Source organism: Hordeum vulgare, chromosome 5H (assembly GCF_904849725.1).
Source record: "Hordeum vulgare subsp. vulgare chromosome 5H, MorexV3_pseudomolecules_assembly, whole genome shotgun sequence".
Taxonomy (NCBI): Eukaryota; Viridiplantae; Streptophyta; class Magnoliopsida; order Poales; family Poaceae; genus Hordeum; species Hordeum vulgare.
The window spans coordinates 321679226-321823404 of NC_058522.1; the positions used below are offsets into that span (position 1 = coordinate 321679226).

Consider the following 144179-nt stretch of genomic DNA (forward strand, 5'->3'; position numbering starts at 1 on the left):
CAATAGATTACCCTCTGATCTAGAGAGTAATATCAAAGAGTTTATCAACTCGCAAAAGATTTTCAATGCGTCCATAGAGGAAAAACTACTCAAAATTGACGATTTGGCTAGGAGCGTTGATAGAATGTCTAGTGATATTGATGCTTTGAAAGTTAAATGTGCTCCTCCCAAGATCAATATGGATGAAACTATGAAAGCTATGCGTGTTTCCATGAGTGAGAGTAAAGAAAGAACCGCCCAAATTCGTGCTAGACATGAATGGCTTAAAAAGGCGTGTTCTCGTGATAAGAATCACGAAGATATTAAAGTGCTTGGTGTGACTCCCATTGAATCTTTGTTGTCTTGTGTCAAACCTAATGATGATGGGGCTGGATATGAATCCACTTTGGTTGAAAAACGCCCCAATGATTCGGAGTCCATCTATCTTGATGCTAAAAGCATTGAAAGTGGAGTAGAAGATATTAAAACCTTGAGTAGTAATGAAATTACTACTTTGGATTTCAAGGAACTCAGTTATGATAGTTTCTCCTTGATTGAATGCATTTCATTGATGCAATCCATGCTAAACTCTCCACACACTTATAGCCAAAACAAGGCCTTTACCGATCATATCGTCGAAGCTATGATAAAATCTCTTGAAGAGAAACTTGAATTGGAAGTTTCTATCCCTAGAAAGCTTCATGATGAGTGGGAACCTACTATCAAAATCAAAATCAAAAACTATGAATGCAATGCCTTGTGTGATTTGGGTGCTAGTGTTTCCGCGATTCCAAAGTCTTTATGTGATGTTCTGGGTTTTAATGAGATTGAGGAGTGTTCTCTTAATTTGCATATTGCGGATTCTGCTGTCAAGAAACCCATGGGAAGGATCAATGATGGTCTTATTATTGCTAATAGGAACTATGTACCCGTGGATTTCATTGTGCTTGACATTGATTGCAATCCTACATGCCCTGTCATTCTTGGTAGACCTTTCCTAAGGACTATAGGTGCTATCATCGATATGAAGGAAGGGAATATTAGATTTCAATTTCCTTTAAAGAAGGGCATGGAGAAATTTCCTAGAAAGAAAATAAGATTTCCTTATGAATCCATGATGAGGGCTACTTATGTTTTGAGCACCAAAGACGACGATACGTGATTCTATCACTTTATGCCTAGCTAAGGGCGTTAAACAATAGTGCTTGTTGGGAGGCAACCCAATGAATTTATCTTTTTATTTCTGTTCTGTTGCGTCCACACCATCATAATTCTATTATGATAGTGTCTTTGGTGTTTCTTTTTGTGTTTGAGCCAAGCAAAACCTTTATGACTAGTCTTGGTGATGGTTGTTTGATCCTGCTGGAAAAAGACAGAAACTTTTCGCTCATGAGATTATTTTTCATTTTTATTCAGAAAGAGATTTTGAGTTTATTCTTTTTGATTCTGGTTGATATGCCTTTTTCCCAGGCATTAGTAAGTTTTCATAATTTTTAAGGTACCAGAAGTATACGAAGTATACAGATTGCTACAGACTGGTCTGTTTTTTACAGCTTCTGTTTTTGTTGAGTTGGTTGCTTGTTTTGATCAAACTATGGATAGTATCGGGGGGTACTAGCCATGGAAAAGTGAGAATACAGTAATATAACACCAATATAAATAGAAATCAAGGTTTCTACAGTACCTAAAGAGGTGGTAGTTTGTTTTCTTGTGCTAATGATATCACGAGTTTCTATTTAAGTTTTGTGTTGTGAAGTTTTCAAGTTTTGGGTGATGTTCTCATGGACAAAGGGATAAAGAGTGGAAAGAGCTCAAGCTTGGGGATTCCCAAGGCATCCCAAGCCAAATTCAAGGACACCAAAAAGCCTAAGCTTGGGGATGCCCCGGGAAGGCATCCCCTCTTTCGTCTTCAATCCATCGGTAACATTAGTTGGAGCTATATTTTTATTCACCACATGATATGTGTTTTGCTTGGAGCGTCTTGTATCGTAGGAATCTTTTCTTTTTGTTGTGTCACAATCATCCTTTATGCACACCTTTTGAGAGAGACACACACTCATCGTGGTTTTGCTAGAATGCTCATTGTGCTTCACTTATATCTTTTGAGCTAGATAATTTTGCTCTATGTGCTTCACTTAGATCTTTTGAGCACGGCGGTGCGTATCTTGGTAGTTGGCTTGTTCTATGAAAGTAGTCCCAAAGGTGATAGGTACCCAAAGAGGATACAAAAACCTCCATCTTCATGTGCATTGAGTAGAAAGAGAAGTTTGATTCCTCTCAATGAGTTTTGAGACGTGGATTTGGTAATATTAAGAGTTATGTTAGTAGGGTGTTGTGAATCTAGAAATACTTGTGTTGAAGTTAATAATTCCCATAACATGCACGTATGGTGAACCGCTATGTTAGGAAGTCAGAGCATAATTGATCTATTGATTGTCATCCTTTGTGTTGCGGTCGGGATCACGCGATGGTTAACACCTACCAACCCTTCCCCTAGGAGTATGTGTTTAGCACTTTGTTTCAATTACTAATAAAAACTTTCGCAACAAGTATGTGAGTCCATGGTATAGATGCACTTTCACCTTCCACCATTGCTAGCCTCTCTAGTACCACGCAATTTTCGCCGGTGCACAAACCCACCATGTGCCTTCCTCAAAACAACCACCATACCTACCTACTATGGCATTTTCATAGCCATTCTGAGATATATTGCCATGCAACTCCCGCCGTTCTGTCTCATGACTTGTGCCGTCACTCTCATATTGCCATTGCATGATCATAAGATAGCTAGCGAGATGTTTCAACGTCATACGCCAAGCTAGATCGTTGCACATCCCGGTACACTGCCGGAGGCATTTCATATAGAGTCATCATTGCTCTAAGTATTGAGTTGTAAGTAAAAAAAAGTGTGATGATCATCATTATTAGAGCATTGTCCCATGTGAGGAAATAAAAAAAAAGAGGCCAAAGACGCCAACCAAAAAAAATGATGAAAAGAGGCCAAAGAGCCCAAACAAAAAAAAAGAGAAAAAGAGAGAAGGGACAATCCTACTATCTTTTTCCACACTTGTGCTTCATAATAGCACCATGTTCTTCATCATTGAGAGCCTCTTGTTTCGTCACCACCATATGCTAGTGGGAATCTTTATTATATAACTTGGCTTATATATTCCAAGGATGGGCTTCCTCAAATTGCCCTAGGTCTTCGTGAGCAAGCAAGTTGGATGCACACCCACTAGTTCTCCTTTTTGAGCTTCCACATACTTATAGATCTAGTGCATCCTTTGTATGGCAATCCCTACTTATTCACGTTGATATCTATTAATGGGCATCTCCATAACCCTTTGATACGCCGAGTCAATGTGACCATCTCCTCCTTTTTTTTCTCACAACCACCACCACACTCAATTCCACCTATAGTGCTATATCCATGGCTCACGCTCATGTATTACGTGATAGTTGAAAAAGGTTTGAGAAAGTAAGAGTGTGAAAACAATTACTTGGCCAATACCGGGGTTGTGCATGATTTAAATTAGTTGTGTGGGGATGATGGAGCATAGCCAGACTATATGATTTTGTAGGGATAACTTTCTTTGGCCTTGTTATTTCAAAAGTTCATGATTACCTTGCTAGTTTGCGTGAAGTATTATTATTTTCATGTCAATAGAAAACTATTGTTTTGAATCTTACGGATCTGAACATTCATGTCACATGAAAGAAGTTATAATGGACAACTATGCTAGGTAGCATTTCACATCAAAAATTCAGTCTTTATCACTTCCCTACTCAAGGACGAGCAGGAGTTAAGCTTGGGGATGCTTGATACGTCTCCAACGTATCTATAATTTTTTATGGTTTCATGCTATTATCTTGTCAAACTTTGGATGTTTTGTATGCCTTTTATATCTTTTTTGGGACTAACCTATTAACTCAGTGCCAAGTGCCAGTTCCTGTTTTTTCCGTGTTTTTGACCCTTTTCAGAGGAGGATTTTAAACGGAGTCCAAATGGAATAAACCTTCCAAAAAGATTTTTTCCGAAATAGAAGACGATCGGGAGACTTGAGAACCAAGGCAGAGGGTCACCAGGGACCCCGCAAGCCCTCATGGCGCGGCCAGGGGGCCCGTGCCTCCCAGGCTTGTGGGCTCCCTGGGACTCCTCTGCCCTATCTCCTTCGCCTATATATTCCCTAAAATCCTAGAAAAAATTAAGAGAGCCACAAAAATACTTTTCCGCCGCCGCAAGCCTCTATCTCCGCAAGATCCCATCAAGGGCACGTTCTGGTGCCCTGCCGGAGGGGGGATTCGGATACGAAGGGCTTCTTCATCAACACCATGACCTCTCCGATGATGCGTGAGTAGTTCACCATAGACCTACGGGTCCAAATCTAATAGCTAGATGGCTTCTTCTCTCTCTTGGATCTTCAATACAAAGTTCTCCATGATCTTCATGGAGATCTATCCGATGTAATCTTGTTTTGCGGTGTGTTTGTCGAGATCCCATGAATTGTGGATTTATGACCCGATTATCTATGAATCTTATTTGAGTTTCTTCTAATCTCTTATATGCATGATTTCATATCCTTGTAATTCTCTTCGAGTTGTGGGTTTTGTTTGGCCAACTTGATCTATGATTCTTGCAATGGGAGAAGTTCTTGGTTTTGCGTTCATACCGTGCGGTGACCTCACCTAGTGACAGAAGGGGTAGCGAGGCACGCATCATGTTGTTGCCATCAAGGGTAAAAAGATGGGGTTTTCATCATTGGTTTGAGTTTATCCCTCTACATCATGTCATCATGTTTAAGACGTTATTCTGTTCATCATGAACTCAATACACTAGATGCATGCTGGATAGCGGTCGATGTGTGGAGTAATAGTAGTAGATGCATAAAGTATCGGTCTACTTGTCTCAGACGTGATGCCTATATGTATGATCATTGCCTTAGATATCGTAATGACTTTGCGCGGTTCTATCAATTGCTCGACAGTAATTTGTTCACCCACCGTAATATTTGGTATTTTGAGAGAAGCCTCTAGTGAACACTATGGCCCCCGGGTCTACTCCACACCATATTTTCAGCCTTACACTTTTACTTCGTTGCACTCTCCGCCTTCAGATCTCACTTTGCAATCAATCTTGAAGGGATTGACAACGCCTTTATAGCATTCGGTGCAGGCTCTTTTGTGTTTGCGCAGGTACTCTGGACTTGACGCGATTCTCCTACTGGATTGATACCTTGTTTCTCAAACTGAGGGAAATACTTACTGCTCATGTGCTGCATCACCTTTCCTCTTCAAGGGAAAAACCAGCGCAAGCCAAGTCTCCGTCAACATGCCAATTTCTCGCGCTGTTGTCTGTTGCCGTAGCAGCAGGCAGCAGAAGTAGCAGCTTGAGTGTTGCAGCGTCTGCTTCAGTAGCAGTAGTTGCAGCATTGCGGCAGGTTCCCCTCTCGTCGTGCTTGCGTCGGGAATGGATTCCCCTCGGAGTTCCGCAGCCCCGCCGGTGCCCCACCTCGCCAGATGTGGCCCCGCTTGCTTGTGTCGCCGTTCTCCATTGATCTGTTGTCAAGTAGAAGAAGACCCGAGGGGTCGAGGCTAAGTAGTCTCAAGCACCTCTTCTTGAAGCTCTTGCCTCCTAGCCCAGTGGTAACACGTTCGGGGTGCAACCGAGAGGTTGAGGGTTCGAATCCCTGCACCCCCTTTTTATTTCCCTGTTTTCTTCGTATGGTAGTTTGCCTGCCGAATAACCTTACCTGGTAGGATGCCTTTGTTAGAGAAACTAGCAGCAGCTACCCTAGTGCTGGGGGTAGCTAGCTCCACTAGAGAGGTGGCGGGATTCGATTCCCCCGTGGTATCTTTTATTTCTTTTGTTGTGAGTGTAATTGTTGTGTGTGAGTATGACAGTGGGCCACAGGGGCCACCTGACATCCAGTGAGGTGCCACTGCCAGATGGGACCCCCTCATCATCATATTTTCCTGGCATTATTTCTTTTATTTATTGTTTGGAATTCCTTGTGCTAAATAGGGCATATTTCCATTTGTGGAAATGTCCAGATATGGACTTGCCAATTTGGGTTGGCTCAAGAACAGTTCCTGTTCTTGAATATGTGATGTAGTTTGATTATGTGCTATTATTCTTTTACTGTTTGTGGAGTTTTTCTGTATGCAAAGATGGCACTATGATATATGGATTTGGTGTAAAAAATCCCAATGAATCCAATGGTGTTGTTGGTTTCCGATTTTGATCATTTCTGTAGAAAGTCCCCTTGTGGTGAGGTGGCAATTGTTTCATCGATGTAGGGTTGTTTTCTGTGCTTGTTTGGAGGAGAGCATACATGCATCATATTGTATGTTGCATCATTTGTTGCTGGTGTTTATTAGGTGTTTGTTTCTTTTGGGTAGTTACCTGGGCCAGTAACGAGTTCGAGGAGTTCGGAGAGTTCGTGAAGAAACAACAAGAGGAGCTCCAGTCTGAAGAAATCACAGGAAAATGATCGTGACCTTGACACCGTTCCTAGCTTTGTTATGTTTAGTGTTACGTTTCCTTTGTTACATCTCCGCTGCCTACCAAATGATATATAGGCCATCAAACATTGCCATGAAAGCTCAAACACCTCCCCTCCTAGCACATATTGTTTGGCTAAGTTAGGCTTGCTCAACCACTAATTGATAGCGTTGCTAGTTGCAGGTGCGAGCAGGTCCATGTGATAACATGGGCAATTTGATATCATTATATTAATTGCAATTTAATTAATGCACCTATATAGTTGGTAAATAACGGAAGACCTAGCCTTTTGTCGGGTGATTTGTTCCGTTGTTGCCGCCTTAGTTTCGTCTACCCGTGTTTTATTCCATAACTGAGCGCTCCTAACACGTTCGGCGTTGTTATGGGGACCCCTTGGATAAATCGTTTAGTGTTAAGACTGGTCTCGCAGGATCCAACTTTGGTGTTAATTTGCTAAGAACATAATGATAAAAATGCATAGGGAATAGCTACGTCGAGGAATCTAATCAACCCCGCCCCCCGGGCCAGTGCTCCTCATGAACGTTGGTCCAAACCAGAGCCACTTGCGGGGCCACTCAGGGCAACTCAGGGGATGTCTATCCGGCCACTATATGTAGTATTCATCCATCGTGTCCTGAGAACGAGATACGCGGCTCCTATCGGGATCGTCGACACGTCGGAGGTCTTGCCGTACTTGTCTTACCTTATCCATATATCGTGCGCATTGGGATTCCAGTGAGGCTTTGGGTCTTCTCAGGTTTGAGGTTTTCCTCTAAGGAATCCGACGAAATCACGAGTTTCGTGGTAGAGGATTACTATGTGGCTTGTGGTAATTTGTGATGGACTAGTTGGAGCACCCCTGTAGGATTTAATCTTTCGGAAAGTCGTGCCCGCGGTTATGTGGCAAACATGGATATTTTGTTAACATCCGGTTCTAGATAACTTAAAGTAATTCTAATAAAACTTGCCAACTGAGTACGTAACCGTGACTGTTTCTTTCAGAGCTCCTTCTCTGATCGAGAACATGGTGGGGTTATGAATGACGTAAGTAGGTGTTAGGATCACTTAGCGATCAACCCAGTCTTTGACCGTCTTGCGTAGACCACCATATTTAGTTGCTATTCATCGTAACATAGCCACCATATATGCTCAGGATGCTGCAAACCCAAACACTTAACCTACCTCACCCATTTAACTTAGTTAGACTCGATACCAAGGTCATGAGATTGTTGAGTCCTCGTGGCTCACGATTTATGACAAACACCCACATGTATAGGTAACCCATATGCAGGAGTTCCCGATGACAACCAACTGAAGTGGGAGTTCGATGAGGATAGCGGCAGGCTGTATGTGACTTATCCCGAGGACTAGAGGTCGTGGTTGTGATCGTGGGACCAGCATGCAGGATATCATAGCTTTTGTCGTTTATCTTGTCTGTAGTCGGACCATTCCATGTTTAGAATAATGTATGACTGTATGACTATGTACTTTATAAGATGGCAAGTGTATGCCCTACTTGTCACTCTTTTAGTTATTTATATTGCTATGATTACCTTGCTTGCGAAACGCGTAGATGCGCCTCTTTCCCTTTTGAGGCCTCGCCCCCAAATAAGGAAAGGGCCGCATCTTAGTCGTTACAAGTTGGTAATCAGAGCCTTACAACCATAGGAGCCTTTGTGTGATTGAACATGGCCGGGTCGAGTCTAGCAAAAACTATTTTGAGTCTTAGTTATATCGGAGAGTAGGTTTCCTTTTTGTCCTCTTCCATGCTCTGGTGAGGTTCACGACTTAGGGAATTTTAATTCTACTCTTCTTCTCGCTCAAATTTTTTTTAGGATCACACGGATATTTTTGGAATCTACATGATGTTGATGTGACGGAGTTCTATCTTGGTGCCTCCTGTCTAACTTGATTTCTTCCAGGGAGTTGAGCTCCAGGGGATTCTTGAGAACATCGCTATCATTCAGATTTCTTAGTATCTCAGGATGGAGGATGTTCGAAATTGCTTCAATACTAGTAGTGGCGAGAGGAGTCCGGCTTCCCCAGTACTGGTGCAGATAGGTTCGGATGTATCGCCAAACTTAGTATCGTTGTGATTACGAGGGTCCGAGATAGATGAAGTTCCAAGATTCTGGTTATGTGTTGATGGATGTGATATACTGGACGGGTTAGTATAGGAGTTGAGTGTTATATTACTCCTTGTATCCGTGGACCAGATTGCATGACCAGAAATTTCGGGAATTCTTAGGTGGGAACTCAGGTAGTTACTTATAGGACAATCTTCCAACAGATGCATGATGTGAGGTTGGGATTCGACATTCAGTGGATCCGTTTGTTCATGGTCATCTTACAATGGTTCTCGTTGTGTCTTAACGAGTCCTTGTAGCTTGCTACGACTCGGGGACGCATCGTATGTCGTGTGCACTACCTTGTACATGATGGCTACTGTAGGATTGAGCCCGTGCGATTTTATCCACGAAGATATCACATGGAATCCCTGTCATACATTTGTTCCGAGCAACCCTAGCTCATACTTGGTTTGTGACTGCCTTTTAATCAGATGTTGTCGGCAGTTACTTTGAGGAAGCATTCTTACTAATTATTGTTCGAATGGAATTGCTAATTACTCTTGTTCAGATATTTTTGTCTATTGATTTAGCTTAACCTTTGAATGTTAATCTCTCGTCTAACTTGTTGTCTGTCTCTAGGATGGCTCCACCAACTCGCCAGAATCCGGGTCGTGAGGGTGCTGATCCTCCACCACCTCCTCCGCCGCCTCCTCCTCCTCCAAAGGCATGGAAATCGGTGATGGCTGCAACAAATGCTAACACTCGGATGTTACTTCAGTTTTTGAAAGAGAGAAACAATCAGCAGCAGGGCAATTTCAACCATGGTGGTCATCAGTTTGCAACTCTGAATCTATTACTGGGAAACCAGCCGAAGTCCTTCACGTCTTGTGGCCGGCCATTCGACACTGATGACTGTATTCGTGACATGAACAAGCACTTCGAGTGCAGTAATGTGCGACCAGAGGACTTCGTCAAGTTTGCAACTTTTCAGCTCAAGGGTCAAGCGGCAGAATAGTGGCATCACTTGAGCGACTCCAGAGGCGACAGAATGATCGGCTCGGATGATTTCTGCAGAGATTTCACGGCTCACTATATTCCGTCTAGCTTCGTGGAAGAGATGCATGAGAAGTTCAGACGCTTGAAGCAAGGAGGACCTTCTGTGTACAAGTACAATGTCGAGTTCCATGACCTGGCTCGGTATGCTAAACAGGACATTCGAGATCAAAAAAGCAAGATTTCTTAGTTCAGAGGTGGCCTGAAGGAAAACTTGCAGTTGGCCCTTGCCTTGCATGATCCCGATGAGTTCGATAAGTTCTACAACTTGGCTCTCAGGGCTGAAGCAGCTTTGCTCAAAGTGGAGAATTCAAGGAAGCGTTTTAGAGACTCGAGTTCCTCGACCTCAACTTAGGTGGTTGATAACCCACAAATATAGGGGATCGCAACAGTTTTCGAGGGTAGAGTATTCAACCCAAATTTATTGATTAGACTTAAGGGGAAGCGAAAGAATATTCTCAAGTATTAGCAGTTGAGTTGTCAATTCAACCACACCTGAAAGATTTAGTATCTACAACAAAGCATCAGTAGCAAAGTAGGGTGATAGCAGCAGTAGCAACAGTAACTAGTAGCACCAAAGTGACAACAGTAGCAGTAGAGTAACAGTAGTAGCAACACAGTAGCAGTAGGAGCAGTAACAGTAGTAGCGACAAAGTAACGTAGCAAGGACCAGTAGTAGAAGACTCGTAGGCATTGGATCGGTGATGGATGATTATGCCGGATGTGACTCATCATGAAACAGTTATAACACGAAGAGATATGTAACTAGCTCCAGTTCATCAATCTAATGTAGGCATGTATTCCGTATGTAGTCATACGTGCTTAGGGAAAAGAACTTGCATGACATCTATTGTCCATCCCTCCCGTGGCAGCGGGGTCCTAATGGAAACTACGGGATATTAAGGTTCTCCTTTTAATAAAGAACCGGACCAACGCATTAACAGTTGGTGAATACATGAACTCCTCATACTATGGTCATCTCCGGGAGTGGTTCCGGCTATTGTCACTCCGGGGTTGCCGGGTCATAACACATAGTAGGTGACTACAACTTGCAAGATAGGATCTAAAGACACATATATTGGCAACAACATAATAGGTTCAGATCTGAAATCATGGCACTCGGGCCCTAGTGACAAGCATTAAGCATGGCAAAGTAGTAGCAACATCAATCTCAGAACATAGTGGATACCAGGGATCAATCCCCTTCAAAACTAACTCGATTACATGATAGATCTCATCCAACCCATCACCGTCCAGCAAGCCTACGATGAGATTACTCATGAACGGTGAAGAGCATCATGGAATTGGCGATGAAGGAAGGTTGGTGATGACGATGGCGACGATTTCCCCTCTCCGGAGCCCAGAACAAACTCCAGATCTGCCCTCCAGATGAAGAACAGGAGGTGGCGGCGCCTCCGTATTGTAAAATGCGATGAACTCTTCTCCTTGATTTTTTTCCGGGCGAGACGGACTAAATAGAGCTGAGTTTGGAGGCGGTGGAGTAACGTGGGCCCCACAAGCCTGCCAGGCGCGACCCAGGGGGGCCCGCGCCTGGTGGGCTTGTGGGCTCACAGCTCCACCCCTCCGGTTGATTCTTGCGCCAGTATTTTTCATTAACTCTAGAAAAATTCTCCGTAAATTTTAAGGTCATTCCGAGAACTTTTATTTCTGCGCAAAAACAACACCATGGCAATTCTGCTGAAAACAATGTTAGTCCGGGTTAGCTCCATTCAAATCATGCAAATTAGAGTCAAAAACAAGGGCAAAAGAGTTCGGTAAAGTAGATACGACGGAGGCGTATCAACTCCCCCAAGCTTAAAGCCTTGCTTGTCCTCAAACAATTCAGTTGACAAACTGAAAGAGACAAAAGAAAAACTTTGATGAACTCTGTTTGATCTTGTTGTTGCAACTATGTCTAACTCATATCCAGAGTTTCAGCAAGATCACAAGCAAACCACATAAGCAAATGACATCTAGGTCTCATGGTAAACTCATATCAATGGCATAATCAACTAGCAAGCAAATAATAATAAGTCTCAAACGTCAACACTTCAATCAAAACAATCATGAAGCAGTACGAACAGATGCTATCTCGCTAGCTCTTTCTAAGACCGCAAAATATAAATGCAGAGCACCTTCAAAACCCAAGGTCTGACTAAACATTGTAATTCATGGCAAAGAAGATCCAGTCACAGTCATACTCAACACAGTTAAAAGCAAAGCATAAAAATGACAGAGGTGCTCTCTAATTGGTGCTTTTGTAAGAGGAGGATGACTCAACAGGAACATAAATAGACAGGCCCTTCGCAGAGGGAAGCATTGATTTGCAGAGGTGCCAGAGCTCAAGCTTTGAAAATAGAGATGATAATTTTGGGTGGCATGCTTTCATTGTCAACGCAATGACTAAGAGTCCTCAACATCTTCCACGCTACACATGCTATAGGCGGTTCCCAAACAGAAAAGTAAAGTTTTGACTCCCCCACCACCAATCAATCACACTCCAAGGCTAGCCCCATCCTGGGGTACCGTCCATACCAACGTCAATCCTAGGGGAGTTTTGTTTGCAATTATCTTTTCGATTTGAGCATGGAACTGGGAATTCCAATTACCAGCCCCTTTCTCGTGAATGATAGTGAATAAACACATATCGAGGATAACACGCCTAGCATGGAAGATACTGATAGCCCCCTATCACCACATGAGCGGTTCGGGCATGCAAAACAGATTATTTCTTGAAGGTTTAGAGAGTGGCACATGCAAATTTACTTGGAACGGCAGGTTGATACCGCATATAGGTAGGTATGGTGGACTCATATGGAACAACTTTGGGTTTATGGAAGTGGATGCACAAGCAGTATTCCCGCTTAGTACAAGTGAAGGCTAGCAAAAGACTGGGAAGCAACCAACTAGAGAGCGACAACAGTCATCAAAATGCATTGAGATTAACTAACATTGAGTGCAAGCATGAGTAGGACATAAATCACCATGAACATGAATATCATAGAGGCTATGTTGATTTTGTTTCAACTACATGCGTGAACATGCGCCAAGTCAAGCCACTTGAAACATTCAAAAGAGGATACCATCCTATCATACTACATCATAGTCATCTCAAAATTCATGTTGGCAACCAAGACGAACCATTATAAGCTCCTAGCTAATTAAGCATCGCATCAGAAACTATGATCTCTAAGTTGTCATTGCAAACATTTTTCTCTCACGACAAAGCTGAATCAGGAACGATGAGCTAGTCTTATTTACAAAAACAAAATAGATCGAGTTCATACCAGCTTTTCCAGGCTCCGTCACTTCATGATATATCGTCATTATTGCCTTTCACTTGCATGACCGAACAATGTGAACAATAATAAGAGTGCTCGTGCATTGGACTAAAGCTGGAATCTGCAGGCAAATACAAAGGAGAAGACAAAGTAATATGGCTCTTTAACAGCTAAACAGGTATGCCTGCGAGAGCCACTAAACATTGTAACCATTATCTTCTACCTTGACCCAAAGAAAAAGAAAACTATTTACATGGGAAAGCTCCCAACAAGAAAAAGAAGAAAAAGAAAATCTTTTTTGGTTTTCTCAACTAGACAGACACATGAAAAGAAAACAAGAAAAAAGGAAATAAACTAACATGGATGATACAGTGGCAAAGTGTGAACACCGACGAACAAAGTGAAAGCATAAGCAAGAATGTAAAGTCGGTGAGAACATGTACTCCCCCAAGCTTAGGCTTTTGGACTAAGTTGGTCTAATCCCAAGGAGGGAAATAACCAGCTCCGGGTTATTCCAGAGTGGACTGAGGATGCCACTACTGTGTGAGCTCCTCTGGCTCCCACTGATAAACTGGCGTCTGATACTCGACCGGTGGCTCGGGCACGGGCACCTGTGGTTGTGCCAAGCCCCAATATGCGTAGATGTCCGAGGGCATAATAATGTACCTACCTGCATGAAGATTGAACAACGAAGGAGCAGGCAAAGTAATAGAATCACGAGTACCCTGACTAAATACCAGGTTATAGATCATCCTTCTATTTGTATCTCTATCAACAAAGTCATGGTGAACCATGCTATCATAATCTAGATATCTATCGGGAAGAAGACTCTCTTCTTCCTCGTCCAGTCTAATAGGTATCTCAAAGTGTCTGGCAAGACGAGTAGCATAGATACCTCCATAGACAACACCTTTAGAACGGTTCATGTTCAACCATTGAGCTACTATAGTGCCCAAGCTATAAGTTTTATCGTTACAAAGGGCTTCGCGCAAGACCGCAAGATCTGGGGAGCTAAGCGACCCAGCTTTCCCACGGCCAGTCAAACATTTTCCCACAAATAGTGAGAAGTAACGGAGCACGAGAAAATGTATGCTAGCAGCTCTAGCGCAAGACACTCCTCTCTCCTCTCTTACGGCAATTGTATCGATGAAAGCTTCCAAGTCCCGTGGACGAGGTTCATGAATATCCCCAACGTAAGGTAATTTGCAAACATTGCAAAAATCCTGGAGTGACATGCGCTAGGGGATATCATAAAGTTTGAATTCAACCATAGGAGGATTCTTCCTCGGATAGGAGTTAAAGCTTTGTACGAAGATATTAGTGAGGAGGAGGTATTGCGAACACTTATCTTCAACGAAGGCGGTAAGGCCTGCGTTCTCCACCAAGTGATAAAAGTCCTCATAAAGTCCGGCGTCACGTAAGAACACATCGCTTGGCCATTCGCACGCTCGAACTTCTGCGACTCGAGGGACCGGATACTTGGGCTTCTTCTCACTCCCATCATCCTTGGGGTCACGGCTTGACGAGCCTCTTAAGAACCTCCTCATCTTTTCCTTTTCCTATCTGTGAAAATTTCTGAAATTTTTAGTGACTCTAAGGAAAAGTGAACAAGGCTCAACAAAACTCATAGCAACTACTCCCACAAGTGCCTAGAGGCCATATTACGCATCAAAACTACTTGGGACCAGCTAAAATTAGCATGCAAAGCTCAAGAACAGGGTCACCAAGGCAACAAAAATACGTGATGTATAAGGCACTAGAGCAAAAACTAATTGGACCAATGGAGGAGTCACTTACCAAGGAGTAATTTCCCCAAAATAGTTCGAAGAATGGTGCTTTGAGCAAGGAGATCGAAAATCCCAACAAGAAGAGCAAGAACACGGGTTTGAGCTGCGAAAAGATTTTTTCTGGAGGTAGGAGAAGCAGATGAGAGCTAGAATGAGTGGAGGGGGTGCACGTGGGCCCCACAAGCCAGGTAGGCGCGACCATGGGGGTGCCCGCGCCTCCAGGGCTTGTGGCCCACTGGTGCAGCCCCCGGACTAGCTCTTCGTCCCAGTATTTTTCAAAAAATCCAGAAAAAATCAGACTTGATTTTCAGGACGTTCGGAGAACTTTTATTTTCGGGGTACTTTTCCACGGGACGCTAAAAGCAGAAAACAGGGAAAACTAAACTAAATCTATCATTTTTCTTCTAAGCAACCGAAGGCGAAAGCTTGGAACAGAGGTTTGTGACTCCTCGATTCATCCATCTCATGGTCATCGAAAGAAATCCGTCAATGAGGTTGATCAAGTCTCCTCGAAAAACCTTTTCGAATTGCAAAAGAAGACGGAGAATTTTCGAATAGTCACTAGGTTACCTCAATGGGGATGTGTATCTCTCCAACAAGCAAATCATACTTCATCTTAACAGGAGGAATAGGGCATTCAAAGCTCCCAATAAGAATCGATGAAGTTTTTTTGATAGCATTGATGCAATGTACTCGATATTGTTTCTTCGGAAAGTGCACCGTATGCTCATTACCATTGACATGGAAAGTGACATTGCCTTTGTTGCAATCTATAACAGCCCCTGCAGTGTTTAAAAAGGGTCTTCCAGGGATGACCGCCATGGCATCTTCCTCGGGAATATGCAGAATAACAAAGTCCGTTAAGATAGTAACGTTAGCAACCACAAAAGGCACATTCTCGCAAATGCTGATAGGAAAAGCAGTTGATTTGTTGGCCATTTGCACAGAGATTTCGGTGGGTGTCAACTTATCCAGTTCAAGCCTACGGTAAAGAGAGAGAGAGAGGCATAACACTAACACCGGCTCCAAGGTCGCATAACGCAGTTGCCTTTAATGGAGCAAGGTATAGTGGGCACACCGGGATCACCTAGTTTCTTAGGAGTTCCACCCTTGAAGGTATAATTAGCAAGCATCGTGGAAATCTCAACCTCAGGTATCCTCCTTTTATTAGTCACAATATCTTTCATGTACTTAGCATACGGAGACATTTTGAGCATATCCATCAAACGCATTTGCAGAAAGACAGGTCTGATCATTTCAACGAATCGCTCAAAATCCTCATCATCCTTTTTCTTGGATGGTTTGGGAGGAAAGGGCATGGGTTTCTGAACCCATGGTTCCCTTTCTTTACCATGCTTCCTAGTAGTGAAGTCATTCTTATCGTATCTTCTATTCTTAGGTTGTGGGTTATCAAGATCAACAGGTTCAATCTCCACATCCTTTTCATTGCTAGATTGAGCATCTTCATGAACATCACAATTGATATCATCATTAGGCTCATGTTCATCACCAGATTGTGTTTCAGCATCAGATAGAGAGAGACATCGTTTGGACTCTCAGGTGTAGCAGCAACAGGGTTGCTAGCGTGAGGTTCCTGTCATCTTTCTTCTTCTTTCTAGGATGACTAGGTGCATCAGTGCTAACTCCTTGAGAATCTTGTTCAATTCTCTTCGGATGACCCTCAGGATACAAAGGTTCCTGGGTCATTCTACCACCTCTAGTGACGACTCTGGCGGAATTTTCATTCAACACATTGAGCAAGTCATTCTGAGCTTTAAGTACTTGTTCTACCTGAGTGGTAACCATAGAGGCATTTTTACTCAGAAGCTTAAGATCATTGACATTTCTATCCACACAAGCACTTAAATGACTAAGCATACGAGCATTCTGTTCCAATTTGTCTGCTAACATAATCATTGAAACTCCGTTGTTTGGCAACAAAGATATCAAATTCAGGCAGGCATAAGCTAGCAGGTTTATCAAAAGGAATATCACTCTCATCAAACCTACGCAGAGAATTCACTTCTACTACCTGTATCGGGTTATCAAGACCATGGATCTCTTCGATAGGTGGTAGATTTTTGACATCTTCAGATTTAATGCCTTTCTCTCGCATAGATTTCTTAGCTTCTTGCATATCTTCAGGACTGAGGAATAGAATACCTCTTTTCTTCGGAGTTGTCTTAGGAGGTGGTTCGGGAATAGTCCAAGCATTCTCGTTGCACAAGATGTTATTCAATAGGAACTCGGCTTGTTCTATGGTTCGTTCCCTAAAAACACAACCGGCATAACTATCTAGGTGGTCTCTAGAAGCATCAGTAAGTCCATTATAGAAGATATCAAGTATTTCATTCTTCTCAAGAGGGTGATGAGGCAAAGCATTCAGCAGCTGGACGAGCCTCCCCAAGCTTGTGGGAGACTCTCTTCTTCAGCTTGAGCAAAGTTGTATATTTCCTGCAAGGTAGCTTGCTACTTATGGGCAGGGAAATATTTTTCATAGAAGTAGTAGACCATATACTGGGGGCTACGCACACAACTAGGAGCAAGATAAGTGAACCAGGTCTTAGCATCATCTTTTAGCGAGAAAGGAAACAACTTGAGGATATAGTAGTGGCGGATCTTTTCCTCACTAGTGAATAGGGTGCCTATATCGTGCAGTTTGCTAAGATGGGCTACAACCGTTTCAGACTCATAACCGTGGAAAGGATCAGATTCGACCAGAGTGATTAACTCAGGGTCAATAGAGAATTCATAATCCTTATTGGTCACAAAGATAGGCGAAGTGGCAAACTTCGGGTCGTATTTCATCCTAGCGTTCATAGATTTTTCTTTCCACTTGTGCAGTAATTTCTCAACATCATAGATATCCTTACACGCAAGAAAGTCCTCAGCTATCTCTCCCTCCATAACATAACGCTCAGGCATATCAGGCAAAATAGCAGGTTCTACTTCAAGAGTATCAGCAGTTTCACAAGTATCATCACATCTAGCAGCAACTCTAGCAATTTGTGCATCAAGGAATGCACCTAGTGGCAAAGCAGTATCAAGCATAGCATCATCAGGAAAAGCAGTATCAAGCATAGCATCATCGGGCAAAGCAGTATCAAGCATAGCATCATCAGGCAAAGCAGTATCAAGCATATGCAACATGTCAAGATTTCTAGCAGGAGGTGGTGTCGCAAACTTACTCATAACTGAAGGTGAATCAAGTGCAGAGCTAGATGGCAGTTCCTTACATGTCCTCGTAGTTGAGGGCAAGACTTTAGTTCTTGAATCTTTCGGATTCCTCATAGTGATCAACAAACGTAAATCCCAAGTGACTCGGAGAATATAGTTGTGCCTCCCCGGCAACGGCGCCAGAAAAATGTCTTGATAACCCACAAGTATAGGGGATCGCAACAGTTTTCGAGGGTAGAGTATTCAACCCAAATTTATTGATTCGACTCAAGGGGAAGCGAAAGAATATTCTCAAGTATTAGCAGTTGAGTTGTCAATTCAACCACACCTAAAAGATTTAGTATCTGCAGCAAAGTATCAGTAGCAAAGTAGGGTGATATCAGCAGTAGCAACAGTAACCAGTAGGAGCAAAGTGACAGCAGTAGCAGCAGAGTAACAGTAGTAGCAACAGAGTAGCAGTAGCAGCAGTGACAGCAGTAGCGGCAAAGTAATGTAGCAAGGACCAGTAGTAAAAGACTCGTAGGCATTGGATCGGTGATGGATGATTATGTCGGATGTGATTCATCATGCAACATTTATAACACGGAGAGATACATAACTAGCTCCAGTTCGTCAATATAATGTAGGCATGTATTCCGTATGTAGTCATACGTGCTTAGGGAAAAGAACTTGCATGACATCTATTGTCCATCCCTCCCGTGGCAGCGGGGTCCTAATGGAAACTACGGGATATTAAGGTTCTCCTTTTAATAAAGAACCGGACCAACGCATTAACACTTAGTGAATACATGAACTCCTCATACTATGGTCATCTCCGGGAGTGGTTCTGGCTATTGTCACTCCGGGGTTGCCGGCTCATAACACATAGTAGGTGACTACAACTTGCAAGATAGGATCTAAAACACACATATATTGGCGACAACATAATAGGTTCAGATCTGAAATCATGGCACTCGGGCCCTAGTGACAAGCATTAAGCATGGCAAAGTAGTAGCAACATCAATCTCAGAACATAGTGGATACTAGGGATCAATCCCCGTCAAAACTAACTCGATTACATGATAGATCTCATCCAACCCATCACCGTCCAGCAAGCCTACGATGAGATTACTCACGAACGGTGAAGAGCATCATGGAATTGGCGATGAAGGAAGGATGGTGATGACGATGGCGATGATTTCCCCTCTCCGGAGCCCAGAACGGACTCCAGATCTGCCCTCCAGATGAAGAACAGGAGGTGGCGGCGCCTCCGTATCGTAAAACGCGATGAACTCTTCTCCTTGATTTTTTTCCGGGCGAGACGGACTAAATAGAGCTGAGATTGGAGGCGGCGGAGCAACGTGGGCCCCACAAGCCTGCCAGGCGCGGCTGGTGGGCTTGTGGGCTCACAGCTCCACCCCTCCGGTTGATTCTTGCGCTAGTATTTTTCATTAATTTCAGAAAAATTCTCCGTAAATTTTCGGGTCATTCCGAGAACTTTTATTTCTGCGCGAAAACAACGCCATGGCAATTCTGTTGAAAACAACGTTAGTCCGGGTTAGTTCCATTCAGATCATGCAAATCAGAGTCCAAAACAAGGGCAAAAGAGTTCGGAAAAGTAGATACGACGGAGGTATCAGTGGTCCAGAAGGAACATAAATATTGGGTGTCTCCTCCTCCTCGGCAGATTCAACAGTTCAAGCAGTCGGGTGGTTGTGGTTCTTCCCACCCACCCAACCCAGCTTTCCACCAGAGGTTTCAGCAGCAGAAGCAAGGGAATCCTCAAATGCAATTACATCCTCTGTCAGAGGTGACTTGTCACAAGTGTGGGAAGAAGGGTCACTACTCCAACAAGTGCACCACTCAGTAACGTCTTCTTCCCCCTCCTATAGTGAAGCCTCCAGGCAATGCAATGGTGAAGTTCAATCTCAAGTCTGCGAGAGTCAATATGGTGAATGCAGCAGAAGCAAAAAACTCCTCAGATGTGATAATGGGTAATCTTTTGGTTAATGATTTTCCTGAAAAGGTTTTATTTAATTCTAGTGCATCACATTCATTCATTTCAAGGCCTTTTGTTGCAAAGAATGATCTTGTGACAAAATACACTCCTAGGCCATTAAAAATCATTTCTCCGGGAATGCAAATGACTTATGGATTTGTTCCTGATGTCTCTGTCAAGATGGGTGGCTAGTCCTTCGCGGCTTCTCCAATTGTCATTAATAAGTCTCATGTTGATCTGACCCTTGGGATGGATTGGCTGGCTATGAACAAGGCATTTCTTGATTGACAAGCTAAATAAGTCAAGCTAACTCATCCTTCGGAGGACGTGATTATCTTCGCTGCGCGTGATGACACGATCCGTCTGTTTTCCTTGAATGAGAAGGGTGAGATCTCTCCAATTTCTCAAGTCCCAGTGGTTTGTGAGTATGAAGATGTCTTTCCAGAAGAAATGTCAGGAATGCCTCCACACCGGGTAGTTGAGTTCGTAATTGAGATTGAACTGAGAACCGAACTAGTATGTAAGCGCCCGTATAAACAGGGTCCAGAAGAGCTGAAAGAGTTGAAGAAGCAGCTTGATGAGCAAGAGCATCTGGGTCTGATCAGACCAAGCTCATCTCCTTGGGGTTGTGGAGTTCTTTTTGTCAAGAAGAAGGATGGCACAGACCGACTCTGTGTCGATTACCGTCCATTGAATTAAAAAAACGATCAGAAACAAATATCCACTTCCCAACATCAAGGAGTTGTTCGAGCAATTGAAAGGGTCTAAGATCTTCTCTAAGCTTGATCTCAGGATGGGCTATCATCAGATTTGCATTCATGAAGAAGACATTCCCAAGACTGCCTTCAGGACAAGCTTTGGCTCGTATGAGTACACAGTGATGTCTTTTGGTCTTGCAAATGCTCCACCGACCTTCTGTCAGATGATGAATTATATCTTCTCCCCATTCAAGAATGAATTTGTCTTGGTGTATCTTGATGACATTATGGTCTTTTCTGAAACTGAGGAAGAGCATGAAGAACATCTCCGCTTGTGCTTGATAAGCTAAGAGAGCATAAGTTCTATGCTAAGTTTTCGAAATGTGAGTTCTGGTTGAAGGAAGTTGTGTACCTTGGGCACATCATCTCTGCCGATGGCATCAAAGTTGATCTGTCAAAGGTGCAGGCCATTGTTGAGTGTGAACCTCCTCAGAATGTGAAACAACTTCAAAGCTTTCTTGGGCTTGCAAGCTATTACAGAAGATCCATTGAGAATTTCTCCAAGATTCCTAAGCCTCTCTCAAGCCTTCTTCAAAAGAGTGTGAAGTTTGTATGGTCTCCAGAGTGTCACGTGGCCTTCGACACACTCAAAGAGAAGCTCACTTCTACTCCAGTCTTGACTCCTCCCGATGATTCAAAGTCTTACCAAGTGTTCTGTGATGCCTCTCTTCAAGGTCTTGGTGCAGTTCTGATGCAAGAGAATAAAGTGGTAGCTTATCCCTTGAGGTAGTTGAAGCCAAGTGAGAAGAATTACCCCACTCATGATCTTGAGTTGGCGGCGGTGGTACATGCTCTGATGACTTGGGGACATCTCTTGTTGGGCAAACAGGTTGAGGTCTACACTGATCACAAGAGTCTCAAATACATCTTCACCTAGCCTAGTCTCAATCTTTGGCAAACTCGTTGGGTGGAAATGATCCAAGATTATAATCTGAGCGTTGACTACACTCCACGCAAAGCTAATGTCATTGCAGATGCTTTGAGCAGAAAGGCTTACTGCAACAGTCTCATTCTGAAGCCTCTCCAGCCTAATCTTTGTGAATCTTTTAAGAAGCTCAACCTTCAGTTAGTACCTCATGGATTTCTTGCTAATCTCCAGATTTCTCCTACCTTGGGAGACCAAGTCCGACAAGCTCATCTTCTTGATGCTATGGTGAAGAAAGTTAGGATTGGCTTGGCAAAGAGCATTCCAAAATATAAGTGCTTCCGTGTTGATGACAGAGATACCTTGTTCTTCGAGGACCGCCTTGTCGTTCCAAAGGATAACTCGGGAAGGTTATCATGGATGAAGCTCATAATTCCCTTCTCTCGATACATCCAGGAAGTTCCAAAATGTATCAGGATCTGAAGCAGACCTTCTGGTGGACTCGCATGAAACGTGAAATTGCTCAGTTCGTGAATGAGTGTGATGTGTGTCGTAGAGTGAAGGCGGAGCATCAACGTCCAGTAGGTCTTTTGCATCCCTTGCCTATACCCGAGTGGAAATTCGATCATGTCGAGATGGATTTTGTCACTTGGTTTCTGAAGTCCAAGAAAGGCAACGATGCCATCTTCGTCGTCATCGACAAGTTGACCAAGGTAGCTCATTTCCTACGGGTCAATGAGTCTATCTTGGCAGCTCAGGTGACAGAGTTGTATACGTCAAGGATAGTCTCGTTGCATGGTGTTCCTATGCTCATTTCTTCCAATCATGGAAGCATCTTTACTTCCAAGTTCTGAGATTCATTTCAGTCTGCGATGGTTACTAAGATTCGATTCAGTACAATTTTCCATCCTCAAACAAGTGGGCTAGTTGAGAGAGTCAATCAGATCCTTGAATATATGCTCAGAGCCTGTGTGATTTCTTTTGGCATGAAGTGGGAAGACTGCCTACCATTTGTCGAGTTCTCATACAACAACAACTTTCAAGCAAGCTCAGGCAAGGCCCCATTCGAGATTCTATATGGCAGCAAGTGTCGTACCCCGGTCAATTGGTCAGAGACTAGTGAGCGTCAGATTCTTGGGAATAACATGATTGCTGAAGCAGAAGAAATGTGCCGTGTCATTGGGATAATCTCAAAGCAGCGCAGTCCCGTCAGAAGAGCTACTATGATAGCAAGCATCATGACATGACTTTTCAGCTCAATGATTTCGTGTATCTCAAAGTGTCTCCCATGAAGGGCACCCAACGCTTTGGCATCAAAGGAAAACTTGCTCCTCGTTTTGTTGGTCCTTTCAGAATTGTTGGCAAGAGAGGCGATCTTGCATATCAGTTAGAGATTCCATCCAACTTCTCAAATGTGCATGATGTGTTTCACGTCTCTCAGCTCCAGAGATGCTTCAAGACTCCCGAGTGCACAGTTGACCTCCAGGATATCGACCTCCAGCCCGACCTATCCTACCATGAGTATCCGATAGCAATACTTGAGGAGACTGAATGCAAGACCCGCAATAAGTCAATCAAGTTCCTCAAAGTGCAATGGTCACATCACTCACACAAAGAAGCCACTTGGGAGCGCGAGGACCACATCCATTCCGAATTTCCAGAGTTCTTCCAGTCCTAGATCTTGGGTCGAGATCCTCTTGTAGTGTGGGAGAGTTGTAACAGCCCAAGTGCTTTTCTTTCCCATTTTGTAGTCCTTTCCATGTTTGGCAACTCTGTTGAGGCAATGTTATGGATGTGAGACTTGTGGCATTGTCATTTCATGTGCATCTCATGCATCATGCATATCTTGTTTCTTTTTTCCTTTTGCCTTGATGGTTTGATCTTGTGTGTTGTGCCACCTTGATGATCATGTGGTGATGTGTGGTTGTGAGCTTGTGCATGTGAGAGGGTGCATCAAAGCCATTCTAAACCTTTGAAGCACCATGGTTCAAACCCTTCCTATTCAAATATGTGATTACTTGTGTTTTTCAACTTGTTTTCAAAATCCTACAAAAATGTTCCATATTTCCTCTCAATTCTTGTGAGTGGAGAAGTGGAGCTCTTTTATTTTTCTCCAAGCAGTGGCATTTGTTTTTATTGCAAAACAACCTAGGTTTAATGATAAGGCACATATTTTGCCTTGCCTAAAAATAGTCAATCCTATTTTATTAAATAGGTTATATTATTTTGTTTAGTCAAGTATTTTTTCTTTTTATTTAAAAAACCCTTCTTATTTTCTGTGGAATTTGTGTTGTTGTCTGGTTTATAAAATAGGACAGAAGATTTTATTTCGGGTTTAAGTGAAGAGAGAGAGAGAGAGCAGACCAGCCTTTAAGGCCTAGTAGCATTTGGTCTAGCCCAGTTGCGCATCCCTCGTCCCCTTCCTCTTGACGCTAGCAGTACCACGCCATGGCAGCGCCATATCTTCTTCTCCCTCCCATCAGACGGCCACCAGAGCGCCTCCCCACCTATTTAGCCCATGCCGGCACCCTAGGGTTCTCCCTAGCTCCCCATTTCTTCCTCCTCCTCTTCCCTCGCGCCGTTAGTAGAGAGCCATCGTCGCCGGCGCCATGAGAGGGCTCAGGTGAGCTTAACCGCCGGCAGCAGATCGGCCCGTATTCTTCCACTCCGTCAGCACCAGGAGCAAGAGGACGCTCGGGGGGTTCCATTTTCGCGAAGAGATCGGCGCCAGGACCTCCACCTCGACGTCCACGACGGCGGCGACTTCTTCAACTCCGGTGGGTCTTCTTCCACTCCGGCTCATCGTCTTCTTCATCTCCGGCGTAGGACCGTCTCTCTACCGCAAGGTGAGCGAGGTTCCACTCTCCTCTTTTGTTGTCCCTCTCTGGCCGAGGCCCGCATCACGTATGCTCGCCGGTGCACTGCTTTGTTGCGGGTGTAGCGGCAGTAGCAATTCTAGCGGGTGTAGCAGCAGTAGCAATTCTAGCATCAGTAGCAGCAATAGTTTGAGCGTCGTAGTAGCAGCAGCTTCTAGCAGCAGTAGCGTAGCGCGACAGGTAGAAGCTTTGCAGCGCAGGGCTTCCCCTTTTGTCGCGGTTCACCGCCCTGTCGCGCGAGCAGTAGCAGGCAGCACATGCAGTAGCTTCAGTGTTGCAGCGCCTGCTTCAGTAGCAGTAGTTGCAGCATTGCAGTGGGTTCCCCTCTCGCCGTGCTTGCGTCGGGAATGGATTCCCCTCGGAGTTCCGCAGCCCCGCCGGTGCCCCACCTCACGGGATGTGGCCCCGCTTGCTTCTACCGCCGTTCTCCTTCGATCTATTGTCAGGTAGAAGTAGACCCCAAGGGATCGAGGCTAAGTGGTCTCGAGCCCCTCTTCTTGCATCTCCTGCCTCCTAGCCTAGTGGTAACACGTTTGAGGTGCGACCGAGAGGTTGAGGGTTTGAATCCCTGCACCCCTTTTTATTTCCCTGTCTTCTTCGTATGGTAGTTTGCATGCGGAATAACCTTACCTCGTAGGATGCCTTTGTTAGAGTAGTTAGCTCCACCAGATAGGTGGTGGGTTCGATTCCCACTGGCATCCTTTATTTCTTGTGTTGTGAGTGTAATTGTTGTGTGTGAGTATGATAGTGGGCCAGAGGGGCCACCTTTCATCCAGTGAGGAGCCACTGCCAGGTGGGACCCCCTCATCATTATTTCCCTGTTTTCTTCGTATGGTAGTTTGCTTGCGGAATAACCTTACCTGGTAGGATGCCTTTGTTAGAGCAGCTAGCAGTAGCTAGCTCCACCACATAGGTGGTGGGTTTGGAATTCCTTGTGCTAAATAGGGCATATTTCCATTTCTGGAAATGTCCATATATGGACTTGCCACTTCGTATGGTAGTTTGCGTGCGGAATAACCTTACCTGGTAGGATGCCTTTGTTAGAGCAGCTAGCGGTAGCTAGCTCCACCAGATAGGTGGTGGGTTCAATTCCCCCCTCGCATCCTTTATTGCTTGTGTTGTGAGTGTAATTGTTGTGTGTGAGTATGATAGTGGGCCACAGGGGCCACCTTTCATCCAGTGAGGAGCCACTGCCAGGTGGGATCCCCTCATCATTATTTCGTTTACTTACTGTTTGGAATTCCTTGTGCTAAATAGGGCATATTTCCATTTCTGGAAATGTCCATATATGGACTTGCCAATTTGGGCTGGCTCAAGAACAGTTCATGTTCTTGAATATGTGGGGTAGTTTGATTTTGTGCTATTAATATTTTACTGTTTGTGGAGTTTTTTGTATGCAAAGATGGCACTATGATATATGGATTTGGGGTAAAAAATCCCAATGAATCCAATGGTGTTTTTGGTTTCTGATTTTGAGAAATTCTGTAGAAAGTCCCCTTGTGGTGAGGTGGCAATAGTTTTATTGATGTAGGGTTTTTTCTGTACTTGTTTTGAGCAGTGCATGCATGCATCATATTGTGTGTTGCATAATTTGTTGTTGGTGTTTATTAGGTGTTTGTTTCTTTTGGGTAGTTACCAGGGCCGGTAACGAGTTCGAGGAGTTCGGAGAGTTCGTGCAGGAAGAACAAGAGCAGCTCGAGTCCGAAGAAATCACACGCAAGATGATCGTGACCTTGACACCGTTTCTAGCTTTGTTATGTTTAGTGTTACTTTTCCTTCATTACATCTCCACTGCCTACCACATGATATATAGGCCATCAAACATTCCCATGAAACCTCAAACACCTCCCCTCCTAGCTAATATTGTTTGGCTAAGTTAGGCTAGCTCAACCACTAACTAGCTAGCAGTAGCTAGCCCAGTGGTGGTGGTAGCTAGCTCCACCAGATAGGTGGTGGGTTAGATTCCCCCTGGCATCCTTTATTTCTTGTGTTGTGAGTGTAATTGTTGTGTGTGAGTACGAGAGTGGGCCACAGGGGCCACCTTTCATCCAGTGAGGAGCCACTGCTAGGTGGGACCCCCTCATCATTATTTCCCTGTTTTCTTCGTATGGTAGTTTGCGTGCGGAATAACCTTACCTGGTAGGATGCCTTTGTTAGAGCAGCTAGCAGTAGCTAGCTCCACCAGATAGGTGGTGGGTTTGGAATTCCTTGTGCTAAATAGGGCATATTTCCATTTCTGGAAATGTCCATATATGGACTTGCCACTTCGTATGGTAGTTTGCGTGCGGAATAACCTTACCTGGTAGGATGCCTTTGTTAGAGCAGCTAGCAGTAGCTAGCTCCACCAGATAGGTGGTGGGTTCGATTCCCCGTGGCATCCTTTATTTCTTGTGTTGTGAGTGTAATTGTTGTGTGTGAGTATGATAGTGGGCCAGAGGGGCCACCTTTCATCTAGTGAGGAGCCACTGCCAGGTGGGACCCCCTCATCATTATTTCTTTTACTTATTGTTTGGAATTCCTTTTGCTAAATAGGGCATATTTCCATTTCTGGAAATGTCCATATATGGACTTGCCAATTTGGGCTGGCTCAAGAACAGTTCCTGTTCTTGAATATGTGGCGTAGTTTGATTTTGTGCTATTATTATTTTACTGTTTGTGGAGTTTTTTTGTATGCAAAGATGGCACTATGATATATGGATTTGGGGTAAAAAATCCCAATGAATCCAATGGTGTTTTTGGTTTCTGATTTTGAGAATTTCTGTAGAAAGTCCCCTTGTGGTGAGTTGGCAATAGTTTTATCGATGTAGGGTTTTTTCTGTACTTGTTTCGAGCAGTGCATGCATGCATCATATTGTGTGTTGCATAATTTGTTGTTGGTGTTTATTAGGTGTTTGTTTCTTTTGGGTAGTTACCAGGGCCGGTAATGAGTTCGAGGAGTTCGGAGAGTTCGTGCAGGAAGAACAAGAGCAGCTCGAGTCTGAAGAAATCACACGCAAGATGATCGTGACCTTGACACCGTTTCTAGCTTTGTTATGTTTAGTGTTACGTTTCCTTCATCACATCTCCACTGCCTACCACATGATATATAGGTCACCAAACATTGCCATGAAACATCAAACACCTCCCCTCCTAGCAACTATTGTTTGGCTAAGTTAGGCTTGCTCAACCACTAATTGATAGCATTGCTAGTTGCAGGTGCCAGCTGGTCCATGTGATAACATGGAAAATTTGATATCATTATATTAATTTCGATTTAATTAATGCACCTATATACTTGGTAAATAACGGAAGGCCTAGGCTTTTTCCGAGTGATTTGTTCCGTTGTTGTCGCCTTAGTTTCGACTACTGGTGTTTTATTCCATAACTGAGCGCTGCTAACACGTTCGGGGTTGTTATGGGGACCCCCTCGATAAATCGTTCAGTGTTATGACTCGTCTGGTAGGAGCCAACTTTGGTGTTAGTTTGCTAACAACTTAATGATGAAAATGCATAGGGAATAGCTACCCCGAGGAATCTAATCAACTCCCCCCCCCGGGCCAGTGCTCCTCATGAACGTTGGTCCAAACCAGAGCCACTTGCGGGGCCACCCGGGGCAACTCAGGGGATGTCCATCCGACCTTTCATCCAGTGAGGGGCCACTGCGAGGTGGGACCCCCTCATCATCATATTTTCCTGGCATTATTTCTTTTACTTATTTTTTGGAATTCCTTGGCTAAATAGGGCATATTTCCATTTCTGGAAATGTCCATATATGGACTTGCCAATTTGGGCTGGCTCAAGAACAGTTCCTGTTCTTGAATATGTCGTGTAGTTTGATTTTGTGCTATTATTATTTTACTGTTTGTGGAGTTTTTCTGTATGCAAAGATGGCACTATGATATATGGATTTGGTGTAAAAAATCCCAATGAATCCAATGGTGTTGTTGGTTTCCGATTTTGATCATTTCTGTAGAAAGTCCCCTTGTGGTGAGGTGGCAATTGTTTCATCGATGTAGGGTTGTTTTCTGTACTTGTTTGGAGCAGTGCATGCATGCATCATATTGTGTGTTGCATCATTTGTTGCTGGTGTTTATTAGGTGTTTGTTTCTTTTGGGTAGTTACCTGGGCCGGTAACGAGTTCGAGGAGTCCGGAGAGTTCGTGAAGAAACAACAAGAGGAGCTCCAGTCTGAAGAAATCACAGGAAGATGATCGTGACCTTGACACCGTTCCTAGATTTGTTATGTTTAGTGTTACGTTTCCTTTGTTACATCTCCGCTGCCTACCAAATGATATATAGGCCATCAAACATTGCCATGAAAGCTCAAACACCTCCCCTCCTAGCACATATTGTTTGGCTAAGTTAGGCTTGCTCAACCACTAATTGATAGCGTTGCTAGTTGCAGGTGCGAGCTGGTCCATGTGATAACATGGGCAATTTGATATCATTATATTAATTGCAATTTAATTAATGCACCTATATACTTGGTAAATAACGGAAGACCTAGCCTTTTGTCGGGTGATTTGTTCCGTTGTTGCCGCCTTAGTTTCGTCTACCCGTGTTTTATTCCATAACTGAGCGCTCCTAACACGTTCGGCGTTGTTATGGGGACCCCTTGGATAAATCGTTTAGTGTTAAGACTGGTCTCGCAGGATCCAACTTTGGTGTTAATTTGCTAAGAACATAATGATAAAAATGCATAGGGAATAGCTACGCCGAGGAATCTAATCAACCCCGCCCCCCGGGCCAGTGCTCCTCATGAACGTTGGTCCAAACCAGAGCCACTTGCGGGGCCACTCAGGGCAACTCAGGGGATGTCTATCCGGCCACTATATGTAGTATTCATCCATCGTGTCCTGAGAACGAGATACGCGGCTCCTATCGGGATCGTCGACACGTCGGAGGTCTTGCCGTACTTGTCTTACCTTATCCATATATCGTGCGCATTGGGATTCCAGTGAGGCTTTGGGTCTTCTCAGGTTTGAGGTTTTCCTCTAAGGAATCCGACGAAATCACGAGTTTCGTGGTAGAGGATTACTATGTGGCTTGTGGTAATTTGTGATGGACTAGTTGGAGCACCCCTGTAGGATTTAATCTTTCGGAAAGTCGTGCCCGCGGTTATGTGGCAAACATGGATATTTTGTTAACATCCGGTTCTAGATAACTTAAAGTAATTCTAATAAAACTTGCCAACTGAGTACGTAACCGTGACTGTTTCTTTCAGAGCTCCTTCTCTGATCGAGAACATGGTGGGGTTATGAATGACGTAAGTAGGTGTTAGGATCACTTAGCGATCAACCCAGTCTTTGACCGTCTTGCGTAGACCACCATATTTAGTTGCTATTCATCGTAACATAGCCACCATATATGCTCAGGATGCTGCAAACCCAAACACTTAACCTACCTCACCCATTTAACTTAGTTAGAGTCGATACCAAGGTCATGAGATTGTTGAGTCCTCGTGGCTCACGGTTTACTACAAACACCCACAGGTACAAGTACCCCAGATGCAGGAGTTCCCGATGACAGCTAGCTGAAGTCGAAGTTCGATGAGGATAGTGGCACGCTGTATGTGACTTATCCCGAGGACTAGAGGTCGTGGTTGTGATCGTGGGACCAACATGCGGGATATCATAGCTTTTGCCGTTTATCTTGTCTGTAGTTGGACCATTCCATGTTTTGAATAATGTATGACTGTATGACTATGTACTTTATCTGATGGCAAGTGTATGCCCTACTTCTCACTATTTCAGTTATTTATATTTCTATGATTATCTTGCTTGCGGAACGCGTAGATGCGCCTCTTTCCCCTTTGAGGCCTCGCCCCCAAATAAGGAAAGGGCCACATCTTAGTCGTTACAATGTCCTCAAGGGCAATATCATCATCGACCATGTGATGATTGACGATCTACTAGCAGATATCTTCACAAAGCCCTTGGATGAGAGAAGGTTTTGCAAGTTGCGGTGTGAGCTAAATATCCTAGAGTCCTCAAATGTTTGGTGAAAAAATGCACACATCCTAACACTTATGCAAAATTGAAAACTTAGATGTGCAACACACAAAGAAACGATTTTGTTCAATCAATGAAGAACATCACTCTTAGTGTGAAGAAATTAATGAAGAATTTGGTCCTCACGGCCCTACGACAATTGTACGCGCTGCGTGAAATCATCATTCTTATACGGTGGGTGACGCCACCACCCAACTTTGAAATTCTTAAAGTTGCAAACTCTTCAAAGTTGAAATTCTTCAATTTGAGACTTTTCACAACTCTGTGTGATGATTTTCATTTGGCTATATCTATATATATTATAATGAGCTTTCAAGTCCTCAACAACATTCACTTATCGCTCACTCTTCTATTTGATATTTCCTCTAAGTGAATGTGATCGGAACCAACTTCCCTCTATTCTAAGCTCGACCCAGTCCATTCTAAATTCTTCATATGCGTTCTATTTGACACTTGTTAAAAATCCTCACCGAGTCCTTGTCAGCTGAGGACTTTGCCACAAAATCCTCAAAATTCAAAACTGTTTTTATAACGTTACACAGTTACCGGACCCACATCTCAAGATAGGATAACCACTAACTCCACCGCTTCAATCATGGGCACCACCTGTCACGCAAAGACGAAGGGGCAAGGGTAGTTTGGCGCTAAAGTTTTGGCCCGAACCATTTTTCACCTGAGCTATAAATACCCCCTTACCCCCTTTAGTCAAAACTCTTCCGTTCTCTCATCGTCTCCGCTCGAGCTCAAACCCTAGCGCCACCGCTAGCATCCTCGTCACCGGTGAGGAAAAGCTATGCTGCCTCGCCCTCGCCGGACTCATGCCGACCGCGGAAAATCTTCCTCCGCTGCCGCCGTAGCTGAGTTCAGTTGCCAAGTTAGGGCGCTCAAGATCTGAACCGAAGAGCTTCTTCTTTTTACTGCTCCAGTTCTTCGTGTTCTTCGCATAGGGTAAATAAAATCATGTTTTACTGCCTCTGATGATCTTTTAAATCTCTTTAGATTCGCAAAATATGTTTTTCCTCAGAAAGTCTGTCAGCCATGCACAGTCATGCCTCAAACACTTGATGAATTTCACTAATCCACTAGAATTCTTCATGAGATTCCTCAATTGTGTAAATTCTCGAATCTGCACAACTCTGGAACCCAAGATCAGAATGCTTAGTCAAATTCCTCAACTTTTGAATTTTTTTCAATTTCTTCAAATCTGAGAACGCATATGACCTCTCCAAATTCTTCGCACCTATACTCTGTTCACACGTACAAAAATGTGAGCTCATGAATCTCTAGGTTCTCAACAACTTAACTCATTTGCAGCATTTTTTGAAGAAACTTTACCTGTGTCTTCAAAATCATCAATAGTTCAGATTCCTCACCAAAACCTCATTTGAAGAAAATGGAGGAAGACTGGAAACAAAAAGGTGGAAAGAAACTGGAGTGGAATACTGCTTTTGAGATACTTGAAGAAATATATGCTGATTATTGTACACCTGATGAGGAAATACATGGTAAAGAGACCATGGCGAAGCGCAAAATAAGGCTTCAAAAGATTGAGCGCAGGTGGGCTAAAGAGTGGAAGGAGTACAAATATGTGACTCCAAAATATGCAAAGAAGTTCGCCCTCAAGACTCCCTGTAAAAGGCCACCACAGGGTGATCAACAAGCAGCACATCCCTCAAGTTTAGCCACTATTGAGGACTATCCTGATGAGAAAGACAAATACTTTTCTAAACTATAGAAAAAGGCAAAAGCAGCTGTGACAAAATTCAATGAGGACTCTGCTGCTGTAGCCACAACTGCCACTTCTTCAGTTGCTGAGGCATCTGCTACAGCAGTTCCTCAGAAGAAGACTCTGCACAAGAAATCCAAAGCTTCAACTACTGTACGAAAAGAGCAATTGCCTTAGAAAGTTGCAACGGCTGCAAAATCCTCAACAGCACCACAGTCTTCACCCCCACAAAAGAAGTAGCTCAGTAAGCTTCAACCTGAACAATCAAGTTCCTCAGTGCCTTCTGCTACTGGCTCTGCTTCAAAATCTTCACCCATTCTGTTGAAGACTAAGATGACCGCTGGTAGAGGTACCAGGCCAAGTCCGAACAAAGTCATCAACGTTCCTTCTGCATTAGAAGGAAGTGAAGAGTTTGATGATGAAACACTCCAAGCCATTATCAGAAACAAACAAACAGGAACGTGTTGCACAAGCCTCTGACAGTTCCATTCCTCTTGCTATGGATACGAAGGTATTGCTGGACATCATCGACCTCTGGTATGAAGATCCAAACACACTGATTGATGATTTGAAGCTTCCCCCTGGTGTCAGTCATATGGTGGATACTTTCATCAATGAAGCTAAATGGAAAGAGAAGAAGGCCAAGCAAGTCAGGGCTGCCAAAGTAAAAAAGGAGAAATTCCTCAAGCAGAATGTCGTCAACTTGTCACCTGAAGACCTTGCATCAACTCAGGCTGAATTCAAAACCCTCACGGACAAATATACAAGTCTTCACTCTGATTGTCAAGGGGTCAAAGTGAAATTCATCAAGGCTGCAACTGCTGCAGTTGATGAATACAATAGCAGAGCTGCTGCTTCAAAGCCGCAGACACAACCTCAGCCAAGCTATACTATTTAGACGACTTAGGAAGATGAAACTGAAGAACTAGCTGGTGAGGAAATTCCTGAGAATATTCCAGCTGAAGAAACTACCAGGCCTAACACTGATGAACCAATGCCTCATGAAATTGCTCCTTCACCAAAATCCTCAAAGGTGAAGAAAGTGACTCTGTCTGCATTAGACGTGAAGAAAACCAAAGCGGCTGAAAAGGAAGCCAAAAAGAGAAAAGCTTCAATGGCTTCAGAATCCTCAGAAGCCAAACGTGTGAGGATTACACCGTCAGAATCTTCATCAGCCCCGGTGGATGCTACTCCTCTCAATGTAGCACCATCATACATGGTAGTTCCATTCGGTGTGGACTATGTCATCCTAGAAAAAGACGAAGAAATGAATGACGTTGAAGTGGATGAAGAAATAGATGAGGAAATACAAATAGATGATATTCCTCAGTCCACCACTCCTCCGAAGACAACTGAAGAACAGGAGGGTGATGATGAAATTGGATGTAGCACACCTGTAATCCATGATGAGTTCTAGGAAGAAACTCATCCACGCTCACTAAGGTCAACTCAAATCCCTCGAACTCTTGTTGCAACTGAGATTCTCACCGGTTCTAATGGAAAGAGCATTAGAAGGAATCTGCTCAAGAATCAGCTGCATCAGGTGAAGAAAATGCAGCTTCAAATACTGCAACTGCCTCCTCAAACAAGCAAACTCCTGAAACTGAGGAAAATGGTCAAACTGAAGAAAATGCTCCTGCTCCTAACACTGAAACCACTATTGTGGTGGCTACTCCTCAAGAACAACAACACAATCTTCAGCCAAAGCCAAATCAGCCATTCTCCAAAAGGCCAGAATTTCGGAAAGAAGCATTCTATGAAGAACGCACGTACTTCACTAGAGAGAATCCATATGACAAGCTTCGCATCAGACACATGAAGTTCTGGACAAGAAATCAGCTCAACTACTATGCTTTTGTGCTCTGTGGAAGGACCAAGATATTTCAACATACCCATATTCCTCATTGTGATATGGAGGAAATACCTTGCTTTGCTCCAGTCCTCAATGTTATTCACGAAGCTGGGTTACTGCCTTTCTGTACAGATATCGGTGATTGGAACACAGACATAATTCTTCAATTTTATGCCACACTGCATATCTCAAGTGACCCAAAGGATGTCAACACCTGGGTATTGGATTGGATGACTCAACACACGCACTACGAAGCTCCTACCACTGAATTGCTTCGAGCTATCCAATATAAATTCCCTTGGGAGGACGAAGTTAAGATGTATGATGAATGAGAACTGCCCAACAAGCTCATGGAAGTCCTCATGAAGCCTTTGGCCAAGGACCAACCCCCAAAGACTCGATTTCTGGTACAGGACTTGAAGTATGAGCCCAGAACCGTGTACAAAATCTTGTCTTATGCCATTGCGCCCATCAAAGGGCATGATGATGAAGAAGATGTCGTAGTAATCATGAAGAATATCCTATTCAATGTAATTCATGCCATACCTATGAATCATCATTATTTCTTCTTGAGGACTTTGGCTGACGATGCTTTGTCGCCATATGAGTTGAATATTTATGCGCCTTGGATCATGAGATTCATCAGAAACAGGCGAGGCATAAACTATCAAGCTGATTTTCAGAATCATTTCGGATATCTGCCGCCAATCAAAGTCATCAAGAAATCATTTGAACCTGTTGAAGGCAAAGGCAAGTCTATGATAGATGAAGGAAATCGGCCCCTTAATGGCCAATTTCGCAAGGCTGATTCATACTCCTCATATGATGACACTGCTACTCAAGAGCCTCCAAGCCCAACTACCCCCAGAGTGATGACTAACAGAGAGCTACTCCTCAGTCTTCATCAAAAAGTTGATCGTAATCACAAGTGGGTGAAATGCCAATTTGGCGCCATTGTAAAAACCCTCAATGAGACTCAGAATGCAGTGAAGAAAAATCACTATTATCTTCATGAGGTATTTGATCGCACTTGGGCCACCTTTGCTCATCTGAAGACTCTCGAGGAACTTGAGGAATTGGAATTTACTCAAGACTTTGACTGGTCGAGGCCTCCAAAGAAGAAATTCAAGCCAATTCCAGTTCCTAACTTGGAGGACAATTCATTTTCTTCATTTCGCACTGCCGAATCAGATGAAGAACCAGAAGACACTGCAACTGGTCCAAGGAAGAAGCATGTCTCCAAGAATCCGCACGCCTCTACATCAACCAAGAAGTGAATTTCTTCAAGGGTGTTAGTCCTCAGTTTTGTCCCTTTTCGTCACTTGATGACAAAGGGGGAAAATATGAGAGTTAGTCTTCAAGCATGATCTATTTTGGGGCTTACAAACTTTATTAAGTTACAATCTCTTGGCTCTTCTGAAGTGTTTGATGTAATGAGTTGTAACTTAAGCCTGATGGTGCTCTGACTCTTTTGAACGTTTTTCTTCGCATGCTTATTCCTCAAAGTCTATTAATGCACGCATGTTGAAAGTTGTCAAACACCATTTTTTCATCATGCATTTTCAATTCATCATATTATATGTCAAATGTATGCATGATTTACAAGGTACAGGGGGAGATCTCCATGATATAAATCATCAATGTGCATCTGTTGTGCAAAGAAAATTCCTCAAAATATGCACATCTTCAGGGGAGTCTCTTGGTATCTTGATTTCAAATTCCTCAAACTCAGTACTTACATTTCATATTACTATCCCGTTGAAAACTTAACCTAATTGTCATCAACCACCAAAAAGGGGGAGATTGTAAGTGCATCTAGTGCCCTTAGTGATTTTGGTGGTTTGAAGACTTATATGTAAGAGACTAATATGTTTGTAAGTGTACACATGCTCTATAAATCGCTGAGGAGTTTGAGTTATACGACGAATATCGACCCCTAAAAATGTATTTCTTCGGCTGAAGACTTTGGTCTTACTTTGTAGACTTTGATTGCGAAGAAATTGCGATGAAATTGATATTCCTCATGAAGATATTGAATATGAGGAATTCGGTGTGTCCTGAAGAAAATAGACTGAAGACTTTGAAGCGTGAAGATTTACTCTTTCTGTTTCATTTTCTTCACTATTGAGTAATAGGAACACCGTATTGTTAAAGGGGGTCGAGGTGAAACTACGGAATGATTTTCCTCATGATGCTCAACCCAAGCCTAAACCTACCAAAGCCTCAAAGTGAGGAATATGAGAGACATGAGGACTTTCATAGTTGAAAGTTACGACCGTTGCAGCAACACGCGCCACCTCACTTATCTTATCCACCCAATGGTCACATTATTTAAGGGCATTTATGTGAAATCTTGTCGGTATGCTCCCAAGCTATAAATAGCCGCGCCACAACCACTAGTTGGTTGGCTGCTCCAAGAGAAACTGACACTTGTCATTTAGAGCAACCCAAATTCCTCAGAGTTTTCGAGAGAAAATCATCAAATGAGGAAATACCCCAAACACCAAACCCCAAACCAAACACCAAGTGATTGAGCATCACTGAAGAATTTGTTCATGTGTGGAACTAAAGCCTTTTACCTTTAGGGACTGTGTATCCTCGAGACGGTTAGGCTTCATGGTCTAGAGCATCTAGCAGTCAATTGTGGATCGCCGGGTGACTGAGTTTGTGAGGGTTTGGAAGTCTGCCCTGAAGACTTAACACGAGTGTTGGGCGAGGATAGTGTGTCCTTAGCTCAAGGAGAATACAGTAGGGACTGTGTGTCCCGGGACTGTGTGTCCTTTGGTTTCAATACCAAGCCGCTCCAAACCAGACATACAACTGTCACATCAGCTGGAACTGGGTCATCAACAACTCTCTTCATCGTGATACGGGTTCTATTTCTTCAACACTTTCATTTCCTCAAATTGTATGTTGAAGACTTTGATATGCACTGTTGAATAATTTGTTTGATGACTTTCTCTGAATTTCCTCAACCTCAAATTCTTGACTTAAGATAATCTTCACCTGCTTACTCTGTACTTGCGAAGTGTGCAAACCGAATCTCATAATCTTCAACAAGTAATCTGATATTGAAGTTTTTGTACACCTGATCATGTACTACTTCCGTTGCAATTAATTCATCATTGAGGACTTTCCTCACAAGGAATTCCCCACCGATGAAATTCTAAAAATCGCCTATTCACCCCCCGTCTAGTCGATATAACGCACTTTCAGCAACATCGCTACCTCAATCCCCTTGGCTCCGGTGAGCCCAGTTTTGTAATTAGGGCTACGGTGGCGCCTACTCCTCCAAATATTAGTTGTAAAAATTATAATTTGTATGACTTTTTAGTATGATCAAGTGGTAATAGTTCTACCAAACTAGTTCAATTTCTTGTATGAATTTATGACTTCAAATGTTGCGGGTTCATATATGGTTGTTTTGATGTTGGAGATGTTTTTGGCCCGTATTCGAAGACAACCGCGAACTGTAAACGTCCTATAAGGGTGCGTGATATAAAGGACCTGTTAGAGATACTCTAAGGACCACGTCGGAGCCTACAGAGCGTCTGCGATGCTGGGCGAGGTGGGCAAGGACATCGCCGGTGTAGATGCGGCACGTGAGTGGGGCAAGGGAAACAATGGAGTGGAGGAGATTTTTTCCTCCAAGGCCGAGTGGTAGAGTAAATTTGGGGTGAGCGTCGCGGTTGAGTACAATTTATCCTACTCTATCGGCTATTGGGGATTGGTAGGTGTCGGTTAGAAGACTGAAATCAAAATTTTACTCCTCTAACCGGTTTTAGGGGATCGGTTAGAAAATGCCCTTAGTGGAGTAAATAGGACAAAACTATCACATTCTAGGGTTTCAGAAAACTATCCCATTGGACTAACCAACCAACCATCGATTCTAGGGTGTATATTCTTATTGTAACCAACATGGTAGAGATAGAGATAGATCAATTATCATGTATATAGCTAATCTTAGGGATCAATCCGATATCAACCCAACATGTAATTTTCCTGGCTGTTCGTCCATGTATTTACACGTCCCTACTTCAAAGCATACACTTCTCACCACCTTTTATGGTATAGAGAGCTAATTTCTCTTCCACTTATCCCCAACTCCTCTACCACATCACCCATGCTAATTCCCATTGCTGCCAAGCTCCGCCACGATCAAAGACACCAAGCTCTCTGCCTACATCGACAATAAACAATATGCCCCATCTCAAATGCTTGATGACAAGGATGGCAAGCCCACCAACAACCCAAATCCAATGCATGAGATATGGTAGTCCCAAGACTCTTATGTTTGAGCTTTATCTTCAATTCCATATGACACGCTATGATGATTCAGGTCACATTGCAAGAAGGTGATTCAGGTCACCCATTGCACAAAGACGGACGTGTCATGGACTGTTATCGAGGAGATGTTCTCCTCCCACATGCATGCACCTTGGAAAGGACATTAAGTTTCCTTTCCAAAAACCAGGTTTCTTTTTAAATATATCTTCAACCATGGCATCGAGGCGCTTTTGCCCAATCTACTCGAGGCGGCATGGAAGATCGCCTCTGGCGACGACGCAAGGTGGCGGCGTGGTGCTGGGCGGAGGCGGCTTGAAAAACTTAGAGTTATGGGAAACTGCACGATACCCAATACGGGTGTGGCTATCATATATATATATATATAAACTCTATTCATCATCCATGGTGTAGAATAAATTATTCCTCACTCGATGTAATTTTATGACCATTTCATAAATAAATTAAATTTGAAATGCAAATAGATACATTTATACTGATTAACTACGAAATAATTGACATAAGAAAACAAAAATATAGATCATAAGACCAGAAAAATCGCATTTTATGTAAAATTTACACTATATTTTCATGTTTGTAAATTTACTTGACATAAAATATTTTTTATGGTGACTATGTATTTTTTACGGTCTCTTTTTACGTATCAGATAAGATGAAAATTTAAGAAAGTAAAATTATGTTGTATTAATGTGAAAATAGAGGGGGTGAAGCATAATTATCCATCACCCAAGGTGACGAATAGCGCGACCACATATATATATATATATATATATATATATATGTGTATGTATATATATATATATATATATATATATATATATATATACGAAAATGGCTCCATACCCCTGGGTGCACGTACTCTCAAGTATAATATACCACATAGATGAACCGACTATACCTCTTTATCATTTTTAATATACTTCATTATTGAATAGTAGATACCTTGAAGTGAGTTATGTGAAAAATCTCATTTGAATACCAATATTTTATAGTACTTGCACATATACTGCTTTTTTGTACGTGAAAATGGTATATTGAAAAAACTGATAATTCTACTGATATTTTGTACACTATTTGTATTGAGGTATCTTAAAATAGTTAATGAAGTATATAAAAATAAAGAGGGGGTATAATACACTCATAGGTGAGGTATATTGAATGCGGGAGTACATACACCCAGGAGTATATAGAAGGCGTCGTATATTTATATATATATATATATATATATAGACATTCACACACACACACACGTATGTATATATATATATATATATATGAAAATTTTTATCTATCACCGGTGATAGTTACCACCACTTGCGTTTTGTATGTTGTATGTAGTATTTATCAAATCGGAGAGTATGTACAGGTAGTATGTAGTATGTAATAATGTTTAGGTAGTATATATACTATTTTTTTGTAGTATGTATCATATTTTGTGTATGTTCTTTTTTACGTACAAAAATATATGTATTTCACAAATATAATAAAAACTATGGTCTAACTTGTAACTTTTCCATGTAACTCACTTTGAAAAATCTTATATATGATATATAAACATGATAAAAATGATAAATTAATATATATACTACCGCATGATAGTATATGAAACATGTGGGGTAACTACCCGTAGGTGGTAGGACGTATTTTTCCTATATATAATAGTTATTCTGCACACACTTCTCAACTGCACGCTCAACGTCAGTGCACTGCATCCATATCAAACGAAACACTGCAATGTCACCAGAAAAAACTGCATGCGCTTTTTCAAAACCGTTTTGGATCCATTTTTTAAACTGTTTGTTGGAATGAGACGTATAATATACCATTGGATTTCAACTAAAAATACCCAACTCCTTTATGTTGAACATTGTTTGCGATTCCTCGCGGTTTGAGAGCAGATGCGAAAATGGTGGGCGTATGATGGACTGCAGCGAACGTATTTTCGCGATTTTTTCTAAACTGCTTGTCAGAATTAAGCAAATGATATGGTGTTGGAAATATATCGTCGAGCCGCATCTTTTTCATGTAGATTTCTCTCTCTAATTCCTTACAGTTTGAGAGTAATTTCAAATTTACTAAAAAATGGAATTCTGTTTTTTTTTGTAATTTTTCATTTTGTTTGGTGTGTTTTTCGCTGTAGTTTTTTAACTGTCCGTCAGAACGAGGCATGTGATACGACGTTCGAAAGCTATGGAATAGGCGAAACTTTCATACGTTGGCCATTTGTTGAGATTCCTCGCGGTTTTAAATGGAGTTTGAAAACGGTGTGGTTGCCGACGAGTGGCAGCAAGCGTATTTTCATAAATTTTTCCAAACCACTCGTCGAAACGATGCAAATGATACGGCGTTAGAAAGATATCCATGAGGCACATCTTTTTCATGTACAACAGTCTCTCTAATTTGTTACGGTTTAAGAGCAATTTTGAAATTACCAAAATGTGTACACTGTTTTTTCGCAACACACAAATCAACGCGTGAACCGCATCAGGTAGAAGAGTGCACTGCTTTGTTGACGAAAAACCGCACTGCATCCGATGGACAAGTGCACTGCATGATTTTTCTATTGTTGGACGTGCATTTTTCAAGACGAGTAAGCGGAGTGCACTTCACATCATAGGTAAGTGAACCACATCACCATTGAGAAGTGAACCTCATTATCTTTTTTTCATTTCCGTACTAATTTTTTGCACTTACGAGATGAACAATATCATGCGGCCAACCGCATTGCTTCAGATGAAAAACCGCACTGCATCAGACGGTCAAGAGAGCTGCATGATGTTTTTTCTCTTTTTTCAAACAATTTATGCTTCCTAACTGCTCAGACGAGTCAAGTGTACTACATCAATGTTTCTTACAAAGTGAACCACAAAAAACTTCCTTCGCGCAAGCACCGGACTGCATGCGCACCACCACAAAATTCCATGAATGCAATGCCCGAACTACAGAGCAATCATACATACAAACATGTACACACCCATTGGACAACAAAATGAGTAGTGGAGTTCCTCCCAAAAACAAACTGCACTTCAAGACTTCAAACAAAACGCTACTGAACGACCGAATTGCACGTAAAGAATTTTGAGCTCGTGATCAGGGTGGAGTCCCTCCTCTATTCAATGTGGTGTCTCGCCATGTTCATTTTTGCAGTGATGCAGTGATACCGCATACATACAAAATCTAAAAAATGAAAAGAAAAATTAATCATTTTTTTAATATACCCGTTCATAAAAAGCTTGCAGATCAATATATAAAATTTTATATGAAATCAGAAACTGCGGCACCGAACCGTACTGGAACAGGGATCAAAACAAACCTCCATGCAAAATAAGAAAAAAAATCAAAACACACACAAAAATGAAGTGTTCCGTCCGAGCACCGCCGCTGCCATGCGTCGTGCACTCCACTTGGCCGCCTGAGCAGGTCCAGCACTAGGAGTAAGGGGCATCTCGGGCAGGAAAAAGAGGGACGGAGGGACCAGAACATTTTCGGTAAGTACAAGCAAACTACAGGGAATTTTTCTTCCACACGAGGAAGAATGCGAACCGTGGGAGCTCGTCGGAACTACTTGCCCGAGTTGCTGGCCGGATCCGTGCTAGAGCCGAGGGCACAGGGCCAAAAGAAAGTTATCCCTACAAAAGCACATAGTCTGGCTATGCTCTATCATCATTGCACAACGAATTTAAATCATGCACAAACCCGGTATTGGCCAAGTAATTGTTTCACACCTTTACTTTCTCAAACATTTTCAACTCTCACGCAATACATGAGCGTGAGCCATGGTTATAGCACTATAGATGGTGTGGAATGTAGTGGAGGTTGCAAGACAAAAAGGAGAAGATAGTCACATTAACTAGGCATGTTAATGAGCTGTGGAGATGCTCATCAATAGATATCAATGTGAATGAGTAGAGATTGCCATACAAATGATGCACTAGAGCTATGAGTATGTGAAAGCTCTTAAAGAAAACTAGTGGGTGTGCATCCAACTTGCTTGCTCACGAAGACCTAAGGCAATTTTGAGGAAGCCTATCATTGGAATATACAAGCCAAGTTATATAATGAAAATTTCCCACTAGCTATATGGTGGTGACAAAACGAGAGACTCTCAATCATGAAGATCATGGTGCTTAATATGCACAAGTGTGGAAAAAGTGGTAGCATTGTCCCTTCTCTCTTTTTCTCTCATTTTTTTTATTTGGTGGAATCTTTGGCCTCTTTTTTATGGGCTTCTTTGGCCTATTTTATTTCCTCACATGGGACAATGCTCCAATAACACACTTTCAACTCAAAACTTAGAGCAACAATGACTCTATATGGAATGCCTTCGGTAGTGTACCGTGGCAATGATCTAGCATGGCATAGACATCAATGGAAACATCATGCTAGCTATCTTATGACCGTGCAAAGGAAAAGTAGACGTGGTGGCACATGTCATGGTGGTAGTTGCATGTCAATATATCTCGGAATGACTTTGAAAAAGCCATAATAGGTAGGTATGGTGGCTGTTTTAAGGGAGGCTAATGGTGGGTTTTGTGCACCGACGAAAGTTGCACGTCGCTAAGAAGATAGTGATGGTGGAAGGTGCAAGTGCATCTAAACCATGGACTCAACATTAGTCATGAAGAACTCATATACTTGTTCCAAAAGTTTTATTAGTAATCGAAACAAAGCATTCAACGCATACTCCTAGGGGAAGGGTTGGTAGGTATAAACCATCGCGCGATCCCGACCACCACACAAAGGATGACAATCAATATACTAATCATGCTCAGCTTTCATCACATAGCGGTTCACCATACGTGCATGCTACGGGAATCACTAACTTCAACACAAGTATTTCTATCCACAACACCTTACTAGCATGACTTCAATATTACCATAACCACAACTCAAAACTAATTGAGATGAATCAAACTTCTCTAACTATTCAATGCACATGAAGGTGGAAGTTTTCGTATCCCTTTGGATAACTAACCCTTTTGAGACTACTTTCAAAGCATAGATCAACTACCAAGCCACGCACTGGTGCGCTCTACAAGATATAAGTGAAGCACATAGAGCAAAAGTATCTAGCTCGAAAGATATAAGTGAAGCACATGTGAGCTGAATTGTCTACCAAAAGATATAAGTGAAGCTCGACAAAATCACGGTGTGTGCATGTCTCTCTATCTAGGTGTGCAGCAAGGATGATTGTGACAAAACAAAAATAAAAGGCTCCTATGATACAAGACGCTCCAAGCAAAAACACATAACATGTGGTGAATAAAAATATAGCCCCAAGTAACGTTACCGATGGATTGAAGACGAGAGAGGGGATGCCTTCCCGGGGCATCCCCAAGCTTAGGCTTTTACGACATCCTTGAATCTCTTGGGGTGCCTTGGGCATCCCCAAGCTTGAGCTCTTTCCACTCTTTATCTCTTTGTCCATAAGAACTTCACCCAAAACTTGAAAACTTCACAACACGAAACTTATACAGAAACTCATGATAACATTAGTACAAGAAAGCAAACCACCACTTCCTTAGGTACTGTAGCAAACTTAAATTCTACTTGTGTTGATGTTGGGTTACTGTACTTTCAATCTTCCATGGCTAATACCCCCCGATACTATCCATTGTTTCATCAAAATAAGCAACCAACACAACAAAAACAGAATCTGTTAACAGCAGACCAGTCTGTAGCAATCTGATATATTTCGTATACCTCTGGTACTTCAAAAATTCTAAAAAATTACGACAGTCTGAAGAATTTGCGTAGCAATCATCAACAAAAAGAATCAACTCAAAATATCTTACATAAAAAATGAAAATTCTTTTCGTGAGCAGAAAGTTTCTGTCTTTTCCAGCATGACCAAACGATCATCCCCAAGACTAATCATAACGGTTTAGCTTGGCACAAACGCAAAAAGAAACACAAAAAACACAATCATAATAGAATTATGAAAGTGTGGGAAACACAAAACACAAATAAAAAGGATAGATTCGTTGGGTTGCCTCCCAACAAGCGCTTTTGTTTAACGCCCTTAGCTAGGCATTCAATGCTGCTCTCACAAAAGACAAGAATTGAAGCACAACGAGAGCATCCTAAAGCATGTGAAAATCACATCTAAGTCTAACATACTTCCTATGCATAGGCATTTTATAGGAAAACAGATTGTCAAGACAACCAATAGTTGCCATATGCAAGGAAGAAGAAAGAAACAATAGCAATCTCAACATATCGAGAGGTATTTTGGTAACATGAAAGTTTCTACCACAATATTTTCCTCTCTCATAGCAATTACATGTGGGGTAATATTCAAATTCAACATTATAGGTATCCCATAGGATATTCTTTTCATGATCCACATGCATGCAAAGTTGACACTCTTCAAAAATAGTGGGATTATCATCTAAAGTCATGACTTCTCCAAACCCACTTTCAATATTATTGCAAATATCATATTCATCATGAGGTTTGAACAAATTTTCAAGATCATAAGAAAAATCATCACCCCAATCAGGATTATTGCAATAAGTAGTGGTATAGCAAAACTAGCATCCCCAAGCTTAGGGTTTTGCATATTTTTAGCATGATTGTCACTAATAGGATTTATAGTGAAATCATTGCAATCATGCTTTTCATCCAAGGAGCCCTCGTGAATCACTTCGTGAATCTCTTCCTCACAATTTTCAGATTCACGCATCTTACGCAAAACTCCAAAGAAATAGTCAATTGCCCTCAACTCACTAGCAATTTGTCCCACACGAGTGGGTCTCTTAATGAGACTAGCAAGTGGATGAGGATCCATATCACTAGATTTTCAGCAAGCGAAGATGCAAGCATATTGAGGGCGCATGGCACACAAGCGAACAGAAAGCAAGCGAGAGAAAAGGGCAAACAAAAAGGCAAAGGAGAAAGGCAAATGAAAATGACAAATGTGAAGTGGGGGAGAGGAAAATGAGAGGCAACTGGCAACAAAAGTAAATGCAAGAGAAGAGTTTGTGAGACCTACTTGGATAGATCTTGATTTCTCCTCCCCGGCAACGGCGCCAGAAATACTTCTGCTACTGCAACAAAAGACCTTCCAACGGCGCCAGAAATAGGAGTTTTGCTTGATACTCCTCAGCAACGGCACCAGGAATCCTTCAGCTGCAGCTACGCCTTAAGGGACTTCCTAGGAAAGTATGCAAAGGATTTCCCCCGTGGCCTTGGAGCCTTGCGTTGCTGTTCCCTCGAAGCAGAAAGGGTGATGTAGTTTAGCGGTGGTAAGTACTTCCCTCGGTTTGAGAACCAAGGTATCAATCCAGTGGAGGAGTATCTCAAGATCCTGCACAAACACAAAAACTTGCTCCCAGCGCTATGAAGGGGTTGTCAATCCCTTATAGATTGTTTGCCAAGTGAGAACTGAAAGCAACAAAGTAACAAAGCAAAGTAAAAGCGGAGGTGTAAACGATGGATGTGAGTAGATCCGGGGGTCGTAGTGTTTACTAGTGGCTTCTCTCATGAAAGAAAGTAGACGGTGGGTGAACAAATTACTATCGAGCAATTGATAGAACCGCGCAAAGTCGTGACGATATCTATGCAATGATTGTTTCTATAGGCATCACGTCTGAAGCAAGTAGACCGATACTTTCTCCATCTACTACTATTACTCCACAGGTCGACCGCTATCCAGCATGCATCTAGTGTATTAAGTCCATAAGAACAGAGTAACGCCTTAAGCAATATGACATGATGTAGAGGGATAATCTCAAACCAATGATAAAAACCCCACCTTTTTACCCTTGATGGCAACTACTTGATGTGTGCCTTGCTGCCCCTACTGTCACTGGGAAAGGTCACCACATGGTAGAACCCAAAACCAAGCACTTCTCCCATTGCAAGAATCATAGATCTAGTTGGCCAAACAAAACCCAAGACTCGGAGAGACTTACAAGGATATCAAATCATGCATATAAGAAATCAGCAAAGAATCAAATATATATCATAGATAATCTGATCACAAGTCCACAATTCATCGGATCTCGACAAACACACCACCAAAGAAGATTACATCGGATAGATCTCCGTGAAGATCATGGAGGACTTTGTATTGAAGATCCAAGAGAGAGAAGAAGCCATCTAGCTACTAACTACGGACCCGTAGGTCTGAAGTCAACTACTCACGAGTCATTGGAGGGGCGATGATGATGATGAAGAAGCCCTCCAACTCCAAAGTCCCCTCCGGCAGGGTGCTGGGAAGGGTCTCCAGATGAGATCTTGCAGAAACGGAAGCTTGCGGCGGCAGAAAAGTATTTTCGAGGCTCCCCTGATTTTTTGCGGAATATTTGGGAATTTATAGGCCAAAGACCTAGGTCACGGGGCGGCCAGGGAGCCCACAAGCCTGCCCACCGCCGCCTCCCCCTGGTGGCGTAGTGGGGGCTTGTGGGCTCCCTGGAGCCCACCTGGCTTGGCCCGAAAGCCCCCTAGTCTTCTTCCGTTCGGGAAAAAATCATTTCGTGGTTTTTCTTCCGTTTGGACTCCGTTCCAGAATCAGATCTGAAAAGAGTCAAAAACACGGAAAAAACACGAACTCGCACTTGGCACTGAATCAATAAGTTAGTCCCGAAAAAGATATAAAAGGTACATAGAACAACCAAAGAAGACAAGATAACAACGTGAAACCATCAAAAATTATAGATACGTTTGAGACGTATCACCTGCCCATAAGAAGCAAGCTGCCTTGCAGGAAATATACAACTTTGCGCAAGTTGAACAAGAGGGTCTCCCACAAGCTTGTGGGAGGCTCGTCCAGCTACTAAATGCTTTGCCTGATCACCCTCTTGAGAAGAATGAAATACTTGATATCTTCTATAATGGCCTTACCGATGCTTCTAGAGACCACCTAGATAGTTGTGCTGGTTGTGTTTTTAGGGAACGAACTGTAGAACAAGCTGAGATTCTGTTGAATAACATCTTGTGCAATGAGAATGCTTGGACTATTCCCGAACCACCTCCTAAGCCAACTCCGAAGAAAAGATGTATTCTATTCCTCAGTCCTGAAGATATGCAAGAAGCTAAGCAATCTGTGAAAGAGAAAGGCATTAAATCTGAAGCTGTCAAAAATCTACCACCTATCGAAGAGATCCATGGTCTTGATAACCCGATACAGGTAGTAGAAGTAAATTCTCTGCATAGATTCAATGAGAGTGATATTCCTTTTGATAAACCTGCTAGCTTATGCCTGGATGAATTGTTGGGGAACGTCGCATGGGAAACAAAAAATTTCCTACACGCACGAAGACCTATCATGGTGATGTCCATCTACGAGAGGGGATGTGTGATCTACGTACCCTTGTAGACCGTACAACAGAAACGTTAGTGAACGCAGTTGATGTAGTGGAACGTCCTCACGTCCCTCGATCCGCCCCGCGAACCGTCCCGCGATCAGTCCCACGATCTAGTGCCGAACGGACGGCACCTCCGCGTTCAGCACACGTACAACTCGACGATGATCTCGGCCTTCTTGATCCAGCAAGAGAGACGGAGAGGTAGAAGAGTTCTCCGGCAGCGTGACGGCGCTCCGGAGGTTGGTGATGATCTTGTCTCAGCAGGGCTCCGCCCGAGCTCCGCAGAAATGCGATCTAGAGGAAAAACCGTGGAGGTATGTGGTCGGGCTGCCGTGGAAAAGTCGTCTCAAATCAGCCCTAAAACCTCCGTATATATAGGGGGAAGAGGGGGAGCCTTGCCTTGGGGTCCAAGGACCCCTAAGGGTTTCGGCCGAGCCAAGGGGGGAAGGTCTCCCCTTCCAAACCGAATCCAACTTGGTTTGGAAGGTGGAGTCCTTCTCCCTTTTCCCACCTCCTCTTTTTTTTTCTCTTTGATTTTTCTTCCTATGGCGCATAGGGCTCTTTTGGGATGTCCCACCAGCCCACTAAGGGATGGTGTGCCACCCCCAAGGCCTATGGGCTTCCGCGGGGTGGGTTGCCCCCCCGGTGAACTCCCGGAACCCATTCGTCATTCCCGGTACATTCCCGGTAACTCCGAAAACCTTCCCGTAATCAAATGAGGTCATCCTATATATCAATCTTCGTTTCCGGACCATTATGGAAACCCTCGTGACGTTCGTGATCCCATCCGGGACTCCGAACAACATTCGGTAACCAACCATATAACTCAAATACGCATAAAACAACGTCGAACCTTAAGTGTGCAGACCCTGCGGGTTCGAGAACTATGTAGACATGACCCGAGAGACTCCTCGGTCAATATCAAATAGCGGGACCTGGATGCCCATATTGGATCCTACATATCCTACGAAGATCTTATCGTTTGAACCTCAGTGCCAAGGATTCATATAATCCCGTATGTCATTCCCTTTGTCCTTCGGTATGTTACTTGCCCAAGATTCGATCGTCAGTATCCGCATACCTATTTCAATCTCGTTTACCGGCAAGTCTCTTTACTCGTTCCGTAATACAAGATCCCGCAACTTACACTAAGTCACATTGCTTGCAAGGCTTGTGTGTGATGTTGTATTACCGAGTGGGCCCCGAGATACCTCTCCGTCACACGGAGTGACAAATCCCAGTCTCGATCCATACTAACTTAACGAACACCTTCGGAGATACCTGTAGAGCATCTTTATAGTCACCCAGTTACGTTGCGACGTTTGATACACACAAAGTATTCCTCCGGTGTTAGCAAGTTATATGATCTCATGGTCATAGGAACAAATACTTGACACGCAGAAAAACAGTAGCAACAAAATGACACGATCAACATGCTACGTCTATTAGTTTGGGTCTAGTCCATCACGTGATTCTCCTAATGACGTTATCCAGTTATCAAGCAACAACACCTTGTTCATAATCAGAAGACACTGACTATCTTTGATCAACAGGCTAGACAACTAGAGGCTTGCTAGGGACAGTGTTTTGTCTATGTATCCACACATGTAAATGAGTCTTCATTCAATGCAATTATAGCATGGATGATAAACGATTATCTTGATACAGGAATTATAATAATAACTATATTTATTATTGCCTCTAGGGCATAATTCCAACAGTCTCCCACTTGCACTAGAGTCAATAATCTAGCTCTCACATCATCATGCGAATTACATTGTAATAAATCTAACACCCATACAGTTCTGGTGTTGATCATGCTTTGCCCGTGGAAGAGGTTTAGTCAGCGGGTCTGCTACATTCAGATCCGTGTGCACTTTGTATATATTTACGTCCTCCCCTTCGACGTAGTCGCGGATGAGGTTGAAGCATCGTTTGATGTGTCTAGACTTCTTCTGAAACCGTGGTTCCTTTGCTAAGGCAATGGCACCCGTGTTGTCACAGAACAAGGTTATTGGATTTAGTGCGCTTGGCACCACTCCAAGATCCGTCATGAACTGCTTCATCCAGACACCCTCCTTAGCCGCCTCCGAGGCAGCCATGTACACCGCTTAACATGTAGAATCTACTACGACGCTTTGCTTGGAACTGCACCAGCTTACCGCACCCCCATTAAGAATAAATACGTATCCGGTTTCCGACTTAGAGTCGTCCGGATCTGTGTCAAAGCTTGCATTAACGTAACCTTTTACGACGAGCTCTTCATCACCTCCATACACGAGAAACATCTCCTTAGTCCTTTTCAGGTACTTCAGGATATTCTTGACCGTCGTCCAGTGATCCACTCCTGGATTACTCTGGAACCTACCTGCCATACTTATGGCCAGGCTAACGTCCGGTCTAGTGCACAACATTGCATACATGATAGAACCTATGGCTGAAGCATAGGGGACGGATCGCATATGCTCTCTATCCTCATCAGTTGCTGGGCACTGAGTCTTACTCAATCTCGTACCTTGTAAAACTGGCAAGAACCCTTTCTTGGACTGTTCCATTTTGAACCTCTTCAAAACTTTATCAAGGTATGTGCTTTGTGAAAGTCCTATCAGGCGTTTTGATCTATCCCTGTAGATCTTAATGCCTAGAATGTAAGCAGCTTCTCCTAGGTCCTTCATAGAGAAACTTTTATTCAAGTAATCCTTTATGCTCTCCAAAAACTCTACGTTGTTTCCAGTCAGTAATATGTCATCCACATATAATATTGGAAACGCCACACAGCTCCCACTCAGTTTCTTGTAAATACAAGATTCTCCAACCACTTGTATAAACCCAAATGCTTTGATCACCTCATCAAAGCGTTTGTTCGAACTCCGAGATGCTTGCACCAGCCCATAAATGGATTGTTGGAGCTTGCACACCTTGTTAGCATTCTTAGGATCGACAAAACCTTCGGGTTGCATCATATACAACTCTTCCTCAAGGAAACCGTTAAGGAACGCCGTTGTGACATCCATCTGCCAGATTTCATAATCGAAAAATGTAGCTATTGCTAACATGATTCTGACGGACTTAAGCATCGCTACGGGTGAGAATGTCTCATCGTAGTCAACTCCTTGAACTTGTGAAAAACCCTTTGCCACAAGTCGAGCTTTATAAACGGTCACATTGCCGTCAGCGTCCGTCTTCCTCTTAAAGATCCATTTGTTCTGAATAGCCTTGCGGCCCTCAGGCAGTACATCCAAAGTCCACACTTTGTTCTCATACATGGATCCTATCTCGGACTTCATGGCTTCTAGCCATTTGTTGGAATCTGGGCCCACCATTGCTTCTTCATAATTTGCAGGCTCATTGTTATCCCACAACATGATTGATAAGACAGGATTACCGTACCACTCTGGAGCAGCACGTGGTCTCGTCGACCTACGTGGTTCGACAGAAACTTGAACCGGAGTTTCATGATCATCATCATTAACTTCCTCCTCAATCGGCGTCGCAACGACAGAGGTTTCCCCTTTCCGTGCGCCACCATCCAGAGGGATGAGAGGTTCGACAACCTCGTCAAGTTCTATCTTCCTCCCACTCAATTCTCTCGAGAGAAACTCCTTCTCGAGAAAAGCTCCATTTTAAGCAACAAACACTTTGCCCTCGGATTTGAGATAGAAGGTGTACCCAACTGTCTCTTTTGGGTAACCTATGAAGATGCACCTTTCCGCTTTGGGTTCCAGCTTTTCAGGCTGAACTTTTTGACATAAGCATCACATCCCCAAACTTTAAGAAACGACAACTTTGGCCTTTGCCATACCACAGTTCGTATGGTGTCGTCTCAACGGATTTTGATGGTGCCCTATTTAAAGTGAATGCAGCTGTTTCTAATGCATAACCCCAAAACGATAACGGCAAATCGGCAAGAGACATCATAGATCGCACCATCTCTAACTAAGTACGATTACGACGTTCGGACACACCATTACGCTGTGGTGTTCCAGGCGGTGTCAACTGTGAAACACTTCCACATTGTCTTAAGTGAGCGCCAAACTCGAAACTCAGATATTCACCCCCACGATCAGACCGTAGGAACTTGATCTTCTTGTTACGATGATTTTCAACTTCACTCTGAAATTGCTTGAACTTTTCAAATGTTTCAGACTTGTGCTTCATTAAGTAGACATAACCATATCTACTCAAATCGTCAGTGAAGGTGAGAAAATAACGATATCCGCCGCGTGCCTCTACGCTCATCGGACCACACACATCGGTATGTATGATTTCCAACAAGTCACTTGCACGCTCCATTGTTTCGGAGAACGGAGTTTTAGTCATCTTGCCCATGAGGCATGGTTCGCACGTGTCAAGTGAATCAAAGTCAAGTGACTCCAAAAGTCCATCAGCATGGAGTTTCTTCATGCGCTTTACACCAATATGACCTAAGCGGCAGTGCCACAAAAATATGGCGCTATCATTGTTAACTCTAACTCTTTTGGTCTCAATGTTATGTATGTGTGTATCGCTATCAAGATTCAATATGAACAATCCTCTCACATTGGGTGCATGACCATAAAAGATGTCACTCATAGAAATAGAACAACCATTATTATCTGACTTAAAAGAGTAACCGTCTCGCAATAAACAAGATCCAGATATAATGTTCATGCTCAACGCAGGCACTAAATAACAATGATTCAAGTTCATAACTAATCCTGATGGTAACTGAAGTGAAACTGTGCCGACGACGATTGCATCAACCTTTGAACCATTTCCAACGCGCATCGTCACTTCATCTTTCGCCAGCCTTCGTCTATTCCGCAGTTCCTGTTTCGAGTTGCAAATATGAGCAACAGAACCGGTATCGAATACCCAGGCACTACTACGAGAGCTGGTTAACTACACATCAATAGCATGTATATCGAATATACCTGATTTTTCTTTGGCCGCCTTCTTATCAGCCAGATACTTGGGGCAATTGCGCTTCTAGTGACCCATACCCTTGCAATAGTAACACTCTGTTTCAGGCTTAGGTCCAGCTTTGGGTTTCTTCATTGGATTGGCAACAGGCTTGCCGCTCTTCTTTGATTTACCCTTCTTGCCTTTGCCGTTTCTCTTGAAACTAGTGGTCTTATTCACCATCAACACTTGATGTTCTTTACGGAGTTCAGACTCTGCGACTTTCAGCATCGCAAACAACTCGCCGGGTGACTTGTTCATCCCTTGCATGTTGTAGTTCAACACAAAGCCTTTATAGCTTGGCGGCAGTGATTGAAGGATTCGGTCAGTGATAGCCTCTTGCGGGAGTTCAATCCCCAGCTCAGCTAGACGGTTTGAGTACCCAGACATTTTGAGCATATGTTCACTGACAGACGAGTTCTCCTCCATCTTGTAAGCATAGAATTTATCGGATGTCTCATACCTCTCGATCCGGGCGTTCTTCTGAAAGATAAACTTCAACTCCTGGAACATCTCAAATGCTCCATGACGCTCAAAGCGACGTTGAAGTCCCGGTTCTAAGCCATACAAGACTGCACATTGAACTATTGAGTAGTCCTCCTTACGTGCTAACCAAGCGTTCTTAACATCCTGATCAGCCGTAGCGGGTGGTTCATCTCCTAGCGCAGCATTAAGGACATAATCCTTCTTCCCAGCTTGTAATGTTAGCTTAAGATTACGAGCCCAATCTACAAAGTTGCTTCCATCATCTTTCAACTTAGCTTTCTCTAGGAACGTATTAAAATTCAGGGTGAGTGTCGCGTGAGCCATGATCTACAACACAAATATATTCAAAGTGGACTTAGACAATGTTCAAGATAATTTAGAGTTTAACTTAATCAAATTATTCGCTAAACTCCCACTCAAAAAGTACATCTCTCTAGTCATTTGAGTGGTTCATGATCCACTTACACTAGCTCAAGTCCGATCATCACGTGAGTTGAGTATAGTTTCAGTGGTAAGCATCCCTATGCTAATCATATCATCTATATGATTCATGATCGACCTTTCGGTCTCATGTGTTCCGAGGCCATGTCTGCACATGCTAGGCTCGTCAAGCTTAACCCGAGTGTTCCGCGTGCGCAACTGTTTTGCACCCGTTGTATGTGAACGTTGAGTCTATCACACCCGATCATCACGTGGTGTCTCGAAACAAAGAACTGTAGCAACGGTGCACAGTCGGGGAGAACACAATTTCGTCTTGAAATTTTAGTGAGAGATCACCTCATAATGCTACCGTCGTTCTAAGCAAAATAAGGTGCATAAAAGGATTAACATCACATGCAATTCATAAGTGACATGATATGGCCATCATCACGTGCTCCTTGATCTCCATCACCAAGCACCGGCACGATCTTCTTCTCACCGGCGCCACACCATGATCTCCATCAACGTGTCGCCATTGGGGTTGTCGTGCTACTCATGCTATTACTACTAAAGCTACATCCTAGCAAAATAGTAAACGCATCTGCAAGCACAAACATTAGTATAAAGACAACCCTATGGCTCCTGCCGGTTGCCGTACCATCGACGTGCAAGTCGATATTATCTATTACAACATGATCATCTCATACATCCAATATATCACATCACATCATTGGCCATATCACATCACAAGCATACCGTGCAAAAACAAGTTAGACGTCCTCTAATTTTGTTGTTGCATGTTTTACGTGGTGACCATGGGTATCTAGTAGGATCGTATCTTACTTACGCAAACACCACAACGGAGATATATGAGTTGCTATTTAACCTCATCCAAGGACCTCCTCGGTCAAATCCGATTCAACTAAAGTTGGAGAAACTGACACCCGCCAGTCATCTTTGAGCAACGGAGTTACTCGTAGCGATGAAACCAGTCTCTCGTAAGCGTACGAGTAATGTCGGTTCGAGCCGCTTCGATCCAACAATACCGCGGAATCAAGAAAATACTAAGGAGGGCAGCAAAACACACATCACCGCCCACAAAAACTTTTGTGTTCTACTCGAGAAGACATCTACACATGAACCTAGCTCATGATGCCACTATTGGGGAACGTCGCATGGGAAACAAAAAATTTCCTACGCGCACGAAGACCTATCAAGGTGATGTCCATCTACGAGAGGGGATGTGTGATCTACGTACCCTTGTAGACCGTACAGTAGAACCGTTAGTGAACGCGGTTGATGTAGTGGAACGTCCTCACGTCCCTCGATCCGCCCCGCGAACCGTCCCACGATCTAGTGCCGAATGGACGGCACCTCCGCTTTCAGCACACGTACAGCTCGACGATGATCTCGGCCTTCTTGATCCAGCAAGAGAGACGGAGAGGTAGAAGAGATCTCCGGCAGCGTGACGGCGCTCCGGAGGTTGGTGATGATCTTGTCTCAGCAGGGCTCCGCCCGAGCTCCGCAGAAACGCGATCTAGAGGAAAAACCGTGGAGGTATGTGGTCGGGCTGCCGTGGAAAAGTCGTCTCAAATCAGCCCTAAAACCTCCGTATATATAGGGGGAAGAGGGTGAGCCTTGCCTTGGGAACCCTTATATCCTGAGGGTCATCCAAAGAGAATTGAACAAGATTCTCAAGGAGTTAACACTGATGCACCTAGTCATCCTAGAAAGAAGAAGAAAGATGATTGGAATTTGCACGCTAGCAACCCTGTTGCTGCTACACCTGAGAGTCCAAACGATGTCTCTATCTCTGATGCCGAAACACAATCTGGTGATGAACATGAGACTAATGATAATATCAATAGTGATGTTCATGATGATGCTCAACCTAGCAATGATAAGGATGTGGAGACTGAACCTATTGATCTTGATAACCCACAGCCAAAGAATAAGAGATACAATAAGAATGACTTCGCTGCTAGGAATCATGGTAAAGAAAGGGAACCATGGGTTCAGAAACCCATGCCCCTTCCTCCCAAACCATCCAAGAAAAAGGATGATGAGGATTTTGAGCGCTTCGTTGAAATGATCAGACCTGTCTTTCTGCAAATGCGTTTGACAGATATGCTCAAAATGTCTCCGTATGCTAAGTACATGAAGGATATTGTGACTAATAAGAGGAGGATACCTGAGGTTGAGATTTCCACCATGCTTTCTAACTATACCTTCAAGGGTGGAACTCCTAAGAAACTAGGTGATCCCGGAGTGCCCACTATACCTTGCTCCATTAAAGGCAACTACGTTAGAAGTGCTTTATGCGATCTTGGAGCTAGTGTTATGCCTCTCTCTCTTTATCATAGACTTGAAATGGATAAGTTGACACCCACTGAAATCTCTCTGCAAATGGCCGACAAATCAACTGCTTCCCCTATCGGCATTTGCGAGGATGTGCCTGTTGTGGTTGCGAATGTCACTATCTTAACAGACTTTGTTGTTCTGAATATTCCCGAGGACGATACCATGGTGGTCATCCTTGGAAGACCCTTTTTAAACACTGCAGGGGCTGTTATAGATTGCAACAAAGGCAATGTCACTTTCCCTGTCAATGGTAATGAGCATACGGTGCACTTTCCGAAGAAACAATATTGAGTACATTGCATCAATGTTATCGAAAAAACTTCATCGATTCTTATTGGGAGCTTTGAATGCCCTATTCCTCCTGTTAAGATGAAGTATGATTTGCTTGTTGGGGAGATTTACATCCCCATTGAGGTGACCTAGTGACTATTCGAAAATTCTCCGTCTTCTTTTGCGTTATGAAAAAGTTTGTCGAGGAGACTTGATCAACCTCATTGACGGATTTCTTCGATGACCATGATATGGATGAATCGAGGAGTCTCAAACCTCTGTTCCAAGCTTTCACCTTCGGTTGCATAGAAGAAAAATGATAGATTTAGTTTAGTTTTCCCTGTTTTCTGTTTTAGCATCCCGTAGAAAAAGTACTTCGAAAATAAAAGTTCTCCGAACGTCCTGAAAATCAAGTATGATTTTTTCTGGAATTTTTGAAAAATACTGAGACGAAGAGCTAGTCTGGGGGCTGCACCAGTGGGCCACAAGCCCTGGAGGCACGGGCACCCCCTTGGCCATGCCAACATGGCTTATGGGGCCCACGTGCACCCCCTCCACTTATTCTAGCTCCCATCTGCTTCTCCTACCTCCAGAAAAAATCGTTTCGCAGCTCAAACCCGTGTTCTTGCTCTTCTTGCTGGAATTTTCGATCTCCTTGCTCAAAGCACCATTCTCCGAACTGTTTTGCGGAAATTGCTCCTTGGTAAGTGACTCCTCCATTGGTCCAATTATTTTTTTCTCTAGTGCCTTATACTTTGCTTATATTTGCTGCCTTGGTGACCATGTTCTTGAGTTTTGCATGCTAATTTTAGCTGGTCCCAAGTAGCTTTGATGCGTAATATGGCCTCTAGGCACTTGTGGGAGTAGTTGCTATGAGTTTAGTTGAGTCTTGTTCACTTTTCCTTTGGGTCACTAAAAATTTCAGAAAAGGAAGATGTTCAGGAGAAACTATCATGGTGGTTCCTCAAGCAAGAGAGGTCCCCGTCTTGCGATTCGGGAGCCCGATCCTTACCAACCGAGGAACGCACAGGTACAACCATGTGAATGGACTTCTGATGAATTCATGATTGAAGCAGGTTTCAAAGACGAGTTTGATACACTTGTTCACAACGTCGGACTTGAAGAATTCATCTCCGATAAATGTGAACATTATGTTGCTCTCACTGCCTCATTTGTTCGTAGATTCAAATTTTTAGTTGGCCCTGATACATCTGTACTCTTTGATCTCTATGACAAATCGTATACCGTGGATTTAGAGGATTTCAATAGAATTTGCAAGATACCTATTTGGGGTAGTCTCAATGATCCTCCTAAATCCTCGGTTAGAGATTTTTTTCTCTGGTATAACTGTTGGAGAAACTAGAGATATTACGCAGGCTACCATGGGAAGCATTCATTTTCGTGCCTTGCATTACTTTGCCCTCTTCATAGGTAGATGCATTAATGGCAAGATTGAGCATTGTCACCTCTGCGCGCCCGACCTTAGTATTCTTAAGAGCGCAGTAATGGGTGATAAAAGTTTCAACATGGGAGCTATTATAGCAAGGAGACTGAATAATAATGCTAATGAAGGGGATTTCTTTGGTGGGATCTATGCCACTCGCATAGAAAATTTTCTTGGAGTACCCATCCGCGAAGGAGATCCCCTGCTCCATACAACTTTCCTTGATCGAACCGCTTTGACACGCTATCAGTTCCTTGAGAAGGATGATGAATCCCTCCTATACCGTTTGATATTTAACCGGCAGCGTGTTTTCCATATTACCCTTCCTGCTCCTGCCTTCTTTGACTTTTAGGTAAAACGGAGATATTACATAACCAGAGGAGAGGTAGAGGAGTATGAGAGGGAGGCAAAGGCTGCTCGTCTCCGTGAGGCAGCTATTCAGGCAGTGGATGCAACGCTTCCGTATAACCCCCATTATGATTTTGGGTATCGCCCGGACCATCCATGGGAGTATACCAACTTAGGACAAAAGCCTAAGCTTGGGGGAGTATGTGTTTCTCACCGACTTTGCATTCTTGCTTATGCTTTCACTTTGTCCGTCGGTGTTCACACTTTGCCACTCTATCATCCATGCTAGTTTATTTTCTTTTTCTCGTTTTCTTTTCGTGTGTCTGTCTAGTTTGAGAAAACCCAAAAAAAAATCGTTTTCTTCTTTTGCTTGTTGGGAGCTTTCCGATGTAAATAGTTTTTCTTTTTCTTTGGGTCAAGGTAGAAGACCATCGTTACAATGTTTAGTGGCTCTCGCATGCTTATCTGTTTATCTGTTATAGAGCCATATTACTTTGTCTTCTCCTTTATGTTTTCCTGTAGATTCCAGCTTAGTCCAATGCACGAGCACGCTTATTATTGTTCACATCGTTCGGTCGTGCAAGTGAAAGGCAATAATGACGATATATGATGAAGTGACTAAGCATGGAAAAGCTGGTATGAACTCGATCTATTTTGTTTTTGTAAATATGACTAGCTCATTGTTTCAAATTCAGCTTTGTTGTGAGAGAAACATGTTTGCAATGACAACTTAGAGATCATAGTTTCTCATGCCATGCTTGATTTGCTAGGAGCTTATAATGGTTTGTCTTGGATGCCAACATGAATTTTGAGATGACTATAATGTAGTATGATAGGATGGTATCCTCCTTTGAATGATTCAAGTGGCTTGACTTGGCGCATGTTCACACATGTAGTTGAAACAAAATCAACATAGCCTCTATGATATTCATGTTCATGGTGATTTATGTCCTACTCATGCTTGCACTCAATGTTAGTTAATATCAATGCATTTTGATGACTGTTGTCGCTCTCTAGTTGGTCGCTTCCTAGTCTTTTGCTAGCCTTCACTTGTACTAAGCGGGAATACTGCTTGTGCATCCACTTCCATAAACCCAAAGTTGTTCCATATGAGTCCACCATACCTACCTATATGCGGTATCTACCTGCCGTTCCAAGTAAATTTGCATGTGCCACTCTCTAAACCTTCAAGAAATAATCTGTTTTGCATGCCCGAACCGCTCATGTGGTGATAGGGGGCTATGAGTATCTTCCATGCTAGGCGTGTTATCCTCGATATGTGTTTATTCACTATAATTCATGAGAAAGGGTCCGGTAATTGGAATTGCCAGTTCCATGCTCAAATCGAAAAGATAATTGCAAACAAAACTCCCCCTGGATTGATGTTGGTATGGACGGCACCCGAGGATTCGGCTAGTCGTGGAGTGTGATTGATCGGTGGTGGGGGAGTCAAAACTTTACTTTTCTGTTTGGGAACCGCCTATAGCATGTGTAGCGTGGAAGATGGTGAAAATTCTTAGTCATTGCGTTGACAATGAAAGCAGGCCACCCAAAATTATTATCTCTGTTTTCAAAGCTTGAGCTCTGGAACCTCTCGAAATCAATGCTTCCCTCTGCGAAGGGCCTGTCTATTTATGTTCCTGTTGAGTCATCCTCTTCTTATAAAAGCACCAATTAGAGAGCACCTCTGTCATTTTTATGCTTTGCTTTTAACTGTGATTGAGTATGACTGTGACTGGATCTTCTTTGCCATGAATTACAATGTTTAGTCAGCCCTTGGTCTTTGAAGGTGCTCTGCATTTATGTTTTGTGGTCTCAGAAAGAGCTAGCGAGATTACAATTGTTTGTACTGCTTCATGATTGTTTTGATTGAAGTGTTGACGTTTGAGACTTATTATTATTTGCTCGCTAGTTGATTATGCCATTGATATGAGTTTACCGTGAGACCTAGATTTCATTTGCTTATGTGGTTAGCTTGTGATCTTGCTGAAATTCTGGTTATGAGTTAGACATAGTTGCAACAACAAGATCAAAAAGAGCTCGTAAAAGTTTTTCTTTTGTCTCTTTCAGTTTGTCAACTGAACTGCTTGAGGACAAGCAAGGCTTTAAGCTTGTGGGAGTTGATACGTCTCCGTCGTATCTACTTTTCCAAACTCTTTTGCCCTTGTTTTGGACTCTAATTTGCTTGATTTGAATGGAACTAACCCGGACTAACGCTGTTTTCAGTAGAATTGCCATGGTGTTGTTTTTGCGCAGAAATAAAAGTTCTCGGAATGACCTTAAAATTTATGGAGAATTTTTGTGGAATATATAAAAAATACTAGCGCAAGAATCAGCGGAGGATGTGGAGCGTGGAGCCCACAAGCCCACCAGGCTTGTGGGGCCCACAAAACTCCACTGCCTCCAATCTCTGCTCTATTTAGTCCGTTTCGCCCGGAAAAAATCAAGGAGAAGAGTTCATCGCGTTTTATGATACGAAGGCGCCGCCACCTCCTGTTCTTCATCTGGAAGGCAGATCTGGAGTCCGTTCTGGGCTCCTGAGAGGGGAAATCGTCGCCATCGTCATCATCAACTTTCCTTCATCGCCAATTCCATGATGCTCTTCACCGTTCGTGAGTAATCTCATCGTAGGCTTGCTGGACGGTGATGGGTTGGAGGAGATCTATCATGTAATCGAGTTAGTTTTGACGAGGATTGATCCCTAGGATCCACTATGTTCTGAGATTGTTGTTGCTACTACTTTGCCATGCTTAATGCTTGTCACTAGGGCCCGAGTGCCATGATTTCAGATCTGAACCTAGTATGTTGTCGCCAATATATGTGTGTTCTTGATCCTATCTTGCAAGTTGTAGTCACCTACTATGTGTTATGACCCGGCAACCCCGGAGTGGCAATAGCCAGAACCACTCCCGGAGATGACCATAGTATGAGGAGTTCATGTATTCACCAAGTGTTAATGCGCTGGTCCAGTTCTTTATTAAAAGGAGAACCCTAATATACCGTAGTTTCCATTAGGACCCCCCTGCCATGGGAGGGATGGACAATAGATGTCATAAAAGTTCTTTTCCCTAAGCACGTATAACTACATACGGAATACATGCCTACATTAGATTGACGAACTCGAGCTAGTTACATATCTCCCCGTGTTATAACTGTTGCATGATGAATAGCATCCGGCATAATCATCCATCACCTATCCAATGCCTACGAGTCTTTTACTACTAGTCCTTGCTACGTTACTTTGCTGCTACTGCTGTCACTGCTGCTACTGTTACTCTGTTGCTACTGTTGTTACTTTGCTGCTACTGCTGTTACCCTGCTGCTACTGGTTACTGTTGCTATTGCTGCTATCACCCTACTTTGCTACTAATACTTTGCTGCAGATACTAAATCTTTCAGGTGTGGTTGAATTGACAACTCAACTGCTAATACTTGAGAATATTCTTTGGCTTCCCCTTGATTCAAATCAATAAATTTGGGTTGAATACTCTACCCTCGAAAACTGTTGCGATCCCCTATACTTGTGGGTTACCACACCGCCGCTTAGGTCATATTGGTGTAAAGCGCATGAAGAAACTCCATTCCGATGGGCTTTGGAGTCACTTGATTTTGAATCACTTGACACGAGCGAACCATGCCTTATGGGCAAGATGACTAAGAATCCGTTCTCCGGAACAATGGAGCATGCAAGTGACTTGTTGGAGATCATACATACCGATGTGTGCGGTCCAATGAGTGTGGAGGCGCGCGGCAGATATCATTATTTTCTCACCTTCACTGACGATTTGAGTAGGTATGGATATGTCTATTTGATGAAACACAAGTCTAAAACTTTTGAGAAGTTCAAGAAATTTCAGAGTGAAGTTGAAAATCATTGTAACAAGAAGATCAAGTTCCTACGTTCTGATCGAGGGGGCGAGTATCTGAGTTTCGAGTTTGGTGCTCACTTAAGACAATGTGGAATTGTTTCACAGTTGACACCGCCTGGAACACCAGAGCGTAATGGTGTGTCCGAACGTCATAATCGTACTTTGTTAGAAATGGTGCATCTATGATGTCTCTTACCGATTTGTCGTTATCGTTTTGGGGTTATGCATTAGAGACAGCTGCATTCACTTTAAATAGGGCACCATCAAAATCCGTTGAGACGACACCATACGAGTTGCATTATGGCAAAATACCAAAGTTGTCGTTTCTTAAAGTTTGGGGATGTGATGCTTATGTCAAAAAGCTTCAGCCCGAAAAGATGGAACCTAAAGAGGAAAAGTGTGTCTTCATAGGTTACCCAAAGGAGACAGTTGGGTACACCTTCTATCTCAAATCCGAGGGCAAAGTGTTTGTTTCTAAGAACGGAGCTTTTCTTGAGAAGGAGTTTCTCTCGAAAGAATTGAGTGGGAGGAAGATAGAACTTGATGAGGTTGTCGAACCTCTAATCCCTCTATATGGTGGCGCAGGGTAGGGGGAAACCTCTGTCAAAGCGATGCCGGTTGAGGAGGAAGTTAATGATGATGATCATGAAACTTTGGATCAAGTTCCTATAGGACCTCGCAGGTCGACAATATCATGTACTGCTCCTGAGTGGTATGGTAATCCTGTCTTATCAATCATGTTGTTAGACAACAATGAACTTGCGAATGATGAAGAAGCAACAGTGGGCCCGGATTCCAACAAATGGCTGGAGGCCATGAAGTCCGAGATAGGATCTATGTACGAAAACAAAGTGTGGACTTTGGAAGTATTACCTGAAGGCCGCAAGGCTGTTCAAAACAAATGGATCTTTAAGAAGAAGACGGACGCGGATGGTAATGTGACCGTTCATAAAGCTCAACTTGTGGCAAAGGGTTTTTCACAAGTTCAAGGAGTTGACTACGATGAGACGTTCTCACCAGTAGCGATAGCTACATTTTTCGATTATGACATCTGGCAGATGGATGTCAAAACGGCGTTCCTTAATGGTTTTCTTAAGGAAGAGTATGATGGAACCCGAAGGTTTTGTCGATCCAAAGAATGCTAACAAAGTATGCAAGCTCCATCAATCCATTTATGGACTGGTGCAAGCATCTCGAAGTTGGAATAAGCGCTTTGATGAGGTGATCAAAGCATTTGGGTTTATACAAGTGGTTGGAGAATCTAGTATTTACAAGAAAGTGAGTGGGAGCTCTGTGGCGTTTCTAATAGTATATGTGGATGACATATTGTTGATTGGAAACAACTGGAGTTTTTGGAGAGCGTAAAGGATTAATTGAATAAAAGTTTCTCAATGAACGACCTAAGAGAAGTTGCTTACATTCTAGGCATTAAGATCTATAGGGATAGATCGAGGCGCCTGATAGGACTTTCACAAAGCACATACCTAGATAAAGTTTTGAAGAAGTTCAAAATGGAACAGTCCAAGAAGGGGTTCTTGCCAGTGTTACAAGGTATAAAATTGAGTAAGACTCAGTGCCCAGCAACTGCGGAAGATAGAGAACAGATGAGTACCGTCCCCTATGCTTCAGCCATAGGTTCTATCATGTATGCAATGATGTGCACTAGACCGGACGTCAGCCTCGCCATAAGTATGGCAGGCAGGTTTCAAAGTAATCCAGTAGTGGATCACTGGACGACGGTCAAGAATATTCTGAAGTACCTGAAAAGGACTAAGGAAATGTTTCTCATATATGGAGGTGAGGAAGAGCTCGTCATAAAGGGTTACGTTGATGCAAGCTTTGACACTGATTCAGATGACTCTAAGTCTCAAACCGTATACATATTTATTCTTAATGGGGGTGCGGTAAGTTGGTGCAGTTCCAAGCAAATCGTCGTAGCAGATTTTACATGTGAAGCAGAGTACAAGGCTGTCTCGGAGGCATCTAGGGAGGGTGTCTGGATGAAGCAATTCATGACGGATCTTGGGGTTGTGCCGAGCGCACTAAATACAATAACTCTGTTTTGTGACAACACTAGTGCCATTTCTTTAGCAAAGGAACCAAGGTTTCACAAGAAGACCAGACAGATCAAACGACGCTTCAACCTCATCCGCGACTACATCGAAGGAGAGGACGTAAATATTTGCAAAGTGCACACGGATCTGAATGTAGCAGATCCGCTGACTAAACCTCTTCCACGAGCAAAGCATGATCAACACCAGAACTATATGGGTGTTAGATTCATAACAATGTAATTCGCATAGCGATGTGAGGACTAGGTTATTGACTCTAGTGCAAGTGGGAGACTGTTGGAAATTTGCCCTAGAGGCAATGATAAAATAGTTGTTATTATATTTCTTGTTGCAAGATAATCGTTTATTATCCATGTTATAATTGTATTGAATTAAAACATAGATACATGTGTGGATACATAGACAAAACAATGTCCCTAGCAAGCCTCTAGTTGGCTAGCCAGTTGATCAAGGATGGTTAAGGTTTTCTGACCATATGCAAGTGTTGTCACTTGATAACTGGATCACATCATTAGGAGAATCATGTGATGGACTAGGCCCAAACTATGAACGTAGCATGTGATCGTGTCATTTTGTTGCTATTGTTTTCTGAGTGTCAAGTATTTACTCCCATGACCATGAGATCATATAACTCACTGACACCGGAGGATTAGGTTGTGTGTATCAAACGTCACAACGTAACTGGGTGACTATAAAGGTGCTCTACACGTATCTCCGAAGGTGTCCGTTGAGTTAGTATGGATCAAGACTGGGATTTGTCACTCCGTGTGACGGAGAGGTATCTCGGGACCCACTCGGTAATACAACATCACAAACAAGCCTTGAAAGCAACGTGACTCAAATCACGGGATCTTATATTATGGAACGAGTAAAGAGACTTGCCGGTAACGAGATTGAAATAGGTATGCGGATACCGACGATCGAATCTTGGGCAAGAAACATAGCGAAGTACAAAGGGAATGACATACGGGATTATATGAATCCTTGGCACAGAGGTTCAACCGATAAGATCTTCGTAGAATACGTAGGATCCAATATGGACATCCAGGTCCCGCTATTGGATATTGACCGAGGAGTGTCTCAGGTCATGTCTACGAAGTTCTCGAACCCGCAGGGTCTGCACACTTAAAGTTCAATGATGTTTTAGTATAGCTGAGTTATATGTGTGGTTACTGAATGTTATTCGGAGTCCCGTATGTGATACGTCACGAGGGTTTTCAGAATGGTTCGGAAACGAATATTGATATATAGGATGGTTTCATTTGGTCACTGACGTCAGTTGTGCTTCCCTGGCAGTGGCTCTAGAAAAGGGATGATCCTGCAATCTCTGGCGTTAGCTAGACGAATGCTTATAACAACTAACCTTCTCCTACAACGGCACCAGAAGAATGCTGAGAGCAGTCCTCGGCAATGAAACTGGAAGAATGTTGTTGATGGCCCACCAGCGCGTGGGTTCGCAGCAGTTTTCGAGGGTAGAGTATTCGACCCAAATTTGTAGATCGCCAAAAGGAGGTGAGAGTATACTCTCAAGTATTAGCAGCTGAATTTGTCGGATCCAACCACACCTGAAAGATTAGTATCTGCAAGCACAATAGTAACAGAAAAGTCGTATGATAACAATGGTGTTAGAAACGATCTATTGACGACAGACTATTCCTAACGATTGTATCAATGGCGCTTCCGTTGCAGCGTTGATAGAAGTTGTCAATTCCCGTCAACGGTCAGGCGAATCAACAGTGTAACAGGTAGTAGCAGTGTAACGAGCAATAGTAGTGGCAAGGAAAAGCAGTAGTGACAGCAGTAGCAAGTAGCAACAGTAGCAAGCGACAGTAGTAGCAACAGTAGTAGCAGCAGCAGAGCAAGACAAGTAACAGCAGTAGCAATAGTAGTAGCAGCAGAGCAAGACAAGTAACAGAAGTAGCAACAGTAGTAGCAGCAGTAGAGAAGACAAGTAACAGCAGTAGTAGGACAAACTCGTAGGCAATGGGTCGGTGATTTGTTTGGATGATATTCATCATGCAACAGCTATAACACGGAGAGATAAGTGGCTAGCTCCCGTTCATCAATGTGATGTAGGCATGCATTCCGTGTGTCGTCATACGTGCTTAGGGAAAAGAACTTGCATGACATCTATTGTCCATCCCTCCCGTAGCAGCGGGGTCCAAAAGGAAACTACGAGATATTAAGGTTCTCCTTTTAATAAAGAACCGTACCAACGCATTAGCACTTGGTGAACACATGAACTCCTCAAACTATGGTCATCACCGGGAGTGGTTCTGGTTATTGTCACTCCGGGATTGCCGGATCATAACACATAGTAGGTAACTACAACTTGCTAGATCGGATCTAAAACACACATATATTGGTGACAACATAATAATTTCAGAACTGAAATCATGGCACTCTGGCCCTAGTGAGAACCATTAAGCACGGCAAAGTAGTAGCAACATGAAAACTCAGAACATAGTGGATACTAGGGATCAATCCCCATCAAAACTAACTCGATTACATGATAGATCTCATCCTACTCATCACCGCCCAGCGAGCCTATGAATAGATTACTCAAGGACGATGAAGAGCTTCATGGAATTGGAGAGGGAAGAAGGTTGATGATGACGATGGCGACGATTTCCCCTCTCCGGAGCCCAAGACGGACTCCAGATCTGCCCTCCAGATGAAGAACAGGTGGTGGCGGCGCCTCCATATCGAAAACGCGACGAAAACTTCTCTTTTTATTTTTTCTGGGACGAAAGACAACTTATAGAGCTGGAGTTGGGGGCGGCAGGTGCCTGTGGGCCCCACAAGCCTACCCACCGCCACCAGGGGGTGGTGGCGGAGCAGGGGCTTGTGGCCCACTGGCCCACCCCGTGAGGTGGAACTTGGCGCAGATATTTTTGATATTTTCCAAAACTGCTCCGCGTAAATTTTCACGACGTTTGGAGAACTTTGATTTCTGCACAAAAATAACACCAAGGCAATTCTGCTGAAAACAACGTCAGTCTAGGTTAGTTCCATTCAAATCATGCAAATTATAGTCCAAAACAAGGGCAAAAGAGTTTGGAGAAGTAGATACGTTGGAGACGTATCAACTCCCCCAAGCTTAAGACCTTGCTTGTCCTCAAGAAACTCAGTTGACAAACTGAGAGATAAAGAAAAACTTTGACAAACTCTGTTTGATCTTGTTGTTGCAACTATGTCTAACTCATAACCAGAATTTCAGCAAGATCACAAGTTAACCACATAAGCAAATGACACAAAGGTCTCACGGTAAACTAATATCAATGGCATAATCAGCTAACGAGCAAATAATAATGAGTTTCAAATACCAACACTTCAATCAAAACAAGCATGAAGCAATATGAACAGGTGGTATCTCGCTAGCTCTTTCTGAGACCGCAAAACATAAATGCAGATCACTTTCAAAGATCAAGGGCTGACTAAACATTGTAATTCATAGCAACAAAGATCCAGTCATAGTCATACTCAGCATAAAAATGACAGTGGTGCTCTCTAATTGGTGCTTATATAAGAGGAGGATGACTCGACATGAAAATAAATAGACAGGCCCTTCGCAGAGGGAAGCATTGATTTGCAGAGGTGCCTGAGCTCAAGCTTTTGAAAACAGAGATAATAATTTTGGGTGGCATGCTTTCATTGTCAACGCAATGACCAAGAATTCTCAATATCTTCCATGCTACTCATGCTATAGGCGGTTCCCAAATAGAAAGATTAAGTTTTAACTCCCCCACCACCAATCAATCACACTCCATGGCTAGCCGGATCCTCGGGTACCGTCCATACTAACATCAATCCGGGGGGAGTCTTATTTTACAGTTATGTTTTCGATTTAAGCATGGAACTGGGCATCCCAAATACCGACCCTTTTCTCGTGAATGAATGTGAATAAACACATGTCGAGGATAACGATCCTAGAATGGAAGATACCAATAGCCCTCTGTCACCACATGAGCGGTTCGGGCATGCAAAACAGATTTATTTCTTGAAGGTTTAGAGAGTGGTACATGCAAATTTACTTGGAACGGCAGGTAGATACCGCAAATAGGTAGGTATGGTGGACTCTCATGGAAAAAAAATTGGGTTTATGGAAGTGGATGCACAAGCAGTATTCCCGCTTAGTACAAGTGAAGGCTAGCAAAAGACTGGGAAGCGACCAACTAGAGAGCGACAACAGTCATCAAGATGCAATGAGTTTGACTAACATTAAATGCAAGCATGAACATGATATAAATCACCATGAACACGAACATCATAGAGGCTATGTTGATTTTGTTTCAACTATATGCATGAACATGCGCCAAGTCAAGCCACTTGAAACATTCAAAGGAGAATACCATCCTATCATACTACATCATAGTCATATCAAAATCTATGTTGGCAATCAAGACAAACCATTATAAGCTCTCAGCTAAATGAGCATGGCATCAGAAACTATGATCTGTAAGTTGTCATTGCAAACATGGTTCTCTCACAACAAAGCTAAATCTGGGTTGACAAGCTAGTCATATTTACAAAAACAAAATAGATAGAGTTCATACCAGCTTTTCAGTCTCAGTCACTTCATCATATATCATCATTGTTGCCTTTCATTTGCACGATCGAACGATGAAAACGATAATAAGCGCATTGGACTAAGCTGAATCTGCAGGCAAACACAAAGGAGAAGACAAAATAATATGTCTCTTCGAAAGCTAAAGAGGTAAGCATGTAAGAACCACTAAACATTGTAACTAATATCTTCTACCTTGACACAAAGAAAAAGAAAACTATTTACACGGGAAAGCTCCCAACAAGAAAAATAAGAAAGAAAAATCTTTTTGGGTTTTCTCAAAAGGACACAAAACAAGAAAACAAGAAAACAAAAAGAAACTAGCATGGATAATACAGTGGCAAAGTGAAAACACCGGCTAACAAAGTGAAAGCATAAGCATGAATGTAAAGTCGGTGAGAACACGTACTCCCCCAAGCTTAGGCTTTTGGCCTAGCTTGGTCTACTCCCAAGGTGGGAAATAACCAGCTCCAGGATACTCCGGAGCAGACTGTGGATGCCACTGCTGTGTGAGCTCCTCTGGCTCCCACTGATAAACTGGCGTCTGGTACTCGACTGGCGGCTCGGGCACGGGCGCCTGTTGTTGGGCCAAGCCCCAATATGCGTAGATGTCTGCGGGCATAATAGTGTACCTGCCTGCATGAAGATCAAACAAAGAAGGAGCAGGCAAAGTAATAGTCTCCCGAGTACCCTGACTAAATACCAGGTTATAAATCATCCGTCTACTAGCATCTCTATCCAGAAAATCATGGCGAACCATGTTGTCATAATCCAGATATCTCTCAGGGAGAAGCATCTCTCCTTCCTCTCCCAGTCTAATCGGTATCTCAAAGTGTCTGGCAAGACGGGTAGCATAGATACCTCCATAGACAACACCCTTGGAACGGTTCAGGTTCAACCGTTGAGCTACTATAGCGCCCAAGCTATAAGTCTTATCGTTATAAAGGCCTTCGCGCAGAACCGCAAGGTCTCGAGAACTAAGTGATCCAGCCTTCCCACGGCCAATCAAACATTTTCCCACAAATAGTGAGAAGTACCGAAGCACAGGAAAATGTATGCTAGCAATTCTAGCGCGAGACACTCCTCTCCCCTCTCCAACAGCAATAGAACCAATGAAATCCTCCAAGTCCCGTGGACGAGGGTCACGGATATCCCCAACATAAGGTAATTTGCATATATTGCAAAAATCCTGCAGCGTCATGCACTGGGGGACCTCGTATTTCATGAACTCTACCATGGGAGGATTCTTCCTCGGATAAAAGTTGAAGCTTTGAATGAAAATATTGGTGAGGAGGAGATATTGTGGGCACTTATCTTCAACGAACGCAGTAAGACCTGCGTTCTCCACCAAGTAATAAAAGTCCTCATAAAGTCTGGCGGCGCACAAAAATTCATCACTTGGCCACTCGCACGCTCGAACTTCTGTGACTTGAGGGACTATGTACTTGGGGTGGTTCTTCTCATCCTCCTTGGGGTTACGGCTTTAAGAGCCTCTCAAGAACCTCCTCATCTTTTCCTTTTTCTAGCTCTGAAAAATTCTGAATTTTTAGAGACTTCGAAAGAAAAGTGAACAAGGATCAACCCAACTTGTAGCAACTACTCCTACTAGTGCCTAGAGACCGTATCACGCGCTAAAACTACTTGGGACCAGCTAAAATCAACTTTTATAGCTCAAGAACAAGGTCACCAAGGTAGCAAGAATTCGCGAAGGATAAAGCACTAGAGCAAAAACTAATTGGACCAATGGAGGAGTCACTTACCAAGGAGCAATTTCCCCAAAACGGTTCGGAGAATGGTGCTTTGAGCAAGGAGATCGAAAATCACAGCCAAATGAGCAAGAACACGGGTTTGAGCTGCGAAACAATTTTTTCTAGAGCTGGAAGAAGAGGCTAGGAGCTGGAATGAGTGGAGGGGATGCCTGTGGGCCCCACAAGCTTGCACCCCGCCACCAGGGCGGTAGGTGGCGGTGGGGGGGCTTGTGTCCCACTGGTCAGGCCCCCTGACCAGCTCTGAGGCCTAAAAATTTTCAAAAATTCTAGAAAAAAACATACTAAATTTTCAGGACCATCGGAGAACTTTTATTTTCGAGGTATTTTTCTCCGGGATGCTAAAACAGAAAACAGGAAAATCTAAACTAATTCTATCTTTTTTCTACTAAGCAACAAAAAAGGGAAAGCTCAAAGCAGAGGTATGTGACTCTTTGATTCATCCATCTCATGGTCATCGGAAGAAATCCGTCAATGGGATTGATCAAGTCCTTGTGACAAAACCTTCTCGAATTGCAAGAGAGAACGGAGAATTTTCGAATAGCCACTAAGTCACCTCAATGGGGATATGGATCTCCCCAACAAGCAAATCATACTTCATCTTGACACGAGGAATAGGGCATTCAAAGCTCCCAATGAGAATCGATGAAGTCTTTTCGATAGCATTGATGCAATGTACTTGATATCGTTTCTTCGGAAAATGCAGTGTGTGCTCATTACCGTTGACATGGAAAGTGACATTGCCTTTGTTGCAATCTATAACAGCCCCTGCAGTGTTTAAAGAGGGTCTTCCGAGGATGATAGCCATGGCGTCGTCCTCGGGAATATCCAAGATAACAAATTATGTTAAGATAGTGGTTTAGCAACCACAACAGACACATCCTCGCAAATGCCGATAGGGAAAGCAGTTGATTTGTCGGCCATTTGCAGAGAAATTTTAGTGGGTGTCAACTTATCCAACTCAAGTCTACGATAAAGAGAGAGCGACATAACACTAACACCGGCTCCAAGGTCACATAAGGCAGTTCTTACATAGTTTCCTTTAATGGAGCAAGGTATAGTGGGCACTCCGGGATTACCAAGTTTCTTAGGAGTTCCACCTTTGAAAGTGTAATTGGCAAGCATTGTGGAGATCTCAAGATCTGGTATCTTCCGTTTATTAGTCACGATATCTTTCATGTACTTTCCATACGGAGACATCTTGAGCATATCAGTTAACCGCATCTGCAGAAAGACGGGTCTTATCATCTCAACGAAGCGCTCAAAATCCTCATCATCTTTTTTCTTGGATGGCTTAGGAGGAAAGGGAATAGGTCTCTAAACCCATGGCTCTCTTTATGTACCATACTTCCTAGAAGTAAAGTCATTCTTGTCGTATTTCTTAGGTTGTGGATTATCAGGATTAACCGTAGGTTCAATCTCCACATCCTCATCATGACTAGGTTGAGCATCATTATGAACATCACTATCCATATTGTCACGAGGTTCATGTTCATCACCAGATTGTGTTTCTACATCAGACGCAGAAATATCACTAGGTTCTTCGGGTGTGACAGTATTTGGTGAACTGGCGTGTAGGCTCCTATCATCCTTCTTCTTCTCCTTAGGATGACTAGGTGTATCAACATTGATTCCTTGAGAATCTTGATCAATTCTCTTAGGATGACCTTCAGGATACAAAGGTTCCTGAGTCATTTTGCCTCCTCTAGTAATGACTCTGACAGAGTTGTCATTTAATTCATTGAGCAGGTCATTCTGAGCTTTAAGTACTTGTTCTACCTGAGTAGTAATCATAGAGGCATGTTTACTCAGAAGCTTCAGATCATTGACATTTCTGACTATACAAGCACTTAAATGGCTAAGCATGCGAGTACTTTGTTCCAAATGTCTGCTAACATAATCATTGAAACTCTGTTGTTTGGCAACAAAGTTGTCAAATTCATCAAAGCATAGGCTAGCAGGTTTATCAAAAGGAATATCATTCTCATCAAACCTACGCAGAGAATTCACTTCCACTACCTCTATCGGGTTATCGAGACCATGGATCTCTTCGATAGGTGGTAGATTTTTGACATCTTCAGATCTAATGCCTTTCTCTTGCATAGATTTCTTGGCTTCTTGCATATCTTCGGGACTGAGGAATAGAATACCTCTTTTCTTAGGAGTTGGCTTAGGAGGTGGTTCGGGAATAGTCCATGCATTATCATTGATCTAGAGGTTATTCAGCAGGGTCTCAGCTTGTTCTATAGTTCGTTCCCTAAAAACACAACCGGCACAACTATCTAGGTGGTCTCTAGAGGCATCGGTAAGTCCGTTATAAAGGATATCAAGTATCTCATTCTTCTTGAGAGGGTGATCAGGCAAAGCGTTCTGTACCTAGACGAGCCTCCCCCAAGCTTGTGGAAGACTCTCTTCTTGGAGTTGAGCAAAGTTGTATATTTCCTGCAAGGCAGCTTGCTTCTTATGGGCAGGGAAATATTTCTTAGAGAAGTAATAGACCATCTCCTGGGGACTACGCACACATCCAGGAGCAAGAGAGGTGAACCAGACTTTAGCGTCATCCTTTAGGGAGAAAGGAAACATCTTAAGAATATAGTAGTGGCGAATCTTCTCCTCATTAGTGAAAAGGTTGGCTATTTCGGATAGTTTGGCAAGATGGGCTATGACCGTCTTAGACTCATAACCGTGAAAAGGATCAGATTCGACTAGAGGGATTATCTCAGGGTCGACAGAGAATTCATAATCCTTATCGGTGACAAAGATAGGTGAAGTGGCAAACTTCGGATCATTTTTCATCCTAACTTACCGAGATTTTTCCTTCCACTTGAGAATTAATTTCTCAGCGTCATAGGCATCCTTACACGCAAGAAAATCCTCAGCTGTCTCTCCCTCCATAACATAACCCTCAGGTATATCAGGCAATTCATATCTAGGAGAGCTAGATCTAACATGAGCAAAAGCAGGTTCTATCTCAATAGCATCGGCAATTTCAGAAGCATCACGAGCATTGGCAGTAACTCTAGCAATATGAGCATCTAGGAACACTCCCAGTGGAACATCAGGCAAAGGAGCATCTCTAGCAGTATCAAGCATAGCATCATCACGCAAAATAGCATCTCTAGCATCATCAGGCAAAGCAGTATCAAGCATAGCATCTCTAGCAGTATCAGGCATAGCATCTCTAGCAGTAGTATCAAGCATAGCATCATCAGGCATAGTATCAAGCATAGCATCTCTAGCAGTAATATCACAAGCATCATCAAGCACAGGTGACATATCAAGATTTCTAGCAGGAGGTGAAGTCGCAAACTTACTCATAACTGAAGGTGAATCAAGTGCAGAGCTAGATGGCAATTCCTTACCTCCCCTCGTAGTTGAGGGCAAGACTTTCATCTTCGGATCCTTCAGATTCTTTATAGTGATCAACAGATATAAATCCCAAGTAACTCAGAGAATATAGCAATACCTCCGCGGCAACGGCGCCAGAAAAATGCTGACGTGAGCTGTGCTTCCCTGGCAATGGCTCCAGAAAAGGGCTGATCCTGCAATTTCTGCCGTTAGCTAGACGAATGCTTATAACAACTAACCTTCTCCTGCAACGGCACCAGAAGAATTCTGATAGCACTCCCCGGCAATGAAACCGGAAAAATTTTGTTGATGGCCCACCTGCGCGTGGGTTCGCAGCAGTTTTTGAGGGTAGAGAATTCGACCCAAATTTGTAGATCACCAAAAGGAGGTGAGAGTATACTCTCAAGTATTAGCAGCTGAATTTGTTGGATCCAACCACACCTGAAAGATTAGTATCTGCAAGCACAATAGTAGCAACAAAGCAGTATGATAACAACGGTGTTAGAAACGATCTGTTGACGGTAGACTATTCCTAACGATTATATCAATGGCGCTTCCGTTGCCACGTTGACGGAAGTTATCAATTCCCGTCAACGGTCAGGCGAATCAACAGTGTAACAGGTAGTAGCAGTGTAACGAGCAATAGCAGTGGCAAGGAACAGCAGTAGTGACAGCAGTAGCAAGTAACAACCGTAGCAAGCGACAGTAGTAGCAATAGTAGTAGCAGCAGCAGAGCCAGACAAGTAACAACAGTAGCAACAGTAGTAGCAGCAGAGCAAGACAAGTAACAGCAGTAGCAACAGTAGTGGCAGCAGCAGAGCAAGACAAGTAACAGCAGAGTAGGACAAACTCGTAGGCAATGGGTCGGTGATTTGTTTGGATGATATTCATCATGCAACAACTATAACACGGAGAGATAAGTGGCTAGCTCCCGTTCGTCAATGTGATGTAGGCATGCATTCCGTGTGTCGTCATACGTGCTTAGGGAAAAGAACTTGCATGACATATATTGTCCATCCCTCCCGTGGCAGCGGGGGCCAAAAGGAAACTACGGGATATTAAGGTTCTCCTTTTAATAAAGAACCGGACCAACGCATTAGCACTTGGTGAACACATGAACTCCTCAAACTATGGTCATCACCGGGAGTGGTTCCGGTTATTGTCACTCCGGGGTTGCCGGATCATAACACATACGAGGTAACTACAACTTGCAAGATCGGATCTAAAACACACATATATTGGTGACAACATAATAATTTCAGATCTGAAATCATGGCACTCGGGCCCTAGTGACAAGCATTAAGCATGGCAAAGTAGTAGCAACATCAAATCTCAGAACATGGTGGATACTAGGGATCAATCCCCATCAAAACTAACTCGATTAAATGATAGATCTCATCCTACTCATCACCGCCCAGCGAGCCTACGAATAGATTACTCACGAACGATGAAGAGCTTCATGGAATTGGAGAGGGAAGAAGGTTGATGATGACGATGGTGATGATTTCCCCTCTCCGGAGCCCAAGACGGACTCCAGATCTTCCCTCCAGATGAAGAACAGGTGGTGGCGGCGCCTCCGTATCGAAAACGCGACGAAAACTTCTCTTTTTATTTTTTCTGGGACGAAAGACAACTTATAGAGCTGGAGTTGGGGTCGGCAGGTGCCTGTGGGCCCCACAAGCCTGCCCACCGCTACCAGGGGGTGGTGGAGGAGCAGGGGCTTGTGGCCCACTGGCCCACCCCCTGAGATGGAACTTGGCGCAGACATTTTTTATATTTTCCAAAATTGCTCCTCGTAAATTTTCAGGACGTTCGAGAACTTTGATTTCTGCACAAAAATAACACCAAGGCAATTCTGCTGAAAACAGCGTCACTCCAGGTTAGTTCCATTCAAATCATGCAAATTATAGTCCAAAACAAGGGCAAAAGAGTTTGGAAAAGTAGACACGTTGGAGACGTATCAGTCACCGGAAAGTTTCGGGCATTACCGGGAGTGACGAATGGGTTCTGGGTATTAACCGGGAGGGGCCCACCCACCCGGGAGTGAGCCCAATGACTTTAGGGTGGCGCACCAGCCCTTAGTGGGCTGGTGAGACTAGCCTAATAGGGCCATGGTGCCACAAAGGAAAAATACCAAAGGAAAGAAAAAAAGGAAAGAGGGAGGTGGGAAGGAAGGAGTGGACTCCTTCCCCCGAACCGAATTGGGGTGGGAGTCCACCTCCTCCCTTCGACCGGCGCACTTGGGGGTCCCTTGAGCCCCAAGGCTAGCCCCTCCCCTCCTCCTGTATATACTGGTGGTTTTAGGTCTTTTTGATACACAACTTTCCCACGTGCAATTCAAACCTATACCGCGTAGTTCTTCCTCTAGATCGGATTTCTGCGGAGCTCGGGTGGAGCCCTGCAGGAGTAGATCATCACCACCACCGGAGCGTCGTCACACTGCCGAAGAAATCATCTACTTCTCTGTATCTCTTGCTGAATCAAGAAGGCCGAGATCGTCATCGAGTTGTACATGTGCTGAACGAGGAGGTGTCGTCCGTTCGGCGCTAGATCGGAACGGATCGTGGGACGGATCGTGGGACGACGGTGATTTGAATCACGAAGCTATACCACTACGTTAACCGCGTTTCTTAATGCTTCCCACTTAGCGATCTACAAGGGTATGTGGATCTAATCTCCTCTCGTAGATGGACATCACCATGATAGGTCTTCGTGTGCGTAGGAAATTTTTTGTTTCCCATGCATCGATCCCCAACATCGTGTGCGCTCTCTCGTAGGGAGACGAGATAGGTAGGAAACATTTTTGTAGTTTAGCTTAGCCAAAGGTCAAAGATGGCATTTCTGTAGTAAACCCCACAACCCTGTTCATTGATACATGATGCATATGTAGTTAGTTCTGATATAAGTCTTGCTGAGTACCTTCGTATTCACTGTTGCTTAATTACATTTTTGCGGATATAGAGGTTGTTCTCTCTATGTTTTCCTGTTGATGCTAACATCGATCGAATAGCTTGGGAACCCAGATAGTGGTTTGGCTCCTATAGTAGGGTCGTTGTAGCTTTTTCAGGCTCTCCCAACCGCTTTTAATAGATGTCTGTACCCAGACATGTAACTTCCGCTTGATGTTTGTATGCTCTGAATGTTGGGTCATGTGACCCCTTCTGTTTGTAACATTGTACTATGTTGGCTCTTTGGAGCCTATTAAATAAATGAAATGTTGTAGAGTTATGATGTGATGCCATGTTGTATCTACACATATTGTGCATATTGTGTGTATGTTTTAAATGCATTGATATGTGTGGGATTTGACACCTAGTTGTGTGCCTTTAGTAGTACTCTTTACGGGGAAATGCCTCTCTGTTCTTCCATTGAGCCTTGGTAGATTGCTGCTTCTCTGGACACATTGATTGGCCGGCATTTATCCTTATTTGCTGATGTGTCTGTTCCCCCGGGGAAATGTCACGTGGTGTAATGGAGTCCCTGTAGCTTGCTACGACTTGTCTACACATGTTGTTGACCGACACCTGCTTTGCTGGGTTATGTATGCATGGCCCTGTACGGATGTGCCACTTGAGTTTATAACTAGCCATGTCGACCCGGGTTCTCTCACATATGATTGCTAGCGACATGGTCATATACGTGAGCCAAAAGGCGCAAACGGTCCCGGCCAAGGTAAGATCGCAGCTGTGGTGATTAACGTGCATGAGGCCACAAAGTGATATGATGTGTTACAAGATGGAATTGTATGGCTTAGGATCGGGGTCCCGACACTCCATATTCATTTGCTCTTCAGATACCCTCGAGCATAGCAATCATGTACCTTCACCTCTCTTGTTGGGTTTGCACAAAAAACATGTCATTTGCCGCCCTCCATCGCGGTCAGGTCTATTATCTCACAATCCTTTTTCCTATTTGGTTCGGCTTATCCCCAAATTGGTTATTAAATAATTGGGAGTGTATTTATGTTCATTATCTACCTTCTAACTACATATAAGTTGTATTTGTTTCAATTAGTTATTGTCGAGTTACATATCATGTGTGCACGAGTCACACAAAATGAACAGAGTAGTCGCACTATTCTAAGTGATCACATGCAATGTTTAGACATCTTGCTACCAAGCAGTCACCTTTAATTTATGATTATCCCGCTTTACTAAATTTCACATGTGTCCTCTGTAGATGATGATTAGCAGCGAACACAATCATACTTTTGCTGATGTATCTTCATGTGATTCTGAAACCAACATGTCTGCAATAGATGATCGTGGATCAAGATATGAGGAATAGGATAAAGCTGCCACACTCACACTTTCGATCAAGGGAGAGAAAAACTCTCCAAGAGAGCCCGCGCACTAGACTAAAGGTGTATACGAAGTAGCTGACATCAATTTCAAGTCTTGGGCTACAACTAAACCAGATAAAGCACACGCGCAATTCAGGAGTGTGTATGGATTTGTTGGTAGGGCAAGGCTCAACATTAATCTGTCGGGGTTTCGGCAAGCTGATACAGAAACACGGCACAAGATAGTTTGAGAGATCATGGAGCACTAAAATGTTCCTCTGGAGTGGAGATAGCACGCGGAAAATGCTGCACTGAAGAAGGCCAAGGATAGTCGGAGAAATTGGAAGCATGTGTTGTATAGGAAGTACTTGAGTCAAGGCAAGGACCCAATCACCTCATGCCCCCAAATTACACAGGAATACTAGACATAATTCAAAAGGGTCAGGACCTATGAAGACATTATTAAGAAGAGTGTCATGCAATTGAAACTTCAGAATAAGAACACACACCACCACCGTATAAGTGTGCCAGGATACTATGACATGAAACCGATATGCGATCATCAGGACAAAGAAGCAGTAGTTGCGAGTCGCAAACCGGCCTTTAGTGTAATTAGGGGCATTTGTGCTAGGGACTACTTGTGGGCACTGATACTTGTGATTTTGCATTGGTTTTCTGAATATATAAGTGAATAGACCCTCGGGCCATAGTGTTCTCTTGTGGCATCTCTCATGAAAGCAACATATGGTGGGTAAACAAATTAATCTTGGGCAATTGATACAACAACGGATAGTTATGCCATTTTTACTCCAATGATCACGTAAATATAGGTATCATGTCTATACGAAAATAGGCCGACTCCTGCCTGCACCTGCTACTATTACTCCACCAATCGACCGCAATCCAGCATGCATCTAGAGTATTAAGTAAAATAGAGTAATGCTTGGAGAACAATGACATGATGTAGATAAAGTAAACTCAACCTATATGAATAAACCCCACGGTTTTATCCTTAGTGGCAGGAACACAAAGACGCAACTTGTCCCCTTTCTTACACTGAGATATAGAAAATCGCCAGGTTAAACCCACTACAATGCACCCCTCTCACTAAATAAATACAAAACTACTTGGCCAAACCAATTCAATAGATCGGAGAGAATTACGAAGCTATGATGATCATGCAAATAAGAATCATAAAACTCATAGAAGACTCAAATATTTTTCATGAATAATCTGAACATAAACCCACAATTCATCGGATCCCAACAAACACAGCACACAAAAGAATTACATCGGATAGATCAAACTGAGATGCGATGATCATTGTATTGAAGATCAAGAGAGAGAGAGAGAGAGTGAGAGAGAGAGAGAGCCATCTAGAAGCTAACAATGGACTCGTAGGTCTGTGGTGAACTACACACACATCATCACGAGGGCACCAAGGTTGATGAAGAGGCCCTTCGTGATCGACCCCCCCCCTCCGTCAGGGTACCGGAATGGAGATCCAGATGGGGTCATCATGGAATAGAGACTTGCATCGACGTAAAAAGTGTTTATGTATTATATTTAGGGTTTTTTGAATATTTTGGAATTTATAGGCCAAAGAACGAGGCAAGAGCAACCACAAGGGCTCGCCAAGGCATCAGGGCGCGGCTGAAAAGGATCGAGATGGACCTAGAGGGGGTTGAATATGTACAGTTCCAAATTTTAATAATTACTTAGCAATTTTAGGCAAATGTGCGGAATATGAGTGTAGGCCTAATAATTGCTATGACAAGGAGTAAGCTATTTAGAGTTAAGTAAGGCAAGCGGTAAACAATAATCAAATACAAGTACGTAATAAGGATTAACACAAGTAGAGAGTTAGGGTTAGGAATAACCAAAACTCCAAGAGAGACGAGGATGTATCCCGATGTGCACTTCCTTGGAGGGAAGCTACGTCACCGTTAGAGGGGCGGATGTTACCATGAAGGCACACCAACGACACGAAGGCTCACCCTATTCTCCCTTTGAGATAACTCCACGAAAGCGTTTCTCAACCACTAGGGGTAAGCCTTGAGGTGGCTTCCAAACCTTCACAAACTTTCCAAGGGAAATCACAATGGTTTGATTCCTCTCCGAAGACTCCTACCACCTAGGAGTCTCCAACCTCCAAGAGTAACAATATCACGAGGATTGCTCAAAACTTGCTGAAATCACAGATCACTTTGGTGGGAAGGAGGAGAAGGAGACGATCTATCTTTTGATTGGAACAACACTCAAAGGGACTCACAAATGCTCTTGGGATCTAAGATTTGGTGTAGACAAGAGTGAGTGAGAAGAAGGGTGTTCTTGGATGTGTTCTAGCTGTGTTGGACACCCTCTCAAAAAGTGGGAGGGGGTATATATAGTGGTGAGTGTAAAATAGCCGTTGGGGACACTTTAAGTCACACAGGGTTCGGACGTCCGGCAGTTTACGGAAGTCCGGGCGTCCACAAGGGGTCGGACGTCTGGCAGGGGTCGGTCGTCCGAGAGCTGTAGATATGTATGGAAACACTGTGAGTTGAACAGGGACCGGACGTCCGGAGAAGGCCGGAAATACGAGTTATTCGACTCAACTTCGTCTGGTGCAAGGTTCCAGATTTCCGAAGGGGGACGGACGTCCGGCCCTCGGACGTTCGGAGGGAGCCGGAAGTCTGAGTTATATGGCTCACGTTCTTCTGGTGCAGGGCTCCGAATTTCCGAAGCTGGTCGGTCGACTGGCCCTCGGATGTCTGGAGGGAGCCGGAAATCCGAGTTATAGGGCTCAAGTTCTTCTCGTGCAGAGCTCCGGATTTCCAAAGCCTGTCGGTCGTCCGACCCTTGACCGGCCCTCGGACGTCCGGAGGGAGCCGGAAGTCCGAGGCATTAGACATGTTTTGAGATAGGAGCAGAGTAGAGAATATGTGGTATTGAGCAGAATAGTGAAGATGTGGATGAGCAAGTTCATCGCAAAACCTGTGATCCCCTCTTAATAGTGCGGGATCCCTATACTCAAGAATAGTAAACTCAAAAGGATAGTCTACATCATCTTTTCTCAATCCCGAGCCTTCTTGACATATAAATCCCGATCTTCTCAGACCACCTTTGGCACATAATTCTCAATCTACTAAAGTACTTGCCATCCTGAGATACACTCAACAAATAGGATTAGTTTCCTATGTATGTGTTGTCATTAACACCAAAAGTCGATTAGGGGCATTGCATGCACTTTCAATCTCCCCCTTTTTGGTAGTTGATGACAACATATACATAGGTCTCAAAAAGATTTAACATACATTATAGCCTTGGAGAGATTTAGTACGGAGCTCCCCCTTAGTATGTGCATGATAAAATATCGGAGCTCCCTTTTAATGTGTGTATCGAACATATAATGGATCATCATGTAAAAATAATAGATCATCATAGAAAGAGTGGAGCAAAACATAATAGTCTATGATGATATCATAGCAATCCATAGCAATCACAACATTCATAAGTAGCCATACAATAGTTTATCCATTACATTACACAACCATGCAAATTTAGACTAAAACTCCAAAGGCTAAAAACTACGATACATTACTCCCCCTTTGGCACCAAGTAACAAAAAGGGAGGCACCAACAGCATCAACCATGCTCAGAGCTCATTAGCATCATCATCAGCATCATCCTCATCATCAGGCAAGCCACTGCCACCAGCCTCGTCAAGGAAATCAGCCCACTCAGGACCAGAGGGGAAGCCAAAATCAGAAGGAGGAGCAGCAGGAAGGGCATCATCATCACTCACATCAAGAGCGCCCGAGTCTCTCAGACGAGCCTTGAGGGCATTCTTGGAGGAGACTAGGCGAGAAACCACATCATGGGTTTGACCACACTAGAAAGAGACGGCCTTCATGATAGCAAAATGTGCCTTGCCAATGAATTTGGCAAAGCGACCGAGAGGAGCGGAGCTAGATGAGGGGGTTGCTGCCCGGGCAGTAGTGCGGCGAGTGGATGTGGAGGATGGGGTTTTCTTGGGAGCATAGTTATCCGCCATGTGAGCGGGAATGACCCACTTGTGATGTGTGTGAGTGACAGCAACAGAGAAATCAGCAACATGATTAATAAGAGCCTAGATGAAGGGGCATGAGGGAAGGCTCGCTTGTATTGAAAACTAGCAAGCCGAATCTCATGCCATAGAAAGTGAGGCACATTAATTTTGCTCTTGGGGTGCTCGTACAAGTGTGACATGATGTCAATACAGTAGCCACTGCAAGATCCCTTATCACCCATCTTGGGATAGATGGTGCGGGTAAGACACTGAAAGATGATAAAGTAAGGTAAGCGCCAGATGGATACCTGGTTAAGATCCTTCATGCGTTCATCCGCATCAAGCTCACAGAGTGGTTTGAGGAGATACCCACACGCCTCAATGGACTTATGTGCATGGTTAGGATCATTCCTACGTATTTTGAAGCCGGAGTTGGAGAAACCAAGTGCGGCAACAAACATATCATAAGAGGCTGTGAAGCGAACGTCAGAGGTGATCCAGCTAACAGTGTGGTTTGGACCAAAGAAGCATGTGGCATAAAACTGGTGAATGGCAGCAGCGTTAAAATCGCGACGAAAAGCAAACGGGGCGGCAAGCCCCGATGCCTCAATAAGCTCAATGGCACCCGGGTATTTCGCCGGGTGCATGCGAATATGCTCAAGATCTATGAAGCGATGAACAGAGAGACCCTTAGGAACTATGACTGTAGTAAAGATGTCCGCCTTGACGTGTGTGCGGAAACGTGAGTCCATAGAGTCACGTACAACAGAGAATTGATCAATGTCGCGACGGAAAGTGAGGTATGAAGACTTGGCAAGCGTGATGAAGTTCGTGACTTCACGACCTAAGGTAGCAGGGGGTTCAAGTGAGATGCGACGAGCTTCACCTGCGGGCTGAGCAGGAGGAGGTGGTGGCATATAGGACGGCTTGCGAGTCCCGGGCTTTGGCATGGACCTCTGAACGGCGGGCTGGTCAGCACAGTCCTCGGCGGCAAGCTCATCCTCGAAGTCAGAGCCATCACCATCAGGCGACGAGGGGAGCTGTTGAGACGGAGGACCCCGAGAAATCCGTTTGAAGGGACGACGTTGCCCTTTCGAGTCCGACCCCGTGCCAGTAGGGGCACGAGCGGATGAGCCAGCAGCGTCCTTCCGGGCGGCGTGCTTAACCGTGGGCATGGTGCACAACAACCTACACGGATGGAAACCCAAATGAGGAACGAACATGGTCAAACCATATGAACGAACACGTGGACTTGGGAGAGAGGGAACCAAACGCGAGGGGAATGGAGGAGATACGTGCAGATGGATCCCGCGGAGGAAGAAGAGGAAGAAGAGAAGGATCCGCGGAGGAGATCAGGTAGATCTCGGGGGTGGCGGCGCGGGCGAGCGCTCCTGGTGCTGGCGGCGGCGGCTGCTGGGGAAAAAGGGGGCGCGTGAGGGCTAGGGCAAAGCCCAGCCCCCGCGCCCTTCTATTTATAGGCCCCGATGTGTCGGACGTCCGACAGGCGTTGGACGTTCGGAGAGGGTTTTGCCGTCGAACGACCGACACTGGTCGGACGTCCGGAATGAGGTTAGCCGCCGGACGTCCGAGACACGTCGGACGACCGAGAGAGAGGAGGTGGCAGAGGCTGATTCTGGAATTTTTGATGATGAGATGATGATTTTTCATGGTTTCTCACAAAGAGCACGAACATAGTTGCCTACAAGCATTACATATACTACTTGTGGACAGAAGTTGATTTATGCATACTTTGTAAGCTCAAAACACAAAATTATGACCCACTCCCCCTAAATGCGTGCCCACATCAAGACACAAACATAATGTGAGTGTGTGTATGTGTGCAAGATTTCAAGTTATGTTATCAAGCTCCAAGATACCAAGTTCACGCCTAAGTTAACAGAACCTAGCTACGCTAAGTGGCTTGGTGAAAATGTCGGTGAGCTGCATGTCGGTACCCACATGGGTAATATCAATGTCACCCTTTTGCACATGGTCTCTCAAGAAATGATACCTAATATCAATATGTTTTGTGTGAGGGTGATCAATGGGGTTCTCGGAGATCTTTATGGCACTTTCATTATCACAGAGAAGAGGCACGTGTCGATACGTGATACCATAATCCTTTAGGGTTTGCCTCACCATAGCAGTTGGGTTGCACAGCTTGTGACTGCAATATATTTGGCCTCGGCCGTGGAGAGAGAAACACAATTCTGCTTTTTCGAGGACCAACTTACCAAGGAGCGTCCAAGAAACCGACATGCACCAGAAGTGGATTTCCGTCCCACTTTGTCACCGGCCCAATCCGCATCGGAGTACCCAATAAGATCGAACTTTGCATCCTTAGGGTACCATAAGCCTAACTTTGGGGTGTGAACAAGGTATCTAAGAATGTGCTTAACCGCCGTATGATGGCTTTCCCTAGGGGAAGCTTTAAATCTAGCACATATGCCTACACTTAACATGATGTCCGGTCTAGATGCGCAAAGATAAAGTAAGGAACCAATCATGGAGTGGTAAGTAGATGCGTCAAAAGGAATACCATTGGTGTCTTCATTTAGAACTACATCTGTGGCCATGGGTGTCTTCATTGGTTTAGCATTTGTCATATCAAATTTTTCAAGAATGTCCTTGAGGTACTTAGTTTGAGACAAGAAAATCCCTTCTTGAAATTGTTGTATTTGAAACCCAAGAAAGAACTTCAAGTCCGTGTTGAGTGACATCTCAAAGGTCTTGGTCATGGAGGCCGCAAACTTCTTGCATAAATGGATGTTAGGAGAACCAAAAATGATGTCATCTACATAGATTTGGCATAAGATCAAATCACCATTTTCCCTCTTAGTAAAAAGAGTGGGATCGATCACCCCCACCACAAAGCCATCATCGAGTAGGAACTTCTTAAGATGATCGTACCAAGCACGGGGTGCTTGTTTGAGGCCATACAGAGCCTTGTGAAGTTTGTATACATGGTCTTTGTGGTGAGGGTCAACAAACCCAGGTGGTTGTGATACATATACCTCTTCTTGTAGAGGACCGTTAAGAAAAGCACTTTTCACATCCATTTGATGCAAAGTAAAACCATTGAAAGCAGCATAGGCCAATAAAATGCGAATGGATTCAAGACGAGCAACAGGGGCGAAAGTCTCACCAAAGTCCAAACCTTCAACTTGGGAGTACCCCTGTGCTACTAACCTTGCCTTGTTGCGTAGGACAGTCCCATTCTCATCTTCCTTGTTCTTGAATATCCATTTAGTTCCAATGACATTGTGTTCCTCAGCTGGTCGTTCTACTAATGACCATACTTCGTTGTGTGTAAAACTGTTTAACTCTTCTTGCATAGCAAGGAGCCAGTCATTGTCACACAATGCATCCTGAACCCTGTGTGGCACGGTACTAGAGACAAACGAAAAGTGAGCACAAAATTTTGTTAATTGTTTACGAGTCACTCTACCTTCCGATACGCCGGTGAGGATTTGATCAATATCAACACGACCGGCCACACGTGGCATGATGGAAGTCAGGGTTTCACGAGGTTCGACTTCGTGTCCATCATCAATGTACTCAACATATGGATCATTTACGTGCGGTGGAAGGTATTCCTCTTCGCGTTGCACCTGTTGAGGTTCATCATCAAGCATATCCATACGTTGGTCTAGCTCTTGAAGATCAACTTGTTCTTGAGCGTGATCAGAGTGAGAGACATGTTCTCCCACTTGATCCTCAACAACTGGCATGATATGTGTGCTAGTATCTTGTGGAGGTATGGGTAGTGAACTGTCTTGAGGATGAGAAATACTCTCATCATCTTCATCATCATCATGGGGTCTTTGTTCCATGGGAAGAAGTGCACCTAGACCCATGTTCAAGATATCTTGTGAGGAGTCTTCTTCACCTGCATCACTTAGATCAACTTGCTCCCCATGGGAGTGGTTAAATTCATCAAACGTCACGTCACAGGTTTCTATAACACATCTAGTGGATTTTTTGTAGACTCTGTAGGCGTGAGAGTTTGATCCATAGCCAACAAAAATCCCTTCAGTTGTTTTGGATTGAAATTTTCCTAACCGTTCCCGTTTGTTGAGGATGAAACACTTGCATCCAAACACACGAAAGTACTTAACATTGGGATTGTTCCCAGTTAGGAGCTCATATGGAGTCTTCTCCAATATTGATCGAAGGAAGAGCCGGTTTGATGCATGACATGCAGTGTTGACGGCCTCAACCCAAAAACTATGTGGTGACTTGTATTCATCTAACATGGACCCTGCCATTTCCACAAGTGTCCGGTTCCTCCTCTTTGCTACACCATTTTGCTGAGGGGTGTAAGGTGCGGAGTACTGATGTTCAATTCCCTCATCACTAAGAAATTGTTCTAGGGTGTAGTTCTTGAACTCGGAGCCATTATCACTTCTTATTGCCTTGATGTCCTTGTCAAACTTCCGCTGGACTTGTTTAGCAAAATCAATGAAGGAGATCTTCGTCTCGTCCTTGGACTTGAGAAATAACACCCATGTGTATCTTGAGTAATCATCAACAATGACTAGGCCATACTTTTTCCCTCCAAGACTTGCCCATGAAGGAGGCCCAAACAGATCCACATGGAGGAGTTCTAACGGCCTTGAAGTGGATACAATGTTCTTGGGTGGATGTTTTGATTGATGTTGTTTCCCAGCTATGCATGCACTGCACACACGATCTTTCTTAAAAGATACATTTGTTAGTCCAAGGATGTGATTGCCGTTTAAGAGATTTTGAAGATTTCTCATGCCGACATGGGCGAGCCGACGATGCCACAGCCATCCCATGTCGGCCTTGGCCATTAGACAAGTTGTATGGAAGGTGCTCTCTTTCGAGAAATCAACCGTGTAAAGGTTGCCATCCAACTCTCCAACAAAAGCCACTTCGAGAGTGTCTCTCTTAAAGACTTCCACATCCGTTAGTCCGAATAATGTGTCATAACCAACGGAAGCCAATTGGCGAACTGAAAGTAAATGATATTGAAGAGATTGGACAAGCATGACATTTGCAATAGACATGTCATTAGTGATTGCCACCTTGCCCAACCCAATTACCTGCCCTTTTGACCCTCCACCAAATACAATGCTCGTGTATGGTCGAATGGCTTGCATGAAGTCATAGAGCAAGTTACTATCTCCGGTCATATGATTGGTGCATCCACTTTTGATCACCCATTTGGCTCCTCCGGAGAAAACAACCTGTAACGAATTAAGACTTGGTTTGAGGTACCCATTTCGTCATGGGGCCTCTCACATTAGTTACAAGAGTCTTAGGGACCCAAATAGCATAAAATCAGAATGCATTACGGGGACCAACGAACTTAGCATAAACCTCTCCTTCCTTTGATTTGCGAAGTACATAGGATGGAGGCATGAATTCAGTTGTCTTGTTGAGAGTAGGCGAACCCCTAGTGGCCGACCCATTCACAACCTTACCTTTCTCCTTGTGTCCCTCTCGTACAAATATTTCTTAAGCGGAGTGGTCTTGAGAGGAGATGCACTTTTGTTGGCGGTGCTTGGGTTGAACCCAAGCCCTTCCTTGGCAAGGCCTCCATTGTGTCGACTTAAGATCTCATTGAGAGTCTTTTGTCCTTGTGCACATGTCATGAGACCTTTGTCTAGCTGTGCCTTTAGCGAACAGTTTTCCTCAAGGATAGATGTCAGTTCACTACTAGAGTTAGTAGTGCAGGTATCAACATTAATAATAGGTGAGGAGTAAGCCTTAGCCAAAGTGTCAAGATAAGTAACCTTGAGTGCCTCAAAGCTCTTTGTAAGAACAGTGAGTTTCTCTTCCTTGTCTTTGAGAGACAAGGATAGACGCTCATAGTCCTTAGAAAGGGAAGCATGAGAGTTCACTAGTCGGTTTTTATCATTTTGTAACTCTTTGCACACAGATTCAGCCCTTTTCAAGGAGGCAAGATCATTAGCATGTTTATCAAGGTTTTCACCTACTTTTGAGCATAATGCATCATTTTGTGCTTCCTCATACATGACTTTCTGCTCAAGGATTTCATTTCTTTCCTTCTCCTCAGTGACGAGGGTTTCGAGTTCCTTGATGGTATTGGTGTGCTTACTCACCATTTCCATAAGTATGCGAAACATAGTGAGCTTCTTTCCTTTAAGAGAGCACATAAATTTGTTTATTTTAGCAAACATGGGATGATCTAAGTCATTATCCTCATAGTGATCTTCCGCATCAAGATACTCATCAGATGGGGTAGAAGCTAGACTGAAAGAGTTTAACCGTGGAGTTACCTTAACCTTATCATGGGAGCTTTGGTCTTCCTCATCTCCCATGGCAGTCTTTGCCATCAAACACTTGTGGGTGTAGCCCTTGTAGTCTTTCATATAGTTGTAGTGAACAACATCACCACTTTTGTTGACTAGCCTCAAGGTGTTTTGTGTATCCTGAGCTACTCCGGCAACCCCACCAACGTCTTCTGGATCTGATTCTTCTTGTGCAACCATTGCTCTTCCATCTGTCCTCTTGAGCTTGGTGTTCATAGGATTTGGCAACTTCTTCTTTATAAAGGTCTTTGGAAACCTTGGTTTGTCTTCTCTCTTCTCATAAGGGCAGTCATTGGAGAAGTGGTTGGTTTCCTCACAGTTGTAGCATTTCCTTACCTTCTTCTCTGGGAATCTTCCCTTAAATTTTCCTGCACTAAACTTCTTTACAAAGAGAGCAATGTCCTCATAAGATGGGCTTTCATCAGAGTCGACATCATCACCATCTTCGCAGTCATCATCACCCTCTTCTTCTTCACTTTCTTCTTCATCACATTCATGCTTGGCTTTCAAAGCAACATTGATCTTTGATGTTGAAGTGCCATGCATGGCAAGGTGCTTTGTTGCATTTGCCTTTGACTCTTCAAATAATTGGAAAGTAGATATGATGTCATCTGGAGTCATTTATTTGAACCCATGGTGCTGCCTCATGTCCCATACCATTTGATGGTGATACGGAGCAAGAGCATGAAGTAACTTGTCCACGAGAAATCTCTTGGTCAGATTGAAACCATCTTGCGTCTTGTCACAGTCACAGGACTCAATGTCTGCGGCGAGAGTCATGAGCCGTTCTAGCAGTTGCTTGGGAGATTCACCCTTTTCCATACAGAAATTTTGTAATTTCCCCTTGGCAATTTCATATTGAGCAAGCCGAAGAGTGGAGGTACCGGTCTTGGTCCTTATAATGCTATCCCATAGTTCCTTGGCACTTGTGATGTGAATGTAAGGTCTCTGTTGCTTGTCATTCATTCCTTTTCTTATGCACATGATCGCAGTGTCATTGAGATGCTTGTCATAAGTTTCTCTGGGAGTGAGGCACCTTGGATCTACAGGATTGTACCCATGCTCAAGGATGTCCAACATCTCATCATTGGCGTACCTAAGATGATCCTGCATACCAACTCTCCACAAAGCAAAATCGGAATTGTCATCAAGCAAGGGAGGTTTTCCTCCAAGATTGTACTTAGGTTTCTCAATTTGAGATCTAGCATAAAGCCATGGAACACTGGTTTGGTTCCTTTCTGGAGGTTGTTGGCCAAATGAAGAACCGTGCACATGTGGCCGTGAGGCCCTCGGGGACGTGGCTGTCCCCGTGGTTAATGATGCCAGTCTTATTTGGACCAAGTCCTCAAGAGAAGCATCATGCTCCTCTTTTTGCTTGGCAAGGGCCCGTTCCAGGTCCTCAGAGGTGAAAGACTTGACTTCCATGGAAGTCCCGTCCCTCTCCACTGGAGCTATAGTAGTGGGAATCCCGTCCATCTCGCTCTAGGGCGGTTAAGCCACAAGAATAGAGCACGAGGCTCTGATACCAATTGAAAAGGATCGAGATGGACCTAGAGGGGGGGTGAATAGGTACAGTTCCAAATTTTAATAATTACTTAGCAATTTTAGGCAAATGTGCAGAATATGAGTGTAGGCCTAATAATTGCTATGACAAGGAGTAAGCTATTTAGAGTGAAGTAAGGAAAGCGATAAACAATAATCAAATACAAGTACGTAATAAGGATCAACACAAGTAGAGAGTTAGGGTTAGGAATAACCGAAACTCCAAGAGAGACGAGGATGTATCCCGATGTTCACTTCCTTGGAGGGAATCTACGTCACCGTTAGAGGGGCGGATGTTACCACGAAGGCACACCAACGCCATGAAGGCTCACCCTATTCTCCCTTTGAGATAACTCCACGAAGGCGTTTATCAACCACTAGTGGTAAGCCTTGAGGTGGCTTCCAAACCTTCACAAACTTTCCGGGGGAAATCACAATGGTTTGATTCCTCTTCGAAGACTCCTACCGCCTAGGAGTCTCAACCTCCAAGAGTAACAAGATCACGGGGATTGCTCAAAACTTGCTCAAATCACAAATCACTTTGGTGGGAAGGAGGAGAAGGAGACGATCTATCTTTTGATTGGAACAACACTCAAAGGGACTCACAAATGCTCTTGGGATCTAAGATTTTGTGTAGACAAGAGTGAGTGAGTGAGTGAGAAGAAGGGTGTTCTTGGATGTGTTCTAGCTGTGTTGGACACCCTCTCACGAAGTGGGAGGGGGTATATATAGTGGTGAGTGTAAAACAGCCGTTGGGGACACTTTAAGTCACACAGGGTTCGGACGTTCGGCAGTTTACGGAAATCCGGGCGTCCACAAGGGGTCGGACGTCCGACAGGGTTCGGTGTCCGAGAGCTGTAGATATGTCTGGAAACACTGTGAGTTGAACAGGGACCGGACATCCGGAGAAGGCCGGAAATTCGAGTTATTCGACTCAACTTCTTCTGGTGCAACGTTCCAGATTTCCGAAGGGGGACGGACGTCCGGCCCTCGGACGTCCGGAGGGAGCCGGAAGTCCGATTTATATGGCTCACGTTCTTCTGTTGCAGGGCTCCGGATTTCCGAAGCTGGTCGGTCTACCGGCCCTCGGATGTACGGAGGGAGCCGGAAATCCGAGTTATAGGGCTCAAGTTCTTCTGGTGCAGAGCTCCGGATTTCTGAAGCCTGTCGGTCGTCCGACCCTTGACCGGCCCTCGGACGTCCGGAGGGAGCCGGAAGTCCGAGGCATTAGACCTATTTTGATATAGGAGCAGACTAGAGAATATGTGGTATTGAGCAGAATAGTGAAGATGTGGCATGAGCAAGTTCATCGCAAAACATGTGATCCCCTCTTAATAGTGCGGGATCCCTATACTCAAGAATAGCAAACTCAAAAGGATAGTCTACATCATCTTTTCTCAATCCCGAGCCTTCTTGACATATAAATCCCAATCTTCTCAGACCACCTTTGGTACATAATTCTCAATCTACTAAAGTACTTGCCATCCTGAGATACACTCAACAAATAGGATTAGTTTCCTATGTATGTGTTGTCATTAACACCAAAAGTCGATTAGGGGCATTGCATGCACTTTCAGCGGCCACCCCCCTCGTCGTGCCCTGTTGCCTAGGGGGGGCATGTGTGTCTTCGGGTTTCCTTCCAAAGCTTCGAGGTCTTCTTTTGGTCCAAAAAATCATAAAAAAATTCCGTAGCAATTGGACTATTTTTGGTACTGAAACCTGAAAAACAAAAAAACATGCAGAAATAGCAACTCACACTAGGAATTGGGTTAATAGGTTAGTGCTCAAAAATAATATAAATTAGTGAATTATGACCCAAAAAATATCCTAGGATGATAGTATAACAGCATGGAACAATAAAAAATTATAGATACGTTGGAGACGAATCAAGCATCCCCAAGCTTAATTCATGCTCGTCCTCAAGTAGGTAAGTGATAAAAACAGAATTTTTGATGTGACATGATATCCAATATGTAATCTTTTGCATGTATGCTCATTAAAAAAGATGAATCAACAAACATCAATATATTATTAATTATAAGCACAAGTAACAAAATCATCAATCTTTCAAAGTATACGATCCTAAAAGAATGTTTACCCCAATAATATTTCATATTAACAAAGCATGGCTCTGTCTTCACCACATAATACAAATATTGAGCACCACAGTGTCCGTGTCATGCAATTGGATCATAAATTTTCAAAGTGAAACAACTTTGTATTCTTCACGCAATACATGAGCGTGAGCCATGGACATAGCATATGGAGGAATAGAATATGGTGGTAGGTATCAAAGGGGTAAAAGGGGAGAAGATAGTCTCACATCAACTAGGAGTACCAACGGGCTATGGATATGCCCATCGGTAGATGCGAATGCAAGGAGTAGGGATTTCCATGCAAATGATGCACTAGAGCTATAAGTGTATGAAATATCAAAGGAAGCTAAGTGGGGGTGTGCATCAAACCTGCTTGCTCATGAAGACTTTGGGTATTCGAGGAAGCCCGTCATCGGAATATGTAAGCCAAGTTTATAATAACGATAATATGATTCCCAGTAGCATATGAAAATGAAATATCATGAGACTCTCTATATGAGGAATATGGTACCACTTTGAGGCACAAGTGGTGTAAAGGATAGTAGAAAAGTCCCTTCTCTCTTTTTATCTCATTCATTTTTTCATCATTTTTTTATGGTGGGCTCGTTTGGCCTCCCCCATTTTTGTTTTCCATCTAGAGTCTCTTCCTGACTTGTGGGTAACCATAGTCTCCATCATCCTTTCCTCACTGGGACAATGCTCTAATAATGATGATCATCACACTTTTATTTACTTACAACTCATGAAAGCTCGATATGAATAGCTATGACTCAATATGAATGCCTCTCGTAGTGTACCAGGATGTGCAATGATCTAGCGTGACATGTATCAGCAATATAACGAATGGTGGCTTTGTCACATGCTATGTCAGATCTATACGGTCATGCAAAGCAATATGATAATGAATGAACTAGTCATATGATGTAACATTGGAATTTGCATGGAAATATATCTCGGAATGGCTATCCAAATGCCATGATAGGTAGCTATGGTGGCTGTTTTGAGGAAGATAAAGAAAGGTTTCTGTGTGATAGATCATATGATGCCACGGGGTTTGGATGCACCGGCGAAGTTCGAACCAATCCTCGAGGTGAGAATGGGCAATGCATGGTACGGAAGAGGCTAGCAAAATATGAGGAGGTGAGATTGCGTATGTCCATTGTTTCACACTAGTCATGATGAACTCATATACTTATTGAAAAGTTTTATTAGTTTCATCACAAATCAAAGTACTACCCGCATGCCCCGAGGGAGAGGGTCGGGAGGAGTTAACCATCGCGCGACTCCGACTTGAAACAACACTAGGATTTCAAGGAGGAATAGAAATGCTCACACATCCCCGCCATGCCTTTTTAATATTCAAAGAAACATGGAACTAACACCTCTTAATACAAATACTTATACGAATCAACAATGATACGCTCACCCCTTTGTCATATTACCATATCAATATCATCAACCCACAATTTCTCTTTATGTGCAACATGGTGGTTTTGGTTATCATTCGTTGAATACCTATTATTTCTAGACTAGCTTTATGACCCATGCAAATTACCACTACTGTTTATTAACTCTCAAACAAATATAGTTTAAGAATAATATTTCAAATATTTCTATAAAATCTACACGGCACCATGCTCAAAAAGATATAAGTGAAGTACAAGAGCAATTGTTTAGCTCAAAAGATATAAGTGAAGCACAAAGAGTATTCTAACAAATCATGATAAATGTGTATGTCTCTCAGGTTGGTGTGTGCGGTAAAATATGATTGTGGAAAACTAAAAATAAAAATCAAACTAAAGCAAACGACGCTCCAAGAAAAAACTCATATCACGTGATGAATAAAAATGTAGCTTCAAGTGACATATTGATGGATTGAGACGAAAGAGGGGGTGCCTTATGGGGAATTCCCAAGCTCAGACGCTTGGATATTCCTAGAACATTACCTTGGGGTCGACAAGATCACGTACTGTTCCTGAGTGGTATGGTAATCCTGTCTTATCAATCATGTTGTTAGACAACAATGAACTTGCGAATTATGAAGAAGCAATAGTGGGCCCGGATTCCAACAAATGGCTGGAGGCCATGAAGTCCGAGATATGATCTATGTACGAAAACAAAGTGTGGACTTTGGAAGTATTACCTGAAGGCCGCAAGACTATTCAAAACAAATGGATCTTTAAGAAGAAGACGGACACGGACGGTAATGTGACCGTTTATAAAGCTCGACTTGTGGCAAAGGGTTTTTCACAAGTTCAAGGAGTTGACTACGATGAGATGTTCTCACCAGTAGTGCTAGCTGCATTTTTCGATTATGAAATCTGGCGGATGGATGTCAAAACGGCGTTCCTTAATGGTTTTATTAAGGAAGAGTTGTATATGATGCAACCCGAAGGTTTTGTCGATCCAAAGAATGCTAACAAAGTATTCAAGCTCCATCGATCCATTTATGGACTGGTGCAAGCATCTCGGAGTTGGAATAAGCGCTTTGATGAGGTGATCAAAGCATTTGGGTTTATACAAGTGGTTGTAGAATCTTGTATTTACAAGAAAGTGAGTGGGAGCTCTGTGGCGTTTCTAATAGTATATATGGATGACATATTGTTGATTGGAAACAATGTGGAGTTTTTGGAGAGCGTAAAGGATTAATTGAATAAAAGTTTCTCAATGAAGGACCTAGGAGAAGCTGCTTACATTCTAGGCATTAAGATCTATATGGATAGATCGAGGCGCCTAATAGGACTTTCACAAAGCACATACCTTGATAAAGTTTGGAAGAAGTTCAAAATGGAACAGTCCAAGAAGGGGTTCTTGCCAGTGTTACAAGGTATAAAATTGAGTAAGACTCAGTGCCCAGCAACTGCGGAAGATAGACAACAGATGAGCACCGTCCCCTATGCTTCAGCCATAGGTTCTATCATGTATGCAATGATGTGCACTAGACCGGACGTCAGCCTCGCCATAAGTATGGCAGGCAAGTTTCAAAGTAATCCAGTGGTGGATCACTAGACGGCGGTCAAGAATATTCTGAAGTACCTGAAAAGGACTAAGGAAATGTTTCTCGTATATGGAGATGACGAGGAGCTCATCATAAAGGGTTACGTTGACGCAAGCTTTGACACTGATTCAGATGACTCTAAGTCTCAAGACGGATACATATTTATTCTTAATGGGGGTGCGGTAAGCTGGTGCAGTTCCAAGCAAAGCGGCGTAGCAGATTTTACATGTGAAGCATAGTACAAGGTTGCCTCGAAGGCAGCTAAGGAGGGTGTCTGGATGAAGCAATTCATGACGGATCTTGGGGTTGTGCCGAGCGCACTAAATACAATAACTCTATTTTGTGACAACACTAGTGCCATTTCTTTAGCAAAGGAACCAAGGTGTCACAAGAAGACCACACCGATCAAACGACGCTTCAACCTCATCCGCGACTACATCGAAGGAGAGGATGTAAATATTTACAAAGTGCACACGGATCTGAATGTAGCAGATCCGCTGACTAAACCTCTTCCACGAGCAAAGCATGATCAACACCAGAACTGTATGGGTGTTAGATTCATAACAATGTAATTCGCATAGCGATGTGAGGACTAGGTTATTGACTCTAGTGCAACTGGGAGACTGTTGGAAATATGCCCTAGAGGCAATGATAAAATAGTTATTATTATATTTCTTGTTGCAGGATAATCGCTTATTATCCATGTTATAATTGTATTGAATGAAAACATAGATACATGTGTGGATACATAGACAAAACAATGTCCCTAGCAAGCCTCTAGTTGGCTAGCCAGTTGATCAAGGATGGTTAAGGTTTTCTGACCATATGGAAGTGTTGTCAGTTGATAACTGGATCACATCATTAGGAGAATCATGTGATGGACTAGACCCAAACTATGAACGTAGCATGTGATCGTGTCATTTTGTTGCTATTGTTTTCTGAGTGTCAAGTATTTATTCCTACGATCATGAGATCATATAACTCACTGACATCGGAGGATTAGCTTGTGTGTATCAAACGTCACAACGTAACTGGGTGACTATAAAGGTGCTCTACACGTATCTCCGAAGGTGTCCGTTGAGTTAGTATGGATCAAGACTGGGATTTGTCACTCCGTGTGACGGAGAGGTATCTCGGGACCCACTCGGTAATACAACATCACAAACAAGCCTTGAAAGCAATGTGACTCAAATCACGGGATCTTATATTATGGAACGAGTAAAGAGACTTGCCGGTAACGAGATTGAAATAGGTGTGTGGATACTGACGATCGAATCTCGGGCAAGTAACATACCGAAGTACAAAGGGGATCACATACGGGAATATATGAATCCTTGCCACACAGGTCCCGCTATTGGATATTGACCGAGGAGTGTCTCGGGTCATGTCTACAAAGTTCTCGAACCCGCAGGGTGCACACTTAAGGTTCAATGATGTTTTAGTATAGTTGAGTTATATGTGTGGTTACTAAATGTTGTTCGGAGTCCCACATGAGATCGTGTACGTCACGAGGGTTTTCAGAATGGTCCGTAAACGAAGATTGATATATAGGATGGTTTCATTTGGTCACCGGAAAGTTTCGGGCATTACCGGGAGTGACGAATGCGTTCCGGGTATTAACCGGGAGGGGCCCACCCACCCGGGAGTGAGCCCAGTGAATTTAGGGTGGCGCACCAGCCCTTAGTGGGCTGGTGAGACCAGCCTAATAGGGCCATGGTTCCACAAAGGAAAATACCAAAGGAAAGAAAAAAAGGAAAGAGGGAGGTGGGAAGGAAGGAGTGGACTCCTTCCCCCAAACCGAATTGGGGTGGGAGTCCACCTCCTCCCTTCGGCCGGCGCACTTGGGGGTCCCTTGAGCCCCAAGTCTAGCCCTTCCCCTCCTCCTATATATACTGGTGGTTTTAGGTCTTTTTGATACACAACTTTGCCACGTGCAACTCAAACCTATACCACGTAGTTCTTCCTCTAGATCGGATTTCTGCGGAGCTCGAGCGGAGCCCTGCAGGAGTAGATCATAGATTCAACCACACTTGAAAGATTAGTATCTGCAAGCAAAGTACTAATAGCAAAGTAGCGAGTAACGGTGGTGGCAAGGAACAGCAGTAGTGACAGCAGTAGCAAGTAGCAACAGTAGCAAGCGACAGTAGTAGCAACAGTAGCAGCAGAGCAAGACAAGTAACAGTGGTAGCAACAGTAGTAGCAGCAGCAGAGCAAGACAAGTAACATCAGTAGCAACAGTAGGAGCAGCAGCAGAACAAGACAAGTAACAACAGTAGCAACAGTAGCAGCAGCAGTAGAGCAAGACAAGTAACAGCAGTAGCAACAGTAGTAGCAGCAGTAGTAGGACAAACTCGTAGGCAATGGGTCGGTGATTTGTTTGGATGATATTCATCATGCAATAGTTATAACACGGAGAGATATGTGGCTAGATCCCGTTCATCAATGTGAGGTAGGCATGCATTCCGTGTGTCGTCATACATGCTTAGTGAAAAGAACTTGCATGACATCTATTGTCCATCCCTCCCGTGGCAGCGGGGTCCAAAAGGAAACTACGGGATATTAAGGTTCTCCTTTTAATAAAGAACCGGACCAACGCATTAGCACTTGGTGAACACATGAACTCCTCAAACTATGGTCATCACCGGGAGTGGTTCCGGTTATTGTCACTCCGGGGTTGCCGGATCATAACACATAGTAGGTAACTACAACTTGCAAGATCGGATCTAAAACACACATATATTGGTGAAAACATAATAATTTCAGATCTGAAATCATGGCACTCGGGCCCTAGTGACAAGCATTAAGCATGGCAAAGTAGCAGCAACATCAATCTCAGAACATAGTGGATACTAGGGATCAATCCCCATCAAAACTAACTCGATTAAATGATAGATCTCATCCTACTCATCACCGCCCAGCGAGCCTACGGATAGATTACTCATGAACGACGAAGAGCTTCATGGAATTGGAGAGGGAAGAAGGTTGATGACGACGATGGCGACAATTTCCCCTCTCCGGAGCCCAAGACGGACTCCAGATCTGCCCTCCAAATGAAGAACAGGTGGTGGCGGCGGCTCCGTATCACAAACACGACGAAAACTTCTCTTTTTACTTTTTCTGGGATGAAAGGAACTTATAGACCTGAGGTTGGGGGCGGCAGAGCCGTGTGGGCCCCACAAGCCTGCCCACCACCACCAGGGGGGTGTTGGCGGAGCCAGGTCTTGTGGCCCACTGGCCCACCCCCTCAGGTGGAACTTGGCGCAGATATTTTTCATATTTTCCAAAACTGCTCCCCGTAGATTTTCAGGACGTTTGGAGAACTTTGATTTCTGCACAAAAATAACACCAAGATAATTCTGCTGAAAACATCGTCAGTCCAGGTTAGTTCCATTCAAATCATGCAAATTAGAGTCCAAAACAAGGGCAAAAGAGTCTGGAAAAGTAGATACGATGGAGCGTATCAACTCCCCCAAGCTTAAAACCTTGCTTGTCGTCAAGCAACTCTGTTGACAAACTGAGAGAGAAAGAAAAACTTTGACAAACTCTGTTTGATCTTGTTGTTGCAACTATGTCTAACTCATAACCAGAATTTCAGCAAGATCACAAGTTAACCACATAAGCAAGTGACACAAAGGTCTCACGGTAAGCTAATATCAATGGCATAATCAGCTAACGAGCAAATAATAATGAGTTTCAAATACCAACACTTCAATCAAAACAAGCATGAAGCAAAATGAATAGATGGTATCTCGCTAGCTCTTTCTGAGACCGCAAAACATAAATGCAGAGCACTTTCAAAGATCAAGGGTGACTAAACATTGTAATTCATAGCAACGAAGATCCAGTCATAGTCATACTCAATATCAATTAAAAGCAAAGCATAAAAATGACAGAGGTGCTCTCTAATTGGTGCTTATATAATAGGAGGATGACTCGACAGGAAAATAAATAGACAGGCCCTTCGCAGAGGGAAGCATTGATTTGCACAGGTGCCAGAGCTCAAGCTTTGAAAATAGAGATAATAATTTTGGGTGGCATGCTTTCATTGTCAACGCAATGACCAAGAGTTCTCAATAGCTTCCATGCTACTCATGCTATAGGCGGTTCCCAAACAGAAAAGTTAAGTTTTAACTCCCCCACCACCAATCAATCACACTCCACGGCTAGCCGAATCCTCGGGTACCGTCCATACTAACATCAATCCGGGGAGAGTCTTGTTTTACAGTTATGTTTTCGATTTAAGCGTGGAACTGGGCATTCCAATTACCGGCCCCTTTCTCGTGAATGACAGTGAATAAACACATGTCGAGGATAACACTCCTAGCATGGAAGATACCAATAGCCCCCTGTCACCACATGAGCGGTTCGGGCATGCAAAACAGATTATTTCTTGAAGGTTTAGAGAATGGCACATGCAAATTTACTTGGAACGGCATGTAGATACCGCAAATAGGTAGGTATAGTGGACTCTCATGGAAAAACTTTTGGGTTTATGGAAGTGAATGCACAAGCAGTATTCCGCTTAGTACAAGTGAAGGCTAGCAAAAGACTGGGAAACGACCAACTAGAGAGTGACAATAGTCATCAAGATGCAGTGAGTTTGACTAACATTAAATGCAAGCATGAACAGGATATAAATCACCATGAACACGAACATCATAGAGGCTATGTTGATTTTGTTTCAACTACATGCATGAACATGCGTCAAGTCAAGCCACTTGAAACATTGAAAGGAGAATACCATCCTATCATACTACATCATAGTCATCTCAAAATCTTTGTTGGCATTCAAGACAAACCATTATAAGCTCTCAACTAAATAAGCATGGCATGAGAAACTATGATCTCTAAGTTGTCATTGCAAACATGGTTCTCTCACAACAAAGCTAAATCTGGGTCGACAAGCTAGTCATATTTACAAAAACAAAATAGATAGAGTTCATACCAGCTTTTCAGTCTCAGTCACTTCATCATATATCATCATTGTTGCCTTTCATTTGCACGATCGAACGATGTGAACAATAATAAGCGCATTGGACTAAGCTGAATCTGCAGGCAAACATAAAGGAGAAGACAAAGTAATATGACTCTTTGAAAGCTAAACATGTAAGCATGCAAGAACCACTAAACATTGAAACTAATATCTTCTACCTTGACCCAAAAAAAAATAAAACTATTTACATGAGAAAGCTCCCAACAATCAAAAGAAGAAAGAAAAATCTTTTTGGGTTTTCTCGAAAGGAAACAAAATAAGAAAACAAGAAAACGAAAATAAACTAGCATGGATAATACAGTGGCAAAGTGTAAACACCGGCTAACAAAGTGAAAGCATAAGCATGAATGTAAAGTCGGTGAGAACACGTACTCCCCCAAGCTTAGGCTTTTGTCCTAGCTTGGTCTACTCCCATGGATGGTCCTGGCGAAACCCAAAATCATAATGGGTGTTATCCGGGATCGCTGCAGCCACTGCCTGAATAGCCGCCTCACAAAGTCGAGAAACAGTCGCCTCCCTCTCATACTCCTCTGCCTCTCCTATGGTTATGTAGTATCTTCGTTTTACCTGAAAGTGAAAGAAAGCAGGAGCAGGAAGGGTAATATGGAAAACACGCTGTCGGTTAAATATCAAGCGGTATAGGAGGGATCCATGATCTCTCTCAAGGAACTGGTAGCGTGTTAGAGCGACACGATCAAGGTAGGCTGTACGGAGAGGAGGGTCTTCTAGACGGATGGATACTCCAAGAAAATTTGCTAAGCGTGTAGCATAAACTCCACCAAATAAATCCCCCTCACTGGCATTTTTATTCAGCCTCCTTGCTATTATAGCTCCCATATTGAAGCTCCTGTCACCTGTTACTGCGCTCTTAAGGATACTAAGGTCGGAAGCGCATAGGTGACAATGTGCACCCTTGCCGTTAATGCACCTACCACTACTAGGAAAGGGCTATAGATGATATAGACACTAATGACGCACCGGACAAGTAGTGCGCCACTACTATATAGCAGTGGCGCACCACGTGCAGGTGTGCCATTAGTGTGATGGACACTAATGGCGCACCACACACTCGGTGTGCCACTACTATATTTTCTTTTTGCAAAAGTACTAATGGCGCACCGGGGCAGAGTGCGCCATTACTAGTTTAACTAGTAATGGCGCATCACTCATCGAGTGCGCCACTATTATATTTTTTTTCCAAAACTACTAATGGGGCACCACCAGCTGGTGCGTCATTAGTAACCAGGGTTACTAATGATGCATTTGTAGGTGGTGCGCCACTACTATAATTTTTTATTTTCTTTTACAAAAGTACTAATGAAGCACCACCAGCTGGTGCGTCATTACTAACCAGTGTTACTAATGATGCATTTGTAGGTGGTGCGTCACTACTATAATTTTCTTTTACAAAACTACGAATAACGCATCGTGGGATGCGCCATTGCTATCACCCCCGCTAAAATTCCCATGCCAGTCCCCGCGCGGCCCCTGTGCCCGTATCGACCAAGTCGAGCTCGCTCTCCCCCGTATCCCTCCCCTTCTCCTGCTCTCCCTCCCAGCGGCGGCCGCTTCGTCGGCGTCGGGTTCCTTCCCGCGCGGCCCCTGGGTTAGTCTCCTTCCCTTCTCCTCCCCCTCCCTCCCTCTCCCGCTCATGCCCATGGCCCAAGGGGGGGGCTGGCGACCTAGGGTTAGGTGCAGAGCTCCCTCGTGGTGGCGAGATCCAGACGAGGCCCGGCCGCTGCCGGCGCATGTCCTCCGTCGACGCCGCGGGTAACCCCCTCCGCGCCTTCACCTCTGCGACATCCCTCCTTTTCCGCACCCTTGGTCCTGCCGCATGCCCCTCTAGGTCTCCTGGGGTGCTGCTCGGCGGATCCCTGGTACAGCTCTCGAACCGCTGCGCGTGCGCGTGTTTGCTTGTCTTGGCTCATCCGGTGTTCGACCTCACTGGGGACCGAGGGACAGCGGGGTTGTTTTTTCCTTTTTTGGGATTACAAGTTTTCTTTATCCTCCAAGAAATATACGTACACGGGATAATCCATATATATATAGATATAGGAGAATAAGTCACAAACTATCTGCTGTTTCAAGTGATTGCTGGAGCTCGTGCTCGTGCTCCTCCCCCCCTCCCTCTCCCGCTCGTCCCCGTAAGCCAGTCAAAAAAATCAACTTCTGTGGTGCTAGTTTGCTGGGTTCAGTCATTTAGATTTACCCAGGCGCAGTGTTGTGTTGTTTTCCTATAGAATGATTTAGAGCATTCTGTTAGTGTTGTGTTGTGTTGTTTTCCTATAGAATTTGATTTAGAGCATTCTGTCAGTGTTGTGTTGTGTTGTTTTCCTATAGAATTTGATTTAGAGCATTCTGTAAAACAGAATTTGATTTAGTGCAGTGTTGAGTTATTTAACCTGCAGGGGTCATAAGTTTCAGATAATGAAACAGAGCATTCTTGTAGGCTTCAGATTTAGCTGGTTATGGACATGGGCAACTGACATGTTGTTTCGTCAATTTGGCTGTTCCATATATGTTTACTTTTGCAAGGCTGTAGTGCATTCTTGCACATGTTGTTTCGTCAATTTGGCTGTTGTGTCTCAGCTTCCAGTGCGATTCATTATGTAAACCGTATCTATTTGAGATTTGGTTTCGCTATGCTTTCTTAATGAATATCAAGTGCAACAAATCTGGAAAGAAAGGAATGAGTGCACTTTCAGAAACAAAACAGCAAGAGCAGCAAGCATATCCACCTCCATCACAACAACTCTCCAGTCTTGGAGGCAAGCAGGAGCAGTTTTTCTAGAGCACCTGTTTGGGGAAATTACGTGAGGAGTACGGCGTCTGTGCTAGGCTACCTTGTTTTCACCATCTTTTTACGAGGTTTTCTTCCTGTTATGTCCTTTTTGATCTTTTGATCAACCCCACCCTTTTGTATTCCCGCCTTGCTTCCTGCTATCTAAATATATGCCAGCCAGCAGCTGGATCTTTCAAAAAAATAAAAAAAATCTGTTGTGGTAGTTTGTCAAGCGAGAATATAAACTAATTGTTCAACAGAAACTAGGATACAGAAAGTTGTATATAACCATCTCAAATAGGGTACCCTTCCAAGTAGTAGTATGTGTAGGGTTCAGTTTAACCTGCAGGGCTCATAAGTTTCAGACAAGGAAAGAGAGCATATCGATGACTGACAAATTTATGCCTTATCTAGATATAATCCAACATTACCAATGGATCTACTATTGTATTAGAAGTTATTAGAAAAGTGGAGTAGGATTCTACTGTACCGAACATAGAACTTACCCCGACCTAGGAGGGAGGGAGGGAGGGAGGGAGCTGCTGTAGATTTACAGTAATATCACTGATGAGATCAATGACCCCTACAGAATGCTCTAAATCAAATTCTGTTTTACAGTGTAATTTTAAGTGGTTTCCACTGGAATTTATAATTTGTTTTATTATATGAACATAATTACTGTAAATCTTCTACTAATTTACTGTAAATCTATTGCTAATGAACTGTAAATCTATTGCCCACCGCACCTCCACCCACCGGCCGTCCACCGCACCTCCACCTACCGGCCGCACCCTCCTCTGCGCCGCGCCCCCGGTCGCTGTCACCATGAGCTACCGCGAGTCGGCCCTCCCATCGGCGCCGCCGCACCTCCCTGTCGGCTAGGGTTGAGGTCGCCGCCGCCTGGTTTTTACATCATAATGTACATTGACTGTAGTGTTACCGTACCTTTGCCAATAGCTGCTTATACCGATGGTTACAGTAAGTTTTCACATGTTGTGGTGGTACATATTATTTCTGTAAATGGATATCTGAATTGGGGTGAGGGAGTAAAGATACAAGGCCGATTATGGAGATGAGTTAACTGTTAGTATATTTATATGCTTGTCTTCATCAATGTGTTTGCCAACTTTACCTTATATTGAGAAATTTAGGTGTTGGAATACCTTTCTTTACACTTCTTTTCTTCTTCTCTTATGAGCCTACTAATTGTTTGATGTATGAAACAGGTTCCGCTGTCCCATATTCCTGAGCCAGTTTGCAAGATTGCAAGTGATTGGATCAGCCAGAGATCTCCTGATGCATTGGGAGAGTTTGTTTTGTGGTGTATAGATAGCATCATGTCAGAATTGTCAGGTCCAACTTTTGGACCTAAGGGCTCGAAGAAGGTTGTTCAACAAACTCCAAAACCCAGGTAGAATTCATCCCATTATCACTATCATTAGTACATATTAATAATCATTGATTCATGATGGAGAGCACAATAATATTGTAATTGTAAAGGATATGTTGTAGTACTGGATCTATGTCAACTGAGTCTAGCACCAATATGTAGTTGTAGAAATATTTTGTTCTAAATAACCATCTTGCATTGTATAGGTAGGTTCTGCATCTTGCATTAATGTATATATAGCTTGCTTAAGTGTCAATTAGCTTCTTTATATAGGTACTAGTTTAATGCCCGTGCGTTGCCACGGGAAACCCACGGAAAACAAAGTCGTGAATGAAAAAGTGTGACAAACGCCAGTGTTTTTCTCCTCTACATTTGTTGAACATAGTCGTGTGCACAAAGGTTTCGTTACCATAAAGATGAAATTTAGCAACATATTCGATAGGTTTCTGATAGTGGAACATAAGTAGGCCCTGTTGTAGACCTGTAGTTCTTTACGATCTCCTTGATTCACTTTAGGAATTTCATTCATCTTTGCATGAGTCCTTCTCATCAATTCACAAAAGTTCTGCAGTTTCTGGAAACACAAAGAACTGTATTGTTGATCTTTCATCTTGACCAGCATAATTTTCTTGAGTGTTGAACTTATGGTTACTTGTTGATTTGATGTTTTGACTTCAATATTTAACCAAACATTTGTTTTGTCAGGTTGCAATATTTGTTGTGCTTGCCTTGACTTTAAGAAGGAAGCCAGATGTACTAATAAACCTCTCCCCAAAAATAGTGGGGAACAGTAAATGTCTTGGACAGGAAAAGCTTCCCATCATCGCCTGGGTTATTAATCAGGTATTACTCACATTTCTTATCACTATCTTGCTTGCTGTGAATTATGTTTACTTTTGAGGCCTTAATCTGCATATTTTCTATTTCCTTACACAAGTTCATTTTTGTGTTATATCATAGGCATCTCAAGGTGACCTAGTCTCGGGAATGCTTTGCTGGTGACATTCCCTATTTCCCACAGTATGTGCAAAGTCAGGTGGGAATCCCTAGTCAAGAGATCTCGTCTTGCAATTGCTTGAGAGGTATGACTTGCTGTATATACCTTTTCGTGATTATTTCTTAGTCATATACTGACTGTAAAATATGTATATAATATTTTGTGATTATATCTTAGTTCTTATATGAACTGTAAATATGTGTATAACTCTTTGTGATTATATCTTAGGTCTTATATTAACTGTAAATATGTGTATAACACTTTGTGATTATATCTTAGGTCTTATATTGACTGTAAATATGTGTATAACACTTTATGTAAATATGTGAATAATACTTTGAGTAAATATGTGTATAACACTGTAAATATGTGTATACCACTTTGTTATTATATCTTAGTTCTTATATTAACTGTAAATATGTGTCTAACACCATGCGATTATATCTGTGTTCTTATACTTCAGAAGTGCCTAATGAGATTTTTTGTGCAGGTTTTTGTCTACCCCCAATGCCTCCAAAGCTCGGGCTATGCTACTGAATGGCGCAGTTAGGAAGGGGGAGCGCGTGGTTCCTGCTGGAACATTGGATCTCTTTATGAGATGCACATTTCCCGTGCCTAATGCACGTGTCAAGGTTTGTTATATTCTCCTCTCTTTTCCGTAGCATGTTTAATACGAGACAATGTTCTAATGCCTGCATTTTACTCTTTTAGGCTACAGAAAGGTTTGAAGCAGCCTACCCAATAATAAAGGAGCTGGCTCTTGTTGGTACTCCTGGCTCTAAAGCTGTGAAGCAAGCATCACAGCAGCTTCTGCCTTTGGCTGTGAAGGCAATGCAAGAAAGTGAGTTGAAATGTGTTCATTCTGCACAGTGCCGGTTAAATTTTGTTTTGCAAAGTCTAGTTAGCTTACTGGTGTATTATGTTCAGATAATGCAGAGCTCGCCAAGGAGGCCACTGATGTGTTCATCTGGTGCCTGACTCAGAGTCTAGAGTCCTACAAGCAGTGGGTGAGTAGTCTTTAACTTATTTGCCTTTGTAGGGTTCTGTCATATAGAAGAGAAGAGTGCGACTAATGTTTAATTTATGTTTCCAGGACAAGCTTCATGCAGAGAATATCAAAGCTAGTGTTGCTGTCCTGAGGAAAATCACTGCTGACTGGAAGACGCTCTCACCCAAGCTGAACTCTGAAGCTCTTAAGGCAACCCTGAAGAGCCTAAAAGCTAAGGTGAGCTTATGTGTACAAGTTGTTATGCCGTCTCTTTAAGTTTTTTTATTACTATTCAGACTCTTCCATCTATTCTTGTTGTACTTTATGTGTGAAGTTGTTCTACTAGAAAGTAGTTCATGCTGTAGTGAGGCGAAATGAAACATATGTGGCATTGACACTTTTTAAGCATGATGTGCTTATCTTGATTTGCTTATGATGTGCTTATCTTGATTTGCACTTTTCTTCATAGAGATTATTTGTGTCTTTTCCGGCAATGATAAATTATTTGAAGTTAACTATCAAATGTACAAGAATGCACACGAGTTGTTAGTTATAAATGCTTTTCCATATGTTTGGGCGTCTTAAGTTATTCTATCAACACAACTTCAGTTCCTTTTGTCTACACCTTACTTTCCTACTGTAAGCTTTCAATTATTTGTTTGTTGTGTTGTTGGCTTAAAACTGATGTAACACAGTTTTTTGTATGTACCCATGAAGGTTGTCATGGACTCCACATGCGTCCTATTGTTGGCCCTTGATGCGGCGCCTCGACCTCCCATAGAGGACCGGAAGCTTGCGGTAGCAGGAGCAAAAGCATCTCCGAGCCCTTCGGCCCTTCCTGCTGAGCCGCACCTCATAGTTCACCACTGGAATCCATGCTTTGTTTTTGTCGCTCTCAGGTTGCATATCATGCCAAATTGTCTTTGGCCTGCTCGCTCGTTGTTTGTTGTCTCATTTGTCTCTCACTATGGAAGAAATATAAGAGTGTTTATATAGTACATTGTTCTAGCATTATTGATGAATTGTATTCGGAGACTAATATGATGAATTGTATTCGAAGACTAATATGATGAATTGTATTCGGAGACTAATATGATGAACTGTATTAGGAGACTAATCTTCTATTGTATTCGATAAATCTGCTGTTTATATGTTGTGCTCTCTATATTCTGTGCAGTAATATGTTTTGTAACCTGTGCAAATATCAAGAAAAAAAATAATACCTAATATTCATACTAGTGGCGCACGACTCAACACTTTAGTGGCGCACTGCAAAAAGCACACTAGTGGCGCATCGTCAACTAGTGCGTCATTAGTAAGCCAGAGCACATGGGTAAATATGGCCCTGGGAGGCATACTAATGGCGCATCATGGGCTATACTAATGGCGCATCATGAGTTATACTAATGGCGCACTGCCTGGTACGCCATTACTATACCAGATACTAATGGCGCATCATGAGCTATACTAATGGCGCACTGCCTAATGCGCCATTAGTATACCAGATACTAATGGCGCACCTGTGGTGTGTCATTATTAAAAAATTCTAATGGCGTGATGCTAGTGGCGCACCTGTAGTGCGCCATTAGTAGCCAAAACAGGTGCGCCACTAGCAGACCTTTTTCTAGTAGTGTACCTATGAAGAGGGCAAGGTAGTGCAAGGCAGGGAAATGGATGCTTCCTATGGTGGTTTGCGTGATATCTCTGGTTTCTATACTAGTTATACTGGAGACGAAGTCTCTGACCGAAGACTTAGAAGGATCATTAGTACTACCCCCATCGGGTATCTTGCAAATCCTATTGAAATCCTCTAAATCCACGGTATAGGATTTATCGTACAGATCAAACAGTATGGATGAGTCACGGCCAACTAAAAATTTAAATCTACGCACGAAAGAGGCAGTGAGCATAGCATACTGTTCACATTTATCTGAGAGGAATTCTTCTAACCCGGCATTGCAGACAAGTGTATCAAACTCATCCTTGAAACCTGCTTCGATCATGAACTCATCGGAAGGCCATTCACATGGTTGTACCGGTGCGTCCCTTAGTTGAAAAGGTTCGGGCTCCCGAAAAGAGAGACGAGAACCCTTCTTACTTGAGGAACCACCTTGAAACTTCCTCCTGAACATAATTTTCTTTTGCTGAAAATTTTGAAGTTCATGAGAAAAGTGAATAAAGACCCACCACACCTTGTAGCAACTACTCCTACTAGTGCCTAGAGACTGTATCACGCGCTAAAACTACTTGGGACCAGCTAAAATCAACATTTCTAGCTCAAGAACAGGGTCACCAAGGTAGCAAGAATACGCGAAGGATAAATCACTAGAGCAAAAACTAATTGGACCAATGAAGGAGTCACTTGCCAAGGAGTAATTTCCCCAAAACGGTTCGGAGAATGGTGCTTTGAGCAAGGAGATCGAAAATCACAGCCAAATGAGCAAGAACACGGGTTTGAGCTGCGAAACAATTTTTTTCTGGAGGTGGAAGAAGAGGCTGAGAGCTGGAATGAGTGGAGGGGGTGCCTGTGGGCCCCACAAGCTTGCACTCCGCCATCAGGGGGGTAGGTGGCGGTGGCAGGGCTTGTGGCCCACTGGTCTGGCCCCCAGGCCAGCTCTCAGGCCCAGAAATTTTCAAAAATTCCAGAAAAAATCATACTAAATTTTCAGGACCATCGGAGAACTTTTATTTTCGAGGTATTTTTCTCCGGGACGCTAAAACAGAAAACAGGAAAAGCTAAACTAATTCTATCATTTTTCTTCTAAGCAACAGAAAATGAAAGCTTAAAAAAAGGTATGTGACTCCTTGATTCATCCGTTTCATGGTCATCGAAAGAAATCCGTCAATGGGGTTGATCAAATCCTTATGACAAAACTTTCTTGAATCACAAGAGAGAACGGAGAATTTGCAAATAGTCACTAAGTCACCTCAATGGGGATATGTATCTCCCCAACAAGCAAATCATACTTCATCTTGACACGAGGAATAGGGCATTCAAAGCTCCCAATGAGAATCGATGAAGTCTTTTCGATAGCATTGATGCAATGTACTTGATATCGTTTCTTCGGAAAGTGCACTGTGTGCTCATTACCGGTGACATGGAAAGTGACATTGCCTTTGTTGCAATCTATAACAGCCCCTGCAGTGTTTAAAAAGGGTCTTCCGAGGATGACAGCCATGGCATCGTCCTCAGGAATATCCAAGATAACAAAGTCTGTTAAGATAGCGGTGTTAGCAACCACAACAGGCACATCCTCGCAAATGCCGATAGGGAAAGCAGTTGATTTGTCAGCCATTTGCAGAGAAATTTCAGTGGGTGTCAACTTATCCAATTCAAGTCTACGATAAAGAGAGAGCGACATAACACTAACACCGGCTCCAAGGTCACATAAGGCAGTTCTTACGTAGTTTCCTTTAATAGAGCAAGGTATAGTTGGCACTCCGGGATCACCAAGTTTCTTAGGAGTTCCACCTTTAAAAGTGTAATTGGCAAGCATGGTGCAGATCTCAAGATCTGGTATCTTCCGTTTATTAGTCACGGTATCTTTCATGTACTTGGCATACGGAGACATCTTGAGCATATCAGTTAACCGCATCTGCAGAAAGATGGGTCTTATCATCTCAACGAAGCGCTCAAAATCCTCATCATCCTTTTTCTTGGATGGCTTAGGAGGGAAGGGCATAGGTCTCTGAACCCATGGCTCCCTTTCTTTACCATGCTTCCTAGCAGTGAAGTCATTCTTATCCTATTTCTTAGGCTGTTGGTTATCAAGTTTAACCGAAGGTTGAATCTCCACATCCTCATCATTGCTAGGTTGAGCATTATTATGAACATCACTATCCATATTGTCACCAGGTTCATGTTCATCACCAGATTGTGTTTCTGCATCAGACGCAAAAATATCATTAGGTTCTTCAGGTGTGACCGTATTTGGTGAACTGGTATGTAGGCTTCTATCATCCTTCTTCTTCTCCTTAGGATGACTGGGTGTATCAGCATTGATGAGAATCTTGATCAATTCTCTTAGGATGACCTTCAGGATACAAAGGTTCCTGAGTCATTTTGCCTCCTCTAGTAATGACTCTGACAGAGTTGTCATTTAATTCATTGAGCAAGTCATTCTGAGCTTTAAGTACTTGTTCTACCTGAGTAGTAATCATAGAGGCATGTTTACTCAGAAGCTTCAAATCATTGACATTTCTGTCTACACAAGCACTTAAATGGCTAACCATACGAGTACTTTGTTCCAAATGTCTGCTAACATAATCATTGAAACTCTGTTGTTTGGCAACAAAGTTGTCAAATTCATCAAAGCATAGGCTAGCAGGTTTATCAAAAGGAATATCACTCTCATCAAACCTACACAGAGAATTCACTTCTACTACCTCTATCGGGTTATCGAGACCATGGATCTCTTCGATAGGTGGTAGGTTTTTGACATCTTCAGATCTAATGCCTTTCTCTTGCATAGATTTCTTGGCTTCTTGCATATCTTCGGGACTGAGGAATAGAATACCTCTTTTCTTCGGAGTTGGCTTAGGAGGTGGTTCGGGAATAGTCCAAGCATTATCGTTGATCAAGATGTTATTCAGTAGAGTCTCAGCTTGTTCTACAGTTCGTTCCCTCAAAACACAACCGGCACAACTATCTAGGTGGTCTCTAGAGGCAGCGGTAAGTCTGTTATAGATGATATCAAGTATCTCGTTCTTCTTAAGAGGGTGATCAGGCAAAGCATTTTGTAGCTGGACGAGCCTCCCCCAAGCTTGTGGAAGACTCTCTTCTTGGAGTTGAGCAAAGTTGTATATTTCCTGCAAGGCAGCTTGCTTCTTATGGGCAGAGAAATATTTCTCACAGAAGTAAGAGACCATCTCCTAGGTACTACTCACACATCCAGGAGCAAGAGAGGTGAACCAGGCTTTAGCATCATCCTTTAGAGAGAAAGGAAACAACTTAAGGATGTAGTAGTGGCGGATCTTCTCCTCATTAGTGAAAAGGGTGGCTGTATCGTGTACTTTGGCAAGATGGGCTACGACCGTCTCAGACTCATAACCGTGAAAAGGATCAGATTCAACTAGAGAGATTATCTCACGATCGACAGAGAATTCATAATCCTTATCGGTGACAAAGATAGGTGAAGTGGCAAACTTCGGGTCGTATTTCATCTTAGCTTCCCGTGATTTTTCCTTCCACTTGAGAAGTAATTTCTCAGCGTCATAGGCATCCTTACACGCAAGAAAAACCTCAACTATCTCTCCCTCCATAACGTAACCCTCAGGTATATCAGGCAATCATATCTAGGAGAGCTAGATCTAGCAGGAGCAAAAGCAGGTTCTATCTCAATAGTATCGGCAGTATCAGAAGCATCACGAGCATTGGGAGTAACTCTAGCAATATGAGCATCAAGGAATACCCCTAGTGGAACATCAGGCAAAGTAGCATCTCTAGCATTATCAAGCATAGCATCATCAGGCAAAATAGCATCTCTAGCATCATCAGGCAAAGCAGTATCAAGCATAGCATCTCTAGTAGTATCAAGCATAGCATCTCTAGCAGTATTAGGCATAGCATCAGGCATAGTATCAAGCATAGCATCTCTAGCAGTATCAGGCATAGTATCAAGCATAGCATCATCAGGCATAGCATCTCTAGCAGTATCAGGCATAGCATCATCAAGCACAGGCGACATATCAAGATTTCTAGCAGGAGGTGATGTCGCAAACTTACTCATAACTGAAGGTGAATCAAGTGCAGAGCTAGATGGCAATTCCTTACCTCCCCTCGTAGTTGAGGGCAAGACTTTGGTCTTCGGGTCCTTCAGATTCTTCATAGTGATGAGCTGATATAAATCCCAAGTGACTCAGAGAATATAGCAATACCTCCCCAGCAACGGCGCCAGAAAAATGCTTGATGTCAACTGTTCTTCCCCTTTGCAAGGGCACCAGAAGAATGCAGTTAGCACTCTCCGGAAATCAAAACTAGAAGAATGTTGTTGACGCCCACCAGCGCGTGGGATCGTAGCAGTTTTCGAGGGTAGAGTATTTGACCCAAATTTGTTGATTCGCTAGACAGGAGGTGAGAGGATACTCTTAAATATTAGCAGCTGACTTTATCAGATTCAACCACACCTGAAAGATTAGTATCTGCAAGCAAAGTAGTAACAACAAAGTAGCAAGTAACGACAGTGGCAAGGAACATCGGTAGTGACAGCAGTAGCAAGTAGCAACAGTAGCAAGCGACAGTAGTAGCAACAGTAACAGCAGAGCAAGACAAGTAACAGCAGTAGCAACAGTAGTACCAGCAACAGAGCAAGACAAGTAACATTAGTAGCAACATTAGTAGCAGCAGTAGAGCAAGACAAGTAACAACAGTAGCAACAGTAGTAGCAGCAGCAGAGCAAGACAAGTAACAACAGTAGAAACAGTAGTAGCAGCAGCAGTAGGACAATTTCGTAGGCAATGGGTCGGTGATTTGTTTGGATGATATTCATCATGCAACAGTTATAACACGGAGATATATGTGGCTAGCTTCCGTTCGTCAATGTGATGTAGGCATGCATTCTGTGTGTCGTCATACGTTCTTAGGGAAAAGAACTTGCATGACATCTATTGTCCATCCCTCCCGTGGCAGCGGGGTCCAAAAGGAAACTACGGGATATTAAGGTTCTCCTTTTAATAAAGAACCGGACCAACGCATTAGCACTTGGTGAACACATGAACTCCTCAAACTATGGTCATCACCGGGAGTGGTTCCGGTTATTGTCACTCCGGGGTTGCCGGATAATAACACATAGTAGGTAACTACAACTTGCAAGATCGGATCTAAAACACACATATATTGGTGACAACATAGTAATTTCAGATCTGAAATCATGGCACTCGGGCCCTAGTGACAAGCATTAAGCATGGCAAAGTAGTAGCAACATCAATCTCAGAACATAGTGGATACTAGGGATCAATCCCCATCAAAACTAACTCGACTACATGATAGATCTCATCCTACTCATCACCGCCCAGCGAGCCTACGAATAGATTACTCACGAACGACGAAGAGCTTCATGGAATTGGAGAGGGAAGAAGGTTGATGATGACGATGGCGACGATTTCCCATCTCCGGAGCCCAAGACGGACTCCAGATCTACCCTCCAGATGAAGAACAGGTGGTGGCGGCGGCTCCGTATCGCAAACGCAACGAAAAGTTCTCTTTTTATTTTTTCTAGGACGAAAGTGAACTTATAGACCTGAGGTTGGGGGCAGCAGAGCCGTGTGGGCCCCACAAGCCTGCCCACCACCACCAGGGGGGTGGTGGCGGAGCCAGGGCTTGTGGCCCACTGGCCCACCCCCTCAGGTGGAACTTGGCGCATATATTTTTCATATTTTCCAAAACCGCTCCCCGTAGATTTTCAGGGCGTTTGGAGAACTTTGATTTCTGCACAAAAATAACACCAAGGCAATTCTGCTGAAAACAGTGTCAGTCTAGGTTAGTTCCATTCAAATCATGCAAATTAGAGTCCAAAACAGGGGCAAAAGAGTTTGGAAAAGTAGATACGATGGAGACGTATCAATCATCACCACCACCGGAGCGCCGTCACACTGTCGGAGAACTCATCTACTTCTCCGTATCTCTTGCTGAATCAAGAAGGCCGAGATCATCATCGAGTTGTACATGTGCTAAACGCGGAGGCGTCGTCTGTTCGGCGCTAGATCGGAACGGATAGTGGGACGACGGTGATTTGAATCACGAAGCTATACCACTACATTAACCGCGTTTCTTAACGCTTCCCGCTTAGCGATCTACAAGGGTATGTGCATCTAATCTCCTCTCGTAGATGGACATCACCATGATAGGTCTTCGAGTGCGTAGGAATTTTTTTGTTTCCCATGCATCGTTCCCCAACATCGTGTGCGCTCTCTCGTAGGGAGACGAGATAGGTATGAAACATTGTTGTAGTTTAGGTTAGCCAAAGGTCAAAGCTGGCATTTCTGTAGTAAACCCCACAACCCCGTTCATTGATACATGATGCATATGTAGTTAGTTGTGATATAAGTCTTGCTGAGTACCTTCGTACTCACTGTTGCTTAATTACATTTTTGCGGAGATAGACGTTGTTCTCTCTATGTTTTCCTGTTGATGCTAACGTCGATGGAATAGCTTGGGAACCCAGATAGTGGTCTGGCTCCTATAGTAGGGTCGTTGTAACTTTTTCAGGCTCTTCTAGCCGCTTTTAATAGATGTATGTACCCAGACATGTAACTTCCGCTTGATGTTTGTATGCTCTGAATGTTGGGTCATGTGACCCCTTCTGTTTGTAACATTGTACTATGTTGGCTCTTTGGAGCCTATTAAATAAATGATATGTTGTAGAGTTATGATGTGATACCATGTTGTATCTACACATATTGTGCATATTGTGTGTATGTTTGAAATGCATTGATATGTGTCGGATTCGACACCTAGTTGTGTGCCTTTAGTAGTACTCTTTACGGGGAGATGCCTCTCTGTTCTTCCATTGAGCCCTGGTAGCTTGCTGCTTCTTTGGACACATTGATTGACCGACATGTATCCTTATTTGCTGATGTGTGTGTCCTCCGGGGAAATCTCACGTGGTGTAATGGAGTCCCTGTAGCTTGCTACGACTCGTCTACACATGTTGTTGACCGACACCTGCTTTGCTGGGTTATGTATGCATGTCCCTGTACGGATGTGCCACTTGAGTTTATAACTAGCCATGTCGACCCGGGTTCTCTGACATATGATTGCTGGCGACATGGTCATATACGTGAGCCAAAAGGCGCAAACGGTCCCGGGCAAGGTAAGATCGCAGCCGTGGTGATTACCGTGCATGAGGCCACAAAGTGATATGATGTGTTACAAGATGGAATTGTATGGCTTAGGATCGGGGTCCCGACACTCCATATTCATTTTATCTTTAGCTACCCTCGAGCATAGCAATCATGTACCTTCACCTCTCTTGTTGGGTTTGCACAAAAAACGTGTCATTTGCCGCCCTCCATCGCGGTGAGGTCTATTATCTCACAATCCTTTTTCCTATTTGGTTCGGTTTATCCCCAAATTGGTTATTAAATAATTGGGAGCGTATTTATGTTCATTATCTACCTTCTAACTACATATAAGTTGTATTTGTTTCAATTAGTTATTGACGAGTTACGTATCATGTGTGCACGAGTCACACAAAACGAACAGAGTAGTCGCACTATTCTATGTGATCACATGCCATGTTTAGACATCTTGCTACCAAGCAGTCACCTTTAATTTATGATTATCCCGCTTTTCTGAATTTCACATGTGTCCTGTGTAGATGATGATTAGCTGCAAAGACAATCATACTTTTGCTGATGTATCTTCATGTGGTTCTGAAACCAACATGTCTGCAATAGATGATCGTGGATCAAGAAATGAGGAATAGGATAAAGCTGCCACACTCACACTTTCGGTCAAGAGAGAGAAAAACTCTCCAAGAAAGCCCGTGCACTAGCCTAAAGGTGTATACGAAGTAGCTGACATCAATTTGAAATCTTGGGCTACAACTAAACCAGATAAAGCACACGCGCGATTCAGTAGTGTGTATGGATTAGTTGGTAGGGCAAGGCTCAACATTAATCTGTCGGGGTTTCGGCAAGCTGATACAGAAACACGACACAAGATAGTTTGAGAGATCATGGAGCACTTAAATGTTCCTCTGGAGTGGAGATAGCAGGCGGAAAATGCTGCACCGAAGAAGGCCAAGGATAGTCGGAGAAATTGGAAGGATGTGTTGTATAAGAAGTACTTGAGTCAAGGCAAGGACCCAATCACCTCATGCCCCCAAATTAAAGAGGAATACTGGACATAATTCAAAAGGGTCGGGACCTATGAAGACTTTATTAAGAAGAGTGCCATGCAATAGAAACTTTAGAATAAGAACACACACACCACCACCGTATAAGTGTGCCAGGATACTATGACATGAAACCGATATGGGATCATCACGACAAAGAAGCAGTAGTTGCGAGTCGCAAACCGGCCTTTAGTGTAATTAGGGGCATTTGTGCTAGGGACTACTTGTGGGCACTGATACTTGTGATTTTGCATTGGTTTTTTCCATGAAGAGTGATAGGTTATCGGCGCACAATGCGGGTAAGTATTTCCCTCGATTAAGAAACCAAGGTTTATCGAACCAATATGAATATCAATCCTTAACCATCTTTAGTGGCTGCACACGAAAGAGCAAACAACTTGTACCGAACGCGGGCAAGAGGGTTGTCAATCCCCTTGATCTCGTTATTTACAAGAAAATGAGGTGTGTAGATAATTGTAGATAGTTGTGACTTGAAAAATAAAATAAAAACAAATAATAATAGCAAGGAAATTATAAGTTTTCTGAATATATAAGCGAATAGACCCTCGGGCCATAGTGTTCTCTTGTGGCATCTCTCATCAAAGCAACATATGGTGGGTAAACAAATTACCCTTGGGCAATTGATAGAACAACGGATAGTTATGCCATTTTTACTCCAATGATCATGTAAATATAGGCATCATGTCTATAGAAAAATAGGCCGACTCCTGCCTGCACCTGCTACTATTACTCCACCAATCGACCGCAATCCAGCATGCATCTAGAGTATTAAGTAAAATAGAGTAATGTTTGGAGAACAATGACATGATGTAGATAAAGTAAACTCGACCTATATGAATAAACCCCACGATTTTATCCTTAGTGGAAGGAACACAAAGACACAACTTGTCCCCTTTCTGTCACTGAGATATGGAAAATCGCCAGGTTAAACCCACTACAACGCACCCCTCTCACTAAATAAATACGAAACTACTTGGCCAAACCAATTCAATAGATCGGAGAGAATTACGAAGCTATGATGATCATGCAAATAAGAATCATAAAACTCATAGAAGACTCAAATATTTTTCATGAATAATCTGAACATAAACCCACAATTCATCGGATCCCAACAAACACACCATACAAAAGAATTACATCGGATAGATCGAAGTGAAGATGTGATGATCATTGTATTGAAGATCAAGAGAGAGAGAGAGAGAAAGATCTAGATGCTAACTATGGACTCGTAGGTCTGTGGTGAACTACGCACACATCATCACGAGGGCACCAAGGTTGATGAGGAGGCCCTTCGTGATCGACCCCCCCCCTCCGACAGGGTGCCGGAATGGAGATCTAGATGGGGTCATCATGGAATAGAGACTTGCATCGATGTAAAAAGTGTTTATGTATTATATTTAGGGTTTTTTGAGTATTTTGGAATTTATAGGCCAAAGAACGAGGCAAGAGCAACCACAAGGGCTCGCCAAGGCATCAGGGCGCGACCACCCCCCTCGTCGTGCCCTGTTGCCTAGGGGGGGCATGTGTGTCTTCAGGTTTCCTTCCAAAGCTTCGAGGTCTTCTTTTGGTCCAAAAACTCATAAAAAAGTTCCGTAGCAATTGGACTTTTTTTGGTACTGAAACCTGAAAAACAAAAAAACACGCAGAAAACAGCAACTCACATTAGGAATTGGGTTAATAGGTTAGTGCTAAAAAATAATATAAATTAGTAAATTATGACCCAAAAAATATCCTAGGATGATAGTATAACAACATGGAACAATAAAAAATTATAGATACGTTGGAGACGAATCAAGCATCCCCAAGCTTAATTCATGCTCGTCCTCAAGTAGGTAAATGATAAAAACAGAATTTTTGATGTGACATGATATCCAATATGTAATCTTTTGCATGTATGCTCATTAAAAAAGATGAATCAACAAACATCAATATATTATTAATTATAAGCACAAGTAACAAAATCATCAATCTTTCAAAGTATACGATCCAAAAGAATGTTTACCCCAATAATATTTCATATTAACAAAGCATGGCTCTGTCTTCACCACATAATACAAATATTAAGCACCACAGTGTCCGTGTCACGCAATTGGATCATAAATTTTCAAAGTGAAACAACTTTGTATTCTTCACGCAATACATGAGCGTGAGCCATGGACATAGCATATGGAGGAATAGAATATGGTGGTAGGTATCAAAGGGGTAAAAGGGGAGAAGATAGTCTCACATCAACTAGGAGTACCAACGGGCTATGGATATGCCCATCGGTAGATGCGAATGCAAGGAGTAGGGATTTCCATGCAAATGATGCACTAGAGCTATAAGTGTATGAAATATCAAAGGAAGCTAAGTGGGGTGTGCATCAAACCTGTTTGCTCATGAAGACTTTGGGCATTCGAGGAAGCCCGTCATTTGGGTATGAATCAACAATGATACGCTCACCCCTTTGTCATATTACCATATCAATATCATCAACCCACAATTTCTCTTTATGTGCAACATGGTGGTTTTGGTTATCATTCGTTGAATACCTATTATTTCTAGACTAGCTTTATGACCCATGCAAATTACCACTACTGTTTATTAACTCTCAAACAAATATAGTTTAAGAATAAGATTTCAAATATTTCTATAAAATCTACACGGCACCATGCTCAAAAAGATATAAGTGAAGTACAAGAGCAATTGTTTAGCTCAAAAGATATAAGTGAAGCACAAAGAGTATTCTAACAAATCATGATAAATGTGTATATCTCTCAGGTTGGTGTGTGCGGTAAAATATGATTGTGGAAAACTAAAAATAAAAATCAAACTAAAGCAAACGACGCTCCAAGAAAAAACTCATATCACGTGATGAATAAAAATGTAGCTTCAAGTGACATATTGATGGATTGAGACGAAAGAGGGGACGACTTCTCGGGAATTCCCAAGCTCAGATGCTTGGATATTCCTAGAACATTACCTTGGGGTGCCTTGCGAATCCCCAATATTAAGCTCTCACTGCTCCTTATTCTATTGTCCATCGCGATAACACCCAAAACTTGAAAACTTCAATCACACAAAACTCAACAAAACTTCGTGAGATCCGTTAGTATAAGCAACATATCAAATACTTAGGTACAATTTTAAATTGATTAATATTTCATTATTGCATAATAGGGACTGTACTCTAACTTCTCCATGACCTATACCTTCCGATACAATCCATAGCAACATCAAAACAAGCAAACTATGCAAGCAAAAACAGAATCTGTCTAAACTAAATAGTCTATAATAATCTGTTATGAGCCTATACTTCTGTAAACCCAATAACTCCGAGAACTTAGCAAGACCTGATAACTTGTACAGAAATACTGTGTAAAAAATTCAGCTTAAAAATATGTTCCAGTAAAATCATAGAAATTCTGCACTGGACGTCAAAGTTTTGGTTTTTGCACCGTATTAATTATACTAATCATACAAGTCATCCCAAAGGTTTAACTTGGAACAAACACTAATTTAAACATAAAACACAATTGAGGATGTAAATGGCGCTGGGACCCACTAGTCCCACGTATGTCATCCACAATTTTTTTTCTTAAATGGCTTTTGTGGACACCCATAAAAATTAAGTGGGATAAATGGATAGCCCAGAAAAGCCCATCGGTAGTCCATAAATTTTGCAACCATGCCCTAGTTCGCCCCATCTCCTCCGCATCGTGCCACCACATCCCGCTCTTGATCCATGGCGCCGCCGCCACCGCCGTCCAAGGAAATCACCGGGGATCGAGCAGAGCCGCCACCACCGTCCAAGGAAATCGCTAGGGATCGAGCAGAACCTTGCGGGAATGCGTCCTCTGCTCTCTCCCTCATCCTGCCGATGCCATCTTTGGCTCCCGCTCCTCCTCCGCCGTCAAAGGGGGTCATCGTGGAGAAAGCCGAGCCTTGTGTGGCTGCTCCTTCCCCAATTCTGTCACCTGCTCCCCCGCCTCCTCCTCTTCTGCTCCCAGGAATGCACAGACCTCACCTTCCACTCACCTCACCTTCACCTCCCAGCGGGCGCTTCACTGGATCTTTTCGGCCCCGGTTCTTGCCCGTGCCCGTGCGTGGACACCGTGATCCACCGCCGGGCTACCGGGCTGCTGCCCCTTCTTGGTCGGAGCTCCACTGCCTCCCGCGCCGCGCGTAGATCCGTGTTTGTGCCTGTGCCTGTGCATGTTCATTGCTACTCGGCGACTGCTCCCGGTTTCCCCAGCCAGCTGATTGATTGCTAGTGGAGTACTAGCTCCTAGTAGGCATGCAGCTCACCGCTCCCTACTTCTCACGGGTGGCTTCCTCCACTTCCGGGCTCGGCTCCCGCGGTTGCTCTCGTCGGATTCCAGCCTGTGATTCGGGCACTTCCTTCACCGCCAAAACGGAATTTTTCTGCGATTTCCATCATCTATAGTAGTATATGTGACAGTACAGTTACCCGGTACCCCCCGCCGCACTAGTTTCTTGTCGGATCCCCACTGAAAAAAGACCCAGTAGAGAGAAGAGCGCAGGCAACCAAAGTATGCTTTGATTATTTCCATTTCAAATTCATGTGTAATAATAACACTTACAAATATCTCACTAACCATATACATCTGCGAATGGGCTTATGTAACAAAAGAGTGTACATCCTTGGTCTATAGTTAAGTGGTTAAGGGCATCCTGTGCTTCTGCAAAAGGATACATAATATTCAGTTTTTGCAGTAATCGATGTGAAATATTTAATCTGTTCTGCCGTGACCACCATCAGGCATGCTCGATTCGGGAATGAATTTGTGCATTAATAAGCTGCTAATTGTTTTGGTTAGAAGGTTATTGTCTTACTTGTCTACCTTTTGTCGATTATAAGCATATAATGGCATGTTCATTTTGTTAGTAATAGTTAACAGAAAGGGTACTCTTTTGTTTCTAAAAGGAGCACATACATTATGTGCTATGGCAAGGTGGGGTTGTGTACTGTTCCCTTGCTTGCATTGATTCATTTTTATCAAGCTTTCCCTTCTAAATGTTTGACGGCCAATGCTTGTCGATGTTTGGAATGTTAGAATGTTATTTTTAGAATGTTATTTCTAAACATGTTAGGAATGTTAGAATGTTATTTTTAGAATGTTAGAAAGCCAATGCTTGTCGATGTTATTTTTAGAATGTTAGATGAACCAAATCTGAACTTACGTTCTACTGAAACATCTAATATGACATTTCAATGCAGATTTCATTGAAGTGACCATGGGTGACGACCAAGTGGCATTGACAATCGACAAGCAAACTGAAAAGTGGGAAGCCATGGACCATGAACAACATGTGTGGAATGCTATTGAAGAGCAACAGAAGTAAGTCCCTCGCCCTCATGTGTTGTCCTGTGACATTAACTGTATTTTTTGATATATATTTTGAACCCCAACATTTGCATTACAGATCAGAGAGGTAGAATAAAAACAAAGGCAGAAGGCTAAAAGCAAAAGGCTGGAAGAGAAGAGGGAAGAGAAAAGGAAGAGAAGAGGAAGAAGCAAGATAAGAAGAGGAAAAGCCAAAAGGAGGAGTTGCAGGGGAAGAGGAAACATGCTCGTTCTGAATTTATCCAAGGAGCTACAAGAGAGGAGCTACAAGTCTGCTTCTATATTAAACCTCACTTCATAACACAAATGTGCTTCTGTACCTTACTTTAAGTTCTTAGCATGGTCTAATTTTCTTTGTTTTGTTATCTAAAGTCGAGACTCTCCATCTATGACACATGGCCAAAGAGTGACCAGATCCCCATTGGTAGGATCACCGGTGGCTAACACATGGAGGTCTTCCCTTGGGGTTCTAGCGAGAGTTGCAGCCTCAAAAAAGTCGTCCGTGATGTCATCATCTATATTAGGATCCCCTTCTTCGGCAACTACTTCATTTGTACCACGTAGTGAGTTGGCTTCGTTTTTCTCTTCCAAAATTACTCTTGTATATAGTTACAACTTTAAAAATGTTCTTGTGAGTTGACTTTATTTTTATGCTTCCAATTAACAGTCCACAAGACACGAAGATTAACTTCTGTTGTTTGGAGGGATGCCAAACCTATTTATCATCATAACATACTTGTCAAAGCTCAGTGCAACCAGTGTCTTGAGGTGTTTCCAGCTGGATGTGGCGTGGGTACTAATGGTGTACAAAGGCACTTGGCTGCTTGCGAAAAAAAGTCAGATTTGTCCCTTGTTGTTGACAAGTTGAAGTCCTCAGTTTCATCTCCTCATGGATCTATGCTTCAGCAATGGAGTTTTGATCAGATTGCATCTAGAAAGTTGTTGGCTAGAATGATAGTAATGGATGAGTTACCTTTCTCATTTGTTGAGTATAGTGGCTTTCGAGACTTTGTGAAAAGCTTGAATCCCTTGTTTAGCATGGTTTCTAGAGGTACTATTAAAGATGATTGCGTGGAACAGTTTAATGAAGAGAGATTAAAATTCCGTGAAGGTTTCAAGAAATATAGTGGCAGAGTCTCTTTAAGAGCTGATATGTGGACTTCTAAACAAACTTTCTCATATCTATGCATAACTTGACATTTTGTCACAAAGTGGGCTTTGAGAAAACAGATCATAACGTTTTTTATGGTAGAGACTCCACATAATGGAATATAAATGTTTAATGTATTGTTAAAGAGTTTGCAATATTGGAATATTGAAGACAAACTCTTTAGTATAACATTAGACAATGCAGCTGTTAATGGCACAATGGTTTACTATCTAAGAAAAAATCTGAACAGCAAGCATATGTTGCCTATTGAAGGTCAATTATTTCACATTCGTTGTGCATGCCATGTGCTAAATTTGATTGTCCAAGATGGGTTGACAGTGATGAAAGGTGTGATAGATAATATAAGAGAGAGTGCAAAGTATGTTAAGTGTTCCCCTCTCAGTTGGATAAGTTGAAAGCAGTAATTGCAGAAGTTGGTATTTCTTGCAAACTCCCCTCAGTCGATGTGCCAACGCGTTGGAATGCCACCTTTCTTATGTTAGAGTTATCTATCCCATTTCGAAGAGCATTTCGTACTTTGGTTGGACGGGACAAGGATTACAAATTCTGTCCATCATCGGAAGAGTGGAAAAGAGCTCAAACTGTTTGTGCTATGTTAAGAGTCTTTCACACAGCCACAAAAGTAGTTTCTGGTTCAAGTTATCCTACCTCAAATATGTACTTCCATCAAATATGGAATGTGAGAGTGTTACTTCAGAAGGAGGCATCGTCATAGAATGATGTTATTCGAGCAATGGTTGTTGTGATGCAAGCAAAGTTTGACAAGTACTAGATCGAGTCATATTTGCCAAATTGTATAGTTGTGATCCTTGATCCTCGATTCAAACTAAGCTTCGTTGAGTTTCGTTTAAAACAAGCCTTTGGTTCAGATATAGAGAACCACTTGGATGCTGTGAAAAAAGCTCTTAATAGCCTGTTTGAAGAATATTCTTCACAAATGGGAGATGCATTGAGTGAGTCAACTCAAGGACGGAAGACTGATGAGGTTATGGTTGATGAGAATGATCCTTTGGCAGATTGGGATCAACACTTGCACCAGAAGCAACGCCAATCTGCTAATGAGCTTGATAGATACTTGGAGGAAGAAACATTCGATCGCAAAGACAATTTCAACATTCTTCTATGGTGGTATATTCATTCTTCGAAGTATCCCATCCTTTCTTGTATAGCTCGTGATGTTCTTGTTGTACCAGCTTCCGTGGTACCATCTGAATCAGCTTTTAGTACTGGACATCATGTGGTAAGCAATTATAGAAATAGACTGAGCAACAAGACTGTCGAAGCCTTGATCTGCCTCCAAGATTGGTATAAATCTGATGTTCAGTGTGACATTGTTCAGGAAGACCACTACTATTAACTGAGGTATGTGTGCACTACGAATTTACTTACCTTTCCTTTCCTTTCCCCCTGTGTACTACTAGCATTTAGTTGTCCGCCTTTTAGATGTGTAAGAGTTTCTTCCAGCGCCTTGTTCATAGATTGTATGATGCTAAGTAACTTAAAGGCATTACCCCGCAAAAAAAAGTAACTTAAAGGCACTGGATCATTGTAGATTAGTGCAGTGGTGTGCGTCCACATAATTATATTACAAGAATTTTATTTCAGGTTTTATATTATATAGTCCTGCACTGGATTATTGTTTGTTTGCAGATTGTTTGTTAGTAGTACGATGATATTATATAGTCATGCATTGCCCATATATGAGGTTTAGAATTTTTGTGCCTCTACACATTCTTTCTGATGGTTACCACTGTGAGAACTGAGATGGTATTGTGGAACAGTATCATGTTTAACCTTCACTACCTGTGTAAGAGCTTAAGTAAATTGATGCTGTATCATTAGAATCTGTAGCCTTGGAGATCTTTCTGTCTATGCATACAGTTCAATTTCTTGCTTACACTGAAATCCCTCTTTGGAGCAGGAGGAATCAGAAACTGAACATGATGACCCCAAGGACACAGAAGAAACTTCTCTGTCCTCATCGCTGCACTGCAGTCTTTCAGCCAAGCTTTGATGAATGCTGATATAGAAAAAGAAATCATGGCAGAGTTACACGCCTTCTTGCGTCCCACCAAAGATGGCCAGGGCTCTCTTATCAGCAGAAGCACTACTTTGGATGCACAGATGATGACCATGAATTTAACCTGCTGTGTCTGATGCTCGTGTTCTTTATCTGTTTGTCATTATGCTCGACCCTTGTTGCTGCTAGTTTTTAGGTTGTTGTAAGTACTTGTTTAGTGTTATCCTGTACACGGCAGATGAATTAATCTGAAGAGAGATTCGGAGTATTTTTATGTGACAAAGTCTATTTTGTTGCAGTATATGAACAATATTTTTCATCTCAAAAAGTATATTTTTTTCTGAAGAAAGATTTAGAGTATTTTTATCTGAAAAAGTATGAATGTTGCAGTATATGGACAATATATGGACTCCATAAGTCCCGCATAAAAATTAACTAGGCTACCACTTAATCCCACGTAAAAAGTGATGGGCAATGTGCTAGGTCCAAGAGTGTCCAGCGAACAGCCCACTTACATCCTGAAACACAATCATTACAGCGGCAATATTCTTGTCATCACACCAAAACATAAATAAATGATAGCTATTGGGTTGTCTCGCAACAAGCTCTTTCTTTATAGCCCTTCAGATAGGCTTGAAATTTCAATGATGCTCATATAAAAGACAAGATTTGAAGCACAAAGAGAGCGTCATAACATGTGACAAGCACATTTAAGCCTAACATACTTCCTATGCATAGGAATTTAATAACCAAAAAATTTATCAGGACAAGAAGAGTCTAGCATAAGCAGGTAGGAACAATGAAGCACTAACAATTTGAATATCAAGAGAGGTAAGTGAGTAACATGAAAGTTTCTATAACCAAAATTGCCTTTCTCATAATGATTACATGTAGGATCATATTCAAATTCAACAATATAGCAATTTTAAAAAATATTTTCTTCATAATCCTCATGCACAAAAGTTTTACAATCTTCCAAGATAGTGGGATTAAAATTAATTAAAGTCATGACCTCTCCAAACCAACTTTTATCAAACATTTCATAAGGTTGATCATTCTCCAAACTAGTGGGATCATTATTTACTAAAGTTGACCCTCTTACAAATCCATTATTAGTACAATTGCAAATATCATTGTCAACGGTAGATTCAACATGAAGCTCAGGATTCTCAAGATCAAAAGAATTATCATGATTATCACCCCAATCATGATCATTGGAACAATTGGCATTCATAGCATTTATACTAACAAAATTGCAATCATGACTGTCATTCAACAAATGTATCCCAATAGCATTTTCATTCATCACTTCATTATGAGCTATTGGTTTACAATAAGCAGGAAACTTGAAAAGATTAGCAAGTGGATGAGGAACCATTTATCTTAATTTTTTGCATTTACTTCCTGTTTTAGTGTGACAAAGATATAACATAACTAGGCAAGCAAGAAAAGGTAAATATTATTATAATTTTTTTTGAAGCAATCAAGATATAAAAAAAAATAGAAATAACAAGTGAATGATAATTTTGTGAAGTTACTTGATACATGGTGATGATATTCCCCGGCAACGGCGCCAGAAATCCTTCCTCATACTTATGGTCTACGTTGGGTTTTCTGTGAAGAGGAACGGGTTATCGCAACACAATACGGGTAAGTATTTCCCTCAATTAAGAAACCATGGTTTATCGAACCAATATGAATATCGGTCCTCAACCTTCTTTAGCGGCTGCAGACAAAAGATCAAACAACTTGCACCCAACGTAGGAAGAGGGTTGTCAATCCCCTTGATCTCGTTATTTGCAAGAAAATAAGGAGGGTAGATAATTGTAGATAGTTGTGACTTGCAAAATAAAAAAAAGACAAATAATAGCAACAACAAAATTATAAGTTTTATGAATATATAAGTTAATAGACCCGTCGTCCATAGTGTTCTCTAGTGGCATCTCCCATGAAAGCGATGTATGGTGGGTAAACAAATTATTGTTGGGCCATTGATATAACAGCGGATAGTTATGAGATTTTCACGACAATGATCATGTATATATTGGCATCATGTCCATAAGAAAATAGGCCGACTCCTCCCTGCACCTACTACTATTACTCCATCCATCGACCGCTATCGCGCATGCATCTAGAGTATTAAGTAAAACAGAATAATTCTTGGAGAACAATGACACGATGTAGACGAAGTAAACTCAACCAATATGAATAAAACCCATCATTTTATCCATAGTGTCAACAACACAAAGACACAACTTGTCCCCTTTATCTCACTGGGATATAGAAACTCGCCAGGTTGAACCCACTACAACGCAACACACCCTTGTCACTGAAGAAATACCAAACTACTTGGCCAAAGCAATTCAATAGATGGGAGATAATTACGAAGCTATGATGATCATGCAAATAAGAATCATAAAGCTCAAAGAAGGCTCATGAATAATCTGAACATAAGCACACAATTCATCGGATCCCAACAAACATGCCATACAAAAGAATTACATCAGATAGATCAAAGCAAAGATGTGATGATCATTACATCGAAGATCAAGAGAGAGAGAGAGAGAGATAGCCATCTAGATACTAACTACGAACCCGTAGGTTTGTGGTGAACTATTCACACATCACCACGAGGGCACCAAGGTTGATGAAGAGGCCCTCTGTGATCGATCCTATCACATCCCTAAACCTTAAGCTAGATAGCATTGTGCTCATGTCTTCTTTGCATTTGCATCTAAGAAGTTTCAACAAAAACAACAAAGTGGCAAAGGAAAAACTCAAAACCCTAGCCACCATTTCAATTAAAGGAAATTTCAAACTAGTTCAAAATCAATGAACCCAAAATGGCCTCAAGAAATGTTCAAACTTTCTGATAAATCATGAAAGCAAATGAGCATTGGAGAAAACTATTTTCTTGACACTTCAAGCATTTTAAATAAATGCAAAAGCCACTGGTTTCAAATCTAAAAATTTGAAAACCGAAGCTATAATTTTCCAAAAATGTTGAAAGTCTTGGAAATGAGTGGGGACATTTTAACAAATATTTCAGGAGGTTTAAAATAGTTTTTACTTTTTGTTTTGGAGCTGAAATAAATAGCAAAGCAATAAATAACAAAACAGAAAAAAACAGAAAAGGAGAAAATAGAGAAAGACTTACCTGACGCCCACGCCAGGCCCAACCCATCTCGCCGCTCGTCCCCTTCCCCGCGCCAGTAGGCAGCAGGAGGTGGCCGCCGCCTCCTCCGGTGCGGCCACGCACCTGCGTGCCTGCCTGGCCGCCGGTTCGTGCTGGCGACGGTGGGGATAAGCTCCCCAGAGCCTCCCCTATCCATTCCCCGCCTCGGTTCTCCTCCTCCGCCCGGATCCCCTCCTTCTCCCTGCTGCCGCCATTAGAGCCGAGCTCGAGCTCGAGCTGGTCGTTGCCCTGGCCATAGGAACCCCTCCCCGAGCACGCCATTAGATCCGCCTCGTCGCCCTGGTCGTCTCTACAGAAGCCGAAGTCCCCTCGAGCCCTGCAACCCCCGCAACGCCGTCGTCTTCTTCCTCCGGCCGCCGGACATCTCCCATCGATTCGTCGCCCCCAAGCCTTCCCCGAGCCGTCTGAGCTCTTCTCTGCACTCCCTGTGAGCATGCGGTGGTTTCCCCTAAGCTTTCCCCGTCGATCCCCTTCTCTAGCCCTAGTTTCACCGAAGCCCGACGAGCACCGCCGCTGCCGCTCGTCGCCGGTAGCCCTCCGATGTCCAGCTCGTCCTCCCGTGAGCACCAGAAGCTCCAGGACGACGCGTAGATGCCGTAGCAGCTAAGAACTAAGCGTGGATCCCCCTGATTCGAATCCCCCGACGACGTCCGAGCTTCGGCCGCCGCTCCGGCGACCCTAGCCTCCCCAGTTGGTCCTGCCAGATCGGCCGCTTCGCGAGCTTGCTTTAGCTGCCAACCGCGTGCGATTTGGTGTTGTGCAGCGCCGTCTAGGTCGCCTCCGGCGAACCCTCCGCCGCGGGTTTGGTCGCCGGCGACCACCCTCCGGTGGCCGTCGACGTGGCCGGCCATTAGGGCCTAATCGCCCTCCTCTGAGTCGCTGACAGAGGGCCCCACGCCTGGTCAAACCCCAATTAGGGGCTGGTCAGCGCGGGATTAGCCCAGAGAGGCTGACCAGTGGGGCCCCCCCTGTCAGGTTTGACCTGCACAGGTCGGCTGACCTGCTGACGTCAGCCTGATGCAATAAATGGAATTTCCAGTATAAAAATAATTCAGGAAATTGCTAAAAATTGCAAAAATCATAGAAATTAATCTGTAACTCCAATGAAAATAATTTATATATGAAAAAGTATCAGAAAAATTCAAGGATTCTGATTATGCTATTTTCAACTATGTTTGAAAAAGTTACAGAACCCTAAATTGTGAAATAAGGAATAATTCAATTCTTTTAATCACTTTATAAATGGAATTTGCAAAAATATCCAAATTTCATTATAAATGCAATGATCACACACTGCCCTAGATGTAAATCAGTACCATAACATGACATTTCATGCATGTTAATTTTAGGTTGATCTGAGCATCAGGTCGAATCAATTAAACCGGTATCCGGGAATACCCGTTTGAATTGCTATTCGAATGTGATTCAAATCAACTCTAAACTTAAAACATCTTGATTATAATAACTTATCACTTTGCATTCTCATGCCATGCTCATGCATCATTTTGATTGCATATGATTGTTATTGAATGTTGCCGTTCATTTCGGTAGGCTCCGCACCCCCGGATTCCACCGAATATCCGTCCGACGGATATCGTTCCTCCTCTGAGCAACAAGGCAAGCACCCTCTTTTGATCATCCCGATAACACCTATGTTCTTGCTCCTGCACCTATTTAATGCATTAGGATCAAATGCTACAACTGCTTTTGCCACGATAGTTGGACCCACTTCCTTTGCATGACTTAACCTTGTCACAGTAAATAGCCGAACCTTGCAACCTAGCATACCTGGTAGATGCTTGAGCTATGATGTGCCTTATCCTGCTATGCATGCTATGCTTAGAGTTGTGTATGGTCTGTCATCTGGGAGATGAACAGAAATGTGGAATGTGTTCGGTAAGCAAAGGTCGTGTGTTAAACTTGATTTGGTAAAGGTACCGGTGAAAGGCTGTGTAGGAGTACATGGCGGGTTGTTTCATTGGAACCGTCCTTAGGACCTGAGTTCCGTGTATGTAATCCAAGACTAGATACTACCACATGCTGGGCCCTGAAATATGACCCCGCTCGGCCTATTAATCGCGTAGTACTCGGTCCAGGAGTTGCAAGTAGTTTCTGGTGTTTATAGTAATGCTGGAGGCCGTGCATGGTGCTGACCTGAGAGGTGGACCGTGATGCGGTAGGCAGTGGCACGGTGTACCAAGTCGCACCCGGATGGTGGGCTTGGGAACCCTGCGCACATCGTTTGAGGCCGTGGCGGAAACCTCGGTCGGACTTCCGTACGGGTTACTCTCAGATAGGCGATAAACCTGGACTAGGTACTAGCGTGGTTAACGGTCGTGGCCGACTCCCTCGCTGGGCTTCCGCTTGAAGGTTGCCGAGGTGCATGACGTGCACATGGCGATAAGTGGCGGGAGCGTGTGTGACGAAGTACACCCCTGCAGGGTTATGATCTATTCGAATAGCCGCGTCCGCGGATATGGACTACTTGGAGACATATATTGTTCATAGATAACCTCAATGGCTACTCATAAAATTGTCTAGATAAGCGTGAGTGTCGTGGACGGCATTTCCGTACGGAGACGGAATGATTCCACGATAGTGTATTGTTGTGGTGTTAGTGGACTCGTGTGCGAGAAATCAAGTTGTCAAAATTATTTAAAATTGCAAGTTGTCTAGCCACGAGTCAAATGCTGGCTTTCCGCATGAAACCCCACAATACCTTTTGATACCTCGCATGAGTAGTTAGTTCTCCTAAAGTCTTGCTGAGTACCTTCGTACTCATGTTTGCTTAATAAATGTTGAAGAGGTTGCTAATGACCCTAATGGAGGGTTCTTCGTAGACATCGACGACGACGAGTAGCTGGTGTCCCAGCTACGATCTGGCCCTACGTCGGCTCTGTAGTATAGTCAGGCCACGTGCCTTCTAGTTGCTCTGTCTGTACCCAGACAGTTTATAACTCTTCCGCTGGCTTGTATTGTGTGACTGCTATTATGGGTCGTGAGACCCTTAATGTGTAATATTATGTGTGTGGCTCTTCCGAGCCTCTTAAATAAAGCTTGTATGTTTATGGTTATGTTGTGATGCCATCGATGTATCTATACATATCGGTATGCCATGCATACGTGTGTCGTACTTGATATGTATGGGGTTCGATTACCTAGTCGTGAACTTTAGTAGCACTCCTTACAAGGAAATGCCCCTTTGTGGTCCAACGAGCCTTGGTAGTTCGCTACTGCTCCGGACACATTGGTTGACCGGCATGTGTCCTTCTTAGCTGCTGTGTCTGTCCCCTTTGGGGAAATGTCACGCGATGTAATGGAGTCCTTGTAGCTTGCTACGACTCGTCTACATTCGCCGGTGACCGACACCTGCTTTGTTGGGTCATGTATGCCTGTCCTTGTGCGGTACTGCCACTTTGGTTTATGACTAGACATGTCGATCCGGGTTCTTTGACATTGGATTGCTAGCGATACTATCGCATACGTGAGTCAAAAGACGCAAATGGTCCCGGCTAGGGTAAGGCTGCAGCCGTGGAGGTAACCGTGCGTGAGACCACAAAGGGATGCGATGGATTACAGGCTAGATTCCTATGGCTTAGGATCGGGGTCCCGACAGATCCCTCCTCCGGCAAGGTGCCAAAACGTAGCTTCAGATGGGGTCATCGAGGAACAGAGACTTGCGGTGGCTTAAAAAGTGTTTGCGTATTTTATGTAGCGTTTATGGAATATTTCAGAATTTATAGGCCAGAGCACAAGTCAAGAGGGGCCACAGGGGCTCGCCAGAGCATCACGGCGCGGCCACCCCCTGGGCATGCCCTATTGCCTTGGGGGCCCAACGTGTGGCTTGAGGTTTCCTCCCAAATCTTCTAGCTCTTCTTTTCGTCCTGAAAAAATCATAAAAATCCTTTGTAGCAATTGTACTTCGTTTGATACTAAAACCTTAAAATCAAAAAACACGCAGAAAACAACAAATGGCACTGGGCACTGTGTTAATAGGTTATTGCTCAAAAATAATATAAATTGGTGAATTATGACCCAAAAAGTATCCTATGATGATAATATAACAGTATGGAACAATCAAAGATAATAGATATGTTGGAGACGTTTCAAACACGTGCAAAGAGGCGTGAAGACGGTTCTTATTACTTTGAAAACTCGGGAGACGAATAACTCTATAACATGACAGTAGAGGCTTCCAAAAATCCTAGAAGGTTGTACAAGAACTGTAGGCCATGTGAAATCTTGTGTGAGACTCTAACTACCAAAGAGCCCCCTGGCCATGCAAGGGGTATTGGGGTCAATGTCCCACACAAGAGGGTTTTCTCATAAGCAAAGAAGAAAGTCTCAGCATGAAAAAAGCTGGTACTGAAAATAAGCAGAATCAGTTGTACGAAAGGTTTAAGAGGGACATGTATCTTGAAATTCGAACGGAGGTTGAGGAGTCATTTATGTAGCAGAAGACACTAATGCTGAGATATAGCAAGGAGACGCAAGGATATGTGTGCATGCATAATTGCACTTATTATATGGCAACACTTCACAAGAGTAGATGTTAATATGTCTCCAAAATATCGATATCATGAAGTATTCATGCCATATTCCCCTATGTTTAAAATACTTTTATATGGCTTTGATGCACTTTTCATGATTTAACTACAACTAACCCGGACGAACTCTATTTTCAGCAGAATTACCGTGATGTCATTTTCTTGTCCAGAAAATGAAAGTTCGCAGAATGGCCCGAAACTTTTTTATGATTTTTTCTAGAACATATGAGCAACGTTGGAGCGAAGAACTACCACAGGGGGGCCCTTGTTGGGAACCACACAACAGGGAACACCCAATGGGAGTCAATGGGCCATGTTAGCTCGTGGTCCCCTCGTAACTCCTTTTTGCGTGATTCCAACGCCAAAAAATCCTATAAATAGAGAAACCCTCACATATTAGGAGAGATTCCCCGCCTCACCGTTGCAACCATGGCAGCTAAGGACCAGATGGAAGAACCTCTCCCCATCTAGGGAGAGGCCATGGAGGAGGAAGCCTAAGGGTGGAGACTCTCTCCCACTCTCTTCTGGTAGCCCCGGAGTGCCTCCAGGGGAACCATCGCCTCGGTAATCATCTTCATCAACATCACCATCTCCATCACCTTCCGTCATCCATCTGTGCCATTCCACTCTCCCGCACCACGATGTAATCCCCTACTTACACATGGTGTTTCATGCCACATATTATTAATCAATGACGTGTTGCCATCCTATCTTGTTTGAGCAGATTAATGTTTTCATTTGGGTTGATTGATGATCTTGTTTGATTTGAGTGTGTGTTTTATTTTGGTTCTGTCCTATGGTGCCCTTCGTGCCGCACACAGCTGAAGGAATTTTGGTTGTACAATATGTTCATGATTCGCTTATAGTGGGTGGCTAGAGAGACGAAATCTTACACTCAACTAAGGGAGTTGTTTGCGAATGTGAGTAAAGGGGACTTCGTGTTCAATGCTATGGTTGGGTTTACCTTAATGATTTCTATTAGTTGCGGATTCTTGCTACATATCCAATCATCAGTTCATATGATCCAAGTACGGATAGTATGTTAGCCCATGCCTCTCCCTCGTATAAAATTGCAAGAATGATTACCGATCTTGTTATCAATTGCCTAGGATGATTCCGCACACCATACCATCATTATTCCACGCTCGATATTTGTAATATGTTGTAATATACTCTAACTTTATTTAGGCAGCCACTATTTTCATATTGTTGTTATCCACTAGCATGCAAAGCTATCCTCTTTATACCCACAATGAATTTTAATTACTCATTACTAGATAGAACCAAACATACGGTGTATGTAGAGTCGTATCAGTGGTAGATAGAACTTGAGAGAATATTGATCATACCTTTATCTCCTTGTGAGTTCGACACTCCTTTCTTATCACTTCCATCTCTCTAAAGTGCTACGGTGATTCCTTGTATTTGGGGATTATCAAGCTCTTTTCTGGCGCCGTTCCACGGAGTGATAGCGCGGGGTTAATATTTTTGTGTATGCTTGTTTGCTTCTATCACTAAGTAGATTTTTTTCATTTTGTTTCTGTTTTATTGTTTTATTTTTTTAAGTTATGGGTGAAACAAACCAAAAAAAAATAATAAAAAAAAACAAAAAAAAACTTTCCTTTTATAAGAGAAGCGATTGGAAAGTTATGCATTGAAAAATTGAGGATCGGCCTTGAACACTTGTGTTCATGCTCATGGAAAAAATGTATAATTTTTCATGGAAGTTTCTAATATATAAAAATAATTGTAACCGTGTGTACACCATTGTACCATAAAAGCAATGTGCTTGTCATAATATGCATGATTCTCGTTTGCATGTTTCATGTACTATTCTAATGTGAGCATCATTGAAATTATCATGCCTACCTAAAAGGCTTTAAAGAAAAGTGCCTGTTGGGAGACAACCCAACACTTATCTTTTTCTATTTATGTGTCTTCACATGATTAAGATACTGTAGTAATCATGTTTTGTGTCTCTTATTTCGTTAATGTGCCAAGTAAAGCCTTTGGGATGATTTGGATGATAAGTAGAATTGATACGGTGCAAAAGCAGAAACATTGACGTCCAGTGCACAATTTATGTGATTTTGTTGGAACATCTTTTTGATCTGAAATTTCTAAACAATGTTAATATAAATATTCCTCAGGTTGTCCTAATTTTTCAGAATTTTTTGAGTTACATAAGTATGATGTTTGTGCTGATCATTACAGACTGTTTTGTTTTAGATATATTTTGTTTTTGCTTGCATAGTTTCTTGTTTTGATGATGCTATGGATTGTATGGGGGGTATAAGCCATGGAGAGGTCAGAATACAGTACCTTATGCAATAATAAAATATGAATCAATTTATAACATTATTTAAAGTTTATGGTTTGCTGATGACCCACAAGTATAGGGGATCAATTGTAGTCCTTTCGATAAGTAAGAGTGTCGAACCCAACGAGGAGCAGAAAGATCTGACAAGTGGTTTTCAGAAAGGTAAAATCTGCAAGCACTGAAATTGTCGGTAACAAGTAGTTGTGTGGTGAGATGATTCGTAGCGAGCAACAAGTAACAAAAGTAGAAACGGTACAGCAAAGTGGCCCAATCACTTTTGTAGCAAGGGACAAGCCTGGACAAAGTCTTATAGGAGGAAAAACTCTCCCGAGGACACACAGGAATTTCTGTCATGCTAGTTTTCATCATGTTCATATGATTCGCGTCCGTTACTTTGATAGTTTGATATGTGGGTGGACCGGCGCTTGGGTATTGCCCTTACTTGGACAAGCATCCCACTTATGATTAACCCCTCTCGCAAGCATCCGCAACTACGAAAGAAGAATTAAGACAAAGTCTAACCATATCATTAAACTAGTGGATCCAAATCAGCCCCTTACGAAGCAACGCATAAACTAGGGTTTAAGCTTCTGTCATTCTAGCAACCCATCATCTACTTACTACTTCCCAATGCCTTCCTCTAGGCCCAAATAGTGGTGAAGTGTTATGTAGTCGACGTTCACATAACACCACTAGAGGAAAAACAACATACAACACATCAAAATATCGAACGAATACCAAATTCACATGACTACTATTAGCATGACTTATCCCATGTCATCAGGAACAAAAGTAACTACTCACAAAGCATAATAATATTCATGACCAGAGAGGTAATGAGTAGCATCAAGGATCTGAACATAAACTCTTCCACCAAGTAATCCAACCAGCATCAACTACAAAGAGTAATTAACACTACTAGCAACCTTACAAGTGACAATCGGAGTCGTGAGACAAAGATTGGTTACAAGAGATGAACTAGGGTTTGGAGATGAGATGGTGCTGATGAAGATGTTGATGGTGACGAGTCCCCTCCGATGAGAGGAGTGTTGGTGATGATGATGGCGACGATTTCCCCCTCCGGGAGGGAAGTTTCCCCGACAGGATCGTCCTGCCGGAGCTCTGGATTGGTTCTGCTCGAATCCTCGAAAAAGCCTCCTCTTGATTTTTTCCCGGACGAAACCCTTCATATAGCAGAAGAGGGGGGCCAGAGGGCCAGCTGGGTGCCCACAAGCCCCCTAGGCGTGGCCGGGGGGTGGCCGCGCCTAGTAGGCTTGTGGCCACCTGCTAGCGCCCCTCTGGCGCTTCTTCGGCCCAGTACTTTTTATAAATCCGAAAAAAAAATCCTCGTTGATTTTTACGGTGTTTGGAGTTGCGCAGAATAGGTATCTCAACTTTGCTCCCTTTTCAGGCCAGAATTCTAGCTGCCGGCATTCTCCCTCTTCAAGTAAACATTGCAAAATAAGAGAGAAAAGACATAAGTATTGTACCGTGAAGTGAAATAACAACCCATGAAGAGATAAATATCAACTTGAAAGCATGATGCAAAATGGACGTATCAACTCCCCCAAGCTTAGACCTCGCTTGTCCTCAAGCGAATGCCTAGCTCAATAAATATGTCCACATGTTTAAGGAGAGAGGTGTCAACAAAACAAGATACGAAGATGCATGCATCATGATCATGATCAGAACAACAATACCAACATATAATCTCTCATGCTAAAGTGACAATTCCTTCACAAAGTAAAGTATGGATCAAGAACCTTACCAAGAAGTAACAACCGATAGCCTTTAGTCATTGAAGCAATTGCAATTTATCACAACATCAGAAAGAATCAAATAAGAGCTTGTAAAGCAAATCCACATACTCAATCATCCTTTCGTTCTCTACAGTTGCTACAACTCAGGTGGTACTCATGAGATCAAAGTTTCAGTTGAACACAGAGAAAGATAGGGGCTTATAGTTTTGCCTCCCAACTGCTTACCTCAAGGGTAATGTCAACAATAATAATTCATGAATGCTTACCTCCAAGTTGACATATGAATATAGATCTTTCCCTAGCATATGTCGTTAGCCAAGAAAAAGGCGAAACAAGGAATTGGTGAAGATCACCATGACACTTTCAAGGGAAAAAAGTAAAGGTACAAGATAGGCCCTTCGCAGAGGGAAGCAGAGGTTGTCATGCGCTTTTTGAGGTTTGGATGCGTGTCCTCTTAGTGCGGAGGAACGTCACTTTATATTGCCTCCTATGATAAAGAACTTTATTATGCAGTCTATCGCTTTTATGTCTTCCTCATCACAGGTTCATACAAAGCTTATTTTCCATACACCAATAGATCATACATATTAGGGAGCAATTTTTATTGCTTGCACCGATGACAACTTACTTTAGGGATCTTATTCAATCCATAGGTAGGTATGGTTGACTCTCATGGCAAAACTGGGTTGAAGGTTTGTGGATGCACAAGTAGTATCCCTACTTAGTGCGGGAGGTTTGGCTAATATGAGGTGGAAGCAATCGTCACATGCTAAGGGATCTCTAATCATATAACATTGTTCGGGACCAAGCAAACACAATTCATTATGTTGTCTTCCTTGTCCAACATCTACTCCTAGGCATGCAATAGTTTAGTGAGTGTTCATAATCATTGATGGTGTCAAAGATGATATATTTATATGTGAACCTCTCCTTCTTTATCACTTCCTATTAATTGCAACAATGACCAAGGTCTACGTTTGTCTACCCTCAACAAGTTTCAATCAACATTCTTTTTATAGGTGAAGCCATCACTTCCCATAAGATCATTACATGATCTTTCATGCTTTTGTTCTTTTCGCACTCTTTTGATCATGGCAAGAGGCAAAGCCCTTCAACTAAGACACTCTTTATTATAAGGCTCACGAGCTCGAATACATCGGGGGTGACACAAAGCTAAACTCAAGACTAAAACACTAAGACCTTTAAACTACTAGTGAAAAAGAAAACTGAAAAGGAACAAACTAAAACAAAAGTAAAGGCAAAAGATGTGATGGTGATACGATACCGGGGCAACTCCCCCAAGCTTGGCAAAAGCCAAGGGGATTGCCCATACCCATGCTCAGTTGTCTTCCTTTGGTGGTGATGGTGGTGGAGTTGTTGTAGAGGTCTTGAGCTTGTTTAATTTCCACCCGAGCATAAAATTCTGCTCCCTCGGATCATCATTTTCCTCTTCAAGCTCCAACACCCTCTGGCGTAATTCCTACTTACTTCCTGCAAGAAACGAGAAGAGATAAACAAAGTCTTAGGCTTCTTCCTTGAGTCAGGGAGGCTCGACTTCTTGAACTCCACATGGGTGTTTCCAGGTGAAGGCAGAGGAGCCTCCTCCTCATTGGAACTTGTTCCTTCCTTCCCCTTGGGTTCATAATCTTCTTCCTCATCAGTGGTCCAGCCACAACGATCCAAGTCCCCATAGACCTTGGGGTTAGCAAGGTAATCAGCCACATAGCTCCCCCCCTCTGAATCCTGAGAAGACATCTTGACCTAAATCTGCGGCAGAAAACAGGCTCGAAACAAAAATAGAGGAAATCTGCATGATACGAGGGTCAGACCTTACGGGAGAATATATATTGATTTTTTCCATACCAGAAGGAGTACTCCGCACGAAAATGGATTTCGGGAGGCACACGAGGTGGCCACAAGCCCCCCCAGGCCCGACCAAGGGATGGGTCCGCGCTTGGCAGGCTTTTCGCCTCCTCGTGCGCTTTCTAGACTACTTCCAATTTTTCTATTTTTTCAAATATTCCAAAACGGAGAAAAATTTCTACTGGAAAAGTTTTGGTATATGTTCTCTTACCGAATCACATACCTCTTCGTTTTCGGAGTCTCAAACAGGCTGATAAATATCCCTTAGGTATTCTTACGGAGTTATGGTATTGATAATATTGCTTTAAACATTTATGGGAGTACCTAAGATATAATGCTGGATTCTCTGCCCATTTACAACTCTCGGACAATTATCTTCCGTGTTGTTGATCTTGATAGCACCGGAACGATATACTTCCTCAACAATATAGGGACCTTCCCATTTAGAGAGAAGCTTGCCTTCAAAGAATCTTAAACGAGAATTATATAGCAAGACATAATCACCTACATTGAACTCATGCTTTTGTATCCTCTTATCATGCCACCTCTTAACCTTTTCTTTGAACAACTTCACATTCTCATATGCCCGAGTTCTCCATTCATCAAGCGAGCTAATATCAAATAACCTCTTCTCACCAGAAAGTTTGAAATCAAAGTTAAGCTCTGTGATTGCCCAATAAGCTTTATGCTCTAGCTCAAGAGGTAAATGACATGGTTTGCCGTACACCATTTTGTATGGAGACATGCACATGGGATTCTTATAGGCAGTCCTATAAGCCCACAGTGCATCATTGAGCTTCTTAGACCAATTCTTTCTAGACCTGTTGACAGTCTTTTGAAGAATTAGTTTAATCTCTCTGTTGCTTAGCTCTACTTGACCACTGGACTGAGGGTGATAGGGGGACGCAATTCTATGGTTGACATCGTACTTTGCAAGCGTTTTACGGAAAGCACCATGAATGAAATGTGAACCACCGTCGGTCATTAGATATCTAGGGACTCCAAATCTAGGGAAGATAACTTCTTTAAGCATCCTGATAGAAGTGTTGTGATCAACACTACTAGTGGGGATAGCTTCTACCCACTTAGTGACATAATCAACAGCAACTAGGATATGAGTATACCCGTTGGATTTTGGAAAAGGTCCCATATAATCAAAGCCCCAGACATCAAATGGTTCAATGACAAGTGAATAGTTCATAGGCATTTCCGGACGTTTACCGATATTACCTACTCTTTGACATTTGTCACAAGACAAGACAAACTTATGCGCATCCTTGAAGAGAGTGGGCCAATAGAAACCTGATTGCAATACCTTGTGTGCAGTTCTATCTCCCGCATGGTGTTCTCCGTAGGCCTCGGAGTGACACTTCTGTAGGATCTGTCCATGTTCATGTTCAGGTACACAACGTCTAATAACACCATCTACTCATTCCTTATAAAGGTGAGGATCATCCCAAAATTAATGTCTCAAGTCAAAGAAGAATTTCTTCTTTTGCTGGTATGTGAAACTAGGTGGTATATATTTGGCAACGATATAGTTTGCATAATCAACATACCACGGTGCACTACATGAAGCATTGATAACATTCAATTGCTCATTGGGAAAGCTATCATCAATAGGTTGTGGGTCATCAAGAACATTCTCTAACCTAGACAAGTTATTTGCTAAGGGGTTATCAGCACCCTTCCTGTCGACAACGTGAAAATCAAATTCTTGTAGAAAGAGAACCCATCTGATAAGTCTAGCTTTAGCGTCTTTCTTCTCCATGAGGTACTTAATAGCAGCGTGATCAATGTGAATAGTGACTTTGGAATCAACAATGTAATACCTGAACTTTTCACAGGCAAACACGACTGCTAAAAACTCCTTTTCGATAGTAGCATAGTTTCTTTGGGCACTCTCTAGAGTTTTACTAGCATAGTGAATAAGATTCAACTTCTTATCAACTCTTTGCCCTAGGACAGCAGCAACAACATAATCACTAGCATCACACATGATTTCAAAATGTAAGTTCCAATCAGGTGGTTGAACAATAGGTGCGGTTATCAAGGCCTTCTTAAGTATTTCGAAGGCTTCCTCACAATCATCATCCAAAACAAAAGGAATATCCTTTTGCAAGAGATTGGTAAGAGGCCTAGAAATCTTAGAGAAGTCTTTAATGAACCTTCTATAGAAACCAACATGAGCAAGGAAACTTCTTATACCTTTGATATCTGTGGGGTATGGCATTTTCTCGATCGCATCAACCTTAGCCTTATGGACTTCAATACCTCTTTCAGAAATTTTATGTCGTAATACCATGCCTTCATTAACCATAAAGTGGCACTTCTCCCAATTCAAGACAAGATTGGTATCTTTACATCTCTGCAAGACTCGATCAAGGTTCCTGAGGCAATCATCAAAAGAAGACCCGTAAACGGAGAAGTCATCCATGAAAATCTCAACAATCTTTTCACAAAAGTCAGAGAATATAGCCATCATACATCTTTGAAAGGTGGCTGGTGCATTACATAAGCCAAAAGGCATACGTCTGTAAGCAAAGGTACCGAAAGGGTAGGTGAAAGTGGTTTTCTCCTGATCAGATTGTGCAACTGGTATTTGGGAGAAACCAGAATAACCGTCTAGAAAGCAGAAGTGTGTGTGTTTAGACAGTCTTTTTAGCATTTGGTCGATAAAAGGCAAAGGGTAATGATCTTTCCTAGTGGCTTCATTCAATTTCCTAAAATCGATCACCATCCTATAGCCAGTAATAATCCTCTGTGGGATCAATTCATCCTTATCATTAGGGACAACGGTAATGCCTCCCTTCTTAGGGACGCAATGCACCACACTCACCCAATCACTATGAGCAACATGATAGACAATACCCGCTTCCAGGAGCTTTAGTATTTCTTTTCTTACTACTTGTTTCATCTTAGGATTTAATCTCCTTTGATGATCAGCAACTGGTTTGAAATCAGAATCAGTTTTAATCTTCTGCTGGCATAGAGTGGGACTAATGCCCTTAAGATCATCAAGAGTATATCCAATAGCAGCACGGTGCTTTCTTAGAGTTTTTAGTAACTTCTTTTCTTCTTGCTCTGGGAGGCTAGCACTAATAATAACAGGATATATCTCTTTTTCATCAAGATAAGCATACTTAAGAGTATCTGACAACTGTTTAAGCTGAAACACAGGATCACCCTTTGGTGGGGGTGGATCCCCAAGCAGTTCAACAGGCAAGTTATTCTTAAGAATAGGATATTGTTCTAAGACAACTCTATCTATCTCATCCCTTTCATCCATGTGCATATCATTTTCATGCTCAAGAAAGTATTGCTCTAAAGGATCAATAGGAGGCACGACAATAGAAGCCAATGCAATAGTTTCATCCTTACCGGGCAACTCTTTTTCATGAGGTTGTCTACCAAACTTGGAGAAATTGAACTCATGTGACACACCTTCAAAGCCAACAGTGACAGTTTGCTTCTCACAGTCAATATGAGCATTGACGGTATTGACAAAAGGTCTGCCAAATATGATGGGACAAAAGCTATCTTGTGTGGTAGCAAGAACGAGGAAATCAGCAGGATACTTCATTTTACCACATAAGAGTTCACCATCCCTAACAATTCCCACAGGGCAGATAGTATCTCTATTGGCAAGCTGAATAGTGACATCAATAGGCTCTATCTCAACAGGTCCAATCTCGTCTTTGATTTCATCATATAAGGATTGAGGTATTGCACTAACACTAGCACCCACGTAACATAAACCATGATAAAAATGATCTCCTATCTTAACAGAAACAACACGCGTGCCAACAACAGGCCTATGTTTGTCTCTAGCGTGAGGTTTAGCAATTCTAGCAGCATCTTCACAGAAGTGAATATTATGTCCCTCAACATTGTCGGACAGAAGATCTTTGATCATAGCAATGCTAGGTTCAACACTAATTTTCTCAGGGGGTGTATGTGTTCTAGTATAGCCTCTATGTATCACAGTTGAAGCTTTAGAATGATCCTTTATCCTAATAGGGAAAGTTGGTTTCTCAATGTAAGCACTGGGAACAATAGGATCATTATAGGCAATGACTTTCTCTTCAACTGGATTGGGTTTAACTACATTGACTTCTAAAGGAGGATCATATTTAAACCACTTCTAGTTGGGGAGATCAATATGAGCAGCAAAAGATTCACACAATGAAGCTACTATCTCCGAGTCAAGTCCATACTTAGCGCTAAAATCACTAAAGGTATTTGTTTCAACAAAGGATTTAACGCAATCAAACTTGAAATTCATACCCGACTCCTTACCTTCTTCAAGCTCCCAATCTTCAGAGTTGCGTTTAATTCTCTCCAATAAATTCCATCTGAAGTCAATATCTCTCTTCATAAAAGAACCGGCACAAGAAGTGTCAACATGGTGCGATCATCATGAGAAAGCCGAGCATAGAAGTTATGGATGATAATTTCTCTCGAGAGCTCATGGTTGGGGCATGAGTATAACATTGATTTAAGCCTCCCCCAAGCTTGAGCGATGCTTTCTCTGTCACGAGGCCAAAAATTATATAATTCCGATCACGATGTACTAAATGCATAGGATAAAACTTTTGATGAAATTCCAATTTCAACCGATTGTAGTTCCATGATCCAGTATCATCACATAGCCTATACCATGTCAACGCCTTATCCTTCAAAGATAAAGGAAAGACCTTCTTCTTGACCTCATCCTCGGGCAAACCTGCAAGCTTAAATAAACCACAAACTTCATCTACATAGATTAGATGCAAGTCTGGATGTGATGTTCCATCTCCTGTAAAAGGATTAGCCAGCAGTTTCTCAAGCAAACCCGAAGGAAATTCAAAGAAAATATTTTCAGTAGGTGCATCAGGTTGAGGAGCAACTCTTTGTGCTTCCGTTCGAGGTGAAGATACCCCGAACAAGCCCCTCAAAGGATTAGTATCCATAGTGACAAGTGACAATAAATTTCAGCACACTATATGAATGTTTCCTTACCAAGTTCCACTTACCAAAGGCGCTTCACTCCCCGGAAACAGCACCAGAAAAGAGTCTTGATGACCCACAAGCATAGGGGATGGATCTAGTCCTTTCAATAAGTAAGAGTGTCGAACCCAACGAGGAGTAGAAGGATCTGACAAGTGGTTTTCAGCAAGGTAAAATCTGCAAACACTGAAATTGTCGGTAACAAGTAGTTGTGTGGTGAGATGATTCATAGCTAGCAACAATTAACAAAAGCAGCAACGGTGCAGCAAAGTGGCCCAATCCCTTTTGTAGCAAGGGACTAGCCTGGACAAAGTCTTATCGGAGGAAAAACGCTCCCGAGGACACACGGGAATTTCTGTCATGCTAGTTTTCATCATGTTCATATGATTTGTGTTTGTTACTTTGATAGTTTGATATGTGGGTGGACCGGCGCTTGGGTACTTCCCTTACTTGTACAAGCATCCCACTTATGATTAACCCCTCTCGCAAGCATCTGCAACTATGTAAGAAGAATTAAGACAAAGTCTAACCATAGCATTAAACTAGTGGATCCAAATCAGCCCCTTACGAAGCAACACATAAACTAGGGTTTAAGCTTCTGTCACTCTAGCAACCCATCATCTACTTACTACTTCCCAATGCCTTCCTTTAGTCCCAAATAGTGGTGAAGTGTTATGTAGTCGACGTTCACATAACACCACTAGAGCAAAAACAACATACAACACATCAAAATATCGAACGAATACCAAATTCACATGACTACTATTAGCATGACTTATCCCATGTCCTCAGGAACAAAAGTAACTACTCACAAAGCATAATCATATTCATGGCCATAGAGGTAATGAGTAGCATCAAGGATCTGAACATAAACTCTTCCACCAAGTAATCCAACCAGCATCAACTACAAAGAGTAATTAACACTACTAGCAACCTTACAAGTACCAATCGGAGTCGCGAGATGAAGATTGGTTACAAGAGATGAAGTAGGGATTGGAGACGAGATGGTGCTGATGAAGATGTTAATGGTGACGAGCCCCTCCGATGAGAGGAGTGTCGGTGATGATGATGGCGACGATTTCCCCCTCCGGGAGCGAAGTTTCCCCGGCAGGATCGTCCTGCCGGAGCTCTAGATTGGTTCTGCTCAAGTTCCGCCTTGTGGCAGCGACGAATCCTCGAAAAAGCATCCTCTTGATTTTTTCCTGGACGAAACCCTTCATATAGCAGAAGAGGGGGGCCAGAAGGCCAGCTGGGTGCCCACGAGCCCCCTAGGCGCGGCCAGGGGGGTGGTCGCGCCTAGCAGGCTTG

At 43.0% G+C, this 144179-nt stretch overlaps 1 protein-coding gene, 1 long non-coding RNA gene and 1 pseudogene across 2 annotated transcripts; all 3 read left to right on the forward strand.

Moving 5' to 3' along the window:
- The first annotated feature begins 37448 nt into the window (after window positions 1-37448).
- Window positions 37449-106885, forward strand: LOC123396658 (annotated as a pseudogene).
- A 12443-nt stretch (window positions 106886-119328) lies between these two features.
- LOC123397740 (neural Wiskott-Aldrich syndrome protein-like) lies at window positions 119329-120376 on the forward strand. Its single transcript, XM_045092276.1, has one exon. The coding sequence runs from the start codon at window positions 119382-119384 to the stop codon at window positions 119823-119825; it is 444 nt and encodes a 147-aa protein (XP_044948211.1). The 5' UTR covers window positions 119329-119381; the 3' UTR covers window positions 119826-120376.
- Window positions 120377-121132: 756 nt separating this feature from the next.
- LOC123397741 lies at window positions 121133-122013 on the forward strand. Its single transcript, XR_006610015.1, has 3 exons — window positions 121133-121275; window positions 121378-121568; window positions 121673-122013. It is a non-coding gene; the product is annotated as an uncharacterized LOC123397741 (long non-coding RNA).
- The last annotated feature ends 22166 nt before the right edge of the window (window positions 122014-144179 follow it).

Excerpts from the sequence above, each read along its gene's own strand:
- LOC123397740 (XM_045092276.1), top strand. The coding sequence starts at position 119,382 with ATGGCGCCGCCGCCACCGCCGTCCAAGGAAATCACCGGGGATCGAGCA.